We start from the raw sequence: 144,179 nt of genomic DNA on the forward strand, positions 1-144,179 counted from the left end.
CCCCCAATAAGTTCAGTCACCTTTAAAGAGACTCAAACTCCAGGAATACCAAGTTCTACTAAATCCAAAGCGATACAGGTGGCACAAAAATTTTTAATCCAGGGGTTAATTGTCAGGCGTCCATTAAAGACCCATGCAAATTGCGGCACTCGAGCCATAATCAAGCCGAAATGGGGGTTTTATGCCATTTTCAAAGTGCCCCCAATAAGTTCAGTCACCTTTAAAGAGGCTCAAACTCCAGGAATACCAAGTTCTACTAAATCCAAAGCGATACAGGTGGCACAAAAATTTTTAATCCAGGGGTTAATTGTCAGGCGTCCATTAAAGACCCATGCAAATTGCGGCACTCGAGCCATAATCAAGCCGAAATGGGGGTTTTATGCCATTTTCAAAGTGCCCCCAATAAGTTCAGTCACCTTTAAAGAGGCTCAAACTCCAGGAATACCAAGTTCTACTAAATCCAAAGCGATACAGGTGGCACAAAAATTTTTAATCCAGGGGTTAATTGTCAGGCGTCCATTAAAGACCCATGCAAATTGCGGCACTCGAGCCATAATCAAGCCGAAATGGGGGTTTTATGCCATTTTCAAAGTGCCCCCAATAAGTTCAGTCACCTTTAAAGAGGCTCAAACTCCAGGAATACCAAGTTCTACTAAATCCAAAGCGATACAGGTGGCACAAAAATTTTTAATCCAGGGGTTAATTGTCAGGCGTCCATTAAAGACCCATGCAAATTGCGGCACTCGAGCCATAATCAAGCCGAAATGGGGGTTTTATGCCATTTTCAAAGTGCCCCCAATAAGTTCAGTCACCTTTAAAGAGGCTCAAACTCCAGGAATACCAAGTTCTACTGAATCCAAAGCGATACAGGTGGCACAAAAATTTTTAATCCAGGGGTTAATTGTCAGGCGTCCATTAAAGACCCATGCAAATTGCGGCACTCGAGCCATAATCAAGCCGAAATGGGGTTTTATGCCATTTTCAAAGTGCCCCCAATAAGTTCAGTCACCTTTAAAGAGGCTCAAACTCCAGGAATACCAAGTTCTACTAAATCCAAAGCGATACAGGTGGCACAAAAATTTTTAATCTAGGGGTTAATTGTCAGGCGTCCATTAAAGACCCATGCAAATTGCGGCACTCGAGCCATAATCAAGCCGAAATGGGGGTTTTATGCCATTTTCAAAGTGCCCCCAATAAGTTCAGTCACCTTTAAAGAGGCTCAAACTCCAGGAATACCAAGTTCTACTAAATCCAAAGCGATACAGGTGGCACAAAAATTTTTAATCCAGGGGTTAATTGTCAGGCGTCCATTAAAGACCCATGCAAATTGCGGCACTCGAGCCATAATCAAGCCGAAATGGGGGTTTTATGCCATTTTCAAAGTGCCCCCAATAAGTTCAGTCACCTTTAAAGAGGCTCAAACTCCAGGAATACCAAGTTCTACTAAATCCAAAGCGATACAGGTGGCACAAAAATTTTTAATCCAGGGGTTAATTGTCAGGCGTCCATTAAAGACCCATGCAAATTGCGGCACTCGAGCCATAATCAAGCCGAAATGGGGGTTTTATGCCATTTTCAAAGTGCCCCCAATAAGTTCAGTCACCTTTAAAGAGACTCAAACTCCAGGAATACCAAGTTCTACTAAATCCAAAGCGATACAGGTGGCACAAAAATTTTTAATCCAGGGGTTAATTGTCAGGCGTCCATTAAAGACCCATGCAAATTGCGGCACTCGAGCCATAATCAAGCCGAAATGGGGGTTTTATGCCATTTTCAAAGTGCCCCCAATAAGTTCAGTCACCTTTAAAGAGGCTCAAACTCCAGGAATACCAAGTTCTACTAAATCCAAAGCGATACAGGTGGCACAAAAATTTTTAATCCAGGGGTTAATTGTCAGGCGTCCATTAAAGACCCATGCAAATTGCGGCACTCGAGCCATAATCAGGCCGAAATGGGGGTTTTATGCCATTTTCAAAGTGCCCCCAATAAGTTCAGTCACCTTTAAAGAGGCTCAAACTCCAGGAATACCAAGTTCTACTGAATCCAAAGCGATACAGGTGGCACAAAAATTTTTAATCCAGGGGTTAATTGTCAGGCGTCCATTAAAGACCCATGCAAATTGCGGCACTCGAGCCATGATCAAGCCGAAATGGGGGTTTTATGCCATTTTCAAAGTGCCCCCAATAACTTCAGTCACCTTTAAAGAGGCTCAAACTCCAGGAATACCAAGTTCTACTGAATCCAAAGCGATACAGGTGGCACAAAAATTTTTAATCCAGGGGTTAATTGTCAGGCGTCCATTAAAGACCCATGCAAATTGCGGCACTCGAGCCATAATCAAGCCGAAATGGGGGTTCATGCCATTTTCAAAGTGCCCCCAATAAGTTCAGTCACCTTTAAAGAGACTCAAACTCCAGGAATACCAAGTTCTAATAAATCCAAAGCGATACAGGTGGCACAAAAATTTTTAATCCAGGGGTTAATTGTCAGGCGTCCATTAAAGACCCATGCAAATTGCGGCACTCGAGCCATAATCAAGCCGAAATGGGGGTTTTATGCCATTTTCAAAGTGCCCCCAATAAGTTCAGTCACCTTTAAAGAGGCTCAAACTCCAGGAATACCAAGTTCTACTAAATCCACAGCGATACAGGTGGCACAAAAATTTTTAATCCAGGGGTTAATTGTCAGGCGTCCATTAAAGACCCATGGAAATTGCGGCACTCGAGCCATAATCAAGCCGAAATGGGGGTTTTATGCCATTTTCAAAGTGCCCCCAATAAGTTCAGTCACCTTTAAAGAGGCTCAAACTCCAGGAATACCAAGTTCTACTAAATCCAAAGCGATACAGGTGGCACAAAAATTTTTAATCCAGGGGTTAATTGTCAGGCGTCCATTAAAGACCCATGCAAATTGCGGCACTCGAGCCATAATCAAGCCGAAATGGGGGTTTTATGCCATTTTCAAAGTGCCCCCAATAAGTTCAGTCACCTTTAAAGAGGCTCAAACTCCAGGAATACCAAGTTCTACTAAATCCAAAGCGATACAGGTGGCACAAAAATTTTTAATCCAGGGGTTAATTGTCAGGCGTCCATTAAAGACCCATGCAAATTGCGGCACTCGAGCCATAATCAAGCCGAAATGGGGGTTTTATGCCATTTTCAAAGTGCCCCCAATAAGTTCAGTCACCTTTAAAGAGGCTCAAACTCCAGGAATACCAAGTTCTACTGAATCCAAAGCGATACAGGTGGCACAAAAATTTTTAATCCAGGGGTTAATTGTCAGGCGTCCATTAAAGACCCATGCAAATTGCGGCACTCGAGCCATAATCAAGCCGAAATGGGGGTTTTATGCCATTTTCAAAGTGCCCCCAATAAGTTCAGTCACCTTTAAAGAGGCTCAAACTCCAGGAATACCAAGTTCTACTAAATCCAAAGCGATACAGGTGGCACAAAAATTTTTAATCCAGGGGTTAATTGTCAGGCGTCCATTAAAGACCCATGCAAATTGCGGCACTCGAGCCATAATCAAGCCGAAATGGGGGATTTATGCCATTTTCAAAGTGCCCCCAATAAGTTCAGTCACCTTTAAAGAGACTCAAACTCCAGGAATACCAAGTTCTACTAAATCCAAAGCGATACAGGTGGCACAAAAATTTTTAATCCAGGGGTTAATTGTCAGGCGTCCATTAAAGACCCATGCAAATTGCGGCACTCGAGCCATAATCAAGCCGAAATGGGGGTTTTATGCCATTTTCAAAGTGCCCCCAATAAGTTCAGTCACCTTTAAAGAGGCTCAAACTCCAGGAATACCAAGTTCTACTAAATCCAAAGCGATACAGGTGGCACAAAAATTTTTAATCCAGGGGTTAATTGTCAGGCGTCCATTAAAGACCCATGCAAATTGCGGCACTCGAGCCATAATCAAGCCGAAATGGGGGTTTTATGCCATTTTCAAAGTGCCCCCAATAAGTTCAGTCACCTTTAAAGAGGCTCAAACTCCAGGAATACCAAGTTCTACTAAATCCAAAGCGATACAGGTGGCACAAAAATTTTTAATCCAGGGGTTAATTGTCAGGCGTCCATTAAAGACCCATGCAAATTGCGGCACTCGAGCCATGATCAAGCCGAAATGGGGGTTTTATGCCATTTTCAAAGTGCCCCCAATAAGTTCAGTCACCTTTAAAGAGGCTCAAACTCCAGGAATACCAAGTTCTACTAAATCCAAAGCGATACAGGTGGCACAAAAATTTTTAATCCAGGGGTTAATTGTCAGGCGTCCATTAAAGACCCATGCAAATTGCGGCACTCGAGCCATAATCAAGCCGAAATGGGGGTTTTATGCCATTTTCAAAGTGCCCCCAATAAGTTCAGTCACCTTTAAAGAGGCTCAAACTCCAGGAATACCAAGTTCTACTAAATCCAAAGCGATACAGGTGGCACAAAAATTTTTAATCCAGGGGTTAATTGTCAGGCGTCCATTAAAGACCCATGCAAATTGCGGCACTCGAGCCATAATCAAGCCGAAATGGGGGTTTTATGCCATTTTCAAAGTGCCCCCAATAAGTTCAGTCACCTTTAAAGAGGCTCAAACTCCAGGAATACCAAGTTCTACTGAATCCAAAGCGATACAGGTGGCACAAAAATTTTTAATCCAGGGGTTAATTGTCAGGCGTCCATTAAAGACCCATGCAAATTGCGGCACTCGAGCCATAATCAAGCCGAAATGGGGGTTTTATGCCATTTTCAAAGTGCCCCCAATAAGTTCAGTCACCTTTAAAGAGGCTCAAACTCCAGGAATACCAAGTTCTACTAAATCCAAAGCGATACAGGTGGCACAAAAATTTTTAATCCAGGGGTTAATTGTCAGGCGTCCATTAAAGACCCATGCAAATTGCGGCACTCGAGTCATAATCAAGCCGAAATGGGGGATTTATGCCATTTTCAAAGTGCCCCCAATAAGTTCAGTCACCTTTAAAGAGGCTCAAACTCCAGGAATACCAAGTTCTACTAAATCCAAAGCGATACAGGTGGCACAAAAATTTTTAATCCAGGGGTTAATTGTCAGGCGTCCATTAAAGACCCATGCAAATTGCGGCACTCGAGCCATAATCAAGCCGAAATGGGGGTTTTATGCCATTTTCAAAGTGCCCCCAATAAGTTCAGTCACCTTTAAAGAGGCTCAAACTCCAGGAATACCAAGTTCTACTAAATCCAAAGCGATACAGGTGGCACAAAAATTTTTAATCCAGGGGTTAATTGTCAGGCGTCCATTAAAGACCCATGCAAATTGCGGCACTCGAGCCATAATCAAGCCGAAATGGGGGTTTTATGCCATTTTCAAAGTGCCCCCAATAAGTTCAGTCACCTTTAAAGAGGCTCAAACTCCAGGAATACCAAGTTCTACTAAATCCAAAGCGATACAGGTGGCACAAAAATTTTTAATCCAGGGGTTAATTGTCAGGCGTCCATTAAAGACCCATGCAAATTGCGGCACTCGAGCCATAATCAAGCCGAAATGGGGGTTTTATGCCATTTTCAAAGTGCCCCCAATAAGTTCAGTCACCTTTAAAGAGACTCAAACTCCAGGAATACCAAGTTCTACTAAATCCAAAGCGATACAGGTGGCACAAAAATTTTTAATCCAGGGGTTAATTGTCAGGCGTCCATTAAAGACCCATGCAAATTGCGGCACTCGAGCCATAATCAAGCCGAAATGGGGGTTTTATGCCATTTTCAAAGTGCCCCCAATAAGTTCAGTCACCTTTAAAGAGGCTCAAACTCCAGGAATACCAAGTTCTACTAAATCCAAAGCGATACAGGTGGCACAAAAATTTTTAATCCAGGGGTTAATTGTCAGGCGTCCATTAAAGACCCATGCAAATTGCGGCACTCGAGCCATAATCAAGCCGAAATGGGGGTTTTATGCCATTTTCAAAGTGCCCCCAATAAGTTCAGTCACCTTTAAAGAGGCTCAAACTCCAGGAATACCAAGTTCTACTGAATCCAAAGCGATACAGGTGGCACAAAAATTTTTAATCCAGGGGTTAATTGTCAGGCGTCCATTAAAGACCCATGCAAATTGCGGCACTCGAGCCATAATCAAGCCGAAATGGGGGTTTTATGCCATTTTCAAAGTGCCCCCAATAACTTCAGTCACCTTTAAAGAGGCTCAAACTCCAGGAATACCAAGTTCTACTGAATCCAAAGCGATACAGGTGGCACAAAAATTTTTAATCCAGGGGTTAATTGTCAGGCGTCCATTAAAGACCCATGCAAATTGCGGCACTCGAGCCATAATCAAGCCGAAATGGGGGTTTCATGCCATTTTCAAAGTGCCCCCAATAAGTTCAGTCACCTTTAAAGAGGCTCAAACTCCAGGAATACCAAGTTCTACTAAATCCAAAGCGATACAGGTGGCACAAAAATTTTTAATCCAGGGGTTAATTGTCAGGCGTCCATTAAAGACCCATGCAAATTGCGGCACTCGAGCCATGATCAAGCCGAAATGGGGGTTTTATGCCATTTTCAAAGTGCCCCCAATAAGTTCAGTCACCTTTAAAGAGGCTTAAACTCCAGGAATACCAAGTTCTACTAAATCCAAAGCGATACAGGTGGCACAAAAATTTTTAATCCAGGGGTTAATTGTCAGGCGTCCATTAAAGACCCATGCAAATTGCGGCACTCGAGCCATAATCAAGCCGAAATGGGGGTTTTATGCCATTTTCAAAGTGCGCCCAATAAGTTCAGTCACCTTTAAAGAGGCTCAAACTCCAGGAATACCAAGTTCTACTAAATCCAAAGCGATACAGGTGGCACAAAAATTTTTAATCCAGGGGTTAATTGTCAGGCGTCCATTAAAGACCCATGCAAATTGCGGCACTCGAGCCATAATCAAGCCGAAATGGGGGTTTTATGCCATTTTCAAAGTGCCCCCAATAAGTTCAGTCACCTTTAAAGAGGCTCAAACTCCAGGAATACCAAGTTCTACTAAATCCAAAGCGATACAGGTGGCACAAAAATTTTTAATCCAGGGGTTAATTGTCAGGCGTCCATTAAAGACCCATGCAAATTGCGGCACTCGAGCCATAATCAAGCCGAAATGGGGGTTTTATGCCATTTTCAAAGTGCCCCCAATAAGTTCAGTCACCTTTAAAGAGGCTCAAACTCCAGGAATACCAAGTTCTACTGAATCCAAAGCGATACAGGTGGCACAAAAATTTTTAATCCAGGGGTTAATTGTCAGGCGTCCATTAAAGACCCATGCAAATTGCGGCACTCGAGCCATAATCAAGCCGAAATGGGGGTTTTATGCCATTTTCAAAGTGCCCCCAATAAGTTCAGTCACCTTTAAAGAGGCTCAAACTCCAGGAATACCAAGTTCTACTAAATCCAAAGCGATACAGGTGGCACAAAAATTTTTAATCCAGGGGTTAATTGTCAGGCGTCCATTAAAGACCCATGCAAATTGCGGCACTCGAGCCATGATCAAGCCGAAATGGGGGATTTATGCCATTTTCAAAGTGCCCCCAATAAGTTCAGTCACCTTTAAAGAGGCTCAAACTCCAGGAATACCAAGTTCTACTAAATCCAAAGCGATACAGGTGGCACAAAAATTTTTAATCCAGGGGTTAATTGTCAGGCGTCCATTAAAGACCCATGCAAATTGCGGCACTCGAGCCATAATCAAGCCGAAATGGGGGTTTTATGCCATTTTCAAAGTGCCCCCAATAAGTTCAGTCACCTTTAAAGAGGCTCAAACTCCAGGAATACCAAGTTCTACTAAATCCAAAGCGATACAGGTGGCACAAAAATTTTTAATCCAGGGGTTAATTGTCAGGCGTCCATTAAAGACCCATGCAAATTGCGGCACTCGAGCCATAATCAAGCCGAAATGGGGGTTTTATGCCATTTTCAAAGTGCCCCCAATAAGTTCAGTCACCTTTAAAGAGGCTCAAACTCCAGGAATACCAAGTTCTACTAAATCCAAAGCGATACAGGTGGCACAAAAATTTTTAATCCAGGGGTTAATTGTCAGGCGTCCATTAAAGACCCATGCAAATTGCGGCACTCGAGCCATGATCAAGCCGAAATGGGGGTTTTATGCCATTTTCAAAGTGCCCCCAATAAGTTCAGTCACCTTTAAAGAGGCTCAAACTCCAGGAATACCAAGTTCTACTAAATCCAAAGCGATACAGGTGGCACAAAAATTTTTAATCCAGGGGTTAATTGTCAGGCGTCCATTAAAGACCCATGCAAATTGCGGCACTCGAGCCATAATCAAGCCGAAATGGGGGTTTTATGCCATTTTCAAAGTGCCCCCAATAAGTTCAGTCACCTTTAAAGAGGCTCAAACTCCAGGAATACCAAGTTCTACTAAATCCAAAGCGATACAGGTGGCACAAAAATTTTTAATCCAGGGGTTAATTGTCAGGCGTCCATTAAAGACCCATGCAAATTGCGGCACTCGAGCCATGATCAAGCCGAAATGGGGGTCTTATGCCATTTTCAAAGTGCCCCCAATAAGTTCAGTCACCTTTAAAGAGGCTCAAACTCCAGGAATACCAAGTTCTACTGAATCCAAAGCGATACAGGTGGCACAAAAATTTTTAATCCAGGGGTTAATTGTCAGGCGTCCATTAAAGACCCATGCAAATTGCGGCACTCGAGCCATAATCAGGTAGAAATGGGGGTCTTATGCCATTTTCAAAGTGCCCCCAATAAGTTCAGTCACCTTTAAAGAGGCTCAAACTCCAGGAATACCAAGTTCTACTGAATCCAAAGCGATACAGGTGGCACAAAAATTTTTAATCCAGGGGTTAATTGTCAGGCGTCCATTAAAGACCCATGCAAATTGCGGCACTCGAGCCATAATCAGGCCGAAATGGGGGATTTATGCCATTTTCAAAGTGCCCCCAATAAGTTCAGTCACCTTTAAAGAGGCTCAAACTCCAGGAATACCAAGTTCCACTAAATCCAAAGCGATACAGGTGGCACAAAAATTTTTAATCCAGGGGTTAATTGTCAGGCGTCCATTAAAGACCCATGCAAATTGCGGCACTCGAGCCATAATCAGGCCGAAATGGGGGTTTTATGCCATTTTCAAAGTGCCCCCAATAAGTTCAGTCACCTTTAAAGAGGCTCAAACTCCAGGAATACCAAGTTCTACTAAATCCAAAGCGATACAGGTGGCACAAAAATTTTTAATCCAGGGGTTAATTGTCAGGCGTCCATTAAAGACCCATGCAAATTGCGGCACTCGAGCCATAATCAAGCCGAAATGGGGGTTTTATGCCATTTTCAAAGTGCCCCCAATAAGTTCAGTCACCTTTAAAGAGGCTCAAACTCCAGGAATACCAAGTTCTATTAAATCCAAAGCGATACAGGTGGCACAAAAATTTTTAATCCAGGGGTTAATTGTCAGGCGTCCATTAAAGACCCATGCAAATTGCGGCACTCGAGCCATAATCAAGCCGAAATGGGGGTTTTATGCCATTTTCAAAGTGCCCCCAATAAGTTCAGTCACCTTTAAAGAGGCTCAAACTCCAGGAATACCAAGTTCTACTAAATCCAAAGCGATACAGGTGGCACAAAAATTTTTAATCCAGGGGTTAATTGTCAGGCGTCCATTAAAGACCCATGCAAATTGCGGCACTCGAGCCATAATCAAGCCGAAATGGGGGTTTTATGCCATTTTCAAAGTGCCCCCAATAAGTTCAGTCACCTTTAAAGAGGCTCAAACTCCAGGAATACCAAGTTCTACTAAATCCAAAGCGATACAGGTGGCACAAAAATTTTTAATCCAGGGGTTAATTGTCAGGCGTCCATTAAAGACCCATGCAAATTGCGGCACTCGAGCCATAATCAAGCCGAAATGGGGGTTTTATGCCATTTTCAAAGTGCCCCCAATAAGTTCAGTCACCTTTAAAGAGACTCAAACTCCAGGAATACCAAGTTCTACTAAATCCAAAGCGATACAGGTGGCACAAAAATTTTTAATCCAGGGGTTAATTGTCAGGCGTCCATTAAAGACCCATGCAAATTGCGGCACTCGAGCCATAATCAAGCCGAAATGGGGGTTTTATGCCATTTTCAAAGTGCCCCCAATAAGTTCAGTCACCTTTAAAGAGGCTCAAACTCCAGGAATACCAAGTTCTACTAAATCCAAAGCGATACAGGTGGCACAAAAATTTTTAATCCAGGGGTTAATTGTCAGGCGTCCATTAAAGACCCATGCAAATTGCGGCACTCGAGCCATAATCAAGCCGAAATGGGGGTTTTATGCCATTTTCAAAGTGCCCCCAATAAGTTCAGTCACCTTTAAAGAGACTCAAACTCCAGGAATACCAAGTTCTACTGAATCCAAAGCGATACAGGTGGCACAAAAATTTTTAATCCAGGGGTTAATTGTCAGGCGTCCATTAAAGACCCATGCAAATTGCGGCACTCGAGCCATAATCAGGCCGAAATGGGGGTTTTATGCCATTTTCAAAGTGCCCCCAATAAGTTCAGTCACCTTTAAAGAGGCTCAAACTCCAGGAATACCAAGTTCTACTGAATCCAAAGCGATACAGGTGGCACAAAAATTTTTAATCCAGGGGTTAATTGTCAGGCGTCCATTAAAGACCCATGCAAATTGCGGCACTCGAGCCATAATCAAGCCGAAATGGGGGTTTTATGCCATTTTCAAAGTGCCCCCAATAAGTTCAGTCACCTTTAAAGAGGCTCAAACTCCAGGAATACCAAGTTCTACTAAATCCAAAGCGATACAGGTGGCACAAAAATTTTTAATCCAGGGGTTAATTGTCAGGCGTCCATTAAAGACCCATGCAAATTGCGGCACTCGAGCCATAATCAAGCCGAAATGGGGGTTTTATGCCATTTTCAAAGTGCCCCCAATAAGTTCAGTCACCTTTAAAGAGGCTCAAACTCCAGGAATACCAAGTTCTACTAAATCCAAAGCGATACAGGTGGCACAAAAATTTTTAATCCAGGGGTTAATTGTCAGGCGTCCATTAAAGACCCATGCAAATTGCGGCACTCGAGCCATAATCAAGCCGAAATGGGGGTTTTATGCCATTTTCAAAGTGCCCCCAATAAGTTCAGTCACCTTTAAAGAGGCTCAAACTCCAGGAATACCAAGTTCTACTAAATCCAAAGCGATACAGGTGGCACAAAAATTTTTAATCCAGGGGTTAATTGTCAGGCGTCCATTAAAGACCCATGCAAATTGCGGCACTCGAGCCATAATCAAGCCGAAATGGGGGTTTTATGCCATTTTCAAAGTGCCCCCAATAAGTTCAGTCACCTTTAAAGAGGCTCAAACTCCAGGAATACCAAGTTCTACTAAATCCAAAGCGATACAGGTGGCACAAAAATTTTTAATCCAGGGGTTAATTGTCAGGCGTCCATTAAAGACCCATGCAAATTGCGGCACTCGAGCCATAATCAAGCCGAAATGGGGGTTTTATGCCATTTTCAAAGTGCCCCCAATAAGTTCAGTCACCTTTAAAGAGGCTCAAACTCCAGGAATACCAAGTTCTACTAAATCCAAAGCGATACAGGTGGCACAAAAATTTTTAATCCAGGGGTTAATTGTCAGGCGTCCATTACTGTCTTATCCAGTGTTTATTTTTCCAACCATTACGTCATTTTAGGTACGGGTCTAAAGGGGATTCCCGAAATTCCTGGATCCCATTAGACGCGTGCTTCCTAAATATGAGGACCCTACGTAGACGGCGGTATTCCACAATGGAGCCACTACGGAAATTAAAATACAAGGAGCAAAATACCACAATCGTGTAAAAAAGTTTAAAAAAGGTATTTGAGTGGAAACGTGAAATACCATCATAAAAAGGCAGGAGCATGTTTGGATTTTTTCACCCATAAAATTATTTTCCCCGATCTGCCCCTCAAATTTGATTTTGGTTTGCTTTTTGGAAGGTGTTTTCTTAGTAGCGTTATGAGCCAAAATTTTTGTGGGGGTTCAACATGGAATATTGCCTAAATTTGATAAAAAGTTGTGAGCGGGCGCAGCGAGATTTTGACATTCCAATCACAAAATCAACGTTTGTGTGACTTTGAAGTAACATTTGAAAAATTATAGGCCTATATTTTTTTACTTATTCCTTTTCTTTTCTCCCCATTTACTTGGGGGGGGGGGCAAAACGCCGATGTCATAAGAGTAATTTCTTAGCTTTGTTCTTAAAAAACAACTTGAAAAAACATGTAATAATATCATAGCCCTATTTAAAAAGTGAGAGCACGAAGCACGAGCTGATTTATTTTGTGACCTTCATGATTGTTGTTCTCAAAATTGAATATAATAATTGGGCAATGTTTGCGAACCTGAAGAACATGCGTATGTACAAAGATAATTACTGTGAGCGCGAAGCGCAAGCAGGCATTATTTTAATATGGGTTCTGGCTTGATCGAAAAATAACCTGTGAAGGACGATTTGCACTTAGTCATAAGACGATACATCTTTCAACTTGTAGTTCAATTTTTTTGACATTGTGACTTAAAAGATTGACATTCTAAGCAATTTTAGAAATAAACGGTAAATTAGGTAAAAAAACAAAAAATACAATTATTGATGCGAGCGCGAAAAATTTGTGATTTAAGATCTAAAAATGGGACGCTTTCTTCATGTTTGTTAAATCATAAAAAGGGATGTTCAAACATTAATGCGAGCGCCAACGGCATATTATTTTAGCACGTTTTGAATAATAATGAAGCTGCGTAACTCAAATCACAAGACATTAGTGTGCGCGTGTTTTAGAGTTAGAAAGCATCTGGTAATTCTGCATACATTTTATTTTTTCCCCATAAAAATAAATATTGTAAGCCCAAAGTGCGAGCGGAAAATATTTGATATTCCGGTATGAAAAGGGTGAATTTAAGCACTATTTAAAGCACTGTATAGGGAAATTGCAAATAGTTAAAATGTATGTGGATAGAGCCCTTAATCATTGTTAATGGAGCAAGTGCGGAACGCGAGCTGATATCTCTATATTTATTTAAACCTAGGATCTGGACGGTCTAGCCGTAAGGACATTATTTTGGTCATCATTATGAAAATGATGACTATCTTCCTTTTCCCTTTCTAAGCGCGAAGCGTCGATATTCCTTTCTGAAGAGGGGACAATTTAGTTATTAGACATTCATGTACATTTTATGAATGAAAATGTAATAAGCCTTATGATTGAGTGAAATTTGTTGATAGTTATTATGAGGCAAGTCAACTGGATGCTTTAAGCACTTTTGAAATTATGAATAGATTCATGAGTTGATATATTTCTAACTATTAACGCGAGCGCAAGTCGCGAGATGATTTTCTTTTGATAAACGTAATAAAAGTGATTTTAAGAAGTTTGTTACAGAATTGATATAAAGAATATTTTGAAATAAACTAAGACAATTATGTAGGCCTACTTGGCAAATCAAATAATACCAGGACACAGCACAAAAAGTTGCAAATGAAATTCACATCATATTAAAAGGACATTTTACAGAGCACTCTTGACAAAAATCAATTGTAAATTAAACAAATTAATAAAAGCTCGATGTCCAAGATGAAACATGTTTCGTATATTGATTTCAAAACTAGATAAAGCAATATTATATCAGCCTATTTAGCAAGATATGTATCTCAACGAACAGACCATGCGAGCGCGAGTGAAACTTGTTTACATTAAACTTTGAATCAGTTTCCAAGTCTTCCCTTACCTTATCTTATTCCACTGGCGTAAATCTGTGTTGATGGGTGGGGGGGGATGACTGAAATATTTTGGCATTTTTTGCAATCATGTATTTAGATATGCAAGGAATTGTCATTAATATGTCCACAGTGGTGTACCGTGGGTCACGGCATTGTGGGGGCACCAGCAAAATATTTGATTCACTGAGTGAGCGCGCGAAGGGCGCTCATTTGACAGTTATACTGACCTAATTGAGAAATTTTAAGGACAATGTCATTAAACGGATATGTATCTCACTGATCAAATAATGCGAGCGCGAAGCGCGAGCTGAATTTTTTATATTCACACCTAAAAAGGGACATTATAATCAAATTTGGTCATCACGATAGGTACCTGTCTTGTTAAATAAAGCGAGCGCGAAGCGTGAGCTGAAATTTTCGCATATTTTGACCCCAAACAGCGAGATTTTAAGGAATATATTTTAGAAATCCATTAAGAGTATGCATATCTCACCATAGTCATCTAATGCGAGTGCCAAGCGCTTGCTGATTTTATTAGAATTACATCTGAACACATGACACACTTTTTGTAGTCATTGCAATCATGATTATCATACGCATCTCACTAATCAGATACTTGCGAGCGCGAAGCGCGAGCTGAAAATTTAGACAATTTTTGATATTCAGATCAGAAGAAGGGACATTTTAAGGACTGATTTTAGAAATTCATGAAGAGCAGACATATCTCACCAATCCACTAATGCGAACGTAATCAGGGACAGGAAATGTTTCATATGTACGAAGATCTTAATATGGGGCAATCACTTTTTGAGTCATGTAAAAGAAGCATATGTCACTACATAAAACAATGATAACTCAAGTGCTAGGAAATATATTGGTTTATATTGACTTGAAAACGGGATGTTTTAGTACTTCAGGATTATATATCTCGTTAAACAGACAATGCGAGCACCAGGAACAATGGAGACGTAATGTAATGTAACATCACATAATATATTATAATGTAATATTACATTATAAATAATAATATTTTTTTTCTTTCCCACTAAGTTTCTCTTCCTTTCTCCCTCTTTTCTCATTTCCCCCCTTTTTTGGGGGGTCAGCCAGAGGGGGGGGGGGTATGTGCCCCCGTAGTTACGCCACTGTATGTAAATATGGCAAAAATACCTCCAATATTATTATTTTTCTTATCCCATGATGGTTCAATGGTTTTATTAGAGATTACATTAACAAAAATTGACTTTCCGTCTTAATCCCTTCCCAAAGACCCCAACATTGATGAAACGGAAGAAACGAGGGCTTCTCTTCAATGTTATAATAAGGGCATAAGTATTTCGTTTGGAAATGGTGAACTGGCTCTTTATTTGCATTTTATGATTCAATAATATTGTTTTATTTGTTAAGCGGTATTTTAGGAAGGATTTTTACCAATAAAGCAACAATCTCTTGTGATTTTTTTTTCATTTTCTTTCGTAAAAAGTGGGGGATGTTTGTACAAGCCACCCCCCCTCCTCGAAAAGTGGGGGGGGGGGGGGTATATCCCCCATCCCCCGGGATTTACGCCAGTGTCTTGTTCACTCGTCTCCTTCTCTTTTCTCCTTCTTTCTTCCCTCCTTTCTTTCCCCTTCTTTTCTTTTTTCCTTTCTTTTCCTGTTTTTTTTTTCGGGGGGGGGGGGGGGCCTCGGGTTTCCTCGCCCCTTAGATCCGCCTATGAAAATTGTGCAACTATACCGGACAATTAAAGTTATGAGGTCACGTTACTTTATTATTGCTTATTAGTTTTATTGCAATTACAATCACAAGCATAATCACAATTTTAAAATGTCTTTGGTAAAATTAATGGACTGAAATCAGGTAGCAAAAATGGATTAGAATGGGTGGTAATTGGGCCTTCCATTATTCATATCATTTTCCTGGGTAGGTCCAATTAATTCGTATTACATACATATTTCAATAGCACATCATATTCAATACATTTTTTAAACTTCTCTTATCTACCAAATAACAGTAAAAGAAAATCCTGCTTATCCGCATTTACATATTAATATTATAAGGGTTGAAATTTCAACACATTTCCCCCATTAACGGCACATTTTTTTTTTAATGCTACCAGCCTCAGTACTAAAATTAATAATCTAACTACGATGCTTTCATTCGAGTATGCAAAGATGAAACTACTTTTTGGTAATTCTCTAAACAAATCAATCTTAAATCATGAAGAGTTCCCAAAAGTTCGGGCATCCACTTATTGCTTCTTCTTTCACGGCAAAATGTTTCTTCTTCCTGCCGGTATTTCGCCAACAAGCCATGTTCGGTTGAATGTTTGAATCTGTAATAAAAGAAAAAAAAGTAGCAACTAACAATATTGATATTATAAGGGTTAAGAGACAACTTCAATTGAAAATAGAAATAATGGTCTGCGAAAGAGAGACTACACGTGATTAGAACGGGAAATCGCCGTGTGTTCACATCGGCGGAAATTGGACAATCTGTGATATCGCGATATCAAAGTGTCTGCTGAGTATGTCCGCTCGCTTCAGGTTAGCATCATATGAATGAATTTGGTGCTGTGACTGGCCGAACGGGTTGATTGCTCGCACTGCTGTGACTGGGAAGTGTGATGTGTGTAAAAATGAGTGTGTGAACTGTGCGGTGGGCCAGGTTAACTAAACAAATTACATTCAAGCAACAACAACAAAATTGAAGCAGATAAACTCTTGACTGATTTCCCTTCTGGCCTGGGACTTGGAAAAAAAAGGGAAAAAGGATTAACAATAACAGTCCTCAGTCCTGAAACTGGTGTCATAATGGCAGATGATAATGAATTGATGAGTGCATCAGAAATTATCGAAGGTGAGACTGAACATGCTGAAGTTTATAAAGTTGTAAAAGTTGGAAACATTCAAAATTAAATAGACCCTCATCTAGTCTAGCAGTTTGAAGAATGATGGAAATGAGTGATGGGCATTATACGGTTGCCTAATTTTCCGTTACATAGTCGTAGATCAGATTTTTGCATCGTGAACTTCAATATAATTTTTCTCATAGGCCTACAAGTGATTTAAGTTGTAGATGGCAAGAAGATCTAAAAAATGAACTGTAGTAGATAATAAACATGAATTCAAATTTATTTATATTCTCATGAGCAAGAGTGTAAAAATTAGTAAAATTTAAACAAAATATATCAATGGTATTATTTCTAAAACAGAGCAGCCTGTGATTTTCAGATTGGAAAAAAAATGATCGTGCACCATGTCAGCACACCATTCACTCGAAACACGATTCTGGGATTTGATGAGAAGGGCTAAACCTTGAGGCCATGACATAAAATTCCTTAATTCCATATTATTTTTTCACCATTTAATTTTGACTCAGATTTTTTTTAAATGAACATCTGTCTATGTAGGCCTTCATGTACAGATCTAAATGTATTGCATTTATTTGCATTGTTTTAAACAGAAAATTGATAGAATAATGCCGTATGTACATTGTATGGTACATGTACGTTCCCCCAAGTCTGCACAGTCCCCCTTGTCTGCACACACAGGTATCTGTGCACTTCTACTAGTAAAAGAAGATACGCAATAAACACCGACATTACTCAGGCAATACATAGATATCGATTGATAAATCTGACTCAAAATGGTGGGAAAACAATGAATTTAGGGCATTTCATGTGATGACCTAAAAATGCAGCCTTTCTCCTCAAAATCCCAGAATCGTGTGCAAGGTGAATGGGTTGCGCAGACATGGGGTACCATTTTTTTTATTCAATCTGAAAATGACTGACCATGGTTTTTTCCAAGAAATTCCTATATTTCTTTCAAATTTTTACGAGATGTTTGTTCCACTTATAATATTAACTGAAAGATTTTGTGAAATGAATAAAAATTTGTTTTAAATCTTAACTCGAATCGTTAGATGTGCAGACGTGGGAACCACCATCATAAAAAAAACTGCCATAGTTTAGCCATTTACTATAGTCAAAGATATTGAAAATGAGTTGTTTCAAATTTAATTGAATAAAAATCTTCATTGGGATGGGGTACATGTGTGTTGTTCAGACATCAATAACAAAATAAAGCAGACTCTAATCTGGTTTTCTTAACATGTATGAATTGATATGTTTCACACATGAATTTGTGTGACCTTTCACTTGTGTATTCGTTGATAAATAATGATATTAGTAAATTACCAGTCATCATCTGTTCTTTTTCAGGTCGTCTCTACTTTGCAACATTAAGGAACAAACCAAGGAGTACAACAAACACACACTATTTCTGTATTGATGATGAATTGCAATATGAAAAGTAAGTTTGTTTTTTTTCCTTTAAAATGTAATCAAAGTTTAATGTAATATGAAATTATTTTAGTTTAAATACTTTAAGCTGGCAATGTGACTAATATAATGAGTGCAGGAAGTCCACTAAGGCTTCTCCCCCAAAATATCAATCTGAAAAATACTGTATTTTACATGAACCTGCATAAAAAAAATATGCTTTAAGAAAAGAATGGGAACAAATATGACAAGCAAGAACTTTAGTTCATAGCTTGAACTTGCATTGAAGCTTGAACCTGCTCTTGGTCAGAGCACAGTATTGCTGTATGATTGCATTCTTGATAAAATACCATTCCACATTAAGTACTCGCATTAAATCAATTACAATTCCTAATTTCATTAAGAAGTTGGGAACTCTCATCTTTAAATATGAATTCATCAACTGAGAGACTACCAATGACAACTCCTTAAGTACATGTAATGTATGTCCAAGTCAATACAGGCTTTATAATTCTTAGTCTGGCATACTGTATGAAATTGAGGAGAAAAAAAATTAGCAACCTGTCCAAATTTTCAGCCTTCATAAACTTCAACAGGATACCCCAACCCCAGTGTACTCTAGCAATGGGAAGTAGCTAATTTAGGGTCAGCTCTCTTGGGTAAATTGTAGGTCCTATTCACTTTCTTTCAACACTGCCCACATTTCTTCCTCTCTTTTTTTTTCTCCTCTTGTCATTTGGTCTGTTCTATCCTTCAAGTAGCCTATATTCTTTCTTTCATTCAGCTCTTTTCTCTCTCTCTTACTCTCAAAATTTGTTTCAATTTCCTCTGTTTATTTTATTTGTTTTTCCTGCATTGTAGTTCTCTTTTTTTTTTATTACACAACTGTAATGTAGCCATTTAAAAGTGTTTGCCCCATATTGATCCATGTTTTCTTTTCACCCAATTTCATTTTCTCTGTATATTTGCCATGTACCATATGACCATGTACTGTGAGGCCTACATCGATCATGATTGCTGTAGCACATGATATGTAAAGTTATGGATAAATTTCTTTTGTCAAAACAAAGCAAACTTTATTTAGGGTAGTATTTTGTCACCTGTCTTCACAATTAAATCTTCAAGTCATGGCAGAACTTGAACACTTCAAATGTTTACATTTTCTGGTAGGATTTTAAACTTTTAGCACCATTGTATTTATCTGTGTAGATCCATTCTTCCCTGTTACTATTTTTCACTCCTTCAATACCCCCAAACAAGCCTATCATCTAGCTTACATAGTAATTAGTATGTACAGTATCTGGGCCCGATATGTACTTCATTGGGGGACAAAATCAATCCAAAATTATACAATTGTTTGTACAATTGATTACTGCACAGTATGTACAGTACTGTACTGTATATCTATCAAATTTTGTGCAAAAGTTACAATCGAATGCAGCTCTGGGCTCTATACTAGCAAGGCATAACGTTTGAGATATATCCCAAGGTCACATTGCATGTAATGTGTAAAGTTATTCAGAGTGCAGATCTGAATTGCAAACCAAAACTTCTGTTTGGCAAAGTTATTTGTCAAGATCTTGTTATTAGGTCACTAGATGCATTGTTAAGACAAACATTGGTTTCTCTATTTGCTTGCTTTCCTGCCAAGTATTTGCAAAGCTGTTCTCCTTTTCTTGAGGAACTTTTCATTATCTGTGACTTGACAGTATATGTTGGCAAAACATTAGCCTACTAGGCTACTACATGTATTTGACTTTGGGTTACTCTAATCTGATACATTGGCGTTTAAAGTTCCATTTACAAAAAGTAAAAGAAGTACACATCTAGCCATCTTTGTATCTTATGGATTACAGGGCTCGAATTAATCCAAGGCCATCCAAGGCCATGGCCTTAGATGCCCTCAGAAATGGCCTTGATGCCCTTTCAAATATTTGTAGACTTAAGGCCAAAATAACTGCCCTTTTTTGCTGTGGCCTTGGTGCCCTGCGGTAATCCAGTGCATGTGCCCCATTGAAAAGTGCATTTATTATTGATGCCCTTTTTTTGGTGGCCTTGGATGTCCCATAAGTGAAAACTGCCTGCCCTTTCCCTTAAGTGCCCTTTTAAAAAATGGCCTTGCCCCTTTAAATTCTTAATTCGAGCCCTGGATTATATTGTAATAGAACTACAAATTTAAAAGACCAAAGTAACTTGTAAACATAAACCATGAAAATAAAAAAACATGATACGTTGCGAGACTTTAAACTTGTAAAAAAAACCTCAGTGGCAACATTATTGTCAATATATTTGCATTTACCTTTATATTACCAGTAACTGTTAATTTTTATGTTTCATTTTGTTACAGCTTCTATGCCGATTTTGGACCATTGAACCTAGCTCTCCTGTACAGATACTGTTGTAAGCTCAACAAGAAATTAAAGGTGAGATTTTTTATCACAATCTTTAATCTACAAAAGTGAGGTGAATACCCTGTTATAGCATTCCCCGTTATTTTTAAAGGGATGAAAATGGGGAGGAGGGGGGGAGAGAAAAGAGGAATTAGACAAAAGTAGAGAGTAATAATAATTCTATATTTTCGTCTAAAAATTATCATGGAGGCCTGTATTTATGCATCTATGAAAAATTGCATAATTTCATTATGCTTGGATAAAGGTTAAAATATGACTTGCTGGTTTCATCATGAACTTTTAATGAATGAGTATGAGTGAGGATTAGTACCATAGGGTGTTCTTGGTTCAATCCAGTGAAGAATCTTCAACCTACAGTAGCCGGCCTGTACAACTGTGTTGTTGATTTACAGCTTTTCCTTGAAATTCCCAAAATGATAGCGTATACGTATGTACATGTATGGTAGGCCTTTATATACACTGATCATGTCATAGATACATGTAGACACAAGAAAAATGCCACATACTTGTAGAAGTCATGATATGCAGTTGTGCATGAGATTCAAACTTTTGAACCTCACTTTATAATATTTCCTGTCAATTACAATGTACTTTATATGAATTTGAACAACAATTGTACTTTGGTCTCAGCTTATGAAGAAAATTTGTAATGGTACAAGTATATATGCCCGCCCCCCCCATGTGATGCACATTACATTTAGTTTTGCACTGAAAAATATTGTGTATCAAGTCACAAGGGCCTGTTGCATAAACAATTTTCCCTGAAAAAAACTCTGGTAAAAAGTAAAAAGTAATAAGGCTATTCTGATTTCTGATTTCTGCCATTGACTTTAACACAGGGTAAAAACTCCGGTAAAAACAACCAGGTAAAAAGTTTTATGCAACGGGCCCAAGGTTTACATAGGAATTAGTACATTGTATGCAATGCAGAATGTACTCAAAAGGTACAAACTTAAGGGTTTGGAAGAGCGTGCCCTGAGCAAGACTGCAGGAGAGTGAGTCAAAGACAGAGAAAGAGAGATAGATATAAAGAAGGGAATAAATTGGGGGAATTGAGAAAGGTGGTTATAATATATGTAATATTGTTTCACCACAGATTTACTTCAGCAAATGTACTGTATGTACAAAATATGTGTACATTATTTCATGTTGACCAGTCCTGGCAACTTTCAGTGGATACACGTGTACATGTACATGTAGCTGCTGATAAATGATGAAAATGAATACAAATGTTGCTTTTGAAATCGTCATTATATTCTGTTGATGCATATAGTGCCTACATGTAGTACATGTAGGCCTGCATACTACTTTTGAATTTCAGTCCAAATTTGTAGATAAATTGAGCTGGAATGCTGGACATACACCAATCTCTTTGTTTTTATGTTATTTCTGAAAATTTTGAGTGGTCAATGGAATAAAGCATTTAATTACATGTTCTATTGAAAGGCACTGTACAATTGTATTTATAAGGATTCTGATTGATCAATAAAAGCTGTACAGTAGCACAGTATCTATTTGGGCCTATAATTTGTGGTGGTCAGTCAGAATCCAACATGATTAGCATTTGCAAATGAGAGAATTCCCAGTGGAACAAGGATCAGCCATGTAATGTTTATTAGACCCCTGTTACATCTGAAAGTTTCCTACCCGAGACCCGACCGAGTCCACTTGCAACCTTGACTGGATTATTGGTGGATTAGCTTCGCGAACGGACCGAGTCCGAAATGTGGTCTGTTTACATCACAGTGTTCATTCCCTCCCCTATCACCCTATCTGTACTGTTTCGAGCGGCATCCGATTGCTGACACCTTTAAAAGGCGCTCTCGATCTATCTCCGAATAATTCGCGCGCGCTAATTGAAGTTACCCGAGATTCTGAAAGAATGCTGATGATCCCAGCAGTCGTGGAAGATATGATCTACTTGAAAAGGATACGTTTAAAATGCTTCTTTTCACTCAAATCAAAGACTTTATCAATCACAATTCACATGTCGCATGCCGCAAAAACATTCGAAGAACGACGGGGCTGGGGAGGGGATAGCACGCACTATATGACGTAATTTGACAGCTGGCGAACGGACCGAGATAGGTTCGAAAGCTTGTGTGCGTTTACATCTACCAATCGGTGGACCGGGGCCGGCCCGATACCTACCCGAGACTACCTCTGGATGTGGTCTCGGGTAGGTTCGCTAAAAGGTGGCCCGAGGTAGGTTTGGGATGTTTACATCTGATTTCTTTCCGACCCGAGGTAGGCCCCGGGCCGGCCCGAGGTAGGGAATCTCTCAGATGTAACAGGGGTCTTACATGTATCTGTAAACATTGAAAGTGTAATTAGTTGGCAGTGTTCACATTGTGAAAGTGAGAGTGGTGACCTCAGGAAGATCAGTTGACTGCAATGTAGGCCTACATTTAGGCCTACTGTACAGAACTGACATAAATGTACTTTGAAATAATATTTTATGAAGATGGTTTATTATAATAGGGTCTATCTAGACTATTGACCTCTAATGACTATAGTGCCCTCCGAAGTATTAAGAGCAATTAACATATTTGTATTCAAGCAGAGTATTTGCAAGTAAGTTAATTACTAAAAAATTATAAAAGTAAAACAAACATGTACCATAGGCCTACATCAAATACATGTAGGTACATGTTAATTAGGGCACCCGGCACTTTTACATTGATTAATGTTATGGCACGAAATGTTGTAGCAGTTCCCAATTACAACCCTCAACTACCTGTTAATTTTTTATTTTGTGTCCATTATGTGCATATACATGTAGATGTCTTTCCATTTCTAAAATTCATGATCTTCCGTGTTTTGATGGGTAGTTGACATATTTGTGTTCAAGCAGAGTATTTGCAAGTAAGTTAATTACTAAAAAATTATAAAAGTAAAACAAACATGTACCATAGGCCTACATCAAATACATGTAGGTACATGTTAATTAGGGCACCCGGCACTTTTACATTGATTAATGTTATGGCACGAAATGTTGTAGCAGTTCCCAATTACAACCCTCAACTACCTGTTAATTTTTTATTTTGTGTCCATTATGTGCATATTCATGTAGATGTCTTTCCATTTCTAATTATTAAATTCATGATCTTCCGTGTTTTGATGGATAGTTGACATCCTTTTCAAATTGAAATGCCCATGATGCAAAAATAGCATCAAAGTACACACTACATGACCAAAGGTCACTTGGCCTGAGCTGTTTGTTGATTCCATATTTGTTGAGTCGACATTGCGCAGGCCTGCATGCATGTATGCTTGGTGATGCACTGAGTGCAGCACAACAATCCCAGACCTGCATGTAATCATCGTACCTGTAGGCCTACAGATGAAATCCATGTTTGCTTTGACAGTTGATATGAAAAAAAAAATGATGAAATGGGAAGTTGAGTAGTTGACCTTTATATGAGCAGGAAAAAGAGAGAGAAGCATCAATGAAAAATAATGTATAAATGATAACAGAGATATGATTATTAAGTTTTTATTTGATGTAGTATTAGTGAAACCCCTTCAGAGTTCATATTACACAAACCTATTAAAATGTGAGTTTTCTTTTGTTCTAAGAGTATTACAGTACGTAAATTTTCATCAGGCATACTGTTTGCATATTTTCTTTGCCTCTTTTTTTTCAGTCCACATCGCTCGGCCGCAAGAAGATTGTTCACTATACTTCATTTGACAGTAAAAAGAGAACCAATGCAGCCTGTCTAATAGGATGCTATTCAGTAAGTACATTGTTGTTTGGGAGTTAGAAAGATATCGTCATGGCGACTTTTTAGAATCTGGGGTTTAAGATCATTCTGGCTGTTTACAAGAATGAGCCCTAATTGATGACAATCTGAGAGAAAAAATGAAAAACCACCTGCTTATTGTACACATTGAGACATTTCAACCCGTTTCTGCCCTTATCTCCTTCCATAACCCCCTTCTCCCCCCCCCCTCTCTCTCTTATCTCTGTTTCTCCTATTCTCTTTTCATTTGTCCCTCTGCATTCAAGAATAGGTCCATGATTCAAGGCATTTATGAATCTACATATACAAATACATACAAGTTTAATACATTTTTATCATAATTAGCACTATATTGTAGTACATTAGTGCTAATTATGATAAAAATGTATTACGGGTAAACTTGTATGTCATGCATTAGACTTCTTCACTATGAAGTTTCGCATGAATGTACATGTATGTAACTTTCACATGCTACAGAAATGAGGCCTGTAGAAGTCTTGGCAAATCCTCAAATTTTGTTCAATGTGCATAAATACAAGAAACAGTTTTCCATACTACAATAACTTTTGATTTTCAGTTAGATATGAATTAAATTACAATAGCTTGAGAAAATGCCATTCAAATGTACATGTAACATTCATGTGAAAATAATGAAAGATTATACTTGTAGTTTTAAGTTGTAAAATAAAAACAAGTTTCTAGTGTTATAGTGCATTTCAACGAGTATCTACCCCCCAATTAAATGCATTAGCAGCTGCCGAGCGGAGCCCTCATACTTTAGCATGCACACCTGCAAACTTCATAGATGATGGATGCATGGTGCCAGACACTTGTTTGTATTCTATTATCCAGTAATGAGTGATTAACATTGTTCATTTACAGGTAATTTACTTGAGGAGAACCCCTGAGGAAGCTTACAGACCGCTGGTTGCTGGAACCAACCCTCCATATTTACCATTCAGGTAAAGTGTGTTATAAACATTATTCCCTTTGTACATGTAGGTGAGAAGGTGGGATGAAAGGGGATAGGGTGGGAAGGGGGGGGGGGGGGTTATAGGAAGAGAAAGAGAAATAGATATTGAAGGAGAACATGCGGAATGAGAGGGATGTAATGTTTCTTTTAATTTCAATATACTCAATACTCAATATTGCGAATATGATACACTATTGACATACAACCTGTATACTTTGCTTTAATGATATAATAATTAATATCAAGAATTTATTATTAAAAACAGCTCAAATTTAATTTCAGAGCCAAACACAATTTCCTTTTTTTTCATGCAAACTTGATTCATTTCATTGACATCTTGAATGTTCATTGACCACTCCATTGAACATAATCATTTGAATGTATACTTACTTTATAAGGATGTGAACTGAAGATTGCCTTGTTTTTAATTGATAAATGTTGTGAATTAAACCTAATCTTTCTTCTGAGACTCCTTTGATTGCTTCCAGATGTTTCATTTGTTTATTTGACAAACAAAATGAATCAATCTTTCTATTTCTGTCTTGAGTGACTTTGCCTCTGAAGTTTTCAGTTAGTAAAGTTTGCAAGAATTTATCCTCATCGTTGCTTTCTCCATCTCCTCCCCCTTCTTGACCTGCTTCTTCCTCCTCCCGCCCCCCCCCCCCCCTCCCCACTCTGCCTTTTCTCAACCTCTTTCTGCCACTTCTAGCAGTTCTACCCACTTCCTGTTGTTCCTCTCGTCCTCTTTCTTGAAACTCATTTGCTCTTTGAATACATTACAATTTATAACAATTTATAAACTTTGGGAGCCCAACGGGGCCACCAAGGCACCAAGTGTTGGCATTTACAGAATTTGGGTGGACCGACTCTCATTTTCGGTTGACCCGGCCACTGCTAATGTCGAGCCCTGCATAAAGGAAAATGATCTTTGATTATTCCTTGGTAGAAATGGTTCTTAGTTTGTACATGTAGGATTTACCTGTACATTAAAAGCAGAAAGAAGATCAAAACAAAACTACAACTTTGACGATAGCATAATATGTAGCCTGCAAGTGCTTAACTCATTTGTTCAGTTATTACCCCAAAGTTAAATATAGTGGATATCTCCTGTATTCATATCTGTTTTGCGAAGGAAATTGTTAATTACCATCTAGATCCAATATTGTTTGTTTATCAGCTATCTGTGTTTGATGCATCAGTCATGTGCTCATGGCTTTGCTTAATTTCTTCTGTCTGCTCAACAAAGTTGGTGGTTTAACTTTAATTTGAAATGGTGTATTGTGATTTTAAATATAAATTTTAAGAGCTATTTTCAGGGGGCAAAGAAGTTACGAATTCTAAAAATACCAAAAGTAGCCCTTACTCCAATTTTCAAAACTCTGGGGGTTCAATGCTATATATCGTTTGGACATAGGAATGAGGAGACATACTTGTACATGTAGGAGAAAGAATAGCCTTAATCTGTCTTAAACAGAAAACATTGATTTATTATTACCCCCTGAATTATTAAAATTATGAGTTAAATATAATATTTTGAAATGAGATGTTGGGGAAATTCGAGAAAATGTTAGGGAATTCAGATATTTAATCTTGGTTATTATAAACTCAATTTTTCTGATTTTCTGGTATTCCAGGGAATAATTTTACTTCTCAAATATGATAAGCTTTTATGGTCGTTTAAGAAAAGAAGTTTTAGTTTTATACTTCAAAGCATAGTGCAGTTGCAATGCCTTTATTTAATTGTACATTTGACTATAATGTCAGCCAAGAGGAATATGGAATCCCTATCAATTTTTTATAGCGTATTTTATGATCTAGACATGTACTCCTCGCAGTGATGAAATGTCAGTCAGTCTTGTTCAAGTTCATATATGGGGGCATTCTGGTCGTAAATTACCTGAAGCCGCAAAGTTTAAAATGCCATGTCATTCATGCACTGCCGAACTCACACGTTTGATAAACAGACACAAGCAGTCATAATCTTGGATCACACGGTAGAAAACATTTTCTCCCTTCTTGCTTTCTTTTTCATGATCATACGTATTATTTTCTGTCTCAATTTTATATACACTGTAGTTTTAATGTGTGTGAACAATCCATGCTATAGTATCACCTACAGTATTATATTATAATGATCATGCAGTATACTTTGATCATCAAACCGAGACTGTTCAGGTAGTGCTGTTAATGGTGACTGGTCCCTTCGTAATTAATTTTTAGCCCAGATATGGTCGTGACGCTAGTTTGATCACATACATGTAGAGTGGAGGGGTGAAAACAAATTGGTCTTCAAAACTGATCAGTTTCATGATGTTCTCTTTTGATGTTAATGAAGTCCGACCGAAGGTACAGTTTGTTGATATTTAGTGAGATATTTTGATCGTAAATTGTATTTTGATAGTTTTTCAGTGTATTTGTAGTAATGGAAAATGATATAATGATAATGATTATGACGGTTGTAATAGATGATCATAATTATGATTTTGATTAGGATGGTGGTGATTATGATAGTTGTAGTGGGGATGATTGTGATGATGATGATGATGATGAGGGTTATGGTGAATTGGTGATGATGGTGGTGGTGGGGGTGTTGATGATGATGATGATGGTGATGGTGATGATGTTGGTGAATGATAGTGATGGTGGTGGTGTCGATGATGAATGACAATGTAGTCGTGCTTGTGATGTGTATACGGTCAATAATGGCAGCCGTTTAGTCGTTTACATTATTATGTGACTTCTTGTAAAGATGGCCAAGGATAAACAAATTCACAAATGAAAGCATGCTATCATGTAAAATGTGAACACAGATTCAATTTGTGAGGGAATCAGGTAGGCGTGATATTGAATTGACATGATGGATGGCAATTTTGTCTGCATAGTCAGAGTAAAATGGCATTATACTCATGCCAACAGTGCAGTGTGAATGTCCTTTTGCCTTTCACATGTGACTGATATGATTGTGCAGCTTTAAACCAGTGCCTGTTTTGCACACTGCTGTGTGAGGTATTCCAATACAACTGCCCCTACTATCAGGAAGGCAGACTTGAAACAGCGTGAATTGAATGATCATGTAGAATTTGCTTTGCTGTGTTCCCTTTCTGAATTTAAATCCTAGCACTGTTGCCATTGATGTGCATGCGTAAACCATATCCATACATTACATTCTCAGAATGTGCTATCGAGTTTACAATGTTAAAAGTTTGCGCAACTTGAGACCCAAATAATGGATCATTCAACCGATTGCATTAAGAGGGGGTATGACTGTTCTTGTCAATCACTTGAAATGACAGATTTTTCCATGAACTTGGGGTGAAGAAACACTGTATTATTGAGCAAGTATTCTTGCACAAACTGACTTTAGGTGGTTTCAGACCACCTTGAAGTTTGTCAGTTCCAGGTATTCTCTGATCGGGAAATTACCCCGATCAGAAAATACCAGGTATTTTAGTAATGTGAAAGCAAACTACGCATAATTTCCCCAAAATAAAAAACCTGCTAAATAGTAGGTACATGGCGAAATTACGAGAACTTTCGCGGGGATTTTTCCAAGGTCGCAGGTATTTTGGCAATGTGAAAGCAATTTACGGGAACTTTTAGCCCAGCGTGTCATTGGGCGCAGGAACTGGGTGGCTGCTGGGCTAGTGATTTTGAATCTCGCGCCTTGCCTGCTTATCAGACCATACTGCGCATGCTCGTAACTTCAGGAACTTATCCCGAAGGGTATGTTTCGGGGTGGTGTGAATGCAGGAATAAATAATGGGTATTTTTTAGCCTAAAAAAGTTCTCGTACATTAATTTAACAGGGATTCTTTGTGATCGAGGCGGTTTGAAACCACCTAGTGTGACATTCTTCATATATGTGCAAACTGTCCTAAATCCATTAGTACAATTTCTTTATGGAATTGTGAAGTACTAATGATGTGAACACAACTTTTTTAAGCTGCTTCAAAATCATGATTCTAAAACTGAAAGAAAAACCCCTTGATATATTGGCAATGCAATCTATGAATCTATTACTTTCCATCAAAATGAAAAAAAAAGGTGTTTGTGTTGAATTATCAGACAAAATCTAGTATTGGAAAGTCACAATGGTGCACACATTTTATTACAAATACATGTTCCTTTTAGTCCTACATGGATATTGTGAGCTCAAGTTCAAAGAAGTATTCATAGATACACATACAGAATGTTAAGTTGTCATCAGTTTTGTATCTGGTGTATAAACAGCTCTTCTGAAATTGTATGTCAAGGTATTTCCAAACCAGATCCTTTTGTACAGGCATTTGGCTATCAGTTTCCAATTGAGAAAAAGATACAAATAGTTTGGAAGGTCTTCTTGCATGGTTGGGTGGTGATGAATTCATTTATATCCTTGACTTCTATTCTACTAGAGTTGGGTTACCATTGAACTTCTTTTGTTGTCTCTCTGGATCCATTATTGCAACATTATTTGAACTTGTACACATAAAAGGTTTTTGGCCTGTAATAGTTCATCAGAAGTGTTTAGCTGCCATTTGGATGGTAACACACCCACCAGGGACGGTTTCATGAATAATCTTGTCAATGGTTTTCACTGATAAATTTTCTCTGAGCCAATTAGATGCAATGGTTTTAGTTGCTCAGTGAAAAGTCCCTAATTGTTTCATAAAATGCTCCTTTGATAAAATCAGAAACTTGGCCAGCGTGAAAGCAAATCCCTGTAAGAAAATAACTGCTAATTACTAGGGCCATTTCAAAAGTACAAGAAATTACACAGGAATTTCACCACATGGTGTGGTGATATTTCAGTGTGAAAACAAATTTGAATGATTTTTTTTTATACAAGGCAAGATTATGATGAACATCTTTTTGTAAACAAATAGGGCTGACTAGTCTTGCTGGCTCAAAACTATAAAAATTTTGTTGTGGTTAAAAAAAATACCCAATTGGATCCAAAACGGCCTTGGTAAAAACCATCCCCAAAGACCCCAATGATAATGAGGCAGACCCCAACTTTAACATTCCATGTTACACATGGTACCGTGTTTACACAGTGACACGGCTCGGGGGTTCGACACGCGAGCCATGCTCAACACGGCAATTTTATGCTGTGTAAACGCGATCAGTGTGATCCGCGAGCCGTGTCGAACACGGCTTTTTTGATCCGCCAAAATCGTAGGTTTCAACCCGCGAGCCGAGTCAGACTCGGCAATTTTTTCGTGTGTAAACAGAAAGCCGTGTCGAACTCTCTTGACCAGGTCACTGCGCGCGCTTTCACTTTTGGCATTGTTGTTGTTCGCACGGACAAGATTCGATTCCGGCGGTGAATTTCCCGCGTTTAATTTGCGACATAATTCTTCTTCCGTTCAAGATCCGCGAGCCGTGTTGAACTCGCCTTTTTATATGTACGTATAAACGCGATCTCTGATCCCTTCTTCGCAGTGTTCAACCCGGCTCGCGGATTCAACACCCGAGCCGAGTCAGTGTGTAAACACGGTATCAGTTGAAAATGTATAGGGACTCCGACAGTATTTTCTGTTTACTGTAAATTCAAAATGAAAAATTCATTTTAGTTCTTTACTTTTGATGCACTGATTAGTTGAATCTACCTTTGCAAAGTGGAAGTTATCTATGTTTTTGCTGTGTACGCTATCTATGACAAAGTGGAATTTCTTTTTTAAGATCAATTTTGAAATGGAATTACATGTTTTCAGAAACAGAAAAAGGCAAAAAAAAATATTTTTATAGATGGAAAATCACTGTCCCTAAAGATTGCCATTTTGGTTTGATTTCTCCATTGATATTTCTTCATCAAAGCTTTTTAATACTCCACTGATTTCTTTCCTAATTTTGATATGGCTGACAAACCTCCAAAGGAAACAGATTTTGTTCACTTTAAAAGAAACAAAACATAGTACAGAAGTGCATTCATTGTACATGCAAAATTAATATCCTGATTATTGCTTGTATCTGGCCATAAAGGAGTGACCCAGAGTTCCCCACATGAGAGCCTCGATCTCCTCAGCCGGCCCTCCGAATTTGCTCCACTTTTGATTACGTTTTGCCGAAGGGGTAATATTGGCAAGCCATGCGGTCATCATAATTGCGAGAGCTCGTGTTGCCATGAATGCCAGGCAACAGTTAGTGACCATCTTTCGTCGCTGTGCATTTTCATATGAAGGTTTATTATGAGGATGTTCATGATGTCCATTGCCTTATCGGGTATCCTACGCTTTAATTGTGAGAAACTGACTCAACGTAAGGGAGGGAGAGATGGAGCTAGAAAAGAAAATGAGGGAAAAATAGAAATGGAGAGAAAGTATAGTGTAAACAATATCAGAAGGATGGATGATTACATCCTATAATCTATACAGTTAAAGGCAAAGTCCACCCCAATTGGTTGATTTCAATAAAGTTGGACAAAACAAATCATTTATCAAAATCAGATGTAGAAGGTTTAGATTTTAATTTAGAAATGTATATCAGGGCATTCACTTTTTTTTTAAGTAATACTAAAACTTATAAGATCTACATGTATATCCCATTTATTTCTAGGAGTCAATATGTATACTCTATTATCTTTTAATATTCAAATTGATACTGACCAAACGTGGAAAGTTGGAAATATTGTAGGTGAGGATACGTGTACTACTAGACAATGATGCTTGCTTGCACCTTGTTCTTTCTTTGTCTGTGGATTGGTCCTTGTAGAATCATCTCGTCTCCTTCTTCTTTGCTTGCTTTCCAATCAGTGATTATTTTGGGATGGTTGTTGCTAGGTGACCTTTGGAGTGTTTGGAGGGCATCTTTCATGGTCCTCCGTTTGACCAATAGAAACGGAGAGAGCTAACTTGATAACTTGATAGATACATGGACAGGTGGATGTGCCTTTGGCATACCTCCTTTTTCTCTTTTCGTTCCTTTCTTTCTTTTTCATCTTTATTGTCCCCGTCATCACTCCCTTCTCCAATCTGGTAACCTATTGTAATTCCGCAAGTGTGGAAGCCTACTAGTATTTCAGAAACAACTCTGGAATATCCCCAATATTGAGCCTAGAAATGAATTTTGATGGACAGTGTAAAGATCTAATTTATTATTTTTTATTGAATGCGCAAAGGAATTGTCAAATGAAGATTTTTTTAAATCTCGTCATATTTACCCCCCCCCCAAAAAAATGAACAAAAACCGGATATAAAGATACATATAGTGTTACAATTCACACATTCTAGTCACCTCCTTTCCGTCTCCTTTCCATTTCTTAAATGTTTGAATAGTTCAGTACATCTTGGGGTCCTTGTCAAATTCAAATGATTTGCCAAAAATGTCTTGTATGTATTAAAGAAATCCTTCATTTGATCCTTGCTTTATAGTTTACATGTATATACTACTGACATAATAGCAATTCATTTTGAAGCCAAATAATGATAATAATAAATAACGACAAGAATCCATGTTCCTCAAGCATGCAATAAGATCTCTTCTTCGAATGTTACTTTTGCAATTTAGATTTATGATGAGCCTTAAAATGATCAGGAAATCATAAGATTCAATGATCACTTGTAAATGGTCATTGTGATTCTAATTCCAAGAGGTCCCAGCTAGTTTTCCCTATATTGACCAAAGTGACAGTTTGAAAGTTGTTATTTCACTTTAATTTTAATTGCAATTTGTTATTCAATAGTTTCCTTGGGAGATAAAGGTCTGTATTTGAACCCTTGTAACCTACATGTATAATCCCAGTTCTTCCATTCCCATTCAAAAATCATGCCAATGACAATGCTTGCTCCCATTAGTAAATGGACCTGAAAATTAACCCCCAAAAGCTAGCTGAAATTTAAACTAAAATGTGGAGTTATTCAAATGAATAACCACAACATCAAATTTCATTTTCATTCCATCAATTAGCAAGGATCTGGGCCCAAATGTTGTTGATATTTATTTAAAATAGATTCAGCCATCCCCCTAAAAAAAATCAGTTCTTATGGTTCTTATTACTTGTATTTTTCTGATCCTCTACTTCTCCCTCTTGTCTCTCTTTAATTGATGTGTGTGTTTTTTCATTCCTAAAAAATGGAACTTAATGGTAATCTAGCCCCCTCCCCCCAAAAAAAAATATTTCTAAAAAAAATAAAAATGGACCAAAGTGTCGTAAATCGTGGCACAGTTTCGTACAAGTTTCGTTCAAAGCATCACATACTGTATATATGAGCTATTGTACCAGTTCTTACAAAATTCCTTGTGAAATGATTGAGATTTTAAGGAAAACCAACAGTTTTTCTGTTCATACAGTGGGTTTGGTTTCAACTTGTACAGTTCATGCATTGTCTAGAGAATACTATGGAGGAAAAAATGAGGCCTTATTGGATGACATCAAGTTCACTTTTATCGAGATCAGAAACTGACAAGACTTCTAATTGAATTGAATTGAATTGAATACTTCACACGATAACATAATACAAGAAATACATTTGATTACATAGAAAATACAAAGATAATGGCAGTATAAAATAAAAGTGAAGTAACCTGCATGAAAAGCAGAGCTTGTAATGTCTGCAGGTTCCTTACTTGCAGCGTAATATTCTCGAGTTTAGAGATACATTGCTTTCAACACTTTGTAAAGTGATTCGATATTGACATAGCGGTGAGCTTGACCCAGTGTTGGGTGGCTTTAGGAGTAATGGAATCTTCATGTTTACTTGTCTGCTCAATAATGTGGTTTCTCATGTCGGTTTCAATAGTGGCACTGAATCAAGAATATCTGGTTTAAGTAGCCGGCCTGTTCTTTTTTTTTCATACTTCTCCTTCAGCCTCCATTGTTATCCTACCTTATAAAAACATCATTTGTTCTTTAATAATGTACAGGGCTTATTGCAGTCCTTCCACCATAAATTGGTGTGACATTACATGGTATTTTTTTGTAATGCATTTCTATACAGATTTTTCATACATGCCGAAGTAGTTCAGATTACAATGTCTGTGATTATTACATGATGAATGATTTTCTTTACATCTGGAATAAAAGCCCTTTTTTGCAAAGTCATTGATTTTCCTATTGAAAATTAATCAGATGTTCAGAATTTTTTATAAAAAAGTTTATTCAACAGATTTTGTTTTGTTAAAAAAAGAGACAGATCATGATGGAAGATTATGAAGCAACACCCCTTGGATAAAAGCTGGCATATTTGTTTCGTAAGGGATACATAAACTGTTAAGGACAATCGCAACCTACCTCCATTTACGCTTGACATTTAATCTACAAATGTCTGAGAAATCACCAACATTTGTCTTCCAGGAATCCAGGGGATGATTTTTTTATCCTGGTTCATGGTGTCATCTTCAATTCTAGATAGATTCAAGGTGAAGTGGGTTATGAAAATTGGAGCTGGTACTTGGTAAAGGGACCCAAGCCTGCATTCTTTGCAAAATACACTAAAATGGTCTGTACCGGTGTGTTGGCTCAGTTGGTAGAGCGTCCGTCTCACAACTGGGAGGTCTGGGGTTCAAACCTACATGTAGGCCGTGTCAGACCAGAAGACATTAAAAGATGGGAGTTGATTTCGGCTGCCAGGCCCACGATCAATTAGGCAAAACAAATTTTCGGAGTATTTCATTTCTGATGTCTATTTCGAACAATAAAATATGGATTTTCATTTCGGAGTATCAGGGTTGAAAGGGATTTTGTATGCTTGGGTACAGCAAGTTATAGTTCTTGCTAGATGACTCTCATTACCCAGTTACAGTCACTATTTGTGATCTGTGCCTGCTAGCAATTAATTATTACAGGAATGAAATTGCACGGGGCTAGGGTGGCGATATAGCCCCCAAAATGCATAAAAGAGCCCAGGAAACCACAAAAAAAAAACACAATCATGAGACAATGTTAAAGCTTATCCTATGTTGCAGATTTAGGCAGCAAGTACTGAAAAGTAGCCGATGAAAATAAGAAAAAAAAATGCCTAAATTATCCTTTTCTTTTTGTTTTGTTTTCTTACTTTTTTGGGGGGGTGTACTTTTCATAACCTACTGCCTAAATCAGTGACATTGGATAAGCTTTAATATAGCAGTGAATTATAAAATGCCTTGAATTAATTAGTTTTCTTTATGAATTCCCCTCTGTTACACTGATTTAATGCTACCCTACCATATTTATATCAATTTGAATAGTCAGCTGTCATTTTAAAAAGAAGAATAACCTAAAGCCTTCATTTAAATACATCATATATAGATTGAAGGGGGAGGGGTTGTTTTGTTTTGCAGAGTTAGAAATCAGATATGTGCATTATCATCTTACTTTTGGCAAGAAGTTCAATATCATAAACTCTAGTATAAATCGAAAGCTACTGTGCTATAATGTGGTTTTGATCAGTACTTCAGAGCGTCATGTGATGTCATGAGGGATACAGTATGTCTGAAGTCCTTTTGTATGTAAATCATTTGTTTCTATGGGTGCGTTTATTCGACACTTTTTTACCCTAGAATCATGATTAGAATCATGATTCAAATCACGATTCTGCAGAATCACGATTGCGTTTAGTCGAAAGTGGAAATAAACGTCTTTCAAATCACAAACATGAAACACGGAAAAAGGGGCGTTTGGAAAGACGTTTCTGTAGAATCACGAACGAGAAGGGTCGTATAAACGATATCGTGATTTGAATCATGATTCTATGACGTCATTGTGTCGTGCTTCTTCCGGGTTCGACTCAAAGGCGCGCGCTGTGTTTCGTGCAGGTTAATTTTCGTGTAGCAGATTGCCAGTGTACCGGTATATGCCAATTGTCATGTGCATTTAGGAATTATCATTCTGTGTATTGTACCCCGGGGTTGTACTGTAGCGTCATTTGTATATTTCACTCAGGGTGACCAGATTTCACAAAATGAAATACGGTACAATTGACAAACGAAGATCAACAAAGAAGCCCACACAAAGTGTGGGCTTCTGATATAATAATAAGACTTCTGATATAATAATAAGACTTTTGAAAAAAAATATAAAGAATTAGAAGGGAAGGTGAACGAAAGAATGAAGGAGAGAAAGAAAAGAGATGATTGGGAAGGAAAGAAAATAAAGGAAAACAGAAAAAAATAACAGAAAGTTAGAATAAAAGGATGAAAGAAATAATAAAAGAGATAAAAAAAGGTTTCCGTCATTCTTTGAAATGAATATAGAAAGAAAGGAAGGAAGGGAAGATTAATAAATGTCTCGCAAAATAAAGGAGACAATTAAAGGGGGAAAGGTGAGAAAAAGAAGGAGGAAACAAAGAATGAAGGAAATAAACATGTTTTCCTTCATTCTTTGAAAGAAAGAAACAAAAGAAAGAAAATAAAAATAAGGGAAAAGAATAAGAAGGGAAAAATGAAGAAAGGAATGAAGGATGGAAGGGAAGAATGAAGGGGAAGAGAACGAAAAAATAAAAAATAATGGAAGGAGAGAAAGAACGAAAAGAAACAGGAGACGAAGAGAGAAGGAAGCCAAGGTAATTATAAGGAAAGAAAGAATGAAGGAAATAAAAAAGTATATTGGATAAAGAAGGAAAGAAAAAAATGAACAGAGAGAGAGAGAAAAGAAAATGTCGAGGAAAGAAAGATAGGAAATAAAGATAGATGGAACAAAAAAGGGCAAGCAGAAAGGATAGGGTATATATAAAATAAAGAAAAGGGAAAAGTTCAAACTTCAAGTAAATAAAAAATCCAATCATCTAATAAAAATCATAACTTTATTTGGTGTTTTTTTAAATGTATTTTTAAAATTTTAAACATAAAATGTTTTAGAAATGAATAAAATTTCAAAGTGAAACATATTGTCAAACTTAAAAATTAGATGAAACATCGCGGCATCGTGCACACTAAGACTCAGAACGAAAGCTGAAACAACTAGATCTATGAAAAGTCAATAACATTTTCCTCCGATTACATCTCCAAATCATTAAACTGAGAATCCATAGTATAATTATAAGAATTTCCCGCCGATTTTGTGATTATTTTGGTGGAAAAACTGTTTATCATGTGAGGTGTTTGCACCATTGAGAATTTGCTTCGATCCTCCATGCCTAGCTAGTAGCCTGCCACACACAGGCAGGAGACCAGTTCGTTTGCAATGTATTAGCAAGAAATCATCGCAGAACTTGCAAAAGTTTACAGTTATCGATTTAATTGTTGTCCCTGCTTCGTCAGCTGTTGGTTATTTAATGAAAATTCGTCACTTTTAAATGTATTAACTACATTTTGTTCAATATTCTGAAATACGGGACAATCCCGGGAAATACGGGACGTCTGGTCACCCTGATTTCATCAATCATGTCTTCAAGTTCCAAAGGCACAAATTGGACTGACGACGAACTCAGGGCTCTGCTTGTGCTTTGGGCTCAGCCTGAAGCACAAGCATCCCTTACCGGGATTCACAGAAATATAAGACGATCTACGAGTCCCTTTCAGCGGCGCTTGCAAGGGAGGGATTTCAACGGAGATGTGGCACCGCCTGTCGAGACAAAATTAACAGAATTCGTGCCCAGTACTACGGCTACCGAACACCATTTTTGATGAACCGACAAGATTGAATACAAGTAAACAAAAACAATACGAGGTACAATACACGGAATTCTGGAAGTAAAAGTTTTATTTTTCGGAAGCCGAGTTGCACTTGCACAAACGATCGCGCGTTAGCTCCGGTGGCAGCAAAAATCTAGCAGCCGACGTGAAGTTAGAAACACGCGCGAAAATGTTGACCTATACTTCCTGGGTCAAACTGCGCACTGTGATGCGCACTGGATCGGCCCGAATTCAGGGAGAAACAGCGTTAGAAAGATGGTCGTATAAACGCTGATTCTGTCGGATCGTGATTCATGTTGCTGTTTTGAATCATGATTCAAATCGTGATTCCAATCATGATTCTGGGTTGAGGTCGCATAAACGCAGCCTATCAGTCATCAACAAGACTTTAATTTGGCACTACGCATGATGTGTACATTATTAGTTGTCACTTTTATAATCCTGGCAAAACTCTGGCACTTTTGATTTGCAAATGCGTACGTGTACATTGCATCAAAGTGAATTTTACATTTTTTGCTTGGAATCTGATATTTATTCGCAGAACATGGGTGATTTGAAATAAAATTGGGTGTATTGTAGTCCCACATTTAGACTCTCCTGGGTTTTATTATTTTATTTTCAATCCTCATTTTCTTGATAGCTTCCAACTAAGTCAAAAGTCGAACCAATTTCAAGGAAATGTGGAAAATAGATGGCTATTTTATGGATCATGTATTAAGGATGTAAAATTTGAAATTTCAGAACTTTTGGGGAAGATATTTTTTTATCCATTAGCTTATTTGGTTGTCACAATACAAAAACATTTATGCTTTTAAAGGACAAGTCCACCCCAACAAAAACTTGATTTGAATAAAAAGAGAAAAATTCAACAAGCATAACACTGAAAATTTCATCAAAATCGGATGTAAAATAAGAAAGTTATGGCATTTTAAAGTTTCGCTTATTTTAAACAAAATAGTTATATGAACGAGCCAGTTACATCCAAATGAGAGAGTTGATGACATCACTCACTCACTATTTCTTTTGTATTTTATTATATGAAATATGAAATATTTTTATTTTCTCGTCATTGTCATGTGAAATGAAGTTTCATTCCTCCCAGAACATATGGAATTCCATTATTTTAACATTTTGTGCTTCTGGCAAGGAGGTCCTAATCGTCAAATTCATAAAAATTGAAATATTGTATAATTCAAACAATAAAAAACAAAAGAAATAGTGAGTGAGTGACATCATCGACTCTCTCATTTGTATGTAACTGGCTCGTTCATATAACTATTTTGTTGAAAATAAGCGAAACTTTGAAATGTCATAACTTTCTTATTTTACATCCAATTTTGATGAAATTTTCAGCATTGTGCTAGTCTGATTTTTCTCTATTGATTCAAATCAACATTTTTCTGAGGTGGACTTGACCTTTAATGATTTGAAAAGCATTTCGTGACTCTAATCCAGAGGTTGACTGAGATGGAGCTTGCATCAGTCCGGCTATTTCTTTTTTTAAAGAGAGGTGTTACACGCTGTACGTCAAGCTGTGTCTGGGGCCGGCCTCAGTCCACTTTCCGCCAAGCCGTGCCTGGGGGCCGGCCTCAGTCCACTTTCGAGGCATGTATATTAGTGGTCTAAGAATTTAGCAGATAAACTTTATACAAAGCATTGTCAGAAAATCTTCTGCACAAACATCCATTTTCAACTTAAGATCTTGGCTATTGAATAGCTATTGTTGTTTAAACCAAAGATCTAAGGCTTGTTTATTTTAATTGCTTGTCGCTAGGTTTCTATCCAAAGCAATATTCATGCTTGTCTTAATGTTTGTGAGGTCTGCAAACTTTGCAATCCTCTGATCCTCGGAGATAGGCCTATATGACTAGTATTGAAATTAAATGATGGACCTCTACCAAGTATCTTTGCTGGGCTATTAAAACATTTTTAGGGCAGGTTAGAAAAAGCTATATTTCTTAAATATAGCAGTGGTGGCAACCTTATATTATATTGTCTCAGAATGGTTGTATATTCCTGCGGAGAGCTCTTTTTAGGCAAAATGAAGTTGCTATGGGAATAGTCCTCAAAATCAAACTTTTTCTGAGCTCTCCCAGAAATGGTTAGATCCCTACAAGGTGTTTGAACAACCCAGTGATTTAGATTCTGTGAGATTTGCAGGAAATCATGAATTTCACCTTTTTATTTCTAAAATACCCACCTAGTTGAACCTGTCAGTTGAACTATAATACTGGCATTCATCATCATCTAAACTTTGGCAGTGACAAGAGACGCCCACCAAGTATCCATGAAATATCTTCCTCCGACTTTCAAAACAAGAAACTAGAAACTTTGACAAAAAGCCAAGATGGTCACCATGCAAGCATTGAGTGATGGTGAAAAAGTTCATTCAAATAGGTTCAACTTTGTGGCAGTAACGTATGGTATTTTATCATGACACCTAGATAGATCCTTGGCATTTGATTGGTTGTTTGATATCTACCATTTGGACCATTTTACTATGACGTCATCGCCTGTTCAATGTAGGATCCATTTATCGTGCAATTTGGATCCATAAGATTTTGTCCATTGCACGGGCGCATTGTACGTGACATCCCCTACAGAAATTTTCAAGCTTGCCGAAAGCGTGCGACTAGCTTGCGCAAGCTTGCGGCTTGCTAGTAACTAGCATGCGGCTAGCTTAATAAGCGTGTAATATGCGTGCAGAGTAATAGTTAAGCGATCTTTTAGCGAGCAGGGACTGTTCGCTAGCATGCACTTGCTTATTAAGCGAGCGCCCTGCTAGTCGCATGCTAGTTACTAGCAAGCGGCACGCTTAAATTTCTGTAGGGGATATGCGACAATCAAGAGACCTAGCTCGCACTGCATGATCATATTTTGCATCAAAATTGATAAAGTTCCTATGAAAAATAATCTAGTTTTAAGTGTCATATAAACCAAATAATGAATGTTTATGAGTGCAATGGACAGAATACTTCATTCAGTAATGATCCATTCAACTCGGCTACGCTTCATAAGTCGTTGAGTGGATCTTTTCATCTTTCACCTCGTGAAGTATTCTGTCCATTGCACTCATAAACATTCATTATTTGTATATTATTTCAGAGTGCGCTATAATCCAGTTGTTTTCAACGAACCTTTACTTTGCTGTTATCAGTTTGCAAGATTTGAAAACAGATTTTAACTTTCTTTAGTTGTACGCAAGTTTTCTTTTTTATTATCTTTGAAAATGTAACTGAACAATTATTTTGATCACTTTTTAATACCCATTTTGAGTTTTGCTCCAATATTTCTGCTTCGTTTTAAGCTAAAACCCCAAAGTTATTTGGGTTTTAAAAATCGAAAACTAGTTTCTTCATCCAGATGGTTTTGGTTTGTTTATCCTTTGACTACATAGAGTATGCCCAGAGTGTATGTACATGATTGTACATCCCTGTTTACACAACATGCACAATTCTAAAATAATGTTGGAAGGGGAGGGCATATACTTTTTATTTTTTCTCTCTCTCTGCTTCTGTCCCTCTCTTTTTCTCTTTATTTGCTCATTCAGCACTTTATTACAGAAGGGGCAATATACAGTTGGACTTAATAATGATCGACTTTGACTGAAAATTCATTTTTCGATATACTTTGCACTCCTCCGTTTTCATTTTCATAGACAACAATGAGCATTTTCTTTTTCAATTCTGTTTTAAGTAGAATTTTACATACCTGTAGACTGTAGTACTTATACAAGTAGTTATGATGATCAACTTTTTAACTTGGTTTGTTCCACAGGAAGTTATATAGCCCGTCAATTTAAAGATGCGCACACTCACATCCCTCATCCTTCATCCTTGTGTAATCAATTTACAAAGTCATTGACAGAGCCCAATAGATATTACCCATAATCCTCAGCCATCTGTCCTGCTGCATGTCAGCTTAGTGTACCCGTCATCATCTTCTTGCCGCAAATTAATATTGATGGCGAACAAGGCTTTTGGATGGGTCCTTCTGTGCTGCGTTCAATCCACACTTTTTTATCATAAAAACACAGATTTCAGAGATGTCAAACCACGGTTGTGTTTTAAATCAATATTTTTTTCAGTCATAAAGGTGAACATCTTTCAAAATGCAAACTCTGGGAAAAAAGTGTGTTCCGAAAGCTGATATTGAAGATTCCATGGATATTAAAGTGGATGTAATGCGACAGAGATCGCAATTATTTAAACAGACCTTCCATTTTGCACTTAAATTGCGTACTCTCCAACTTGACCTTAACTTCTTGGGGGTTAAATTCAATGATCTGCGGTGTTGTGGGTGGGCTTGAAAAAGGGGGAAAATAACTGGGGTTGTGTTTGCGTTTTGATATAGTATGATTCTTGTTTGTGGTTCCGGCCCAAGAAATTTGATTGAACACACCCTGTGCTATACATGTACTGGTAGGTTCTTAGAAATAATGAGTTGATGTACTTCAACTTCGCAGCTTTGTGATGCGGTTTAGTTGAAAGGTTCAATGCATTGTCTTGATGAGGGGCAGGGGGTAGGGTGGTAGGGGGTTGATAAAGTGTATGGGAGAAAAACATGGGAGAAAAGGAAGAAGAGAATATATATAAATATCTCTCGGTATAGTGATTTTATACCTTAAATTAAGAATCGGGAAAGTGTTACCAGTATATGACCTAAAAAATTCTTGTCACTTTCTTAAAGGCGAATACATAGCTTCATGTAATAATGAGTATTATTATTGTCTGCAGTATGTATAAGACTGGAAAGTTTTGTGTGGAGTATTTTTCCTTCATCAAAGCTTCATGCGAACAGGTGGTTGTTCCAGCATAATCATTATCCATACCTGACGGAGGCCCTCATTAGACAGAGTATTTGTGTTTGCTTCTGTCATTTATTTATAACTTCTAGGCATGCATGTGAAAGGGTATTTTTATGAAGCAACACTTGACCCTGTTCACATGAAATATATAGGATCACACAAGAATCTTGAATCATTCATTGTAATGATTACAGGAATTCTTCTTTAGAATCCTTGTACCATTCACACGTGCACTCGAAAAAATGATTTCAATTCAAATTCCCGAGCAAAGGCAGTATTGTGTCTTTGGTGACTTGTCAATTAAACCCAATTATCTCAGAAAAGAAAGTGCAAAAAGTGCATGACAATTGTATAATGTATGGAAGTGCTTGAATGGTCAAGGAAGCTCCGCCCCTCAAAAGATTTCAGACGTTAAATTCGTACTGTAATTTGAGTGAAACTTAACTGGAATTCACCTCCAGATTAGAATTTGAAATTTATGATTGTGATTAGCGTTTATGATTTTAGTTTGGTTTCACACATGCTAAAAATTTGTCATTAGAATTATATTTCACTGGAATCATTCAAATTACGATTTTGGTAACGTTTGAAAGGGTGGATAGTAGTCAATATCCAGGATGCCTTATGTATGTAAAAAGCATTGTATTTTAAAACGCATTTAAAGTGGAAACAATAACCGATTAAACAGATAAGTACTTTCAACTAACTTGTCTCTATTGATGCCCCCCCCCCCCCCTATCAAGTTCAGTCTTTTTCAATTGCAGTTTATAATAAGCTTTATTAGTGTTTTTTTTTCTTTTGAAAATGATGTTATCTTTTCTTGTAAACACTAACTTAATGTCATTTTAATCAAATACAGGCTTGCATTTACAACAAAAAGTCCTTCCTCCCCCTACTGCCTCTAACATTTGTGATGTTTCTCCTTGTCTTCCGATAATGTAGGGATGCTTCATTTGGTGCGTGCACATATAACCTGACGTTATTAGACTGCTTGAAGGGCATCGACAAGGCAGTCACGCATGGATTCCTCGACTTTGAGAACTTTGACGTGGAGGAGTACGAGCATTATGAGGTAAGGAATGAATCGCAAATTCAGATACTTTGGTCAGATTGTGGCGCCTGGGAACGCCGCAAAATACATTTGTAGAAACAAAATGTCTCATCACATGCCTCACCGAACGAATGCACAGGCATGCAAATCATTCCACATAGAGATGAAGCCAATAGCCTTTAGTTGTACATAAGTGGGAAATTCAATGAAAATTTGTCACTTGTCAAAAATTGTGATACCTGCCAGAGTTGATTCAGCCATGAAAGTTAGTATGGAAAAGAACTCATCTAGCCAAATGAGTAGCTGATCTGCTTGAACTTTCCTTCATTTTCCTTCATTTTCGATAGTGACTTACTCATTGAGCAGAGTGAATCTTTCTTGTACTTACTACAAAAATGAAAAATTTGCTGTGGGTGACAGTGAATCATGTCCTGGGGCCCATCTTACAAAAAATTGTGATTGATCCGATCAATCGCGACTATGGAAAGCCAGCAAAGTCAACATATGAAATGCATGTTTATTCAAACAATTTTTTAGAAATGAATGAATATCCTTAAAGTCATTGTTTTCTTGACAATTTGGTGGGTTTTCCTTTGTTTACAAAGGACATTTTAGAAATTTCATATATAAAAAATTGATGACACTGATTGATTTCCATAGAGTTACGATTGATTGGATCAATCGTAACTCCTTGTGAGATAGGGCCCTGATGTAAAACACAGTTCCATCGTACCTTGAATATCAAGTTACAGTGCTTCATTTCTGGAGTAGTCAAACTATTTAAAACCCATTCCTATCAGATTATTTCCTACCAAGAGCGATTATGAAATATTCGATCTTTGTTTTGAACAAGAAACCAGCAATATTTCATTTCTGATTATCCCATGGAATCTAAGGTCATCGAGAGGTTGCTTCAAAGGCACGCCAAGGTCATTGTCAGGGTGAGACCAGACCAATGTGGGCGTATGTTTTTGTTCTTTTCTTCCTACATCTTGGGTCGCTTCCACTGACAGACATCTGTAGTCATCTGTAAAGTTGGATGACAGGAGTTTTAGGGAGGGGCTTGGCATTGAGAGTATTTTGGATACTAAATGAAGAACCTCGGGGAAAAGAGAGAGAGAGAAGCATTTAGATTTGTGTTACCGAAACAAGGTCAGGTATGTTTATGGTCAATTAAAAGACATAAATCATACAAGTTTGTTGACAATGCATCAAGAACTGGGACTGAACCTTTCTTTCTGTGATTGTGTCCTAGTTTTATGCCTTCAACATCAAAGATATGGACTACGGTTAAAATTATTATGTTACCCCCCCCTTGTTGGTTGGAGATTGATTACGTTTATTTGCACAAGATGAGGGATAAATTCACAAACTACGGTACCCATTTATCTGTTTGAGCTTCTAAGGAATATTCATTTTGAAAAGAAAAAGACATTGAAATGAAAATAGAGGTACATATCAGCAAAGTCCATGGCTAAAAATACTGTTGTTTTTTAATTAATACTAATTTTGAGATGGATCAAAGAGAGATACTGTATATTTGTGTATTGACCGCAGGTTTGTAACTCTCTTAATATGGGGAGTTGACTGTTATTCAGGGAACAGAACAAGTGGTTATGGAATCACTTTTCCCCCATGACTTCATTATTGACTCAAACTTGAAACAGGAAAAGCAATTCTCAGACTTTTGCAATTAAAGATAAGATGGCTTATTTGGCCAGAGCAAGTTTGATTTGAAATCCAATAAATTCCAGTTTATACAATTGTTCACTAGCCAGATGAGTAGAAGTCCATTTCTTCTGACCCCTTGGTTGTGGAATTATGAATTACTGAACTAGGTTGGCATTGATTTGAAAGGATGCTTGCCCCATTCAGAAATTTTGTCCCCCTCTCCCCCCCTTCTCTCTCTGTTCAGCAGTTACTATTATCAAAGTATATTTTTCCCAATAGGTTGGGGTATTTATTTTAAAAAATATTGAAAAGGGGAAATATGTTGATATCGTGGTCCTAAAACATAAAGGTTAACAAATTATGTTTACAATTGATTGTAACTTCAATATTGAATTTGTCTTCATTATAATCATTTTCAGCCCTTACTAGAGTGTGCAGTTATGTTCTGCACATCTCTTCTTGAGAGAGTGATATTAAAAAGAACACTGTTTTGAATTGGATGCACGCACAGAGGGATGATAAAAGTGCTCATGAATAAATGCATGAAACTGATCTGTAGCTACAATGACAATTTCAATTGATGAATTTTCAATTACCAGTGTGCTTTATGCAAGAAACTGGTGACTAGAAAGATGCTTATGAATTCTTGTTCTTATCAATTTCCCTTCTTGCTCTCAACTTCAGATACATGTATACCCACCATATTAACCCTTTCATATTAGTTTGAGAAGGGGGAGGGAACTGGCATTCAATGCCCATTTGATAGTGTTGATTGAAAAGTGGATTTCTGTGAGGTGAAACACCATACAATCAAATCTACATGTACATTGACATGTTGATGATGTAGTCCCAGTGCAGATGAATATTTTTGAGTCATGCACTTGTATGTACCTTGCAACTTGCATACAGAAATAACATTTTTTCAATGCTCCATAAGACTGTACCTCCCACATCATCATGGAGCCTTTGTGGTGTCTGTCGATTTGTGCATCGTAGCAGTAAAATCAGGAGCAAGAAAGAAAGTTAGAAACCGCTTAATGGAGTTATCATGCATGCATGTACTTTGGTATTTTCTTCTTTAACGTTCACATTTGAAGTTTGAACACAACTACCTGATTTAACCGTTAACTGCTACCCTTGTAGTTCTGTATGAATGGGTCCTCTGTAGCATGTAATGCTCAAGATTTCATTAAACACGAAAGGGAACTCCATTCCGACATCCATATGAAAATTGAGAATTCCTTGTAATCGTTGATGCCGCTTGATTTGTATGCACTTGTATGATTCGCCAATTTGATTTGATTCCATCTGCAAATTTACATCATTGGGCATTGCCTAGCAACAAGCATCCTGCTTTCTCTCCTGACCACCACCGGATGGATGTTTTGTGACGTGATGAAGCGTGATGTTTGTTCTGCTCGAGGCTGGGCTTTTCGTAAGAGGAGAGATGAAATAATGTTTCTTTTCTAGCTTATTCCCTGGTCATTGAACTATTCTCCATCCGTTATGATGTGCAGGTAGAGTACTAGCTGCGTGCTATGCCATACTAACCAGATTGTTTGTATTATTCAAGGTATATTAATCTAATGGTTGAAACTGTCTTCAAATATTCATGTGGCACTATCTATCAATCTATTTGATTAATCTACCGGTAGTTGATAACATCTGACATTTACAATAGAAATTTTGTAGTCTATTGGATCTCAATGAAGTGAATGAGCTGGATGATATAGCGGTATAACTTGTGTGCACAGAAGGTATGAATTGGTTAAGAATATTTGACATTTTAATGTTAAACACCAAAGTACTTGAATGAATTAATGAATGTCATCAAGAGTACTGTGGATGAGGATATTTTGTCATGCTAACTGGTTCTTCTTGACAAATCAAATTGTGGGCAATTCCATAAAATGATCAACCTTTTTGTACGTCCGACCCCCATTTTTCTCAAGTTTTACTTCACTTCATAAACTGACCAAGTCATGGTCCTTTGATAACATCACAGACTGTCAGACCAAGAAATCAGAGACAGAAAATTTCATGGAGGTCCCACATACAGGGGGTCGGATGTACATATTTTATGTATAAAGCTGTATACAAAATACTACAGGTGCTGTGATTTTGATTTTGTGTTTGTTTGCTTAAATACAATGTATATTCAGTATGTTTATCCCCCCCCCATCCATGGTTCAATAGTGAAATTCAGTCAAGACATACATGTATACATGTACAGTACTGTACATACTGATTTCAGGTCCAAGGTCCAAAATCTGTGTGCTTGTTCAATTGGTTAGCACTTGGCAGTGCATCAAGCTTTACAGTATTATCATTGATCATAATCTAAACAGTTGGTTATTGACATAGATTGCAACCCAGTGAACACATTTCCCACCAACTGAACTTCAAAATGATCTCTGTCCGATATCACCCGGATCTATCTTGTGCTAACAGTTCCATTTTCAAAGGGTTGTATGATCATTATGTAAACATATTACATTTCAGCCTACTTTCAACTCCTCAATAAATAATACAATTCCTGTTTTCACTCTCTATTACCCCTTTCATAAACCCAATTATGCAGCTAATAGCAGCATAATTTGGTCGTAAAATTGGAGGAGGACTAGAGTTATCCGCATAATAGCAGCATCGGGACAAGATTTTGAGTTTATGAATGCATTTCCAAATAATGCGGATATTTGCCATGGTGCGGTCACAAGGTCACCCTTTTCCAACACAACCGCATCGGAGGGGTGTGTCCAGTTGTCATGACGATTATCTACCTTTTTCAGGACGGGCGCTCGTAAAAATAATGCGGCTTATTTTCGGAGTTTGTGAACGCAATTTTTATTGAATTATCCGCATTACTCTTAGGCGGCTAATTGGAGGATAGGTTTATGAAAAGGGTATATACATGTATTTACAATGCATGAACAGAAGATGTGGTACATGTATGGTGCATACCCAATTGAAAGGGATAATATAAAAATGTATTTTTGAAAATAAATACTTATTTGATATGTAGGCCTACTTGTATGTGTATGTATCTGAAGCCTGAAACTAGGTGAGGGCCCTGTGGAGGAGAAGGGGGGGGATAGGTACATGTACACACTCTTTTATTTCAATTAGCTGATTTTTTTTTAGAATATATTTTTGTGAAAGAAATATATAGCAGGAGTATATATACATGTTTTTTTTTCTTTTTAATTGGTTGGATTTGTTTGACTTCGTAAGATTGGTGGAATTTTTTTTTTGGCCTTCTTAATCTCCATCTGACCTGTGATACTCTAATACCCTTTTCATAAACCTATCCTCCAATTGGCCGCCTAAGAGTAATGCGGATAATTCAATAAAAATTGCGTTCATAAACTCCGAAAATAAGCCGCATTATTTTTACGAGCGCCCGTCCTGAAAAAGGCGGATAATCGCCATGACAACTGGACACGCCCCCTCCGATGCGGTTGTGTTGGAGAAGGGTGACCTTGTGACCGCACCATGGCAATTATCCGCATTATTTGGAAATGCGTTCATAAACTCAAAATCTTATCCCGATGCCGCTATTATGCGGATAATAGCAGCATCAGAGTAATGCGGATAACTCTTGTCCTCCTCCAATTTTACGACCAAATTATGCTGCTATTAGCCGCCTAATTCATTTTTAATGGGTTTATGAAAGGGGTATAATTACTTGTACATGTACTCTAATTACTTATACTTGTAAATTGTACTAATGAAATTTTTTTCTCTACCCTCTCCTAAAAAAAACTTTCATATCCACACGGTTTGAAAGGTTATCAAGCCAAGTAATACTACCTACAGTTAAAGGTAAATGCTAGTTTTGGTAACGATATCAAAATGAATTCGTACAGAATCCAATGAAATGACCACCAAAGTGTCTGTTTGTATGAATAAAACGTATGTGCCAAAGGATTCTGGAAGAAATTGTGTAATTGCTGAGAAATCAGCAAATAAGCACAGGATTCGGGTAGAGCGTCGGGCCCGACATTCAAAGCAATAATTATACACTGTCCCACATGCGCTTATCTGTGTTGGGGATCTTCGGTGTGAACATTTTTCAGCGTAGATTTCAAGATTTCACAAAGTTCAGTTTATGTAACTGTACCAGATCTAGATCCTCGATGATATACTGACAATTAAGCCTTTTTTGTTACAGACTTTCCCATGAAATCAGTGTTTACTGCAACTACTGGCATTTCTCTTTAAGATCCTGTCACAATTTGTTAACTGTGTGTTTTGTTATTGATTTTTAAAATGCTTCCATAACGGATATACATGTAGTTGTAGAATTGAATGAATTTAAATATTTCAACCTAACAAAATTTGATTTGTGTGTGTTTTCTTCCCCTTTCTTATACAGAGAGTAGAGAATGGTGATTTCAATTGGATTGTTCCAAACAAGTTCCTAGCTTTCAGTGGGCCTCATCCAAAGAGCAAAATAGAAAATGGTAATTTTTCAAAGCGTGTTGTTATTAACTCCGTCCTTCCTATCCCCCTGAATTGTAACAGCATGTTCAGATACAAAATATTGTACCAAATTTTCATTAAAAGATGTATCATATGTATTAAATACAGTTTTCCACTTCACTTGTATAGTGTTGCCCTGCTCATCAAAACATGTTCTTTTTTTTCTTCTTTTATTTTGCTATGATATTCAGATACATGTACAAAGATTGCTTGTTATCAAGTACTGTGGCAAAAAATGCTCTGACCTAATACAGAGTGTCATAATGTATTTCCATAGTTGTTAACCAAGTGTATTTTCCATTGTAAAGCTATTAAACTATACAGTTGTTGGCCACTTCATTTTTTTTTTTGAACAGATGGTATGTCCTACTACAGAGCTCTAACTGATTAAGCTAAAAAATAAAAAATAAAATATGGCCATGTTGGTTGCAGACTGTTGGAGCTGACAACGAAATGTCAAATTCATGTAGGCCATCCATGATGAATTCAATTATATGATGAAGTTAAGAAACATATTCCACCTGCACATGAATCAATATTGAGTGCATCTCTGTTCTCTTCTTCTCGTCCTTGCCCCTTTGATTTTCCTAACTCAAGGAACTGTCTTATTTTTATCACTTAATCAACTCACTACTATCTATAAAAAAAGTTTAAAAAAAATGAAATTATTTTGTTGACTGGTTGGAGCTGAGCAAATTGATTCATAATTTCTGATGCATAAAGTGGATCAGCAATGGATTGCAAATTTAGAATTTCAAGATTCATAATTGATTATAAGGCCCACAAATATTTATATTCATCATCTTGAAGGAGCACTTACTCTGGAAGAAGAAAAAGACTTGCAATTGATTGTTGTAAGATTCTTGTAATATCCCCTCCTTCATTTCAAATGTAGTCAAAAATATTCACTGAATTTGTGCATTTACTTGATGAAACTGATCATATTCGGCAAGGGTTATATACACATCTTAACACAATTTATTTATTTTGTTCCTTATACCAGGTTATCCATACCACGCACCTGAGGCATACTTCCCTTACTTCCGTAAGCACAACATTACATCAATAGTCCGATTGAACAAAAAGATCTACGATGCCCGGCGGTTCACCGATGCCGGTTTTGATCATTACGATCTCTTCTTTATCGACGGTAGCACACCCAGTGACTCAATCCTTCAGAAGTTCCTTACAATATCTGAGAGTGCGGAAGGGTCCCTTGCTGTCCACTGCAAAGGTAGGATTTTTGTTGTCATTCTAACTCTTTCCCTTTGTTCAATATTGTTGACTTAAATAGTACACATCATCAACAGCATTAGTAAGAATTACATGCCCGAGGTACCTTTGGCACAGTTCTAACATGCCCAATCCATAGCCGAGGGCATTTGGACTGTTTCAAATGTAACAAATGTGGGTAATTATTTGAATACCTGAGCAAAATTATGTGCATTATATGTATTATGAGATGGAGTTATGAGTCCTTGTTCTTTGATAAAACCATCCTCATCATAAAAAAGCATGACCAGTCATTAGGGCTGTCTGCACCATCCCGAGTTTTCAAATTAGCATGCTGTTTCTGATCTGGCAAATTATCCCGATCTGAACAATCTCAAGATTATTTGCAATGGAGATGCAATTATGGCGCTAGTTCGTAGGATTAATCTCGAGATTGCAATCCCAAGTCAACTTGGGATTTTTTTTGCAAAATAGCGTGTTATTTTATGAATTATCACGCTGATTCGTCGGTGCAGACGCACTCAGGATTATTTATTCATGGCATCAGACCATAATGCATCGATGCCTCACTCGAGCAGGAATCGCTCTTCTTATAGTGGAGACGGGGTTTCTTGAATCTCGAGATTAATCGCGAAAAGGGCCGATCGGGCTAAAATCTCGAGATTGAGCAATCTCGGGATGGTGCAGCACCGACTATTGGAACTAGTCATTAGCACCAGTAAGCAGCAGATTTTTCTGGTGGCTGGATGAAATAAATGACTGGTCATGTCATAGATTTTAGCAAAACGTTTGAATAGGACCCACATCACATATTATCAATGCTTTGTGCACTATGCAGAGTGGATTTGAGTGCTTTACACAAGTTACATTATTTCTTTTTTCCCTTTCTTCTCTCAGCTGGTCTTGGCAGGACAGGTACATTGATAGGATGTTACATCATGAAGCATTTCAGGTTCACTGCTGCTGAAGCCATCGCATGGATGAGGATATGTCGGCCTGGCTCAGTCATTGGGCCTCAACAACACTACATGGAAGAGTGAGTAGGAGTTACCCCCTCACGCTATTCGTAGCCTCTAGCCATAGAGACTTAAACGCGCTGTCACGCCTGCATATTTTAACAAGCTTAAAATAGCAAGTTTTTGCAATTGCCATGGGGACGGATCCTTCAATGGTAAATCTGTGTCGATAATTGGTGAATCAGGGACAGCCAATTGCCCTAAGATTTGGAGCTGATGAAAAATGGCAAAATAAGTCATTTGTCAAGAGTCAAGGACAACACTGATGTTTTGATTCATCGATTTTTGACAAAGCAGCCTTTGTCAAGAATGGCTTCTGATAATAGATTCTCTACGTTCCAGAAAGAGTCTGCGTATTGGTTGCGAAAACCCTAACCCTCCTGACTTATCAATGGCAAGACAATTCAACATTTAATCCTATTTCTTGGTATTGAAGTTCTTGATATCAAGAAAATCATTTTGTGTTATTGAAAAAAGTCAGTTCTTGGTGGCAAGAGTTAAATTGTTGATATCAACAAAAAGAGTTAATTCAGCTTGCCGTAGGTATATCTGGATACGCTGGATAAATCACCCTGATTTGAAAGCCCTTTAACAATAGCAACTTAATCATTTTGGCCCCTGTAATATATTAGAATCGCTATAGTGCCTTTTATGAGATACAAATCACTCTGAGATGCCATCCACAGTCTGCATAGGAGATAAAAACATACAAATGGAAATTTTTAGTTTCATTGGTTGGATATTCCTATTAATGTAGTTACCTTGATGACAAAATCCTCATAGTTCTATAGGAAACCTGTCCCTGTACTTAAACAAACTTGGGCTCTATAATATAAAGGTTAAAGGACAAGTCCACCCCAACAAAAAGTTGATATGTAAAATCCAACAAGCATAACACTGAAAATTTCATCAAAATCTGATGTAAAATAAGAAAGTTATGACATTTTAAAGTTTAGTTTAATTAAAAAAAAACATTTATATGCACATCCTGGTTGGTATGCAAATAGGCAGACTGATGACGTCACCCACTCACTATTTCTTTTCTATTTATTATATGAAATATTCTAATTTTCGCCTACTTGTCAAGTGAAACAAAGTTTTATTTCTCCCTGAACATGTGGAATTACCATTATTCTAACAGTGTACGGTTAAGTTAAAGTCGGTCCTTATTGTCAAATCTGTTAAAATTGAAATAATGTATTATTCAAACAATGAAAAACAAAAGTAATAGTGAGTGATGCACATCATATCGCTGAGTTCATTTTAACTGTTTTGTGAAAAATAAGCGAAACTTTAAAATGTCATAACTTTCTCATTTTACATCCGATTTCGATGAAATTTGCAGCGTTATGTTTGTTTGATTTTACTCTATTGATTCTAATCAATTTTCTGGGGTGGACTCGACCTTTAATTGCTAATTTGAAAGAGCAATTCTTATTGGTTCCTAGTCAGTCTACTAAGCAATGTGTTCATGCTAGAATGATCTGGATGTTAACTGAATAAATATTGAATACTCTTTCATACTGCAAAAGAAATTTAGAAATACATGCCTGTTCACTGATATTTTTATTTTTTTATTTCAGGAAACAAGCATCAATGTGGGTTCAAGGAGACATCTTTAGGAAGAAAGCTAGGGAAGGGCAGATTGCAAATAAGAACAGTGTTTCCAGGATACTTAGTGCAGTAGACGATATATCCATTAATGATGATAGAGGAATATCATATGGGGTATGTAGAGTTCAGCGCCCATTTTTTCCAGGGCCCCATTGCATAAAAAGTTACTATTAAGTTGATTTTCCCTTCCATTGGTAATTACCAAGGTAACCATCCTCAACAACCAATCAAAATCAAGGAGTCCTTGAAAGTTACTAGCAGGGGAAAAAAGTTGTGTAATAGTAACCTTAATGCAATGGAAAACTGGCCTTGTGTTTGATACTGATCATCATCATCTTATTGTCCTATGTTGTCAAGTAGTGCTAAGAAAGTTCTGTGACAATGTATACTTGGTAATAAGTGATATTGATAAAAACTCTTAGAATTTCATCATTATTTCAAAAAATATCATTCTATATTATACTGTTTTCAAATATTCCTAATAGTCTTCAAGATCTGCAAAATAGGAATTGCAAAAAAAAAACCTCTTGTAAATGTTGTTTACAGAAGCTGAATAAATAGCCTTCATTAAAGACTCAGTACCATGCTAATTCCTATTATTTACTGTTAATGCCCCCTTCAAGTTCAATAAAACATCTACTTTTATAGTTTCACTTCCAAATAACAAATTAACTGTTGTTTGAAGAAAAGCTCTTCAGGGCTGATTACTATTCCGAAAGGATCACATAAGATTCCTATATGGTAAGACCACACTCACAATATCACTTTAGGGGACAATAGTAAGCAGTCAGGTAATGTTCACAAGGACAATAGTCTATGGTTCCTAACCTTCTTGTTTTCCTCCCTCTTTTGTCAAGAGAGAAGGTAGTCTAAGTTTCTTTTCAGACCTAGACCTATTCAGAATTACTCACCCAGAACCTGGATCTATTGTGACTGGGTCTGGCTAACCCTGTAATCCCTATTGATTATTGATCTGTTGTTAGTAATCCTTCTCCTTCTTTCACTCTCAACTTACCAAGGTTGTAGATTTATCATGGAGCTCTTTGAAAGGAAGGCATTGATATACTTTTCCTGTTGATTATCAAGGCTGTAATGAGCTGTATAAACTTTCCACTAGGTTAAAGATAAATGCTAGTTGTGTCGATTTCAAAATGAGTTTGTATAGAATCCCATTACATGTCCAATCAAGCGTCTGATTGCATGAATAAAAAAATATCCACTAAGATTGTGAAGAAACTAGCAAAATAAGAATGGGATTAAAGAAAAATGTTGGGTCTTTTCCAAGCAATAATACATGTATTTCACTGTCCCACATATGCATATCTGGCGACAGTTTGATCGTTGTTTTAATTTAAATCATGACTTTAAAAAGTTCTTCTTTTCTTTTTTTAGTATACCCTAACTGTAAAACAGCCCTTATATTCCTTATCATGTAACATATATTTTTGTAATTATTATCTATTCGATTTCTTTATACTTCTGTATTCTCTCTGTTCTGCAAAGCTTAATTGAATAGAAATGAAAATAATGAGTATGTCTGTGTGATTTCTTTATCATTTTTTCATGATGCTACAGCCCAGTGAGCAATACAAGCTGCGGTCCTCGCTGAGTAGCTCGCAAGCCATGACCCAGGGTGACAAGCTTCGGCAGCTAAAGGTCTCAAGGAAAGCAAGGTCCGCCACCACAGGAAGTCTCAAGTGAGCATCATTATTTAAGATATATTTAGGAATATAGCGAAAGGACCTGTTTGTATTCTTACAGAGTTAATTTTGGAGATAATGACCTGTATTCTGAAGTCGGGTTTAATTTAAGCACTGGTCTAAAGTTGTGGTTTAACTCTGGATAGCCAAAAGTGACATAGATGTAGAAGTTCAGTGTGATAGCTCGTATCACATTCAAATTATTTTTAAATTTCTGGGAAGGAGACTTAGAATAGTTGTCTCCACCATCAAAGACGTAGGAAAGAGCATAGCAAACATCAAAAACATTCAATGTAGCTTTGATACTTTTGACTTCCTGTAATTTTAACACAGTTAGACCTTGGTCCAATTTAAACCCGACTTCAGAGTACAGGCCAATAGATTCTATATCAAATACTTCACTGAAAGTTCAGTTTCGAATGCACTTACACTTTATGACATTGCCTTGCTAATAATTCTGTAATTATTGAATAGTCATTTAGTATTGCTTTGGCATTTGTACACTTGAGTATCTCTTTCTTTCATGTCTCCTCCCTTTCTCTTGCTCTCTTTCTCCTGCTTCCTTCTTTCTGTCAACAATTTCTCTTCTTTTATACCCCCTCTCTTTCCTTTTATCTTTCTTTTTGTTTATTTATTTGAATTATGTTACTATTAATTTATATCTTGTAATAAATATCTTATTTTGCCTATTATCTCTCTGCTATCCCTCTTCGTCATCCTCTATCTCTTTTCCTCTCCATTTCTCTCTCTCCCTTTCTGTTTCTTTCTCACTCTCTTTGATTTTCTCACCCTCATGCTCTGTGTCTTCATCTTCTAGACCTGGGAAAATATTGTTTTTGGGCCTGGGTGTTATGGGGATGAAAATGAACATGTCAAGGTAAATCAGCATAACTGATATCTTACTGCATGGACCGAGCCTGAAATATTTCTACAGTACATGTTTCGATGTTTGTTACATGGTTTATTACCAGAACTAACCGTATGCCTGATATTAGCCCTGGCCTCGACTATTTGCGACACAACCCTTCTAAATTGAGCATAAATCCGATTACACTCATAAAACCTATCCTGGTAAATGTGAAGAAAAGAAACTGGTTGGAGAAGAATATCAAGGCCAATACACACAAAAGCTTCATGATTGAATGTACGATTAATCTATACGATTGACTGCGCATCATGTTCAATGCAATAAAAATTACTTTGGTTTGTGTTACCTACCCCCCAATCACCTTCCAACCAGACCCGCTGAGCCCATTGCAGATACTTGATGTGGTAATCTCATCTGCCATGCCCTAGATAGATTTTTGCCCTTTTTGGATGCCTAAGCAGATGAACAGATGAAATTGAAAACATTTTGTGCTGAAAAAAAATTATATACAATGTAATGGTACTGAGAAAATTGTTTTCTCATATTGGAATGTTATGCTTTGTACAATGTAGTAAGACCATCCCACCTCCTTTCCTCCACCCCACACCCCCCCCCCCCCCTTTCCACCTGTTAGTAAATATGGTCAACCATTACTCTGTCTCTGAGATCATGATGGGGAAATTGTAATGTGTCAAGATAAGCAGTTTGTCTGTGTGTTTCCTCTGGCCAGTCAGCAAAGATTGACCTAGCATGAACTTGTATGAGGTGTTACCATATAACAATTTCCGTTGATTCCTTTATTTCTTCAGAATTTAGCGTGTGTGTTTTGGTTTTTTAGCAGGGAGCACTTCACACAGTAAAATAAATAGTGATTCTCACTGACTTTTGTTACAAGCTACTAAAATCCTTGCATCCGATTGGCTCAGAGCAAATTGGTTAATGGAAGTCACTGACCGTGTGTTTCTTGAAACTGTCATGTGATATATTATCTTTTTCTTGGGACCAACCTCTTAACTATACTAATACTCACCTGAATGCTTCATGTGTACAAAAATAGCCCATATTTTTTTCTTGTCTACTTTATGCTGTAATCTTACTGGTGAGACTAACTTTAGACCAACAAAGCTATTACATTATCCCCAATCACATACCATTGGTCGGGTTGAAATTGGTTGTTAGTGTTGCTCTTGAAGCATGCAGTAATTATAGGTCAGGAGAGTTTGAAGTCAATCTCAATATTAACAACAGCCAATATAGTTATTACCAAGTTTGTATATAAACATACTATTTCTTGCCTATTTAGGTTGGATGAAGGCAAAATCCATACAAGATCAACATCCTCACAGCCACTAAGGTAAGCATTGTCTGTGGTTCCATAAACAGTAATAATTCCCATGATTACAGAAGACACCTTGATATAAAGCTGTGTTCATATGCAGTGGCAGGATTCAAAGAGGTGTAAGTAAGCGTGTAAAGTCTCTAGTAAGACCTTAACCCCCAATATACTTCATTCGGTGTGTTTCTACAGAGAATCGTTAAACGGTATTACCCACGTAAAGTATCAAGAATTCCGATAAACTTCCCTGTTGAAAACAGATGAGATACGGTTTATTGATTAACTGCATCGCACAAAATACGTTTTCTCACATTGCCGCATTCTGCGTTGTGGAATGTGAGGTAATCGGATTATTCGCTCTGTAGACACAGGTAGGTTTAAGGGTGATACGTATTTTTGATTCCGGAAAGGATAAATGTTGTTAAAGATTCTCTGTAGAAACACACCGATTGTGTATGACAGATTGAAATGAGATTGCTGGCAGATATTATCCACTTGATATCATGGTGGACTTGAAGGAATATGCCCTATTTTATTCACTTTAAAAATATTCACCAGAAAAAAAATCTGCAAGTTTCGGCAGTAACATTCATTTTTATTTCCCCCATAGTAATACATTATTGACTATATCAGCTCCAATATTCAACTTGGGGGTGCCCAGTATGATTCAGTATTGGGGCCTTTCACAAAAAATCGTAGCCATCATACAGTTGGTCTGTATGCTTAATTGCAATGTAATCGGGAATAAAATCAGCCCTAAGTTCAAGGGCAAAGCTTTGTGTTTAATCACCCTGTTTCAACATTTCTTATGAAATGAAGACATGACTTTCAACACTGGCTTTTTTCCTGAATCAAACTTAAATTTTCTTTCTGGAATGAAATTCATTATTGTATATAGTTATGAGTGAAAAAAATTATGACACTTATTTGTAGGGCTTTTGTAATATTTTCATCAGACTGATGAATTTGTTTCTAGTTTTTCAGATGTTTTCTACAATATTTCTCAATTCATTATTTTCTTCTTTATTGAATTCGCATTACTCCTTAAATATAAACCAACGTAGTCCTCAGTTTCTGCGAACATTTTTGAGGTATTGTATCATTGCCTTTCCTAGCATCATGCCTTCATATTCTGCTAGGCCATTCTTAATGCTAAGTATTTATGCATCAAGCATGATACTTGCTCTAAAATATCTATGTTAATCCTATACTAGTGTTTTTGTTTTAATTAATATTAGGACTAATTTAAATAAGGAAAATACATACACTGTACTTGCACTTGTAATTTTCTAGATTTTAAAAAGTTGTGCTGATATTTAACTTTAACAAAGTTTAAATAGATTTTTTCATATTTTCACTGCAGTATTATTTCTTATTTTAGTATAGAATCTACAATCTCTGATTAAAAACTATTTCATGAATAGATTAGGAGAAATGCCACTTGTGTTACTAATTTTGTATGAAAATTTTAAATTAAAAAACAAAGGTTTAATCTTGCTTCATAATGTGTTAACAGGTAACCGTTTTCTTTGACACTAATGGGTGAAATTTTTTGTAAAGTTAAAATAAAAAGCATGAACCAAAGAGTAAATAGAGATAGTTCTGGTGATAGCTGCTGAGTAGTTGTAATTTAGTCATTTTTGTATTGATAGTATTAGAAGTAATGGAAGAAATAGTAGTAAAAGTAGTAGTAGAAGTAGTAGTAGTAGTAGTAGAAGTAGTAGTAGAAGTAGTAGTAGTAGTAGTAGTAGTAGTAGTAGTAGTAGTAGTAGTAGTAGTAGTAGTAGTAGTAGTAGTAGTAGTAGTAGTAGTAGTAGTAGTAGTAGTAGTAGTAGTAGTACAAATTGTAGTAGTAGTAGTAGTAGTAGTAGTAGTAGTAATGTTAGTTTTAGTCGTAGTATTGTAGAAGTAGGAGTTTTAACCTTAGTAGGAGTGATTATCTGCTGGACATTTAAATGTTTAAAAACATTCCAATATACATTTATGTGAATGCACAAGAGAATAGCATGGCATGCCGTGACAGAGAGATCTGCCTTGCTGTGCAATGGATTTATTGTCTCATCTATGGTTTTATCTATTGAGGAGCTATGGAAACCTCTTCCCTGTTCTCTCTATAATACATTCTCTGGCGTGACATATATATTCTCAAGTGTTGCTGTTTTGAAGTGATGTCAAGCAAAATGAAATTAGTCAGCCAGCGGTTTACCCGCTAGCAAACGGCTCTTTCTTTCTTCATTTATTCTATGGTCATTTTTGGAGTGAGTTTTTACAAGAGGGCCTACAGTGTGCATGTATGGACATGTACAGCATGCTCCTACAGCATTTCATATTTATGAACAATCATTCAGATTATTTCAATACATATTGTAATTGTGATTTTAAAGAAAAAAGTAATTTATTACATGTAAGTAAAAGATAACTACAAGAAGGAAATTATGGATCTGCAGTTGTGCCCTCCCACCATCACCTCAAAGATTATCATGGTGAGGAGGAGATACATTTTAAATAAATTCAATGGTTCAAAGGGAATTCATTCCTGGTTATGTAAATGGAAAGAAAAGGACAGGCTGAATCTTTTTTCAATTCACAACCATACAAGATTTGATGCTTGATGTGCTGCATTTTCTAAAGCAATTTTAGAAACCGAAACTAGTGTCATATGGTTGTCGATGTAAATATCTGTCATTTCAAGAAGGAAATTATGTTAATAACAACCTCTCTTGGAAATACATTTTGGATAAGATTCAAAATTTACCATCGGAAACTGAAACCTAAATCAAAGATTTATTGGTTTTCCTCCCCAATTGTTTGAGATGAATATTGATAATTTGGATTTCAAGAACTTAAGAACATTTTTATATTCATTAATTTCCATTACAATCATACCAGTTATTCCTGTGAGTTCAATAATAGATTTGCTGAAGGAAAGCTTTTCACATGATCATTCTAAAGATATACATGTATTTCGTAATATATTTTTCATGAACTGTTAGTGCACAGTATGAGCACTTACTAGATTGGTTGGTTTTACAAATTTCATTCTGAAATTGTTTGTTTAAACTTGGTGTTTCTTCCTTTGATTGTTTTGTTCTTGTGTACATCTTGAAAAAAAAAGGTCCCTGTCGTTTCATGTTTACTAGATGTATCAACGAAATTCCAGTCGGAGTCCATGTTTTGATTTTAAAACAGATTTAGTCATTTTATTCACAGCATTCAACACTATTCTGAATAATATACATGACATAAAAATTATAAGCAAAATCAAATTTAAAAAAATGGCAAAATTACACTTTCACAAACTGCTCATTTATGTTTTGCATCTAGAGATCATAATACTTGACCTGGGGCGGTATTCTGAAAGCTCAATTAGCATTTTGGTATTCTGAAAAGTCACCTAAGTGCCCCTTTCCTTATTTGGCAGGGTTGCGTTGCTCACACTTGCAATAGTACGCGTTATGACCGTGCGAAGACTTAATTGAGTAGTTACGAGACTTTTGGTATTCTGAAAAGTCTCATAGCGCTCAATTAGCGGACTTTCCAGTGAGGAAAGATAATGGTGATAAGAGGTCCATTAAGTCTCATCATATCTTGCTTAACATGCTAAATGTGGCTTTCATTTCATATAAATATCATCAAATCGGTTTAATACTGCGACCAAAATTAGGAGAAAGGAAGAGAATAAAGAAGAGGGGTATAAAAAGGGAACAGAATAAAGGGGAAGAATGTAGTATGTAGAAACAAGTAAAATAAGGAATAGGGACTACATTTGGTAATAAAGAAATTAAAAAAGAGGGAAAAAGGAGACAAAAATTGTGTACTTTATAGGGAAATATGACTATTATTTTTCTATATTTTATTTTGTTATTAGCATCATTAACTATTTTGTTTTTGCACATTATTTTGACAATAATGAGATCGCCAATCAAGGTAGGTGCAGTAATGTTGAGGGGTGATTTAAACCCTTTTTCTGACAATGAAAAAAATAAACATAGACCCCTTTAGTATTTAAATGAATATAGAATCAAATACCCCCCCAAAAAAATTGTGAGTGATGCCATCGTTTTCCCCACCTATAAAAGCTTAAATGTCATAACGTTTGTACATCATGCAATTTTAATAGAATTTCGGCTTTTTAAAAATTATGCTTGTTTGATTTTTAAAATATTTTTATTCAAATACAAAATAGCTACAAATGGATTCAAATAGGGGGATATGAAAATCAGAACGCATTCAAAAAAAGTACAAAGGTACAATAAATGAGAGAGAAAGGGAAAAGACAAAAGTTAAATTCAACAACATAACGAACCTCTAATCTCGGATGCAAATGCTTTTAACATTATTTTTCAGCTAAATTCTTTGTATTAAGATCGTGGTGCAGTGCACCTGCAGCAGCCGGGCGCTGCGCTGCAAGGAAGCAAAGTGAAGAGACACTGCGCGCTAGGAGAAAATTTTACGTTGTAAGAGCGCATTTGATTGGCTAATTCGGCTCAGTAGGGGAGTGGCCTAAAGGGAGTTAATTGAGCACTAACAGAGTTTTCAGAATACGAATTTGGAGGTACATTAGCGCTCCATTAAATGGGTAACTTAAGAGGAAATTTAAGTGGAAACTTAATTGACTTTTCAGAATACCCCCCCCCCCCTGGGTTACAAGCAGCTCTTAGTCAAGATATGCACAGTTTATCTATAAGCTCTGGAAAGGGAATTTAATCTTTCAATGCCATTTTTTTTCTCTTTTATCATATATTCTTATGGGCAATTGCTTACTTTCAGGATCAGAAGTTACTGCAAAAATATCTCCTATAGGAAACTCTATTTTGATCTCTCTTTTTTTTTAAGATTGGGATCCCTTTCACCAAGATAATGTTTTTTTTTCTTGAGTTGCTGTGTTGCATGAACCAACATGATTGATTGCCAATATCCCATATTTATGCTTCTCTTTTTTTTCTTACCTTTGTCGTCCTCCCTCTATCCCAAAATCTTACCCTTTCATTGTTTTATTTTACCGATTACCCCCACCGCCCCCCCCCCATATATATATTTCCTACCCAAATATATTCCCTAACCCATCCACTGACGATGTTGGAATGGCCACAGGAGCAAAGCAAGTAGTAAAAAGTAAGCAACCGGCATCACTTCAGTCTTTTTGCCGTTATTGTTGAGGATCTGATTCACAGAGTGATGAATTGTGATTTTCCTTTTTTTTTTCAAGCGCTTTGATTTAATAATACCAACCCTAAAGAACGGACCATCTTGCATGTGTCCTGGGGGGCGTTTCATGACCATTCTTGTCTGACAAGTTGTCAGATCTGACATCTTTCCTTGATTCTGATTGGCTGAGAGGCACTGTTACTATAGTAACTGTCGGATAAAATGGGAATTGTCGGATAAAACGTCTGACAAGTCCTTTCATGAAACGCTCTCCTGATTGCATTTGAAGTGTTATCCTATTCATGTTGCACTGTGTTCATCCCCAATAGAGACTTCATTGCACAAAGTTTGCCGTCCATATGATTCCACTCTTTGTCTTATTCACCTGCAAGTCCCCTCCACCCCCCCCCCACCTCTTTCTCTCTTGTGTATGTTTTGCATAATCATGCAATCATATAGCTCATATCATTAGTGTAATCTCTGCCTTCACATTACAAATTATAGCAAATATATCTATATATGATAGGATGCAAGCGTTAGAAATCACAAGCCTTAATTTATCTGTCTTGAGAATTGTATTATTTCCAAAAACGGCAACCTGTATTAGCAGCGTATCAACTCCACCCTAGTCTCAAAGTTAACCATTTTCCTCCAAATCAATGTATCTTGAAGATAGGTGGATTGATTTCCAGTTTGAACTTGTCGTAAACGATTAACTTTGCCTGATTATTTTAGGGGACTACAGAAATACCCTCTAGTAAAAAGGGAAATTTTACATACTAATGAGTTGCTAAACAGTAGAATACCTGTGTATAAGGTCAATGAACCCAATCTAAATAGATTTTCCTGTAAAGTTGCAAAATACAACCATTGAAACATGTTTTGTATTTCATATCAGTCACCCCATGACAGTTTTCAGATGGACACATTAATATAATGTAAAAAAAAAAAACTGGTAGTGCATCAGCCTTATAGTGGCATTATCAAAACTCAGAGTGGCTTTAACTGCTTGATATTTTATACTGTAAGGCTTTCACCAGCCTAGGCTGTCCCTCCAGTGGCCTCCACGATCCATTAAAGATGTATCCGTGAGGTCTTAGATATCATTGAGTGTGTCAATTACAGCTATAAAGTATGTTGCATCCTTGCATTATATAATAGTCTTCCTTGACATCAAGTATGTTTGATTAAAGCAGAAAATTGAGATAAAAATGGACATGAAATGAAGGTTCGGTATTAATCCATCAAAGCATGGCAGAATTATGAATGGATTTAACTTTGTGACGTCATGTACGAGCAAGTCTAAATTCTATGAAATGCAATTTTATATTTTGTGATGATTTGAAATTGAATGTATTTTGTTTCAAAGAAAGGTGTTTGAAGCATATATCTAATATGATTTGATATTGAGTACACATTTTAAGCTAATTTTCAACTTTCTGCATTGCACTTAATAGAATCTATATTGAATGACATATGACTTATACAATCCAGAATAAATCATCCAAATGTAATTTCGCTGAAGTCACAATCGAAATCTTCTGAAAATGAATTTTGCCCAGTTGATTATGGGCCTGGCAGCCACAATTTAGACCCCTTTTATTCCTTGAATGGATTTGGCCGAATGTTCATTAATACTTTTCTCTCTGTTTACTGCTCTTATGAAGACTATCTTGACAAGAGGTGCTTGACTCCACCTTCATCAGGGGAGCATTTCATGAATGTTTATTTTTTTTCTCACTAATTTGCTCTTATCCAATCAGATAACAGAATTTGCAGTATCTGATAACAGTGACCATTTGTTTCATGAAATTCTCCCCTGGTCACAAATAGGCTTGCATGCTGTGCATGATTTTATTCATAACCCATTTTCCCCCCATACCTTCCCTTTTGCTGAATTTTAAAGGCAGTGTATCTGTTTTTTTTTTTTTTTTTTGGGGGGGGGGGTCAGAGGTGTTTTTGTCTCGCCTGCATAGCAGAGCGAGACTAAAGGCGCCGCTTTTCCGCTGACGGCAGCGGCATCGTCAACATTGAAATCTAAACCAAGGTTAAGTTTTCAAAATGTCATCATAACTTAGAAAGTATCTTGACCTAGTTCATGAAATGTGGATATAGGGGTAATCAAGTATTACTGAACACCCTGCCTCATATTCAGGTCATATGACCAAGGTCAAAGGTCATTGAGGGTCAATGAACTTTGATAATGTTGGGGGTATTTGTGGTATTGTCATCATAACTTTAACATTTTATGGATCTACATGTAGTTCATGAAAACTTGGTCATAAGAGTAACCATGTGTCCATGAATATCCTGTGCATGTTTCAAAACGATAATCAGTCTTCATTATATCTCATTCTGATCCAATCTGCAGAATATCATCAGCCACCTCGTCATCAACATCCCCCGTCAAATCTTCCAAAGTTGTCTCTCCTACGCACACCTCCAGTACAAGACGGACAACCAGGCACTCTGTGGCCGCCAACTCGGGCCTCAAAAGGTGAGTTACCTCTCAGTCCTGCTCTCCATACCCACACAAGTAATATCCATCTGTATCTTGTTCTTGAATGAAAGGGCAATTCTGATTGGCTGCTGGTCAGTCATTTGAACAATATGTTTATGCAACAGTGATCTTCATTGGCCATCAGCATTTTGCGATTGACTTACATAACATGTGTGTTATGGGACCCTGGTGCCGAAAGACTTGGCATTGAAGGCTTGCTGCCACTTGGTCTGAAATCTGTTGGTCTAAATGCTAATTGTTTCTTGTTTGCCCCATTTGGTCTAATGACAGTTTGGTCCAGTCATGGATCTACTATCTACTTAATGTGTATCTACTCAAACAATTATCATCTAGGTTACCATTTCATGTATTTCTCTAATGAGAGCTGCTAGGTGAAGTGGTTTTAGAACAAATCTGTGGGAGAGAAAGTGGGTCTAGTTAACTAGGCATTATATACATGTATACAGTACTTCTGTAATGAACGAAACAAACTGTTGCTCCTTTTGGTTGATTTACATTATCCGCTCCGACCTGATTGTAGAGGGCATGCATTGCAAGAAAAGGATTTGAACAAAGGGCTTACAACGAGCTAGGATTTATCATTTTTATCCCCCCCCCCCCACCCCTGAAATACATTGTTTGCAAGCTCCCATTCACAGGGGACCTTGATTCATGAACTGCACTTCTGTGTGCATCAGTTGTATTTAAAATGACAGGTTATTGAGTTCTTGCATTCCTCAAGCATTCTGGATAACATACAAAATATGAAAAATATCGTGGTCTCTTGGGGGGAGGTTTATAGTGGTTTTGGGTTGAGGGTTTTTTTATATATATTTTTTTTTTGGAGCTAATACAAAAAAAAATCATGCAAACAAATGTGCAAAAACTGCATCATGCATCACCATTTTGTTATTCATTTCATGTTGGCTTTTTTCCCATTTCATGCCATGAACTACATGTACGCTTTCATCTTCAAGTTATAAAGGCCTTATATTTCGGTAGCATTCCCTTTTTTAATGTAAGATGGAAGTCCTGAATTTTATATTTTACTGTCAGAGGAGTCTTTGATCTTTCGGTACAGCTAGTCCCTCTTTGGCATATGATGGGTTTTGGGCTTGTATGAATTCAGTATATTGTAAATGATTTTATTGGTGTGAGCAAAATTATTAAATAATCATCCAAACTGTCTCCCAACCCGTCCCCTCCGTCATCATGACTTGGTATTGTGGTTTTGTAACTGCCTATATTTTGTGTTTCCAATGTAAATATGAAGAGATTCCCTGTGAAAATGTCAACGATTTCACAAATCAGTTTGGTGGCTGGAATATTAGATTTGTCCTAATACACTTGTGTGTGTGTTCAGTGTTTGTGTAACTCATATTGGGCGTAGTGCAGTTTATGTCTCACAAAATCCACTCAAGTTCAGTCCCCGAAATGTGATATTTAGAAGTACATGTAGAAGCATGTCATCACCTGTAAAAAGTTGGACCTTCAGTTGCTTATTTTTTGCATTTTATTGATTATTCATATTTTGTTATTTGATATGAAATGTATTTAGTTTTTTAGAAAGGGCAGTTTTGTGTCTTTGTATTGTCGATGAACATTGTTATCATGAAACAGCAAGTAGACCCATTCACAAATAGTAGAATCACATTAGTTGCATGTCATAAACAAGATAAATGTGACATGAATTATTGGGGGCACTGTCAAGATTTATTTTTTTCCCCTTATGGATGGTATGAAGGAACATCTATCAAATTATAACATTTTATGTGACATATATATACTAACACTACTTTTTATATTTTGGACAGTGTGGGGTGCTCTTTAACCGTTCTTCTAAACCCAAAAGAAACTCTCTTTTATTTTGCATATTGCCCTCTCCTCAATTCTCCTCCTCTCCCTCCTTCGTTGTGCCACCTTGCTACCTATCCCCAACATGGCAGCTCTTCAAGGATAAACAAAGAGTATAGCACAGGACACAACGCAGGAGACTACACCACTAGCACCACCTCCTCTTCACTGAAATATACCCGCTCTACACCAGTAAGTAGGATTTAAATGACCCCTGACCTCTGCATGACCACTCACCTCTTCCTTCAACTTTCTTTAACACCCCCCCCCCCCCCTGAATGAAGTTTGTTCAAAGTTCAATGAACTCCCAAGTTTTGTGTCTTTATTTTTTTTCCACTTTTCATTTCACTTTTATCTTGATACATCGAGATTGATTTCTTTCTATAATCTCTCTATGGTATTGGCCTTTTCAAATACTTTTAGCTTGCTTCCTTTCATTTTTTTTGCTTTCATTTTGGTTATGAGTTCTTAATGGTTTCTTTTATACACCTTTACCAATGTGTGCTTTGCTTTTCACTTCTGTTTTTTAATTTTCTTTTTGAACATCACTTTCTTTTATAATATTGCTTTATTTTTATCTTTCCCTTTTGCTCCAGTGTTAGATTTCTCCTCTTATTCCTTTTCTAATAATTTTTGCTTTCATTATTCAACTTAACAATTGGCTAATACTTTTTTTCTTTCTTTCATCATTTTGGATGTCCTTTATAATGGCATCTCTTATAAACTCAAAATTTCAGCTTGATTTGGTTAATTCAAGTTTGGTGTTAACCTTGTGGTATTGGTGTTAACCTTTTGGTGTTGATATTAACCTTGTTGGTGTTTGGCCAATATTTGAACTAACATAGAGAAGACCAAACTTAGCATAAAGTTTGTCCTGTGTACTTGATTGTTGTTGAACTATCAGATATGTTATTTTGATGATTTTGTAAAATCGACTAGGTGTTTTGGGTAGGGAAGGCGATCTGAATTTTGCTTCCAACACCTTCACCAGCACCAACTCTGATCTAATCACCAAACTTGGAATGACCTGTTATTTTGATGTTTGATTCAATTACAACAATGTTTATAATCTAGTGTAGCTACCCAAGGAGTGATACTTACTAAACAAATTTCTGCAATTTCACCAAAAGAATATTTATGAGGAATAAAAAGGCAACTTTATGTTTGTTTTAAATGTATAATTGTGTGAGTTTTGATTCATACAGCTTGTAATTACTTACAAATGCTAGAGATGTTAGAAGTTATAACTTTCTTGCCATTGTTATCAATGGCAAGATATAGTAGCATGTAGCTTGCATTGCCATAACAAGCTTTATGACACAGGGCCCTTTAGAAAAGTGTAAAGGCCCTCTTGTGAGCATAAAGAGGACATGTTTTCCTGAATGACTTTAATACAAGAGTACATAATATGAGCTTTGACTGCCAATTTTTAAACAGCTTTGTTTACAGCATATTATGGCATATGTATCCACTAACTCTTTGTCCTTCTTTCCTCTTTCTTCCTAATTGAAGACATTAATACCTAGCGGAAAGTTGCAGTATCTGGATAGCCGCTTAGCTTATCAACCCAGGAGATACATATACATGTAGGAAGCGACAGTGGAGTTGCATTTCTTTCTTGCAAATTGTGAAAAAAAAATTTAAAAAGGGCTGTTTCCATTCCAGTCATGTGTCATTGATCATTTTGTTTTTGACATTTTTTTTTCAGTTAATCGGCTGGTTTCGATGAGAATTTAGCAATCTTATTTACAATTTAGTGAGATTGATCAAGCTCTATAACACTCACTGGATCTCTGTAGCAAGTAAAAATGAAATAATTACTAGTAGATATCCTTGATTCAGAGAATTCATTCACAGGGATCTACAGATAACTCATATCTGTCAAACAAAAATGTCTTCATTTAAAAGAAGATAACAAAAGAAAATGAAAGCAATCTCATAGGAGTTATCAGCCATTTATCTCTTTTTTGTCAAAAACGTGCAGTAATGAAAATTATATTGTGAAAAATATGTGCAATTAGTGCTTCCATGTAAGTGTGAACTGCACCAGAAAAAAAAGTGCTGGCAGTGAAAATAGCCCTCAGCCAGGTCAAAGGTCAATGCACACGAGCTGCAAAATTGATATTATTTGCCAGAATGTGACATCTTTAAGAATTGATATTTTCTTTCAATTTCATGCTCCATTTACTTGTATGTACTTGTATTGTCTCTTTTTATGACGAAAAAACTTTCTTCCTCTCTGTGAATGTAGCCTTTTGATTCGGCAAAGCATCAATCTTTTTTTTTTTAAGAAGAAGGCCGCATTGTCATGCAGCTTGTGTCGCCATCGTATCTTATTTCTCAGTTTCTTGAATCGTGCATTTTCATGTTCAGGCCTTTTTTTTTATTCAATGTACCTTGCATTTTATTTTCTACAGAAACAAAGAGTTGGCACATGGCTATGAAGCTGGTCATTTTGCTTATCAGTTTTTAAATTTGATTTCAATCTTTCGTTTGACATGCCAGGAATACCTCATGCATTCTTTTTATTTCTCTTTGTATACATGTATCTCCCTGTATGCCCTTCCTGTCTTCACTGGCCTGTATTCTGAAGTCGGGTTTAATTTAAACTCAGGTTTAAGTATGGAAAGCCAAAAGTATCAAAATTTTTATGAAGTTGTATGTTTCTTATGTTTACTGTGCTCTTTCCCGATTCATTGATGGTGGAGACAATCATCTATTTATACTTCCTACACAATTATGAATGATTTGAGAGCCAAATGAGTTGAAAGTATGATATCTCGACTGTTAGTGATTATGTAACAATTGGCTGTCCATACTTAAACCACAACTTTATACCCGAGTTTAATTTAAACCCGACTTCAGAACATGGGCCACTATGTTACTTGATAGTGCTTTGTTTGAAAGAAAGTAAATCTCAGAAATGACCTGAAATGCATTATCTTTCTACTTGAATTTATTCTCAGAAAAAAAAATTGATGATAGAAAATCAATTAAACTTCTTTGATTATTGAAAAGATATCAATATTCTATTGGTGAATTCATTTTATAATACAGCAGCATGAGAAAGAATATGTAAATGCATAGAGAACTATTAATACTATTTATTTATGTGTGATAATGAGTACCCTCATTATTATAATTTTCGAGGTCTAAGTTGATAGTGAATTTAGCAAAATAAAAATAAAAACACGGTATATTCATTCTTCAGCTTTTTATCTCATGAAGAAAAAATTCTTAACCATTAATGAATTATTGTTTGATTTATTGAGAAGGAACCATAGTGGAAGTAAGATCCTTCTTTTGATGATAGGGAGTTCATACAGTGATGGAAAATGAAAATTTCAGGTCTTTTCTTGAATGATATGCTCTGCTAAGGTTCCCCATCTGTCCCTCTTCTTGCACCCTATTTGTGTTGTGTATCGCTATAATCTTTCTTGCTCCATCTCTTCTTATAACAGTCCTCCCGCCGTTCTCCTCGCATAGCTCCCGCCATGTGTCGTTGCTACGAAATGGTCCACGTCTGGTAAACATGAAACGATGCATGGTCATTAAAATCCTTTGCACGCAGTCCATGTATAAACCCGATTTCCATGACATCTGCTGTTGTGACAAATGCTCCCAAATGAAATATGAACATTAAAGCCAAACATCCCAAACTTAATCCTAATTATAATGCTTATCCAAGTCCTCATTGCATTTTGAACGAAATATCCTGTCATAATCCAAAGTGCACATCTTCAGAGAAATTATTGGAGAGGCCAATGTCACAAGAGCGAATGTTGGCTCACCAATATTAATAATGATTTTTTTTTTTTAAACCCGCTTTCATTTAATGTTATTTACTATGGTCAATAAATTGATGTACGTTGTGTGTGTGGCTTGATTTCTCACAGTGTCAAAGGCTTAAAAAGCATTTATGGCAAGATGTAGAAAAATATAGTTCTAGTACTCTCTTAGCTTGCTATATATATTTTTTTCTTTATGAAACTTGCTTGTTGCATATGATTACAAGTTTAGCTTGCATGATGATTAGTTATCAACGTTTTTTCTAGTATTACTGCATGTCCTGAACTTCTTTTACTTTTCATTATTTCTTGGGAGCAAGGATTGCACCTTTTAGTTCTTTTCAGTTGTGATATGAGCAGATAATTTGAAACATCAATTTTTTTTACTAGCTAATGTGTAATGTGACAATTCATTATGTCTTGCTTGTGTAGTTTGTTACTTGTGTCTGCATGTAGATATTACATGTAACTATATGTGATGATTTTATTTATTATTATATTCACTTTGCAGAATTACTTGTATTATATGCATTTTACATGGACGTATATGTGTAAACATACATATGAAATTACACAAACCACTAATTTCAGAGAATTTACAAAATTGTGTGTAACATGCATGTATATGAAATATTCAATTGTAAGAACCAACTCCTTGATGTTTGAGTGGACTTTCGCTTTCATTTTAATACAAGACAGCAACTTAGTGGATTTATTTTAGACACACTAGACCTTAATAGTGCTCAATAACTTCATTCAATGGCATTCTTGATACACACATAGTACAATTACTTAGTTTCATGTAGTATCATCCACCAAATGATTTATCTGCAATATGGTCTCATCACGCTCAAGTTTTAATATAAAAATAATGATAATGATAACAATATATTTACCCAGGGTAGCCACTTCAGTTCCGAAAACTGTTCTCCCAGCTTGCCCTGCTATATTATTACCATGTCCAAGCTAGATTATTAATTCAGGTGCACACAGCTTTTTGAGTACTTCCTGCCGGTACCCATTTACCTCACCTGGGTCAAGTGCAGCACACTGTGGATGAATTCCTTGCTGAAGGAAACTATGGCATGGCTGGGATTTGAACCCATGACCCTCTGTTTCAAGGTCCGGAGGCTTATCCACTGGGCCGCGATGCTCAATATATTTCTTCACTCTCATATCAGATGTACATGTAATGGTATCACAAAGGAGACTAATCAGTTGCTATAGTTTTCAAACTTTGAAAGCTTTATGAACCCTCTCCCCTGAAAGTGTACGGGTCTCTTTAAAACAAACCTAAAAAAGTGATTATAAGATTTAAATTAATTATTGACCAATATGCAGACCGAAATCATTTACAAAAAAAAATTGGTTGTATAGTCAATCATTTGAACTTGTGTCACAGATTATAGGTCTCTCTTAAGGCGACCATACACTTTATGATTGGTCTGCGACCCAATTTCAGAATAAAATGTAGTAAAATTTGATGCTAATACTGAGACTTGGAATATCTCACCGTGTAATGTTCTAAATCACCCTACAAATACCTTTGTTCAAATCTGTGACTGCTATCATCCTTAGAATAAAAGAATTTAATATCTAGTAGTAATGACGTCATAGCAGTCGTATGATTGGCCAAATTTGGAACTTATTTGGCCTCAACTCCAAAATAAAGGCTAGCAATCTTTCAAGATGGTTATAGTATTATTTCAATGAATTTTAACGTCAAATAAAAGGATATGTTCCATTAACATTTTTAGATAATGAGCAAAATGCGATTTGTTCCAAAATCGGATCGCGAACAGTGCGGTGTGCTGTGGCCTTTCCATTTATGTCACTAAAACAATGATAATGATAATGAATATTTAGAAGCATTATAAGCAACAAGTACCATAGTGCATATCCTTCACTTAATAAGAGATATGCCTTCAAACAATAGATTATTTTTTTAGTATAGACTAAGAGGCCTATATGTATCAAATCCAATGAATTTCTCAGGTGATTCAACAGCTTTACTCCAGTACATCATCAACAGATAAGGTATATTCAGTGAGGTATCCTCGGTAAGTTTATTCCAGCTAGATCACATCATCCCTATCATCTTCATGCATTGATCTCTGTAGCGCAAGTGCTTTAACCAGAGCACCCCCCCCCCCCCCCTGATCCTCTGTAAAAGAATAGAGAAAGAGATTTTTTGGAAATATGGGTTTATAGTCAAATCGATTTTTAGCAACTTGCAGAAGCAGAAAAAAATCTATATGCTGCTATATGACAGATGACTTTTGGTCATGATGGTCTGTGATGGTTTTGATTAAAAGTTTTTATTGTCATGAAACGTATTACTGCTGGAATATACAGCCATAGTGGATCATTTTTGAAGCTGCTGAAGACTGCAGTAGACCAAACAAGAAATAATCATGGTATTTCTGTCCAGAGGGGTCATGACAGTCACTCAAGCATCATTGACCGGCTGTGAAAGCACCAGTGTTGCCAGATACTTTTAGTGGTGGAAATGAGTGATGGTAGGTTCTGACCAGCACCGACTACCATAGAGGCAACCCTGGAGAGCACTTTGATTAATTGCACAGACTCAAATTGAATAGAACAAAAAGTGAATCTGCAACAACTCGTCTATCTCATTTTCTATAAGAATTGGGATGATAAGGTACTACTGTAACCCAAACTGGTTTAAAATGTTGATGATGGAAAAAAGTATTCAGGAAAAATTGAATTCAAAGACAAAGGGGGCCCGTTTCATAAAGGACTTGCAACTGTTGTATCTTTGCCATTATGGCAACTACCATGGCAACAGGGCTCAGCAGCCAATCAAAATCAAGGTTACCAGGGTAGTTGCCATAATGGCAGAGTTGCAATAGTTGTAACTTTTTATGAAATGGACCCAAGGTCATATGTTTTGGGGATTATTTTTCTAGTAATTGGAAATGGTGTGTTGCTCTGGTTTTTTAGCACTTTCATTCACTATTCGATTTCTCAGAGAACCATTAGAATATATCTGACATTCTAAGATATTCATTCATTTGACCTATTTACCATCTGAATCATCATATACACACTCCACATGTAGTTGAGTCTTGCCCTCAAATGTTGATTCGATTCATTTCATTCTTCTCCCTATAAATAAAAATACAATACAACACGATTCCGACTGTTTCCATTTAGCCACCGTTCTCATTACGCTTTATAAAACTAGTTTACTGGAAACCGGTTCAGGAAACCAGTTTGGAAGATCGCTTTGCTAGCGTTCCCATTCGATCAGACGAAAGTGGTTTTCAGAATCACATCACGTAAAGCTATATTGTTGCCATGGAAATGCAAATTTGTTCATAATGTTAAAGTTTCATGAAACAACCCTTTTGCATTGGCCACAACTTTCATAAATATATCTTTTGACATCAGTCAAATACATATGTCTCCTGAACAACCTGTACACATATATGTACCTTTCCCTTCTTGTGAGCTGCGTGTGTGTTTGCAGTGAGAGCTTTCACTTGTAGGTTTAAATGAAGTCAACAAAGTAAACAATTCATTGTGTACTTTGACCTGATGACTTTTTACAGTTTTGTTATTTTTTATTGGCCTTGAAGATGTACTCTAAAACTTTTAGAAAAATATCTTTCCTCTCTCTCTCTCTGTCTCTCTTGAATGCATGGGAAAATATAATGTTCACACCCTAAAGTAAATATTATACAGTATGAAATTGAATAGTTCAATATATTATTTTTCTTTATAATTATTGTTACCATTCAGATACTTTGGACACCCCCGTCCCTCTTCCTTGATGATTGTTAATTTTTTTCTCAGCCAATGATATCTGATTCTGATGATGTATAACTGGGTCACAAAGTTTGTTTGATCTTAGGCTATGTATACACATCAGTTTTACTCTTTAGTAAATTCTAAAACTGGCATGCATTTCCATTAGTTTATATATATAGTTGATTTTGAGAAGGGAAGTGCTTATTTTGAAGGGAAAAAAAATAAAAACTTCAAGTTCATTGATATTCACAAATTGTTTTAATTGGTTGTCATGCTTTTGAACAGAGTGCATTGTCTGCATACAACCTTTAAAGCATCATTGCCATAAATAGTTTTCTCCTGTTCTGTAATTTGATTCTCCTGTGAGAACTTGAATTGAGACTTTTTATTTCAAGTTTGAGTTCATGCATTTAAATACCATGATTCATATTTGATTTTTTTTTCTTGATTTCTTGCATTTTCCTTTTTCTTTATTTTGGGTTTGTTCACTAGATAGGCTTTGACTTCCGTTCTGTAAATTCCTAAATATTTATTCCTTTTTTTTTCATTTTGATTTAATTTGAGTGCAGATTAATCATTCTTTTATTTTATAGGGTTTTTTAAACGTTTAATTGAATTTGATTTTTCTTTTATCAGCATTATGTATAATTCATTTTACATTGCTTGTTTTCTTTCTTTCACAATTTTGATTGAGTTTGATTTCCTTACTAATCCTAATTAAGACCTAGGGTTTGTGCACACAAGCAGCAACTTGCCCTTTTTTAATTTTTAGATCAAGTATTATATTTGTTGCTGCTGCTGTTGCTTGTTTTTATCATTTATACATGTGTGTGCATATACTGATACACCTACAACTCCTGTGCATATATGTATATATAATATCAGAGCTGCCAAGTAGTACTGATTTTCCATATTTAGTACTGAAAATAGAGAAGAATACTAATGGTTTCATGCAAAATACTGATTTCTAAAGTTTCAGTTTATGTGTTGTCCTATGGTATTCCTGTGAAAATACTCATTTCCTCACCAAAATACTGATTTTCAGCCTTGAAAATACTGATATGTTCTTGTTCAGGTTGGCAGCTCTGATATATATGTATGTATGCATGCACTATACATATATATATATATTTATTTATGTATGTATTTAAAATAAAAGTGTAATTATTTTTGGTAAAAATTAAATATATGTATCTCTTATCTTGTATTTTATCTCACCAGTCGTACAAGCCCACGTATTCATTCTACTAAATCTGCAGCTCTTCGGTAGAGGACCCCCTCACTCGCTCATCTCTTTCTCTGTCATCATCCATCCGCCATCTTTGTCTCTGTGGCCTTTCTTCAAGACTTTTTCGAAGAACGACTGAAAAGGAAAAAAAAAGTTTCTTCATTCTCAGGAATTTTGATGGAAAAAAAACCTTTACAAGAAATAGACACTATCTTGGAACATTTTTATGTAATTTTAAATTGTGTAATTCTAGGATAAATTGTATTCTATGCCCCAAGTGCCTTGTGAATTTTCTCTTTGGAGATACCATTTACAGATAGTAGGACTGTTTTAGATGACTAACTTCACCACCCTATATCCCCTTTATTAATGAAAGTGTGATGTATTTATTTTCTTAGCCTGTGTACATACATTGTATATGATTTTGAGTATTTAGTATTGCTCATTGTAAATAGAAGTTTTAATTGTTTTATGAAATAACATCGATTATCTGGCTATCTTTAATTTATCAGCTGTCTGTATTCTTGATTTGGCTCTTATTCTTTCTGTCTTTTTGATAGATTTTAGATCGAATTATGATTTACTGATTAGATTTATTTGCATTCCAAATATAGGGTTTTTTTGCAGTGTTTTTAAAAAAGCCAGCTGATATGCATAAGTGATCAAAATATGTGTACATGTGGATGGTATATCTTTTATTGTGTTTATTATTCATAATCATGATCTCTTTATTGCTTACTGTTTTACTTGCTCTTTTTAATTTTTTTTACAGCTTTAGCAATTTTAAACTTTGACCAATAGAAAACCTTTATAACAGAAAAATTGAACTTTTGTCAATAACTAAGTACTCCAGAAAAGCAAAGCAGGTTGACCATGTGTAATATATTGATCACAGAAAAGCAAATTATATAGAAGCATAGGGAGGCACGATTTAAGACCCCATGTCATGTTTGTGTCTTTCATGCATGTCATGATTCTCACATTCAGTTTTCTTTCACCAATTTTCACATTTCACCATAGACAAAATGATGGTGAATGTAGGAAAGCCATCATGAAAAAACGGTTACACTTCGTAATTCCGAAACACGTAAATTGCCTATACCTCGATGTTCGTTAATCCGAACATTTGTGGCGTTATTCCGAAAAAGAAATAAGGTTCGTTGTTCTAAAGGTTCTTTAGTCCGCAAACGAAATAAGGTTCATTAATCCTTTCGTTTTCAGACTAACAAACCTTCGGAATTACGAACCTCATTTCGTTTTCGGACTAACGAACCTTCGGAATTACGAACCTTCGGAATTACGAACCTTCGGAAATACGAACCTTCGGAATTACGAACCTTCGGAAATACGAACCTTCGGAAATACGAACCTTTGGAATAATGAACCTTCGGAATATCCGAAGCTTCGGAATTACGAATGTATGCGGAAAAAACATAGTGCCCGTATTGAGAGATTCTTGCGTAAAAGACGTGACACAGACTTTTTACAGGTTACCTTATAAATTCTCCCCTTACTGTCTTATTCAAACCAGATCCTGCTGTAATTGGATGATTGGCAACCTTAAAAGCTCTGATATAGAGGATTTTTCATTGTTAGTGATCAATAGTTTATCTCACTACATTCCATTACAAACATTGATACAAAATGTGTTTTCAGAAATCTAAATTCTTTATTGCTCTCAGAATGTGTCATTACAAGTGTGTGTTTCAAATAGGTAGATATAATTGCCTGACATTGCAGTAGTTTAAGATGGGTGTGTTTTGAAATCACATTTTAAAAACGTAAAGTAAGCAGATGTTGGACCCACTTATAGATGTAGCAAATATGTGGCTTTTGTAAAGTGTGTGTAACTTTACAGACAACTTGGGTATATAAATCTGTAAAAAGAAAAGTTATATGCAGACAGTGGGAAATCTTACTTGTTTCTTCATAATTTAGATGGTAAAACTTGTTCCAAAACTTGAATTGAAATAATGTAGCTATGAGTGCCTTTTGATCTGGAATCATTCCCTTAGTTTAGAAAAACATTATAGGAAGCTTCTATAGCAATGCAGTTTTATCTTAGTACTTTTAGAATTCAACGCAAGAAGTTGAATACCGTACTTTTTAATAGAAAGACATTATGATACCTGACAAAGCTCACCATGTATAATCTTGTGTAGCATTACCCTGCTTAGCATTGCATTCTATTGTCAATATACCGGTAAGCCATTTTTTTTCCAAATATGATGAGATGCAAGCTGTGTGCTACTGTATTAGCATCAGGCCACCAGCATTTTCTGAACACGACCAAATCCTTGTCCATGGCAATGCCCCAGAAGTGAGGAACAGCAGCAAAATGTGAATTTTCAAAAATTTCTGGGGGTTACTGCCCCCACCCCTGCAGAAAACACTTTTGCTGACATTTGTATTTTTCCCACCAAAACTTGATTCTTATCAACCTTCACGTTACTGGAATACATATTCAAAATCCTTCAGATTAATTTTACTTCCCTTTGAAAATACACCTTTTGTGAAGTTTAAAGTTTAGCATATAGTTTTATGTTTACCAACTTTTAGAGAAATAAATGTATAATACTTTAGAATGACATTGCTACCTATCAATATATTTTTAGTAAAGATAGGTCTGAGGACGGGGGAGCATTGAATTTCCATGACCATTGTTATAAGCTACCAAAATCCTTATGATTGGCTCATGATAGCAGAGAGTGGAAATCTCATACTATTTGCTTTCTTGAAACACTTACACATGGATGCTGAATAAAATGATCACCAATTAAAAGACTATGGCCCGTATTCTGAAGTCGGGTTTAACTTAAACTCGGGTTTCAAGTTGTGGTTTAAGTATGGAGAGCCAATTGTTACATAAATCACTAACAGAAGAGATATCATACTTCAGTTCATTTGGCTCTCAAATCATTTATGATTGTCTAGGAAGTATATACGGATTATTGTCTTCACCATCGATGAATCGGAAAGAGCACAGTAAACATACAACCTAATCAAAGAATTGATACTTTTTGCTTCCCATACTTAAACCACAACTTTAAACCTGAGTTTAAGTTAAACCCGACTTCAGAATGTCGAGAGGGATGGGGCCCACAGCTGGCCTGTAAGCCATAACTAATACTCAACCACATGTTGGAATACTCAAAAACAGATGTAGTGTAGAAGAGATATAGCAGCTTCATTTAGACTATGCACGTAATATAAGTGGGAAGAATAGTGAATATATTGCACTTTTTAGCAAGTAGAGTTTTATAGTGTGTAATACTGTATTATCTGGGATATATTTTTATATATAACATGTAAAGTTTTATTCAAAAAGGAAAAATACAGAATGTTACAGTATATTGTATTTGTGCTCATGGTTTATTTCCTTGCTACTAGTACGTGTATGATATTACAAACAGACAATGGTTCATGCTATTTGAATGTTGGTCATGTACATGTATTCATTTACTATGACTTTTGTCGTGGTACAAAACTTTACTATAATTCTGCTTTTCATATGTCCTTAATGTTTTGGTCAATGCTTCATACTGGTGGTATTTAATTTGGATGTTCTTCTGTTTAGTATTCACCTCTGTGTTTAGTATTCACTATTGTAGCTTTGTCATTTAATAATAAGATAAACAAGTTTCTTGTTTTCATCTATTAAGATGTAAAAAGAACTAATAGAGGGAAAAGTTAAAGAATTTCTATAATGAAACATTATGCAAACAGAAATTGTGAAAAGGGAAGAAAAAAACACTTTGTATTTCACTGTACCTGTTTACCAAATGATTCAAATAATTTTTTTTTTGTGGGGACATACAACAGGATTTCAATAACCTGTTCTCACTGAAAAAAGACACATTACCCATACTAATTGGAATATATATAAATTGCTGAAGCAGTTCATCTGGTTTCTCATTTATAATTTATTCTTAGTTTTTTACTTGTTGCTACTTTTAGTCTCAAAACTGAATTTTATTTTTTCATGAATGTGAATTTAGCCCATGGTTAATGTCAAAACAAATCAAGTGGAAGCATAATTTTTTTTTTTACATCATTTGAAATTCCTTTTAAAAAATATTCATATCCTTTGTCAGGAATCGAGAGAGTTGCTAATGGTTTTCAGATGTCGCTGAATTGTTTTCAAAGTTTATGTAGACTTTTATCCCCTTATGTAATTTTATTGATTGATTCGACTGAATTGCTGTATAGTTTTAATTACTCTGTATACTCACAGTACATGTACTTTTTTATTTTCCCTTTGTAAAATCAAGTATTCATGTATTTATCATGTTCAATTGGGTATAGTCTCTACATGTAGATCATGATTGAAATACCAAAGAATCTTTGGATATTTTTTTTCTTGTTTTTAACATGTTCTTTCTTTTTCACACCCTTTTACCGTTTGTATCATGTATCAAGAATGTAATGCTTAGTTTGCTGTGTAAATCATTATCTATAATCTGTAAGCCTGGTTTAAAATATTTTTTTAATGCCATATTGAGTAATTATGTCTATTCTGATCTTTTTCACAATTATTGATCTTTAAATACAGGTACAAATCCTGTTATAGGGGGACAATTTCATCTTTAAATGTGGGTGGAAATGATTTTGGCCAGAGCTTTTCAAATTACATAAAGATTTCATTTTGTTTTACGCATTAGAGGTTTTGAAATATGTAAATCATTGATTAATGTTCTTAGTTGCTTTGTATAGAGTTTTTTTCTCAAGAAAAGAAAATATTTAAACAAGATGGAATAAGCAGTTACCCATTCTGGGTGTGTCGCCAATTGAAATTTGTGAACATTTAAAGGAAAATTTAGCATTACTATGAATAAAACTTCTGTGGAAATTCGCAAGATTGTAAAGAAATAAATTCTTCATATCATTTATAAAATTTTCTTGTTTTCTCACAGTTAGTAAGCTTGATATAACACAATTTGTACCCACATTGACCGATGTATCCATGAAGATTAAAGATGGCTTGCTTAGATTTCTATTTGCTGTGGAAAAAAGATAATGATAATAGCCACTTGGTCTAATTCCAGTTGGTCAAATTGCCATGTTGTATGACACCACAATGGGCTACTCCCATTTGCTTTACGATCAATCTGGCCTAATTGGCACTTCAGTAGTCTGATCCTCACTTGGAGCGATTATCACTTCATCGACTGAGAGTACTCCTTGTCTAGATAATCATTTGAAATGAATGTTTATCTCGGATCATTCTAGTTTTAAAATGGTTCTCATTGATGGTTTATGGGCTTCTAGTCTGTAATACAATTGTTCAAATACCTATATTTTCCAAGACTCAAAGGCCCAAATTCACAAAGGTGGTTTTGAAAACCCACGGTTGAGTCCATGGTTTATGCAGATTTCCTGTATAAATGACGCTTAATTTAGCGCATATCGGACGTGTGTATAAAAAATGTCAAATGCTGATGTGCGCTTTTGTCACAGTGCGCCAAATCGACGCCTGTTACCATGGTAAGATACGCTATTTTATTCATGAGTCCACTGTTTGAAGAGTGGACTCATGAAAAAAAAACAATGGACTCATGAATAACCACGGCAACAGGTGTCAATTTGGCTCACTGTGACCAAATCGCGCATCAGCTTTTGACATTTTTTATACACGCGCCCGATACGCGCTAAATCAAGCGTAATTTATACAGGAAATCTGCATAAACCATGGACTCAACTGTGGGTTTTCAAAACCACCTTTGTGAATTCGGGCCAATATATATAATCCCATTCATTCTGCATTGCATGTTGTAGACAGAATTGGTTAGGACCATATTGAAGGAGACCAAATGGCTATTAAATATGATTTAGAGGTATGTAGAAGTGTGAATGCAATTAGATAATGTGCTTCCTAGTATAATGTCACAGATATTGACAGGAAACTTACTTATGAAAATGTCTAGTTCTTTTTAACGTTTTTATTAATTTTATTTACTTGTGTAATTATGATTCTCCCATTGTTTGTAGGATTTAATTGCAGTGTTAGTTAGCAATATGAATTTAGATGACATGATGTTAGGAACAATTATTGCCAATTTTACAGTGTGATTATATTTTATGATTATCTTATCATTTTTAATGATCAAATTATGATTTATGTGTGTACTATTCCTACTTTATTTTGAGATATTTTAGGTATATTCTTGAAAAGTATATATTTTACAGTACATTGTTTTATTTCTATGACAAATTTTGTAGATGCAGTGTAACATGGTGGGTTTTGAATTGCATATTATTTGACATGAAACAGGCAAGAATATAAAAATAATAATTTGAAGGAGCTGTGATTCTTGTCATGTTAGGTGGAGTTAAACGTGGTTCTCTCTCACAATGTATACATTTATGTAATCATTAAAATGTCAATTATAGTATTTTTAGAAATTTACACACCAGTATGAATGTATCTACAATATTTTGTTATATTTTTTGGCCTTGTGTGGTGTTATGTCTTATTTTTTAAAGGATTTATGTAATACTGGATGGTTTTCATTTAAGTGCTTTGTACATTTCTGCTTCATTTGGTTGCTATCTGTCATGTAGCTTTATAACACTAATGATCACGAAAGAAGTTGGTAGGTTATTTTTTTACCATTTCAGTTTTAAAAAGCCTATATTATGTGTATATAAAAGATTAATTAGTCCAAATGAAGAGCCATTTTGTTTGTGATGTAATGTTGTTACGAATGAGTGAAATATGTTTCAAAGATTATGTGTTGTTTTCTCTAGAATTTTGAAGGAAATATACAAGCTCTATTCCAAACATTTTGTCACAAACGGTGATTTTTTGCAATTGTATATGTTATTTGAGACTGATTGTGAATATCACACTTGCTATTAAACAAAGCTCTTGTTATTGCATAATCTATGTTACCTTTGTTTATTTTTGTCATCATTTGTCATATTCCTAATTGTTCTATAGTTGTGTTTGTGGTGGTAATGATAATAATATTTGAAATTTAAAAAGCGCATAGTAGTCAAAAGACTCTATGCACTTTACAGATATATATTAAATTAATTTGAATTCTCCATTAAACCTAAAATGTGTGATACAAATTAGAACAAATTACATCAATACATAAAAATTACATTATTAATGAAAACTGTTAACATTTAAGAACATACTTTATCGAACATGATAAACATTTTTAAAATAAGTAGGTCATGAGAATAGATTTAAATATGGAAAAGGATGGAGCAGTTCTAATATTTAAAGAGAGAGAATGGTACAGTCAGACCATTGAAACTGATTTCGGGGGGGGGGGACTTTTATTGGCGAGTGGATACCATGTGTGACCCCAAAACATGTAAAAAGGATCTTTTAAAAAAAACTATGTTTATGGTCCAATTTGCGAAAGTATAGATATGGGGCTGACTATGCAAGAAATCAATAATATATTTCTATGGTTTTGGGAAAAAAACACTGAACCTTCCAGCTCTGCCCCCCACCGCATTCCACTGCCCCTGATGTAGTCAGCTGCAAGGAATATTCGTATAATGTATGGTTGGTATTCAGATGGTCTAACAGATTGTCTAAAGCTGTCATGCTAAATCCAATTGATCTACCACCAATTTAGTAGAAGTGTTGTGGCTCAGTGGATAAGTCTCCAGACTCAGTTGAATCATAAGGTCCAGGGTTCAAATAACATCGCAGCGATATAGCGTCCTTTTAATTGGCAAGGTGTTTATCTACATTTGCCACTCTTCACCCAGGTGTAGTAAATGGGTAGGCCTACCAGTTAGGACAGAAATCCTTGAATGTTCGAGCGCCCGATAAGGATAGCCGTGCTCGAGCCAGGGTAATAGTATGCAGCTAATAGAACCATTTGTACTATATAAATATATTATTATTATTGTTATTATTATCAATACAGGTCTCATGCTAAGATTTTCTAATTCACTTCATCTACTTAATTTCTTTGCACTTTCTCACTTTCTGATAATTTGGTCGATAAAAAAACTCATCTAACCGTAGGATTTCATGATCTTTGCTCTAGCGACAATACCTCTGCTATTGATTCCACACATTATTCAATGACTAGCAAACCTATAACATGAAAATCCTTCTGCAACCCTGATGACCCTGGCATCGGAGACGAAATAAAGCAGGGGAGCTTTTCTCGGGAGCAAATGTTGTGTTGTCAGTGTACTGAGTGTCATTAGACCAAGGAGATGATTCAGCCCAACAGGAAATTGACAAAATGGTAAATAGGGCGAAGATCATGTCTAATGTGTTTGTTTAAATAAAATTGGGGATGCTGTGTGTGCCCCCCGGGGGGGGGGGGCCACTTACATTGATGAGTGGATACCATGCGCGACCAAAAAAACACGCAAAAAAGATGTCCTTTTCACGATAGGGCACGTTACGTACGTAACGTGATAAGGGTGTAAAAAACACAAAAATAATGAAAAAAGGGTATCTATTTTACTAGGAAAATTACGTGTTTAGGGTCGAATTGGCGGGGATGATGAAACAAAATTAATTTTTTTTTATAAAGGATGTCCTTTTTGCCCCAACACTACGTGTTTAGAGTCCTATTTGCGCGATGTGTAGAAGCTGGGGTCGTACTAAACCAAATAAGGTAAAGCCGACGACCGAAAGACCCGTAACAATAAAACATTCCTGTACTTGTTTTTTCATATACTTTGTTAAGGGTAGGGTATCACACGCCAATTTTCAGAATATGGAAATTACGTGTTTAGGGTGCTTTTCGAGACCCCATGGTCGCGCATGGTATCCACTCGTGAATGGAAGTGCCCCCCGGGGTGTGCCCACTGTGTAAACCATATTCTAAAGAGTATGGGAACAAAGCCTTAAAACGACAAAATACTATTTTCAAAGGGGTATAATGATAATTTGACAAGTGAACAAAATCTGGTCCAATTTCCCCTCCTCCTCCCCTCCATCTCCCTTCCGCCTCCTCATCCTGCTCCCCCTCCTCCTCTTCCCCCTCCTAGCTCCTTTCATCCCCCCCCCCCCCCCCCCCTCTTCCACTTCTAATACCTCCCGCTTTCCCCTCCTGTTATTCTCTCGGCTTCTCATGTTTTAGTCTAAGATTACAGATTGATCGATTTGACCGCTCTTATCTTCTATAATTAAAAGCACAAACTATATTTTGAATTTCCTATTGTTGTAAAACAATAGGCCTATTGACTGAAAGGCCATTTAAGCAGAAATTTTAAGATCATTTTCTCCGCAATTTCTGGACCCTTAATTCCCCGTTCATCATTTCCTCCCAAACAAACCTCGAGATGGCGCTGCCACCCTTTTTTTTGTAAAGTCTTCACACGCAATATGGCCACTGACTGGAATGAGCGAATGGAGTAGGCAGAGCACCCTTTTTTTAGTGTAAATAACTTTATTTCGGTATCCTATATATGATAGAGGAAGGAATGTTCTCATCTTGTGTCACGTTATCGTATAGAGAAGTCTAATACCGAGTGTAACGTGTGGAAAACAAGGAATAAACGTTGCAAATCGGTTCAGGTTCGTATCATTGATTGTCCACAGACCACAGCTCAGTCGAGAATTTTACATGTAAACACTCTGCCCCCAATTGCACGCACAGTTTTAAGCACAGTTTTGTCCAAATAGGTAGTGCTAGCTAACACTAACAGCAGAGTTAGTCATGTCACTTAGTATGAAGGGGAGGGGGGGGGTTAGAAAGAAAATCCTATCACCTCGCGCATGGCAGTGTGTCAATGACAATGTAGGGAGTTTCAGTTGGATTAATCTTTGTTCGTATGGAAGTTTTAATATCTAAGATCAATTCAAACATTTGACATGTTTGATTTTGAACATAGGGCCTAGACAGGATGGGTGGATTCAAGGCTCCACATTAACTTTTTTTGGTGGTGGCCCGTTCGGGCCACCAAAACCTTCAAATAATTTTTTTGGTGGCCCACTAATAAGGTTTGGTGGCCCGAAAAATATAAAGAAAAACATTAATTAAAAATGAATAAAACAAACTGAAATATTCTGCAATCACCAACACGTACATGTACCACTATTCTTTTTACATCTTGTATGAAAATCGTGCTTGCTGTTATTTTACTTTGCTTATTTTGTGGTAATATATAAATTGTTCTATCATTGTAAATATGAAATGATTGAAAGAGAATAAAAGAATTGTATTGTTCCCAGGTTGTGTAGATTTTTAATCTCTGTATAGACACATACTCATAATGGTAAAGTAAATAAATAGTGCATATATCAAACTCAGATAGATTTACAAAACAATGATTTTTTTCCTTTCTTCCTTTTTGATTGTAAAACCTAGATTATGCAGGCCCCAAATCCAGTTTATTTTCTCTTTTCCAGCATATTATAGCAGGAGAAAATCACATGCTGCAGAATTAGAACAATGTGTAAAAGGGGGAAATAAACAAAAATAATTTTTAGAATAGTATATTGAAAAAAGAAAACAAAAATTGTAAAAATGAATACGGTAAGTGAAATAAAACAAAAGAAAAAATGAAGAAAGAAAAAACAAAGAACAGGTCATAAAAAAAATTGAGAAAAAACAAAATGAAAATTTAAGAAAAATAAAACAAAATTATCAAAAAATGGGGAAAATTATTATTATTCAGTAGAAACATGTTCTTTAATCAGGCATTTTCAATGGGAAGGGGTATAAATGGTTTAATCACTGAAAAAATGAAAGAAAAAAATAAAATGGCAAAAGTTATCTGGAAAAAACAGTGAGAAAATTCCCTATATTTGACAAAATGATGGAAAAAATTCACATGTCATATCAATGAAATGCCTTCCCAAAGTGGTTACTTCCTTAAGAGTGGTTTAAGAAGTCATTTGTAAACAAGAAAGAAAGAGCCGCGGCCTATTTATTTTTGGCTCAAAGAGACACAGCTTCGAAATAAACCAAATATCAACATACATACAAATGCACATATGGGACTGTGATGTACTCACCTATGTGTTTTATGTGTATTAATGCATTTGGAAATCGGTCTTTTTGAGTCAAAAGAGAGGTCATAATTCCTCCTTTTAATGCTTGCAATTAATCAGGTTTCAGTAATATGGACTGTAGAAGGGCATTTCATTGGTGTAAAATGTGACTTTGACGTAGATTTCCAAAGTTCTGGGGAAGATTTCTTAGCAGTAACATTTCGTATCGCAGCTCCCTGGGTCTGAATAGTCTGCTCGCACACAGCTAGCTGCATTGGTATGTATGCTAGCGGTAGGCCTACATGTACATACTGTCATGACTATGCAATCTTTGTGTGTGTGTAGATTAACAAAAAAGGCGCATGACAAATTGGCTTGCAATTTTAACTGTAGAAGGTTGATAAATGCATGCAAAATCGGGAGAAAAATTGCGCTACTTTGAAAATTATTGGTTGCCCGATTCGGGCCACCAAAACTTAACATTTTTTCAATAATGGTTGCCCGAGATGAATTTTTGGTGGCCCCGGGCCACCGGGCCACCGCTAATGTCGAGCCTTGGGTGGATTAGAGGTCTACATTTCTTCTTCAGGGTAGCCCTGTGTCCTTCACGTTTATGATAATTTATGTTTATGCTTCAGAAGTTCAGTAATGTCAATTGGTGATGTTTGTTGTATAAGGTTTATCGTTAATCACAACTGCAATGCATCATGGGATCCAAAAGGGGACAATCAAGCTACATATGTAGCTCTGCGCATGCGCACTACGGACAGTCTGAAGTGCGCATGCGCAGAGCAGCTAACGGTCCCTTTTTCGATCCCATGATGCATTGCAGTTCTGATTAGCGATAAACCTTATTCTGAACACTATCACTGCTTTAATTGTTAATATTTAGTAAGTTAGCTGAAAGTGAAATCTGTTCATTCGCATGGTTCATTTGATTTGCGTACATTGGGAGGAGTTTTTATGATGGGGGGGGGGGGCATGAAAACTGCATTTTGTTTACAGATGATGAAAACTGAAAATTTAACAGACTGTCTTAAAGATAAATGAAAGTAGTTGCAGTAAGCACTGAATTCACAAGAAAGTCTGTAAAACCGGGCTTAATTGTCAATATCATCCAGGATCTCGATCTGGTACAGTTACATAAACTGAACTTTGTGAAATCTGGAAATCTACGCTGAAAAATGTTCACACTGAAGATTACCAACACAGATAAGCGCACGTGGGACTGAATGTCGGCCCGAATCTTGACCCGAATTCCGTGCTTATTTGCTAATTTCTCAGCAATTGCACAATTTCTTCCAGAATTCTTTGGCACATATTTTTGTATTTATACAAACAGACACTTTGGTGGTCATTTCATTGGATTCTGTACAAACTCATTTTGAAATTGTTACCACAACTGGCATTTATCTTTATTCTCTAATTTGTGGTGAAATATTCCAAAGTCAAAGATCATTAACCAAGAAGAAAATATCACAAAACTCACAATGACACTAAATAAAAAAATCCTGCCATATTTTCTGATTAGAGACCTCTTACAAGTAACATTACCTCTTGATCATGTTGATTTTTCACTGCCGGATTTGGAAGGAGTCCCAAAGCTGCCGTGTCAATTGATCATGCAAAGAAATTGCATCTACTTTGCCTAATTCGTATTATATAGGGAAAAAAATGAAGTGATTATTGCTCGCGTAGCTTCAGCCATTCAGAACTTTTTTTTTTGGCTTTGTCCTATGGAGGAGCTATAGTGAATCAAGACAGTCGAGCCGAAACAAGTAACAAAACAGAGACTGAAGCTTTCGGTCTATGTTAGAGTGTGCCATGAATCTTGTAAAAATTTGAGCGAAATAAATTTGATATAAACATTCACCTTCCTTTGGCCTGTCAATAATAACAATGCATGGTGCACCTGTATGAACACACATTTACTTACACAATTCTTGGGTTTTGATGAGAAATTTGACATTTTGAGGCTGTTCTTATTCCTGCTTGGGCAACTGCAATCAACTAGTTGAGTTTTTGTTTTTCACCATTTTGACTTGATTCTATCTGCCTCTATTCTTTGTATTTCAAATTTGTTGGTCATTGCATTCCTTTGATTAAAATCACAGATTCACGAAAGTGGAGACAGAGCCACAATATGAGACCAAAATCTTTAGTCTCTGTACCATAATCCACTAAATTATGTTAGGTCCAATAGCACTAAAACTTTCTTAGCCAGCCCAAATGCCTCAGTTTCGCCCATTTTAGCAAACTAGTTTTAATTTTTGCCAAGATTCCTTTTGAACCTTTCATTCCTTTAGCACTTGAATTTCAGCCATATTGGGCATCAGGGCCAACCCTGTATCTATCCTTGATCTCAGCAATGTCATTTTCAAACTTTCAGTCAGATTTCATCTTTGTTGTCGTTCAGATATGAACTAAAGTTCACAATCAAAACTTTAATAGTCCGTGTCCAAACTACAGCGAAGATGAAGTCTCACCAAGAATTTGAATCATGTCATGATTAAAACTAAAATGCCCAATGTAGCAGAACTCCGTAATCGATTACTCACTTCCAAGATGCTACCCACCTTTTTTCTCTCTAGATTGTGAAATAACACCTTGAACAATGTCTACAAACACCGATACATCTGTCGGACCCGGTGCTGATGCAACACAGGGACAGGACCGACAACCCTCTTCATCTAACCTTCCAGACTCTAACCCTCAAACTGATAGTTCTTTGCCCGACAACCAGCAACAGCAGGAGAACCCTCCGCCCCAACCCCAACAAGCTGCTGCACCGGAAGTGGATGCAGAGCAGGCATTGCCGAATATTCCTGCTGCACAGAACGCTAACAACGCAAGAGCCAACAATAATAACAACAACAACCCGCTTCTCAACGTTAGGGATCGTCTCTTTCATGCCCTGTTCTTCAAGATCGCTATCACCTATGCCAGAGCTTTTCCCCCTCCTGTTAGAAGATTCTTTGAGTTTGCAATCCTCCTTAAGGTAAATGTCTAATATATGATTTTATTTTTTATTAATTTAAACCTCTATGGAACACACTTAGTATTTTGTCTAAATCTTTGGTTGAATTAAAATGCCAAATTTCCCTCCATATATGGTCATACCGATTACCGTCACCTGTCTATGAAATTTTGACCAATCTGCTATAAAACCACCATAAGCTTTGGTTCACTTGAATGGTTCACCCCATTGAAACATGTATCATGTATACACCTGTCCATAAAAAAGCATGCTCTTGAAAATGGAATTTCTTGTCTCCTTTAAATCATTACCTTTCTCAATCTACCATTTTGATATGTTATAGAAAAAAATATATATATTTAGATATTTTGTGTATTTGACAGAGGTTTTTTATGGCAGAAGTTTTATGCATCAGGCCCCAGATTGAAAATCTACCATTTGTAAAATTATCTCTCTCTACAACAGGCCTTGACTGCCCTATTTGTTCTTGCATACATTCACCGTACATTCTCTCGTTCACCAATCAACTGCCTTGCGGACTATCGTGACAAGTGGCCGAGGGATGGTATCCTGAGAGTTGAGATCGTAAGGAATCGCAGTGATGAAAGTCCCATATATGAAGTCTCATATGGGAGAAGGAAATTAGGTATATGAATTGTGATTTCACTTCTAATGAAATTCTTGATGAATGATATGATTAAAACTAATATGTAGTGCATAATAGTCTCAAAACTCTCTGTGTGCTTTACAACTCAAATTACTGAATTATACAAATTATTTATTAAAGGACAAGTCCACCCCAACAAAAACTTGATTTGAATAAAAAGAGAAAAATTCAACAAGCATAACACTGAAAATTTCATCAAAATCGGATGTAAAATAAGAAAGTTATGGCATTTTAAAGTTTCGCTTATTTTCAACAAAATAGTTATATGAACGAGCCAGTTACATCCAAATGAGAGAGTTGATGACATCATTCACTCACTATTTCTTTTGTATTTTATTATATGAAATATGAAATATTTTTATTTTCTCGTCATTGTCATGTGAAACGAAGTTTCATTCCTCCCTGAACACGTGGAATTCCATTATTTTAACATTTTGTGCTTCAGGCAATGAGGTCCTAATCATCAAATTCGTAAAAATTGAAATATTGTATAATTCAAACAATAAAAAACAAAAGAAATAGTGAGTGAGTGACGTCATCGACTCATTTGGATGTAACTGGCTCGTTCATATAACTATTTTGTTGAAAATAAGCGAAACTTTGAAATGTCATAACTTTCTTATTTTACATCCGATTTTGATGAAATTTTCAGCATTGTGCTTGTCTGATTTTTCTCTTGATTTAAATCAACATTTTTCTGAGGTGGACTTGACCTTTAAACCTGAAGGCCCAAATTCACAGAGGTGGTTTTTAAAACCATCAAGTGAACTCATGGTTTATGCAGATTTCCTGTATCATTTTGTCACAGTTCGCCAAAATGATGCCTATTGCCATAGTTATACACGCTATTTTATTCATGAGTCCACTGTTTGAAGAGTGGACTCATAAATTCAAAACAGTGGACTCATGAATAAAATAGCTAATGCGATGACAACAGGCGTCGTTTTGGCGCACTGTGACAAAAGCGCGCATCAGCATTGGACATCTTGTTTATTTACTCGCTAAATAAGCGTAATTTATACAGGAAATCTGCGTAAACCATGGATCAACTGATGGTTTTCAAAACCACCTTTGTGAATTCGGGCCTAATTGGTTTGTCTTACAAGTACTTAAATAGACATCAAGGTATAGCGATGAGCAAGTAATTGTCATTTGTGAAGGAGATGTCAAACAAATGATTACTTCGTTCATCTGGATAAAGCTTTGAAAGTTCCAAATTTAGGCTGAGGAAAGCGGATGTACTGAGGTAGTGATAGTACCGTTCATGCCTACAATCAATCAAATATTTTGTGTTCTTTTTTTAAGGATTTTCTTTTACAGCAATATTAGAGAAGCAATCAGAATAGAAAAGAGAAAAATCAAACCACTATACCCTAAATTCAAAGAAAGTTAGAGTACCGTACAACACTTCCTTGGTGACTCTGCTCATGTGTGCTTATAAAGTTTTTATTGTAGTGCACAGGATACGTATAGATCACAGTGCATTTTTCATCCAAGTAAAGTGCGCTGTCAAAGACTTTCCATTTCTGCGACAATGTATTATCCTATTTGAACTAGTCCGTGTAAAGTGCTTTAGAATAATATAATGTGTAGGAAGTCAATTCACTATTATGCACAATGAATTTGGTTTATGAACTATCCTTTTTATATGACGTATTATGGTATCACGCTTGGTGTCCGTTTTTTCCTGTCTGTCTGTCCGTTAACTTTTCCTTGTAAATGCGATAACTTCAGTTTGACGTAACTGAGGCTCATATATTTTGGTGTGTATAATACTAGCATGGATCCCAGGAAGCCTATTGATTTTGGGGTCAAAAGTTCAAAGGTCAAGGTCACAGTGACATATTTTCATCTTACCCTTCTGCAGTCCTTGTAAACATGATAACTTCAGTTAAAATTAACCTAGGCTCATGTAATTTAGTGTGTATGATACTAGCATAGATCTCAGGAAGCCTATTGATTTTGAGGTCAAAGGTCAAGGTCACACTGACATGTTTTCATATTACCCTTTGGAAGTCCTTGTAATGCGATAGCTTTAGTTTAACATTACTTAGGCTCATATAATTTGGTGTATGATACTAGCATTGATCCCAGGAAGCATAGATTTTGAGGTCAAAAGGGTTAAAGGTCACAGTGACATGTTTTCATCTTAAACTTCTAAAGTCCTTGCACATGCAATAACTTTAGTTCAACCTAAATGAGGCTCCAATAAGTTGGTGTGTATGATATTAGCATGGATCCCAGGAAGCCTCTTCATTTTGAGGTCAAAGGTCAAGCTCACAGTGACATATTTTCGTCATACCCTTCTGAAGTCCTTGTTCACGCGATAACTTTAGTTGAACTTAACCTAGGCTCATATAATTTGCCGTGCATGAAGCTAGCATAGATTCCAGCAATTCTATTGATTTTGAGGGCAGAAGGTCAAAGGTGAAGTTGCCACCTTCTACTTTTCTTGCTTGACCAGTAACTCAATATTTTGCGTTACAGGGTGTATTACGTGCTCGCCTTGGCGACACTCTTGTTTAAAATTATCAAAATTTTGTCTATTCACAGGAGGCATGACAAAGATTGATGACGATGAGATGCATTATGCCAATATGACTATGATGCCACCATACTGGGAATACCCGGACGTCTTAAAAGCCGACGATGCCTTGCGTAAGCGAGAGGAAGAGAACACCGATACCATCCAGACCTCGTTCTTTAACGGTCTCTCATGGCAGACAACAAACATCACGATAGACATGTCCGCCACACAAAAGCTTGAGAAAAACATGCAGCCGTTTCGTGAGACTGTGTCAGAGTTTGAAATGTTCACAAGAGCAGGTACCCGTAATTCTTTCCTATTTTGCTACATTTTTTCTTGGTGAAATTCAAACGTTTTGAATAATGACTCGGTGTAGAAAATTTCATTTGTTGAAGGTACTGTAATTTTCATGTTCAACCTTCCTTTCTCTTACATTTATTTGTTTGCTTGCTTGTTTGTGTGCTTCTATTTCTTCTTTCAAAAATAGTACAATCCATGTAGGAAATATGTGTGCATATATGCAGTATACATAAAGGATAATATTTAAGTATAGTTGTGTAACAAATATAAAACAAGGATGTAAATTTGCTTTTCTTAATAGAAGTATGTAATCAAAAGCAGGAAGGGGGACATAAAAAAGTTTTATTTACAAATTCCTTTTGGTTGAATTGCTTCAATACGTGTTATGATCGTTCAAAACTTTTTCATTCAGTCTGGTTTTATATCATGTGTTTCTTGTTTGTATATAGTTTGGCCAGTAGATGAGTACATCATGGAATATTCATTGGAGTATGGTTTTCTAAGACTATCATCTGGTACGAGAGAGAGACTGGGTATCCCTGTCATGGTTATTCAACTTGGTAAGTCATACATTGAGAGTATACTTCTTTATCCTCAGAAAACCATGGCTTAAGTAAGAGAAAGTAGTTGCAGCGAACAATTATTTCATGAGAAAGTCTTTTAAAACAAGGCTAATTACCACCATATTTGATATAGGTATAGATTTAGATCTGGTACAGTGATATAAACTTTATAAAGATCTGGTATATGAAATAAAATTATATTTGTAAAATCATGAAATCTTAGCCGAAAAGTCAATAATTCTGATGATGACACAAAAAGGTCCATGTGGGATATTGTATTAATATCGCTCAGAAAAATACCAGAAATTTTGTGGAATTCCCTGCTTATTTTGCATGAAATTTCACATTTTTTCCCCAGAGTCATTTATTCATACATACAAACACCTGGGTGGTTATTTTTATTAGATTCTGTTCGAACTCATTTTGAGATCGTTACCACAACTGGTTTTTATCTTTAACCCTGTAATGACTGCATCCTTCCAGTCAGTCAGTACCACCATGCCTTACCCTCATGCTTACACTGTCAAACAAATTACATCTACCTTCCAATGCCAATGGTGAATTGTAGCAATAAGAAGAGATTTTAATCCCAAATTTGGGGGAAAAAAAGACCTAATCTTTAAGCCTTCAGCGCTACTTTCTAACCTAATTGTTTCATCTTGAAATTAGGGTCAGGTTGGGAAGGAAAAAAAACCATCACTTCCGTCACGAAACAATGTTTTTGTTTGTGTATGAATGCAGTGTAAGCACAGCCCTGCAGTGCATCACACCCTACAAACACGTAGAATGGGGGAACGTTTCATGAAAAATGTCTGTGATTTTTACTGACTAGTTTGCTCTCGGCCAATCAGATGCAAGGATTTACAGTAGCTCCTATCATCTGTAAGTGAAAATAACTGACTGAACTTTTCTTGAGACGCTCCCCCAATTTACCTTGTTTGGGAGTTTGTTTTCATGTCTTGTAAAATATTTCTTAATGATTTCTCAGATCCCACACAAGATGAATGCTTTGGCGATTCCTTGAGTCGATTCCTCCTTGATGAATTCCTTGGTTATGATGATATTCTCATGTCCAGCGTCAAGAGCTTAGCAGAGTATGAAGACAACAAAGGTACATACATTTTTTTTTTTTTGGTTACAAGTTTCTTTTATCTGGCAATATTAGAAAAGGGTGAATTATTCCTCGGGAAAGTTCTCAAAAAAGTGGCCATAAATAAAAGTAGGAAGTGTATGTAAAAAAATGATAATTCAGTGAAATGTATGAAGGAGCTTCAACGTGCGTGCTATGTTACCTTGTTACTGTTCACTTATGAGAGAAACACAGTGATTAAACAGGGGCCAATTGCAGAAAGAGTTGCAATCAATCGCAACTCTAAAAATCACGCGCCACTTGATTTTCAGCCAATCAACAGCACGCATTTGGGACTTGCGATTTATTTTTTTTGCTTGCATTTAAACGCAACTCTTCCTGCAACAGGCACCAGGTGTTGAGTACACTTGTTGACCACCCTCTCTGGATTAATACGCACGAGTGATGTCACAATAAGTGCTCAACTATTGTGACATTTTGGCTACCTTGGCATTATTATAAGCACCCCCAAACACCTTTGATTCTGATTGACTTAGCATTGTCACCTTTGTTCTTACCTGAAATGCTCCTGATCTATGACCAACGGAGCAGTTTTCCTTATAGCATATATTCAATTGATTTTATTCCATTCAATATTAAAAAAGTTACATAATCAGGTAAGAAATACGGTTGTCAAAATAAATAATACAATGATAATGAAATTAAATGATTGAAATGGAAAATGGTTGTTGTAGAAAACTCTAAAGGGTTTTGTCATGACAGCCACCACAACATTATTATATGAACCCATTTAAGGCTGAGACTGCATATATGTGGGCTGGAGTCTATGAAAAACATATCAAAATTATTTAGTCTCCAATGGGTTAATCTTAGACCACCCATGATCTATGGCTTCTTCCCAATTCCCTTTCTCTGTGAATCAGGTTACCTGCGCAACGTTGTGACGGGAGAGCATTACCGCTTCGTCAGCATGTGGATGGCTCGTTCCTCGTACATCGCAGCCGGGTTCATCATGCTGATCTTCACCATATCCATCTCAATGCTACTAAGATACTCTCATCATCAGATCTTTGTCTTCATTGGTCAGTACATTCAAATTTGTATCTTTTCTATCATAATATCTCTTGGAAGTTTTGTCATACATCTGGCTTATTTTATCTTGCCCTTATTTCATCAAAGAAAAAAGGTTGAAAAATCAAATATGTATTAGGAGTTTATAGCTGCGTTGTACTGTAATCATTCAACTTTATTGGCTGATAGTAAACCTGTTCCATGATTTCTGGATATGTAGTTATACAAAGTCTTTATGAAGCGGGAATGAGTGATGTGTATTATTTGTTTTATAAGTTAATGATTTGGATCCTTGTAATGTGATTCTTTAAAACCATGACCACTAAAAAAATACTTTACTTATGGCTGTAATATCACCAGTCATTAAAAACTATATGCATCAGAAAATTGAATTTGTTTACAAATTATTAAAGCCTCTTCATTTTTACTATCTTGTCCGCGGCAGACTGCATTCACAAAATAAGTCAGAAAGAAGAGGAATCAAGGGTATTTGAATTCCAGTACATCGTGACTTGGCCATGAACCAGAATTCCCTGGTGGTTACTTCGCTGCCCGCCAAGCAGTAGATGATGGGTTCAAATCCCACTGGTTCCAATTTTTCTGACTTATTTTTTTCATTACAGATCAAGCATGGGACCTTAAACACATACAGGGTTCCCACGGTCATGGAAAATCCTGGAAAAATTTATGGTCCTGGAAAGTCAGGGAATTTGGAAAATTTGTGAAAAGTCATGGAAAAGTCATGGAATTGCATTTACCTCATGGCTATGGCAGCTTTCTGTTTTGTCGTGTCTCGCAAAGTTCTCTCATACTTAATTATCATACTCTGCTGTGTCTGATTTTGGAAACCATGCCCGAAAGCAAGTCATGAAAAGCAGCAATTTAGTCATGGAAAAGTCATGGAATTCTGTTTTCAAATTTCTGTGGGAACCCTGCACATAGGAGTAATGCCAATTTTTTTTTTACAAATCATAATTTCTCCTATTAAAGCCGCTTTATGTAGAAAATTAAATGCCTAGTCTCATGTACATTGTTGTTTTGTGTTTGATGGCACTCTTATGCAACCAATCATTTAAACAGTTATTCAGTAAGGTTTCACTAAATGTTATGGTATTTTTTTGATGCAGTTGACCTACTACAAATGTTGGAGATGAATACAACAATTGCGTTCCCTGCTGCTCCTCTGCTTACAGTCATCCTTGCTCTAGTTGGTAAGTAGGGATACCTCTGGCAAGATATCCATTAATTTAAATTGAAGATGAATTATAATGAGAGTTTTAACCAGAAGGTTACGAAAGATTTTTGAATAATCCTTTATTAATCATTTACCCTAAGAAAAAAATACACATATGTGTTCATATGTATATATGTGATTTAGATATGTTACATTTTCTGCATGAGGTTAGGGCCCCATAACAGAAAGTGTCGCAATTAATTACAAAGAGTTTATTAACAATTGTAGCACCTACTCTATCAAAAATTATGCCCTGATATGGAAATATTTTGCTTTGTTTTTATTTTAAAGGTTTATCTTCTCTTGGTTAAAACTTTTTACGAAATTCAATTTTTTTTTTCTTCTAATGGATATTTAAACGACAGTTTAGCTTGTGACTCAGCCCTAGTTTTCAATGGAACTTTTAATTGGAACAAGTGGAAATTTCCTTTTCATGATTATTCTCTGATTGATCTTTGCTTAGATATTAGAACTATTTTATGTTCTAACTATATTTCTCTATTTGTGTGTTTAAGGTATGGAAGCTATCATGTCTGAGTTCTTCAACGATACAACCACGGCATTCTACATCATTCTCATTGTATGGGTAGCTGATCAATATGATGCTATCTGTTGTCATACACAGATCACTAAACGTCACTGGCTAAGGTATGTAAATGAATATGTATTGTTACTTTGATTATATTTTGAAAAAAATGTTGAACGGAAATAAATAAATCTAAAGGTATTCATATGGTTCTACAAAGATGAAAATTTGATGATATTGTTGAAGTTGATGATGGTGGTGGTGGTGGTGATGATGTTCGTGGTGGTGGCGGTGATGATGATGGTGAGATCTATCTGCTGTCATACCCAGATCACTAAACGACACTGGCTTAGGTATTCACAAGGTTCTAGAAAGATGAAAATTTGATGATGATGATGATAGTGATAGTGGTAGTGATGATGAGATATATCTGCTGTCATACGCAGATGACGAAATGTTCAACGCTAGCTAAGACATCCACAGGTTCAAGTTATATTATGTAGAGTGGATAATTGACAATATTGGTGATGGTGAAAATGGTGGTGATAATGATGATGGTGGTGATGATGATGGTGGTGATGGTGATGTTGATGGCATTGGAGATGATGGTGATGATGCTAATTATGATTAATATTTATTATTCTGTAAAAAATAAAACTTTGTTTTAGGCAACTGCCTTCATATATGTGTTTGTCATTGTTTGCTTGTTTTTCTATGTATTAGGTATATTGAAATTCTTAGCGCTTTTGCCATTTGGGAAAAGCCCTTTTAAATTTGGAGTATTATTATTATTTTGCATTTAACATTACTTTTAAACATGATCAGGGATTGCCAACATTATTTTTTTGTTCATAGTTTTGAAAATTATTTTGAATGTTTTAATGTTTATAATTCCAATCTTTTCGATGTATGTGCCTTTATCTTCATTTTTGTCTCACCTGCATAGCAGATTAAATCTTCAGGTGCCGCTTTTTTATGGCGGCGGCATCAACAACATCAAATCTTAAACAAAGGTTAAGTTTTTTAAATGACAGCATAACTTAGAAATAATATGGACCTAGTTCATGAAACTTTGACATAAGGGTAATCAAATATTACTGAACATCCTGCCTGAGTTTCAAGTCACATGACCAAGGTCAAAGGTCATTAAAGGACAGTAAACTTTGGCCAAGTTGGGGGTATTTATTGAATTACCATCATAACTCTGTAAGTGTATTGGTCTAGTTCATAAATCTTGGACACAAGAGTAATCAAGCATCACTGAACATCTCATGTGATTTTCAGGTCACATGACCAAAGGCAAGGTCACTAAAGGTCATTGAACTTTGGCCATTTGGACGTAATTATTAGATTGCTGTCATAACTTTCAAAGTTTATAGATATATTTTATGCAATGTGGACATTGGGGTAATCAAGTATCACTGACAATTCCTAGGTCACATGATCAAGGTCAAATGTCATTTTAAGGTCATCATTGTATGAATGGTGTTTTTAATTTTTTTTTATTATTTTAAAGTAGTTTTCAAAGTCAGCACTGCTGTTATATCGAGTCGCGTGATGCAGATAAGACTGCCAGAGGCACTCCACTTGTTACCTCTTGTTTGTTCTTTCTTTCCAGATTCTTTTACTTGTACCATTTTGCATTTTATGCATACCATTATCGCTTCAATGGGCAGTACAGTGGCTTAGCACTCATTACATCCTGGCTTTTCATTCAGGTGAGTTTATTATAATATGTCATGGATTATGTTATTCATCAGAAACATTTGCTTTGGTGTCAGAATGATATATAATGTAGTTATTTGTATAGGTGCCTGAGACATCGGCCGGTACTCTGAAGTCTAGTTTAAGTTATACCATGGTCTAACTCTGCTAAATTATGGGAAGCTAGCCTTTCAGTCACTGTATGAGCAGATATTTACAATGCTTGACTAGTACAATGACGTATCCCAACACAAACCAAGTTATTGCTTTAACCCTAAAAAGACTGGGGGCTGATTCAGCCCCCCCCTCGACATTTTTCGCGATAAATCCGCTGCGCAAAATTTTTTGACCGCGTCGCTCGCTGACTTTTTACTTTCAAGTCTCGCGCAACTTTTGAAACCAAAATTGTGACCCCCGGGTACGGGGTTCCAAAATTACGCAACATTTTGTAAGTGCATGCAGACCCAAAATTACTCAAAAACGTGAATTTGTGTACAAATCCAATGCAAATAGTGTTCTTAGCCAAAATTCATAAATGTTTCATTATTTTTTCCTTTTACTGCTTAAAATCAATTAATTTTATCTTGTTTATGGTCAAAATAAAGTCCCCGACAATTTCCATTGAAAAAACAATAAAAAACAAAAAGTCGAAAAACAAAGAAATACATAAGAAATTTAGAAAACAATAGAATACATAAGAAAATAAATTTGATTTTGAAATTTTTTTAAAATCAATTTGATCAGATGCCTATCTAGAGTATGTGAAACAAAAATTAGCATTTCAGGGGCATTATTTTATTAATTAGAGCAAACTTATGATTTTACGCATAAATTAGCATAATTAATGAGACATGAGATATTTTGCCGAATTTGATGCTATAGTTTTGTAGATAATGCCATGGGTAATGCGTGTGCCAATTTTCGTCGCGATCGCGCGATCAACGGCCGAGATCATAAGGGGGGGCTGAATCAGCCCCCCCCCAGTCTTTTTAGGCGTCGAAATAGCCCAGTCTATTTAGTGTTAATAGGCACTGACAATTGTACATTTGTAATAACATAACAGCAAAAAATGATAGAAATGATTTATTAATTGCAGCATGTGAAAATGTGATACCAGCAAATAGATATGTCATGAATATTAGTAGATATTTAATCTTGATTAATTTTACAGGATTTACTGTTTGATATTTACTGATTGCTGCTGTTGTCCTTTTTCAGCACTCCATGATATACTTCTTTCACCACTATGAGTTACCTGCCATCTTACAGCAAGCTAGGCTTCAAGTGTTGCTACAACGCAACCAGCATGGTGGTATGCATCCTCGTATCAACATCAATATCAACCTGGGAGAGAATGCGCCGCAACAACAGCAACCCCAGCCAGGCAACACTGATAGACAGGAGGACAATAACCAAGGTGGAGGTAATACAACACCGAATGGTACGCAACCACAACAGCAACAACAAGCCACACAACCTGTACCTGGTGTTAATGTGGCTGCTGTTCAACGTCCAGTGTGGCGGCAACGTCGCACGCTTTTCAGCATGTACCTTGGGGCGTTGCTCTATCGGCGGCCAGCAACCGCCAACGCTGCGGTAAGCCAACAAACAGAGGTGGCTTCATCTGCAGCAGAAACGGCCACTTCAAACTCAGCAACTCATGCTACAACAAATACTGACAATAGCCTCAGTCGGGAATCGCCCGAGAGCAGAACTGTCACAAATCTCAGTGACTCAAATCAAAACAATGCATCGCAAGGAGAAACTGAAATTAGTAACGCTTCGTTGATGCAGAACACACTACCAGAGACGAGCAATCCTGTCTCATCAAGTACGAGCCAATCGGACTCTAGTAGACTTGATACATCAAAAGGAAGCAGTACATTAGCATCATGTGAAAACCTTTTACCTACAACTCAAACTTTGCCAAGTAATACACTACAAGATTCTATGTTATTGGAAAGTATATCACAAGCATCTACAACTATTAAATCTGGTAATGTTGAACAATGATAGTACTCAGTGGTGCATATAAAAAGCCAGTTCCAAAGGATACATTCTAGGGAAAGGCTGTAGCATAGGTAGATGATATAATTCTGCAGAAAACCTCCGTTATATCTGTACTCGATCTTTTAAAGATTGATATTGGGTTTCTGCATGATGGTCTTTCCAGCTATCAGCAATGGTAGGTTCATTAGAACCTACTTTGCTGTAAGCTGAGCACCATATCATAAAGCTTGTCAACTCTAACAAATGGTCATTCTTTACCAGATTTTAGGACATTCTTTGTATGTTTACCCTTTAATTGATAAATCTGAGGTTTTCTGCAGTATAAATTTTATTGATGTTTAGGTATGAAATGGGCATGTAAATATATATCTAACCAGTCAAATTAATTTTTCTTTGAAACTAAATTTTGATGATTTGAAATAGTATGATCCTCCTAATGAGATGCATTTATTCTTTATACTACAAAGAAACTCTAGATTCTTTATATCAGTTTTGAGTCTTAAAGCTGCTGATTAAAGAAGTAAAAATTTTAATAAAAACGTGTCAGCGCATTGACTGAAGTGGAGATCTAATCCCTCAAAACATTATTTACAAAATTGCTAATTTTTTCTTCTCTCTTAACTTTACATAGTCTCTCTTTTTATTTTCCACTCTAACAATACCTCAGAAAAATACCACATATTGTATCAAAATTAAAATGCAGCTTTTTCATATTCAGGAATAGATGTCTCACATGTCACTTTAATCAATTAAATTTCATGTTAAAGACTTCAGCTTATAAAGCAATACTTAAAATATATTTGCTTTGAGGCTTACAAACATTTTTACATTAGTTTCATGAAATCAAGGAGAATTACTTAGAAGCAAGAATTACATACCTAGGCTTATTTTGTAAATTGTTACAATCATTTTTGAGGCACTTTATATCATTATTGATTCAATGACGTTTAACTTGCTCTAATACTCAGCAATGCTTAAATGTTTACACCCTGTATTAACTGAACGTCAGGAATGCGGATTATGTATCCTCGATTTAATTCTTTGGGCAGTTTGAGAGCTTTATCAACTCGCAATTGATCACCGATGGTGATCAGTTATATGTTATTCCTATATTCATAAGTCATATGTTTTCCTTCAGCAAGAAATTTACTCACATTGTGCTGCACTCAACCCAGATGAGATGAATGGGTACCTGGTAGGAAGAAATTATCAATGCTCAAGCATCCATTCAATGTAGCCGTGCTTAAGCCAGGGTAATAATAACATTGTCATGTTGAGCATATCCCGTTGGGAGAACAGTTTTCGGAACTGAAGTGGCTACCCGGAGTAAAATATGACCTTATTATTATCATCATTATTCTTACATTATCACCCATGTTGATTCATAACCTGTCATTTCAGATCTTATCACCAGTGCACACTTTCACTCGTTAACATATGTGATGTTCCTCATTTACAGCAATAGGACGTGTGATCCATCACAATGCACAATACAAATCGTCCTTTGTGAAGTAAAACAGGGGCAGCGGAACCAGGGGATAGGAGGCTTCAGCCTCCTCCCCCATTTTTCATTAAACGCTACAAATGATTGTGATTTTATGCATGGTCAGCCCCCTCCCCCCACCCCAAGCATTCAAAACTGTTTCATGCCCCCAGTATAACTTCCACGATGTTAAAAATAGCTCACTGTATTATGCTCGTTTCTAAGCTCTGGAAATTAGTCATAACCAATCAGTTAATCAGACGTTACAGAGACTCATTTTCCATAGTTAAATGGTGGTTGCCAGTGATGATTATAAGTGTTATCCATCACAGTAAGCAATTAACACACCGGGGGGGGGGGCACGTAGAGTAATACTTAGGTTGGTCATTTTCAGAATCTATTGATCTTGATTTTTCCATATGCATTAATTATTTTATCATAATTGAAATAGTTTATGTATTGACATGTGTCTCGTATCATTGTGTTAATATGATCTTCCAGGTGCACACTTATCTTCTAAAAGTCAACAGTAAGCATCATAAGAAAAGAATATCCTGGATGGCAGCCTTAAACACATGTAGTGCACTTTAACCTTAAGCTTTTGTAACCAAGTAGTCCATGTCTGTTTTCTGTTTATGGTAACTCCCACAGGAACTCCGCAGGACAGCTTTTTGCTGGTAAACACCAAGCTGGTATATAACCAATTACCTAGGAAACATTTTACGTCAAAGTTAATCAGTCATTGTGGCTGGCGTTGTAGACGACAGATATTGCTCTTGGGTCTTTTTATCAAAGTGGAGACAGTGGTAGAGTGGGGATTGAACTCACAAACTTTCGATTATGGGTCCAATGCTTTAACCAATGGACCACACGACCGGTTGATTTTGAAACCTATGAGAATTACAGCATTTAGTGGTCAACAGATCAGGTCTCAAAATTTATTTCAATTCCATAATCTGTACACACGTGCATTGCCAATAATTCCATTAAGGTTTGAGTACGATTGACATATCATTGAAGTTGTATTTTTTTGTATTGGACCTGGAATCCTTGCATCATTCTTATTAGAGTTATCCTATAACGATTTATATAAGAAAGTAGTTCCCAAGAATTAATGCGATTGAGGAAGAATGTAATACTAAAAATAACCTCAGAAGTAATTCTTTATTAAAAGGATTGCTCTTGATAAAGATGATATAGAATTTGACACTTCTTTGCATTTTATGTGAATTGTGCAAAAGAGCAGACATGTTTTGATTGTCTGTAGTTTGTTATTGACTGTTTATCAGTTGAACGATTCTCTAGGTTCTGTTGCCATTATTGTCCATATTTAAATTAATGAAGTTCTGAAAAGTAACTTCATTCAATTTAGGGGGCAATCAGAACATCTTTTCAAGTGGTATCATCTGAATGTTCTGTATTACTCTGTATCCAAAATCAAACTTTAAGAATGAAATCATATTGACTAGGTTTTTTTTAAATAGTGTGAAAAAGGTGCTAGATATATATTTTTTTCATAAGAAACTAGTCTTATTTTCGGACATTTAAGATTTCAATGATTTCTCGAATAAACTGTTGTAATGAATATTTCATACAAAACATTCACCTTAAATCTATAAGGTTTCTGTTTGAGAAATGTATCATTTTGTTGATATTTTAGAGGTCCGGTTTTGTATTTTTCCTTGTGTATGCTCAGTATTTAAAAGGGACTTGCAACTATCAATGCTGCATGACCCCAGTGAAGAATGTTCCCTTCTAATTTAAGATGATAACTATTTTAGAAAATGTGTCCCTTGTCCAGAAATCATCTCATTTGGTTTTTGAACACTAATTTTCTCTCAAGTTTTCCATGCCATGATATTGTTACAAGTAGATATGCACTTAACAGAAAAAGCATACTTTTCATAATACTTTATTAATCAATATGCTCTTGCACCATGTTGTTGAAATCACTCATTTCCCTTACAGACGCTAGATGGTCCCATCTTTGAATATGTGTTTTGAATTGAGAATTTCCCCTTTCAGATATAACTCTTCAAAAGCACTTTGTCCGTTTTGCATGGAGTCAACACAGTAATAATAATAATAAAGCTTCTCACAAATCTAAACACTGATGTGTGTGGTTAATTGAATCATGCCATTAACTGTGCACTGTATGAGAACATTGATTTTACACTTTTTTGTTGTTCAAATAATTCTTTGATTAAAATATGCATTTATTATATGTCACAACACTCTTATACTTTGATTTATTTTGTATGCATAGAGAAAGAGTGAAAGAGGATGGGTTCTTTGAGATTTGATGATCCAGTGAGTAATGAGCATATATGGCAACCAGGGGAGGGGAATGGGGTATTAACAACAACCAGTGAGAGAGAGAGAGATTTATCAATATTTCCCCCCACCCCCTACTGGTCTGTATTCTTGAATGACCTAGAGTTCCTTGGATTAATTGAATAGCATAATGAACAAAATGTGTGTGCCGGATGTAAATTTGGTTATCAAACTAGTATACAGTAGATTTGTTAACCTATGTTCGCCTGTAGGTAAATAAGTGTAGATCATATGTTTCTTTGATTGAATTATATGGATTTTATAAGGTTACTGGCCCAGACCTCTCCTTTTTATACTTTACTTTTTTTCTTCCTATTCACCCTCTTTACCTAATTTCTCTTTTATTTTTTGTCTTGTTCTTATTTACTGTTTCATTACTTGATAATTCATAGGATTAATTGTCCTTGTGGTACCACCCCTGTTATTAGAACACAACCACAGACAAATTAAGATGCGAATATCAGAAAAGAAACTGAAGATATTTTTTTTAATTATAGCACTGTTTGTTTGACTCGAGTCACGATCAACAACACTCCACGGTGGATTATCACCATACGGTGGAATATTTTTCCATTTTTATTTATTCGATACCTCCACCTTAAAAAAGGGCAGCGAAGTTACAAAAAAAACTAAGATTCGCAACGTAAAATTGGGTATTCGGGTAAGTTTTGCTTTGATTTTACACTAACCGTGGTACACAAGTATGCAAAATTTTATTCAATTTCTTGATCGAATTGTTTTGAAGTTGTCTTACGAATATGAAGTGTTAGCCGTGTACAAGCTTGTCAAATGGACAAGTTTACGGTAGCCTTTTTAGTTTGAGTCCTCTTGCGCAGAGACCGAAGTACAGCCGGGATGGGTTTTTATCACCCATGGGTTCATATCGCACGTACGTGCAAAGCGCCAACTTAATGTGTTCCGCCATCTTGCTTGTTGATTGCCGATAAAATGCGCATTTTCAGATTTTTTTACGCTCTGTCATTATCCATGACTGAAACATTGACCAATCAAAAACTAAGATTCTATAAGAAATATGAATATTCATATACGAAAGTATAAACATAGATAATTTAATTTTATGTGAAATTTAAACACAATTCTTCAAAATTGGGTTAGTTTTATGTCTGTAAAATGACCCTTAAAACCAAAGTTTTTTTTCGAAAAAATAAGGGTTTTCCCAAGTTGTCATGGTAACATGGCCTGAATTACAAAAGCTTAGCAAACACTTTATTTCAGTGATCGAGGATGTATTTGTTTACGGTATACGTCTACAAAAGTTATAACATTTTTTTCCAGACCATGGATGAACTTTCAAAAAGAGATATTTTAGGCAAGTTTTTACGATTTCCGGCAATTTTCTGACATAGGCATTTTCAAGACATAGTTTTTACAGAATTAGAAGAAGACATCATGGATTTTCCTAATTATCACGACGGATATGCAACTTACTTGTAAATAAATCAAACAAAGTCTATGATTTATTTTCGATAATGCAAAAAGAGACATTCAAGTCTCTGATTGAGAGCCGCAGATTTAACATTCGCACGGCGCAATGGTAACGTTTTCGCCGAATTCGTTGGGGCGAAAACACCAAGCGAGCCGTCCCACTCACCAGTCCCGAACGCTGCGCTGTATGTTTGATGATATATCTGGTGCCATTTCGTGCTTATAAATTTGTTTTTTCTACAATGCCACTATCTCATTAAAATTATTTGTCATGATAACATTGAAAATATTATCGTTTAATGGCCCAAAGGATCGACTGTAATAAAATACACTTTGAAATATTGTCAGAGAGTGATTAGTTAGGTGATGTTTATGGTCAGAATTTAGTCATGGCTTCGGGTGAACTTACGCGAACGCGGTCACTTGCTCACGGGGCGAGTCGGCCTGGCAATTTGGTGGAGGGCCGTTACGTGCAGTGCAGCAAGAGCAGAGTTGGGGAGTTAAGTAAAAATACTTTGAAATAAGTAATCTGCAACTATTTTTTGTCTTACTCTTATCCTTTTAGATTAATTAGATAAGAGATTAAAATTCTAAAAGATTAAATCCAATTTTAGACAGTGGCAGAACAGAGTGGTGCTTTATAATTTAATGGGGGGGGGGGTCGTGCATATATGCCCCCAATTCAGAAAAAAAGAGGAAAAAGAAAGAGAATCTTGTGAACTTGTTCAATTGGATTTTTGTAACCAAAACATCAAAATTATGCTCATGTCGGTTGCAACTTACTAAATTCTTTTTAAATTTTGCCTGATCGATACGCCATATCGTGTATAACCCCCAATTTTTTTTTGCTCGTTCATGTCGTTACGCCACTGATATAACAGCTAGTTTATGCCAACATTATTTGGTTGCGGGATCAATTCAGCTATAGCTAAACATTTATACTTTATGCCTGTTCAACTTCATACAGGTTTAGGCCTGTATTTATGAGATATTTTTAAGATCTATGGGTGCCTTCATTATTTTCATTTTCAATTAAAACAATTATTAATTATGTATTAATTTAGTATAAACCTCCATAATAAATTTTATTGTGTTAAATCGTGCCATTTCTGTTATATTAAGCCCTTGTAAAAACATGCTCAGTAGCAGACCCCCTCCCATATATAAACACAATATAAATGTATATAAAATGAATTGACCCCCCCCCCGGCTTCCCTATCGAGGACAAAATGAAAAAAAATCAAAATAATTGACCGCCCCCCTTTGACGAGGCAGCTGTCGGTGGCATGAGTGGCATGATGTCTTCTTTGACTTTTTTGCGTGTAAAAATAATACTGAAGAAATATAGGGGCACTCTAAGTGTCCCCCATGAAAATCAATCTGGATCTGCAAGTGCATGGGGCTGCGCCCTCTCCAACGTCATAACTTCACCATGGCTCCGTAACACAAAGATTAGCGATCAATCTCTAAATGAATTGGCTAATCAAGATCAATGTTACACGTGCATTTGTCGCAAAATACTGACTAAGAACCAATCAGAAGCGTTCTTTCATTTTTGCTATTCATCGTAAACCTTTGTGTTACGGAGTCCATATGTTTACGTCCTAGCTCTCATATTTTTCATCTCCCTGATTTTTGGAAGAAAAAAAAACAAGGCGAAAGAAAAGAGTGAAATAAATCCAATACGATTAATCTTGAGTTTCTTGAAAGAATTATACTTTTATTAAATTCTACAACCATGATGAAGAATAAACAGCAATCTTGATAAATTCTGGGTTTTTTTTTCAAAAAATAAGAACCAATTAACCTTTTTCTGATTTTTCTGTCACTTTCCACATTTTGAAGAAAAAAAATTAAGTTGTTCATCGACGCCCTGCACTGATGATGAAACTGTATCCCCACTGGGTCCTCTTAACTCCCCCCCTCTCTCTCTCCCTCCCCCCCCCCCATAAAGCGCCTTGCTCATTTCTCTTGTCTCACCTTGACCTTAATAGTTAATCTTAACGATTTGGCGGTACTGTCAAACGTGACTGGTCGCCATCATAGCTTCATCCCCAACAAACACGGAACAAACAATCACAACAATATTCTGGTGTTCGACCCAACATCATTCCGTTCAATACGCGTAAGGCCATACGTGGGCATGCACAAACAACGTGGGTTCTCAAAAACTGACCCGCGTTTGGACTGAAATTGTGATTAAAATAAAAATGTTATAAATATCACAAAAATATGGGTATAATAACGGATATTTGATTAACGGAAAAACATCAATCGCTTATTCATAATAATTCCGGAAAAGATTTGAACGAGGTTTTTATCAATGGTAATCAAGAGGAATTAGTGTATAGATGAATGGCGCTCAACGTTAGCCGGGTGAGGGCGCGCGCCAAATCTGGCCAGAATCTGGCAATATGGCGTCGCCCTTTAAGCTGACGTTGGGTCTATGGCTCGTGCACGTACGTGATCGTCTCGCGAGTGAAGGATTATCAGTCATACGCACGCGACACACCACTACACTTCGAAAATACAGTGGGCTTTTGCCCACATAAAATATTATGTATAAATAAATATTCCACATCCTGCTATGACACCGAATCATTTAGATCCTTCCGTGACTTCTCCTTGAAGTTTCTTTCTAAAAATATGTATATTTTCTTGATCTTTAGTGAAGATTTTACGGAGATAGAAATCAGTCAGCGTTGATATCAATTTTCTCCTGAAGAGGGCGCGCGATTTATATTCATATCAAAGACACGACAAGGGAAAGAATAGGCACCTACACTATTTTACACGCATATCGACGCAAGGCATTACGCAAAGTCCGTGAAGTGTCCAATCTTTTCATTGTATAGACTTTGGTATACCGTATACGTATTATTGACGTTCGTCAAAGCTTGTACTGCTGGTTTCTTTCCAGGCACGTATATTATTTTCATTTTTTTTTTATCAGTCATCTTTTTAAATTAATGCAAATGAGTGTTATCATCACCAATAATAATCATTAATTATGTTTTTTGAAGGCATTTCATGAATTGGTGCCCATAATTAGTAAATTAATCATGAGGATTGCGCATTCAAAGAATTTAGATACAGTTATAAAATTACCGAGGAGCTGAATCAAGGTTGTGAAATTATTAGCGCCACCAACGGGCTTCCTTGTATTTCCGTGGAAGAGACAAGCGAAGTCACTTTCGAGGCCGAGGTAAGCAAAATGTGCTTTTTTTATCGGATTATTATTTTATTATTATTTTTATATTCCACAAACTCTTGCCACTTACCGGCAAGAGCCCCGGTGCGTAGCGAGAAGGAGCTTCGGCAAATATTACTTCAGCAATGAAGCGATGTTTGCCGACTACTTCGAAATCCAGGGTCAAACACGGTCTATTGTACGAGGTTAGTACATACTAACCTCGTACAATGTGTGAGTGCGATTGATTTTTTGTCTTGCGTTTAAAAGCAACTCTTTCTGCAACGGACCCCAGCTAGTGTTTGTGGAGCTAGATCTAGTATAGGCCTACCCAGATGTTGTGTGTCCGGACAGGTTGTGTGTACGGACGATCAATTTTAGAAAGTCATTTGGAAAAATTTACAAGTGAAGTTTCATCAATTTTTAGTACAAAATGTTAGGAAATATTGTAGAGAACAAAATAGAAGATGATTACATCTACTGAATTCATATTTTTAGTGTAATCCAAAGACAGCTGGCAGACGTCTCTTTCGAGGATTTTTTTTACATTTTTATTTTATTTTTTTATTTATGGCTCACTATCGCGCATGTAGCCACCATTTTATAAAGTTAGGGCCTAAATAAGGGGTTAAAGGGGAATCCAACCCAAATAAAAACTTGTTTTTATAAGGAAAAGAAAAATCAGACAAGATGATACATGAAAGTTTGAACAATATTGGACAAACAAAAAGAAAGATATGAATTTTTAAAAGTTGTAAATATTGGTAATCACTATACCCATGGAGACTTCAAATTGGCCGCATATGGGATGTCATAGTGATGTAAGGTAAGGACTACTCTTCCATGTACTCCAATACATATTATGGCTAAAATGTCATTTTTCCCAAAAGTTTTATTTCAAATTATATTTTTCTTTCATGAGGACATAAAACAATATACTACATGGGTTATATTTAGATTACTGCCCCGGGGACTGGGTATTTAATAGAAAACCACAAATCCCTGATAATAAAGTACATGGCCTATGGGAAAGTTGTCCTTGCCCCTTGTCATAATTTACTTACCCAGTTGCCAATTTGAAATCTACATAGTATTAGTGATCTCAATTTTAAAGCAGCTATAACTTTCTTATTGCTTGTCCAATTTCTTTCAAACTTTCACCATTCTGTTTAATTTATTTTTCTCCTTCCCAACACAACATTTTATGGCCAAGGCTGGATTCCCCTTTAACATTAACAATGCAAAATCCCCCTGACGGGGCTCTTCAAGTTTTGTCTTTATGTCATACATATACAAATATATAAAAAGAACTGTACCAAAATAAAGATTATTATTCCGTTTTGGCCTGAAATGTACCAAAACGGGGGAAAATAAACTTACATGTATGCCTATATAAGGGGAAAAAACAGTGACTTACTTCAGCTGTCATGCAACTTCACTTCCCTGTTTTATCTGAACTTAATAAACATATGCCATGGCCATTGAGTCCCCTGTACAGATCGAGCTAGAACTTCGGTCTCTGTATTTGGTGAGTGGAGCCAAGAGAGTTCAGCGGAACAACCAACATAACAGAGACCGAAGCTTTTGGTCTAGTCCTAAACTAGACCAAATGCTTTGGTCTCTTATGTTGGTGTACTGCTGAACTCTGTTGGCTCCACTTAAACTAAAAGAATTTAAAAAATTATAAAAACTCCTCGAAACAGAAGGCTGGCAGCTGTCTAGTTTAGGACATGCCAAATAAATCTTTACAAGTACCGTAGTCTACACGTATATTATATACCGGTAGCCTTATCAGGACTCAGGATATTCAGTGAATGAAAATTGTCACCTGACGATGGCCTGGCTCGCCATGGCATGTTTTGACGCTGATGTTGGTATACTAACCTCGCACTTGTCTAGTGTGAGTGGACGTGAGTGTTGATGATATTTATTTATTGATCACATGACAAAAATGGGAGTAACTTAAGTCTTTACAATCCGAAGTCATTATCGATTATGAGAGCATGGATTCACACTGTAGTGTGTTAGAATTAGGCATCAAACTTCAGTTAATGACATTTATGATTGGATTCTAAGGGTAAGCCCCACAAGATTTGCATGTGTCGATACTATTGCTGTGAAGTGTGTAACCGTGAGAAACATAAATAGAGCTATTGTGATGAGACAGAACTAGGAATTAATAATGAATGTAAAGAGGGAATCAAAATGTAAAGGAGAAAGGGGAAAGAGCAATGTAAAATGAGATAGAAAAAGAGAGAGAAAGAAGGAAAACAGAAAAATGATAGATCAGTGATATGTATGCCTACATGTGTTTAAAATGATAATGTCTAGATTCACCTGTTTAAGAAAAAAAACTATAGTTATTTGTTGAAATTCCTTATTGATTGGTGGCATATTAACCCTTGAAGAAGCATTGAGAATAACATTGACAGACACTGGGCTCCAATGACAAATCTCTCCTATTTCATAAGTTAGGATGGTAGGGATGCCATGACAGGTTGACCACATTCCTCTATGCTAAGTTTGTGATGCTCTATTTTCTGTTGGGCGAAGGATATCTATAACCAAATGGGGGAGTAGGAGCCGTAACTGTTCACTGTTGATCTTGAGTTCTCAAATACCGGTAGTCTTGGACATCTCAATGTTTGGTGATGTTAATTTTCTAGTTGGTTGTGGAGACGAGCGGTTTCCTTCCCTGAGTCGATGCCACACACTTAAAGCTTTCTTGTTTCACTCCAGGTTTAAATATGATTTGTTTTTATTTTTTTTAAGAATTTGAACTTTTTTATTTCTTTATATTTTTGTTCAGATTGCTTGCCAATGGAATAATTGGAGGATTTCCATGTGCGTTAAAAGTAATAGTTTGTTGTGCATTTATTCCAGGCACAATCTCTCTTGAAGACTGAAAAGAGCTTCAGAATATCTCATACACAAGGTCTAAAAATTCACAACCTATTATCACTTATGTTTGGCATGGCAAGCAGATTTTTGTATTCCTGGATATGTCGAATCAAATGCCCCTCAGTCTTTTTCCTTTTTTATCATAATTATATGGTGCTATAATTTCTTTTGTAATTTAGTATCAAGTTCGAGCTGAAACATAATTGAAATGGACAAAGAAGGAGAGGAAATTCCAGCTGTACCTGAAGAAAATTTTGCTGTTTATGATGGGAATACAGAATGCAGCGATCCTGGTAGTAGAGACGGACACGAACCAGATAACGGATCTGAGGTTGTGTAAGTATTTGTTTCCTTCAACTATCATTGGTGCTTGTGTTTTAGTGTATTTACCCCAATACACTTTCAGCCTACTGAGAGGAAAGACGTGCAGGTTATCCAATTAAGTCTTAGCTCCCTTGTTCAAGTAGTGTTATTACTAAACAAAATTATAATGATGTGCCAATTATGATTAAGTATTGTAGCTACAAGTAAACTTGCCTAAGCTGAATCTTTTTGACCATAGAAATCTGTTTGACTTGGGAGACATTTATTTAGTAAATGTTATTAACAACATACAGGTAACTTTGCCTAAGTCGACCTTCCATAAGTCAAATAATCACCTACGTCAAAGCAATTTAGGCCCGTAAAACAAAGCTTAGCAATGATCTTAAAACATTTTTATATGATTGATTGCATTGATTTCAATGTACAATTCATTGTGAAAATCAAGCGTATGATTAAATGTTAAGTTTTGTGTAACGGACACTGATTAGTCAAAACGTGTTTTATACCTCTTCTCAGTCAAATTTTGCATATGTCGAACAGATATCTCTGGTCCCAAGAGATTTGACTGCGGCAGTTACTTGTAGTATTCATAATCATGGCTGAAAAAATTGCCTCAAATTGGGTGAAGATCAATTCATGGAAGGTCAGCTTATCTGAGTTTACCTGTAAATGCGACATTAACCTATTGATGACTGGATCCTTTGTACAGGAACCACCAAGTATCAGCACGCTTTGATAGTGCCGTTACTCTGTGTTCAAGCTTGTCCGCATTCTTTTTCTAGGGTCGATCAAGCCAGTAGCAGCGGCCTGCAACCAGATAACGATGAAGGCCGGACAGGACCAACCCCACCTAAGAGAACAACGAGCCAGACTGAATTCAGATCCAGAGGCCCATCAGAGACAGAGGCAGGGATCACCGATGAAGATGGTGGTATCAATATTGTCAAACGACCTAGGTTACCATCGGTCAATTGTCCGGAGAAAATAGTAACTAGCAGGGATGGTAATGAGTTTTTGTCTCACCTGCATAGCAGAGTGTGACTATAGGCGCCGCTTTCCGATGGCATAACTTAGAAAATGTATGGACCTAGTTCATGAAACTTGGACATAAGGTTAATCAAGTATCACTGAACATCCTGCATGAGTTTTATGTCACATGACCAAGGTCAAAGGTCATTTAGGGTCAATGAACTTTGGCCGAATGGGGGTATCTGTTGAATTCCCATCATAACTTTGAAAGTTTATGGATCTGATTCATGAAACTTGGACATACATGTAATAGTAATCAAGCATCACTGAACATTTTGTGCAAGTTTCAGGTCTCATGATTAAGGTCAAAGGTCATTTAGGGTCAATGAACTTTGGCCGAATTGGGGGTATCTGTTGAATTACCATCATAACTTTGAAAGTTTATTGGTCTAGTTCGTTAAACTTGGACATTAGAGTAATCAAGTATCACTGAACATCCTGTGCGCATTTCAGGTCACATGACAAAGGTCAATGAACTTTGGCCGAATTGGGTGTATCTGTTGAATTACCATCATAACTTTGAAAGTTTATGGATCTGATTCATGAAACTTGGACATAAGAGTAATCAAGTATCACTGAACATCCTGCGCGAGTTTCAGGTCACATGATCAAGGTCAAAGGTCATGTAAGGTCAATGAACTTTGGCCATGTTGGGTTTTTTTGTTGAATAACCATCATATCTCTGTAAGTTTATTGGTCTAGTTCATAAAAAGTGGACATAAGAGTAACCATGTATCACTGAACATCTTGTGCGAGTTAGAGTAGTTTTCAAAGTCAGCACTGCTGCTATATTGAACCGCGTGATGCAGGTGAGACGGCAAAAGGCATTCCACTTGCTTGTCTTGAATTTTGATGTTGGTGTTAATAAGCTTTCTATGGGCTGCTAACTTTATTCATACATGTAGAGCTCAGGATCAAATATTCAGAGGCAAATCAGTTTCACGATATGTGGTCATCTTGTAGCAAATATTTATTTTCTGAGGACATTGTAATGATAAAAATATCGGGGCCGTTTCATAGAGCTGTTCGAAAGTTAAGAGCTACTAAGAATGACTGGTGATCCTTGTGGTAAATGATGGTCACCATGATACGGTCACCGGTGATTATTTAGCGTGTAAGAAAGGTTCACCAGTCGCTCTTAACTTACGAACAGCTCATGAAACACCAACCTGATTGGAGTAGAGGAGAAAGGAAGTGAAAGAACACACCAAGAAATCTTTCAAGAATGATTTAATTGAAAAATATATATTTGTTTTCATTCTTGTCACAGATCATCTGCTTAGACCTGGCCAGTGAGGTGAATAGAGTACCTTTTCTGCAAAGAGATGGGTAAGTATGGACAATGTCATTCAGGGCCCTGTTAAAGCATTATGAAATTCCATCTTATAATCAGATACACTTTGTGTCAATATGGAGGTTCTCTTTTCAAGGTATCAAAAACTGCAAGCTTATGAAAAGTTGAAAGAATTACTGAACCTCGAACTTCTGGGACTTAGTAGTTTAGACACAGGGGTGTTTCAGTTTGGAAATCAGGCCAGCTGTTAGTATAGCAGGCTAAGAAATATGAAGTATTTCTTAGGGCAATATTTGAATGGGGGCAAATTCTTTCATTTCAAGGGCTTCTTTTTCACAAGAAGCTATGATTTGGTAAATCTAAATGTTGCTTTTCTTGTAGGAGAGATTGTTTCCCCCAAATATGAGGAATTTTAGGGGTGATTTTTGGCCATGATGAGGGAGAAAATTGCTTATTATTTACTGTTTGTTAAAGTCCACCCAATAAAAAGTTTATTTGAATAAAAAGAGAAAAATCCAACAAGCATAACACTGAAAATTTCATTAAAATCGGATGTAAAATAAGAAACTTATGACATTTAAAGTTTCGCTTAATTTCACAAGACAGTTATATGCACATCCTGGCTGGTATGCAAATGAGGATACTATGACGTCATGCACTCACTATTTTTTTTATTATATGAAATATGAAATATAATCTTTTCCTCATTGTCAAGTGATACAAAGACTAATTCCTCCCTGAACACATGGAATTAGCATTGTTTAATAATATATGGTTCAGTCAAGTTGGTCCTTATTGCAAAATCTTTAAAAAATGAAATATTGTATAATTAAATCAATAAAAAAAACAAACAAAAGTGAGTAATGGACATCATCGACTGACTCACCTAGTTGTGCACATCACTGTTTTGTGAAAAATAAGTGAAATTTTAAAATGTTGTAACTTTAATATTTTACATCCGATTTTGATGAAATTTTCAGCACTAGGGTAGTTTGATTTTTCTCTATTTATTCAAGTCAGCATTGTTCTGGGGTGGTCTTGACCCTTAATTTATTTCCAGGTGATTATAAACCTGAAGTCAGCAGACAGAATGTAACATAATTCCTCTTTTCTTTTGACAGGACTAAACACCTACCCATAGAGTTGGTAAAAAGAGCTTTGAGTATCTTTATAAGAACTAAGAGTAGCATCAACCCACGACACCAGTTTGCATTAGTGGTGCTCCAGGAAAGTGCTGTGTGGGTAAGTGAATTCATTTCATTTGCAGGGGTAAATACTAAGGCTTAGTAAATACATCAGCAAATAGTTGGATTAAAAGAATCCCAGTGTGTTCGCTCATCCAATATATTTGAAAATATAATCATAGGAAATTAGTTATTGATTGTAAACCTTTGGCGAAGCGTAGGACTTGTATTTTAGAACTGTAACAATGGTAAAGAACAAGTGGAGCGCCTCTGGCAGTCTAACCTGCATCACGTGATTCAATACAGCAGTAGTGCTGACTTTGAAAACTACTATAAAATAATTATTCACAAAAAACACCATTCATATGATACAATACTATGTTCATTGTCAATAAATGGCATTTGACCATGATCATGCCACCTAAGACTTTTCAGTGATACCTGACTACCCCTATATCCACATTTTATAATCTATATCTATAAACTTTGAAAGTTGTGACAGCAATCTAATAATTATGTCCAAATGGCCAAAGTTCAATGACCTTAAATGACCTTTGCCTTTGGTCATGTGACCTGAAACTCGCATCAGATGTTCAGTGATACTTGATTACTCTTATGTCCAAGTTTTATGAACTAGACCAATACACATACAGAGTTATGATGATAATTCAACAAATACCCCCCATCTTGGCCAAAGTTCATTGACCTTAAATGACCTTTGACCTTGGTCATGTGACCTAAAACTTGCACAGGAAGTTCAGTGATACCTGTTTACTCTTATGCAGAGCTGCCAAGTAGTACTGATTTTCCGTATTTAGTACTGGAAATAGAGAAGAATACTGATGGTTTCATGCAAAATGCTGATTTCTTAAGTTTCAGTTTATGTGTTGTCCTATGGTATTCCTGTGAAAATACTGATTTCCTCACCAAAATACTGATTTTCAGCCTTGAAAATACTGAAATTTTCTTGTTCAGGTTGGCAGCTCTGCTTATGTCCAAGTTTCATGAATCAGATCCATAAACTTTCAAAGTTATGATGGTAATTCAACAAATTGCCCCAACTTGGCCAAAGTTCATTGACCTTAAATGACCTTTGACCTTGGTCATGTGACTTGAAACTCTGGCAGGATGTTCAGTAATACTTGATTAACCTTATGGCCAAGTTTCATGAACTTGGTCCATATACTTTCTAAGTTATGCTGTCATTTCAAAAACTTAACCTTCGGTTAAGATCTGGTGTTGACTACGCCACCGTCGGAAAAGCGGCGCCTATAGTCTCACTCTGCTATGCAGGTGAGACAAAAATTCAGCATGGTTTATAGTTTTATCATCATTATTACATAATATTTTGTTGTAATCATTATTATCATCATCATCGTCCCCATCATCATAATCATCATAGTCAATATCATTATCGTCTTCATCGTCATCTTCATCATTATTATCATCATCATCATCATCGTAGTCACCATCAATATCATAGTCTTCTTCATAATCATCACTACCATCTTCAACATCACCTTCATCACCATTATCTTCATAATAACTATTATGCTATTATTCTTCTTGATTTTCTCAAGCTGCAAGACTTCACTTCTGACGTGGAGGAGTTTCTCAATGTAATGTTTGATCTGACCAGTGAGACACAGGATTGCGAGTCATGTGACCTCACATCACTCTTTGAAACCATGTAAGTAAAGCATCAGAATTTAACAGTATACCCTAACCAGGCTGGGCTATCATAATTCACAGGATGGTTGTGCTGACTGCAGAATTGCCCTAAAAATCAGTTTGCCTCTGTTATTATTTTTAAAAATTTAAACATTTGTTATCATTTTAAAGCCAAGTGGGCAGTCTTGCATGAGGAAGAGTCCTAAAATTCATACTGAATTGTTAACATATTACTGTGGATGTAGATCCAGGAAGTTCTGATAGAGTATGAGCTAGGCCTCATTCTGAAATGTTGAAAGCCACTTGGAAACAGTGTCAGGGCCATGGATGGGGAGGTGATGATTTTACCTGATAATGTGATAAGAAGACTATACATTAATAATAACATTATGTGTATTGGTTCTATTGATTGAGAACACAGGAAATGCTGTATATATTTAATTCTCCAAGAAAGCTAACACCGTGATGAAAAAATTCTCCTCGATACGTCATAGTGTGAGAAATACCTTAGGTTTTTTTAAGTTTTCTGTTTTCGGATATATTTTCTTATTGATTTTCAAATTTTAACCATGCATTTCATATCAATGTACTTCACTTACGTTGCCAAATGCCATTTTTACTCTATGTTAAATGTCAAATTCTGAGTAGAATAAACTTCCAAGTTATATTTCCTTGTTTCTCACAGTGCAAATAAAGTTGATCTACCAGTGATTGATGATACTGAAGTCTTGCCTCCTCCATACGTCATTAGAACTCTGTTTTTCTATGGAAGGTCAGCTCTCATTCCAGAGTTTATCAGCGGTCGAGAAGTGAGTGCCAGATAGCATATTTATAAATGTTTGGCTGAAACTATTAAAGTCTTGAGAAAACCTGGGCAATTCATTGTAACGGCTTTAATAGGAAAAATGAAAAAAGTTTTGAAATATATTACTGAAAATCCCTTTTAGAATTGTCTTAATATTTCCCTAGTTTATATCATGCTATTTAATTTTAATTGGAAGAGTGTTAGGTGAGATTTTTGCTTGATACTGTATCTGATAGATTTAAGCTTTCTCTTTAGATGAATTGCAATCCACATATCTCTCCTTATCTTATGGCTTGTATTTGATCTGTTTATTTATGTTGATAATGCCAAATAAATTTGTGATAATCCATTAGTCCATATTAATATATTTTCTATTATTGTTTTCTCTCCCTTATTTAGGCTCAAGTAGCCCTATCAAATTCACCATATTTCTTCTTTGATGTCTTCTATCTCCACGAACCACCATCGGAAGAAAACTATTGCAAGGTATATGAGACAGAATGATGTTAAAGGGAATTGTGATAGATAACATCTTTCAAAGAACTAAAGAGTGATGAAATTTTAAAATTTGACTTTGTGACATCATATGCAAGTAGCAACCCCATGTGACATGTAATGTAAATTCCCTAAATTCAAATTTTTAAATGGTTCATGATAGTACCTGAAAATTTAACAAAGATTGAAGAGTTTTCAGTTATGACATTCTTTTGCCTCGAGAGAGTTCTCTTCAGGAATCAAGAGACTGTGAAGTTGCTAAAATAAAGCTTTTTCTGAGCTACCCTCATATTTAGAATGTCATAACTGAAAATAGTATGCAGCACTTAGAAACATTTGTATTAAAGCGCTATATAAATGTTGCATATTATTATTGTTATTGTTATTATTGTTTATACATTTATTAGTTTTGAGATTGGCTTTAACAGTCCAACGAATTTCATCCCTTTTTACTACCAGTATTCATCTTTATTTTTTTTGGTCTTATATGCCCATGCAGGACATCTATGATGTTTTCCTAGACCTTGACAAGAACAATACGTCATACATCCATGAGGTTGGACGGATGATACCACACCTTTACAACAAGATGGCTTCATTAGTGGCTCATCCGTTACAGAGACCTGAACAAGTGTTTGCTTCATACTCGCTGGAGATAGAACAATGAGGGCATTCCAATGAAGGATTGACAACATGGAATCTTGAGGAATCGTTCATTGGCTATGATCATCCACTATATGACAATGACAGTATTCCAAAGATGAGTTAAAACATGAACAATTGTTTGCCTCGTACTTGCTTGACAGAACAGTGAGAACATTCCAACGAGGAGTGGACAACATGTAATCTTCCAGATCAGTCCTTCATGTGTGGCACACTGGTGCAGAGACCTGAACTAGTGTTTGCTTCATACTCGCTGGAGATGGAACAATAAGGAGTTGACAACATGGAATCTCAAAGAACTGTTCATTGCCTTTGATCATCCAGAGAAATTGTTAACATTTACATGATTGTTTGTGGCTTATCTGTTATAGACTTGAACATGTGTATCTTCGTACTTGCTGGACAGCGATGAGATAATTTCAACCAGGAGTTGACAATATGGACAGGTAATCGCTTCATACTTGGTGGAGACAGAATATTGAGAATATTCCAAAGTGGAGTTGACAACATTGAATCTTCAGGATAAGTGTTTCATTGGTGGCTCACCTGTTATAGAAACATGAACAGGTATTGCTTCATACTTGCTAGACACAGAACGAGTTTAGTTTGTTCCATTGAAGTGGTTAACAACATTGATTCTGGAGGATTGCATCTGTTTATTCTGTTGTTCATCCTCAGAAACTGTTCGCCTTTGCAAGATAGCTTCATTGGTGATTCATCTATTATACAGTCCTGAAGAGGGGATGTTAGTGTTGGATCATCTATCTGAATAAGTCATAAGGCGATCATCGCATGTATCCTGTATCTGGAACAGAGACAGGTCATTCTTTTGAGGACTGTACCCATTTTTTTGTGACTGATCTCCAGAATTCATTTCAAGTCAGTCTGATATTTTTAGTACGAAGTACAGTCATCCAGTTTACATCTGGGTTAATACTGGAAAGAGACTTATTAGCATCTTGCCAAAAGATAATACTACTGCAGTGTGATTGAAGCCTTTATTTATTCTGTTCACAATCAGGCAACTCACCTACTGATACAGAGCTCCCTTCAGTGATTTCCTACCTTATTGACATACCGTAAAGGTATTGCAAGTCACAGAGTACTTTACTTTCACTTTTCTACTATAAGCAGGATCAGTGTTTTTATGTGTCCCATGATCTTTTTTTATCATTGATTTTGAATACAGTACTCAATATTTCATATATTGCATCTTTAGTTTGTTTTTCATGCCTACGGAAGGCGATTGCTGGAGGCATTATATGTTGCCAATACATTGCTAAATTATGGAGTAAACTTTTTTCTGATTTCAGACTCCTGAAACACATACATGTATGAGGAAAGATTATTGAATTTTAACATGTGTGCAGTTGATAAGTAGGAAGCATCTGATCAAACATGGTCAATTAGGGTAGCAAACACAAGCTTTCATTTCAAATAAAAGGGTGAAGGTAAGTTTCTTGCTTAGCTAAAATTTTGATTTGTGAGGGTGAATGACAAATCCCCAGACCTTGACAGTATTTCATTGGTGTCTTATATGCAGACCTAATGCAAATACGCCATGATCTCATTGCTCCCTTCCCCAAAGGTTATAGCAGAGCTGCCAAGTAGTACCGGGTACTGAAAAGTGAGAATACTGATAGTTTCTTGTAAAATACTGATTTCTAAAGTTTCAGCTTTTATGTGTTGTCCTATGGTATTGATATTTTTTTTAAATACTGATTTCCTCACCGAAATAGTAATTTTCAGCTTTAAAAATACTGAAATGTTCTTTTTCTGGTTGGCAGCTCTGTTATAGAGTAGGAATATGCGTATTAAAGCAGAGTTGTCAGAGATGCACCGACTGCAGATCACCAATGCACACACAAGGCAATGGCACTAGCCTCTTACTAGATGGCAGCACAATCGCGTCAATGCATAAGGTCAAAAGGCGAGGTGGATGAAAACTGTAGAGGTGTCACGCACGTAAAACATTCCCCATAGACTTGTGTGTTAAAATGGCACTTTTGAAAAATTCATTAAAAAATAAATGTGAAATTAGAGGGTGGAATGTTTACTACCATTGGATAGGATATATATCTGACATTCCATATCTGACCAGGAAAGGGTACCGTAGCCAGCTCATTTTAAAAATAAATCGCCATTTATGAAGATAACTATGAATGGATCAAATTCATCAACTGAAACAGTAAAATAGCCCTAATTAGTCTGCCAGTCAAAGAACAGTTCCATGTCACTTATTTATCTTCCCAATTTGGGCAAAGGAAGTTCAGTAGTTACCATTTCTAGAATCAGTGTTAGATTTTTAATCATATACATTTTTGTCAATCAGCAACATCAAATTGAAAAAAATTGAATGGGTTGGGTCAAACGAATATCTTTAACCCTCCTGATGTAATTAGGCTTGTGGCACCTAGACATGTAGGAGCTACATGGAGCTAAAAAAAAATGGATGTTCATTCTTGATTTGTGCTGGGAAGAGAACATTTTGCCTGGGTAGTGCCAAGGACGATGTCCAAAAATATTGCTGCTGTTGTTTATAGAGAAAAACTAAAGAGTGATCATGGTCAGATTTCTCTGACCATGATCATTATATGAATGAGTCATTTAGACTCCCCAATATATTTTTACTTTATGTATGTATGCTTGTTTTATATTCAATAAAATTGAATTTAAGAAAAGAAATTGATGTTATGGCTCTTTGAACTTCATCTACATCGTACAAAAACATTCCAGTTAAGAGCGATTCGTATCTAAGCTAGTCCTTGTAAATTGTAATACTAATCTTCATAACGAGCCTGAAGGGTGGAAGGTGACCTTAAAAAAGGGTAAATGATAAAGAGACAAACATTCAGAAGACCTCAAACTTTGAATGCTGCATCATCACAATTTATTATGAAAACAAAGAAACATTTCATATATTTTCTCTTGTCAGACCAGAAGCCTACCCCAAAGTAGCCACCCCATTTCACATAGAAGTTTTAACCCCAATACATACTCTGTTAATTAATATAAAGATTAATTCTTCTCAATGAAATGGGGTGACTATTTTGAGAGGTTCCTAGCCTTATAAACATAAAAACTATTTTTGACTGAATCAGAACAATGCAGCTTGTTCAATAGATAACCTATCTGAAGGTGGTAGACAAGATTCCAACCAAAATCGAAAAAATGAAAAAATAAAGTAACATAAATAGAGACATGAATGCTTCTCTTGCAATCATATACAAAAGAAAGTGAATATTGGTTGAGATCTTTAAAAAACAACTAAATTACCACGAATTACCAGAAACCATGATAATAAAATACATGAAAATCATGTATCAAATTTAGTTTGATTTTGAAAAAGTAAAAACTATTCACTAAAAAGTATGCCTGTGGTGAAAACATGAAATGGACACGGATAATGCTATAAAGGAAAGTCAACATTCACAGTAAAAATCTGTGGAATTGAAGAACAAAGAAAAATATGAAGTGGCTGCATTAAGCAAGGCAAAGCATTCATATAATTCATTGTATACCAGCAAGAGTTGCAATAATCACAATCCAAATAAAAACCATAATTTAACATCCCAACAAAAGCATCAAATAGAACAAGTGACTAAAATTACACGGTTCATATTAATGGACATAGTGCCATGATAAAAATACAATAAATCATTAAGTATTGCTCTTTTAGGAAAACAAAAGTTTGTAGAAATGGACTATGATATCTTACAGTCACTTTGGTATGAATATCTTGTTTATCTACCCGACATCCCATGAAACAATATTTCACACCAAAATCTGAATTTTGAAATCTGTACCAAAGAGAAAATGTCTGAGATTGTTTTTTGCCTTGGCAACAAATCATACATCCCTGCTTCATTCTCTAAGCCGGTCACATCGCAGGAAAAATATACCATCTCAAACAAGAACATTAAAAACTTCACAAATCCATTTCCGGCAGCATTGACATTACATAACTATCAATACCACTCCTTCATAAAAATATGAAGATGTTATTGAAATTTTAGTACTTGGTACATGCGTGATAAGGAAAAAAATTATTTTTTGAAATGTGATTACACACGCAGGTTGAATGGAAATGAAGTGTAGTTTTCATCGCCCCAAAACAGTCTTACCCTCTCTTTGAAGTATTAAATCCCAATTTTAATCCCAATAACCCAGCAGATCCCAATTTTAATCCTGATAACCCAGCTGATGATATTAAGTGCAGTCCAGGGGCACGTAACACAAAGCTTTAAGCGATTAATCATTTAGTTGATTTGTATGCTTGATTTCACATAACGATCAATGTATTCAAGCATAAACAGCCATACAGTCAAGCACAATGCTTTGTGTTACCTGTCCCTGGTGTTGGTGTATCAAGCTTCTCCCAAACAGGTTTGGGTTTAGAAACATTATACCAATCGACATCAAATGGAGCCTATCATACCACAACCCTTGTTGGGTGATGCAGCGTACTTTCAATCCCCCCGATATATGAATAATAAAGTCTTTGATCCAAGGATTATTTTACAATTCATCCTTAGGAAGATCAACATCTTCTTCGTCATCCTCGGGTAGCTCTTCGTCATCCTCTTCAAAATCACCCATATCCAAATCTAAATCATCCATTTCTAAATCTTCTTCTTCTTCATCTTCATCATAATCACCTTCCTCTTCTTTCCTCTTGGCCTCTTCCTCCTCTCGTACTTTCCTCTCCTCTTCGTCTTGTTCATCTTTCATTTTCTTTTCACCTTCCTGCAATTTCAATGACAGCACAATAAGAAAAAGAGGGTTACTGGAAAAGAATACAAGGTCTTTTCATGTACTACATACTTTTTTTTACTTCATTTATTAATCCTTGTACTTTAGGAATGCCCATGTTCAATTAAAACGTTCAGGAGAATAATAAAGTTATATCACAAATGATGGGAATGTCATGAGCAATCATCAGGATGCTGAACTGGGGTGTTTCATCAACGTCTTAATAGTCTGACATGTCGGATCTGAAAACGTTCCTTGACTTAAATTGTCGTAGAAGCAGTTGTCTGATTGTTATTATACGAAGACAGATTTTGTTTTTTGAAACATGTGACAAGCCCTTTTATGACACACCACACTGGGCTCCATAAAGGGCTTTGAGATGTGAAAATGATACCCATTGCATAATCAACACCAGGGCCATAAAGGTTGGTGATTAATCATATGCTTGATTTTCACGATTGAATGTACATTGTAGTCAATGCAATCAATCGTAGAATAATGATATACAATCATTGCTAAGCTTTGTGTTTACAGGCCCCAGGTGACGTTAACTTGTGCAGACTCTTCTTTTTGTTAAAGATTAGTCGTCAATTTACACACGTTTACAGCTCAGTGTGCAAAAGTGAGAAGTCGTCGTCGAGATTAGCTGTTTCAAAACGTATCAACAGATGAAATCAGTAAGCATTTTTCTCAGCAGGACTTGCTCAGCCCCGAAAGATGGTTTGGTTTAATGCCATTTCATCATTTCACATCTGTCACAAAATTTTTCATGTAATGTATATTACCATATTAGTGAGTGTTGAGGTTAAACAAATTAATAATGTTCACTTATATGAAAATAACCGCTTACCTTTGTTTTTTCAAATAATTCTTTTGCTTGTCCCTCTGCTTCTTTAAGATCATCTGTTACAAGTATATTGTCGAAAATTGTTCCTGCTTTTACCTGTGGTACAAAACAAACGATTATCAGCTCTTTGATATTCTTATCTTATTCTTTTCCTAAGATCTGTCATGTGACTAAATGTTCCCCAAGACATTACTTGTCATAATGCATATAATGGGAATCATCATCACATTTGGTTGAATGTATTCTTTCATACCAACTGGGTAAAATTACAATATAACTACCTCAATGAATAGATGTGGTTAATTTTTTCTATACGAGGTATTAATCTGACGATGTACCTCGCCAACCCCCTCCCCCCATTTTTGTTCATGACTATATGATTCATCAATATACTGACTGAATGGACTTTTAATTCCCGTTCTTTAACCATCCACCAGGGAGGACAAATCCTCTATGACCATCTTTGCAGGTGTTATCATAAGCCAAATCAGTTTTATACGAGGCCCCTGGTCTTTCATGACATAAAGCTTCCCTGGGCCAATCAGATGCAAAGATTTCAGTAGCTTTTAACAATAATCACTATTTGTTTTATGAAATGCTTCCCAGGAGTCTTGACCTCAAGGGAGCTCTCCACTGGGAGAATGTTCCTGTGGGAAACAAACTTGAGGGAATAGTCTGTTAGGGGTACTCATGATGTTTTTGCATAAAGAAAAAAAAAATCTTAGTATTGAAATTAGATAAGCCAGTTGATGGAAAGGCATCAGTAGGAACTAATCACAATTCCACTTTGTTATAACTAACAATAGGACCATTCCATAACATAACCACTTTTTTGTACACTGACCCTCACACTTTGAACTAGTAGGGCAATTCCAGAAAATAATAATCAATTTACTTTTTGTACACCTGACCCTCATAATCTCCACTAATGAATTGCTTAAGCCCAGAAAGGTCCCACCTACAAGGGGTCGGAGGTCAACATTTTGAGGGCATTGCTCAATATCATAACGAAGCCTGGCTGAATGAATGCATTGAACTGTTGTGTCTGCTTACCTGCCATAAATCAAAACCAATAGCACCAAAGTTTTCATATCTGTAAAGGTTTTCATCGGCTTCATATTCAGGGTTCTCGATCTCGGGATGTACCCATTTTCCTTTGTAGTTGGGGTTGTCAATTTTCTTGGGTGACCATTCTCCCTGAAAAAGGAAAAAAAAAATTTTTTGTTATGATCAAGAATAGGTCAAAATACATCAAGGATTGAAAAGCAGGACGTTACCAACTTATGAGCCATTATTTAGAGAGTTTGGATAGCTGCAGAAAGGGATATCTCTTATCCCGAAAAGACTATTATGAAGTCAGTTATTCTGGACCCATCTTAAAGCAGGGATCTCGGTCGTCGATCATGCGAGCACCGCAAAAAATTGAACAGTGGTGATGTGCAATGTAATCTACAAGGCTGTATGGTTCATTATTCCAGAAATGATAAAGAGTTTATATGTGAATTAATTATGCTAATTTATGCATTAAAAACATTGCATAAGTTCAACAATTAAATTCCATCATATATCGTCCAGCCCCAATACATGAGAGCAAGACCAGCACAACTGTAATTCTATGAACTAGCACATCAATGATGTGGAGCTCATCTGGCATCTCGCAACGAAATTTAACACAATTTTAATTTCAGCCCAGTTGACAATGTAGTGAATTACATTGGTGACATAGATTGAGGATATAGAATTGAAATTGATGAAGAAATGACATAGAAACATTTTTTGTGATCTATGAATAAATTTCATATAAATTAAGCATAAATAATTTTCTAGTCAAAACTTCTTAATTCTGTGTAGAAACATGGTGAACCTCATGCAGCTCTACCAGATGGAAGAAAAAAAATCAAAATCTGTCAACAAATAAAGAAGAGGCATTTTCTGTGATTTTTGAATAAATTTCGCATAAATTAGCCTAAGTAATTTTCTACTGAAAATTTCAAAATTCTGTGTAGAAGTTTGGTGAACCTCATGAAATTCTACAAGATGGAAGAAAAAAAATCAAAATCTGTCAACAAATAAAGAAGAGGCAGTTTCTGTGATTTCTGAATAAATTTTGCATAAATTGGCATAAATAATTTTCTACTGAAAAATTTCAAAATTCTGTGTAGAAGTTTGGTGAACCTCATGAAGTTCTACCAGATGGAAGAAAAAAAAAATAAAAATCGGTCAACAATTACAGAAGAAAAAAGCATTTTATGTGAATTATTAAAAATATGAATATATTAATTTTGCATAAATTAGCATAAAAATTGTTCAAGTCAAAATTTCAAAATTCAGTGTAGAAGTTTGGTGAACCTCATGAAGCTTTACCAGATGGAAGCAAAAAATTCAAAATCGGTCAACAAATAAAGAAGAAGCATTTGTTTTTTTATTTGAAAAATTTGCATAAATTAGCATATTTAATGAATTTCAAAATTCTGTGTAGAAATTTTGAATCCCCCACCTAGTGCTATCATATAGAGCAAACAGAATTGAAATCGGACTTGAAATGGCGAAGAAGAAGCATTTTGAAATTGTGGACAGACAACGGACGCCACGAGCTCATTTGGCCCTTTGGGCCGGATGAGCTCAAAATCATGTATAAAAATGTTACAATCCATTGTAAATATCATGCATTACATCTTTATGTTACACCCTCTGAAGAGTATTAGGCACGCCTTGAGAGAGGTAATACTGACCTGGTAATCTGGATTGTTAATCATTGGTGGTTCCCATTCTCCATCCATCTCATCATCCCAATCTTCTGGCTTCTGGGCATCGGGGTCAGCAATGAATTCTGGCTTGTCCCAATCCTATGCAAGCAGAAAACAATGTCTTGGTTATTTATATAAAATACAATGAATTCCGGTTTGTTCCAATCCTACGGAGGTAAATATATTGGTATTATTCATGAAGAATTTAAGCACTGTAGTACGTGACATGCACATAAAAACAGATATAGTCTGATCTTTACTTTACAACCAGGTCAGGTTTGAGGATTGTCTACAAGATTCTCAATTTTCCATTATGTACTTTGCGCACACAAGCACAAGGCTCTATGATATGCAAGGAGTCCCTGCTACAGACACAATGGAATTATATTTAGATTTTTCATACCACACCTTCAGAAACGACAACCTATCCATTTTTTTTGTTCCTTTGTAACAGCATTTTTTATTCATTCAATTTTTATTTATTTTTTTATTCATTTTATTATTTTTTTTGGGGGGGGTTTTGCCTTGCTACCATCTATCAGTCAAAAGTTTATAGGGGAAAAGTCGCTGTTATGGCAAACCTTTAAAGAAGTAAGAAAGTTTGTAGAGGTTTCCAAAAATATGGGCTGTGGTGCCCTTCATGCTGTCCATGTTTCAAGAGGAGACCCAGAAAATTGTATTTCATGAATTTTATAAGCATCATGCATGCTTCACAAGTTGAAGAGTCACCATTTTCTCTCCATAGCCCAGAGTACTAAGCGACTATGTGGACGATTTTGACTGCAGTCATAATTATCGCAGCAATTTAGTGACAGATCAGCTTCAAAATCTCTGGTGATCCATGTATGACCTGAAGGTTTGGAATCATGATGACATTATTAGCTGCAAGAGAATTAAAAAAAACATTTTAAGATCCTGGAAGATGTTAAAGAATCCTACCTCTGGCTTTGTGTCTTCAGGATCATCAAGTTTCTCATTATCGTCCCAGTCTTCTGGTTTTGATGCATCAGGATCCTTGATCATCTTAGGTGGAAGGAAGTCCCAATCATCCTCCAGGTTACCCGACTGAGCTTTCTGGTTGTCAATACGCACCTCATAGGTGTTATCTGGCTTGACGATCAGGGTGTACAGATGGGTGAATTCGTCATCCTGTAAGCAAAGATGAATGACGATTAGAACTATGATCACTTGGTCTTCAAGCAGCCAGTTTAGACAATTCACAAGGCACTCTACATACAGCACCCTGATAAGAGTATAAAAAGCTTGCTTTTCCAAAATTTCCTCATTTTCCTGAAGACGACAGGAACATTCCTGTAGAAACACTGAACTTGGGTGGTATTTTTCAGGACCAACACACGTCCACAAAAGAAGACATGGTGACCTTGAGAAATGATGTCAGTTGGTCTTCTTCTCAAATTGGCGAATAAAGTTAACACCTTATAAAGTATCAAGAGATGGAATCAGAAAGCATTTTTCTCAGCAGGACTTGCTCAGCCCCGAAAGATGGTTTGGTTTAATGCCATTTCATCATATCACATCTGACAAAACATGAGAAGTAGACTGCACCGAACAGCAATGTAAACTACCATACTGATGAGCAATAAGGCTTTAAAAATCACATCTTTATCTTCTGAACCAATTAGAATTAGTCCACTTAAACTGATTACAGTACTTTTGAAACACATGGGGTCAATGGTGCTGGTACACACACCAAAAAAACTTGATACACCATGGGATCTTTAAGGACCAGGACCCAGGAGTGTTTCACAAAGGTTTAAGTGTGGCTAGAGTCATACTTTATCCAACTCACAACCTCAGTTATGACTATGCAGTTATGTACATTCTCTGTGCATGATCTGTACTAACGAGTTTATGTGTATATACCACACACACGTGGGAACAAAAGTGTGATTTATATGGTCACATTTAAATCTTCGGTAAACGCCACAAGATTAATGTCTGATCATTTACCTTGCATCGAATATCCTTCTTAATAAGAAGATTTTTGTCCTTGTAGTTGAAGATAACATGAACCTTCTTGGTACCAGGTCCACAGATGTCAGGCCCTGTTCAATCAGAATCAAGAGACACATTCAATTAATTCATTCACTTTCCACATAAAAACACATGAAACTTCAAAATTAACTTGTTAAACATTATAGAGTCATCATTAAAGCCTGATGCTTGACAAGGATGACCATGCGTGCTAACAGATGGTAAGGATGCAGTAATGTTACTTGATACTTGATGTATTAATCCCTTTGGCAGCTCATACAGAAGCTATACTGTTCTCATATAACTCACTGCGCATCATTGAGAACATCTTTGAGGAAAGTCATATTTGTTTCATTTATCTATACAGTAAAATCAAATAGATTATGGCTTCAAACATAGTATTATGTGAAGAGTAGGTGCATTATTCTAAACATAAAATAAGGAATGTCAGATTTCACTTCCAAGTATGATTCCTGAAAAGTGGAATTTTCTTCAACCGCACATCAAATTGATAACTGTATCCTCATAGCATACATGCATTTATTGTATTTTTTTGTTTTTAATAAAAGTGGGAAAAAAATAAAATAAATCGAAGAGAAATGTTCTTACCAAACATGATGTTGTAGGGAGAATCACCATGCATGTCTTTCTGGTCCAAGTCCGATGAAAAGAGTTTGACGTATCCACCACCACAATCAATCTTCTGCTCGTGCTTTACAGTGAACTGAATGATGAGATCCTTGCCCTCATTGCTGAACTCTTTCTCAAACTTTGCAGAGAGGCCATAAAACTTGGCATCCTGGCTAGTTTGGATACCTTTAAAGTTGAAGTCAAATCAAACAATACAGCATAGGATAAGATTTTTTAACTTTTGAGTGTAAAGTGATCAGGAAATTAGTTTAAAAGGAGGGGAAATTTGTTTTGTAACAAATCTATTTTGTGTAAAATAGATAGATAGGCATGGATGACAGCATCATATTTAAAAATCGGGAACTAGCTGACCCCAGCTAATTCAGGTCCTTCTTGTTTAATGTTGTACACTCTGGCTTTTTTAGGCCTCCCAGACCCTACATTGCATGTTGCTTTCATTAAAATCTGTAAAATAGAACTGAAGATGTGTCAAGAACATTTTAGTTAAGAAAAGCCAATCTGAAAAAAAAGATCAAGACAAAAGTCTTACCCTTATCTTTCTCAGCATCACCGTAGAATTTTCCCGCAGTCCACTTGAACTTGCCAGCATCATTGCCTTTGTTTGTGGATTCAACCCAACGAGACTCCCACGCTTCTGGAAGGTATGAAACAAAAAAATTGTTTTGCAACTTGCATCAACTAGCAGTCCATGACTAAGCAGTTGGGAGTATAAAATGATCATTTGAAACATAGTATAATAAGATAGCACTGTCATCTTGTGAATATTTTTCACCGTATTGCGCAATGGCGCATGCAATGACGAACACTGCTTGCCACTGGCAACAAGAGCAAAACTTGCATCATGCCCGATTTGTAAACACTATTCTCTTACTAATGATAGGAGAACAACAACAGTTAGTCTAGCATTTGATCACAGTGTGACTAAAATTTCATTGTTATTGTTACAAATCAATATGAAAAGATCAGATTCAAGACCAATGCACTCACAACATATAGATTCCCCATTTTACCAAAATATTGGTCCGGGTGATCTACCCATCGAAACAGTGCAAAGTGTTTTCCATGACTAAAGCCAAGATGGTGGTATAACAGATCAGGTCTAGAATTCTGCCGCATGACTCGTGAAGCGTTCAAAGCTATTTGAGAATATCACTCCAGTTCTCAAGTAATTATACTGGCTGCCTGTTAGGCAAAAACTAAAATACAAAGTTCTACTCTCGGTTTTATTAAGCTTATAACAAACCACATGCCAGTGTACCTATCTCCTGGAGGTGAAGAGATCATGAAGACCTCGTCTTCAGGGAATGTTCACCAACTAAACAAGTTTGAGTGAAGAGGTCCTTTGCCGACAGAACTGTTTGTGTTGCGGCCCCTCATTAATGGAATTCACTTCCAGTGAAAATCAAATCTTGCAAGTCGCCAAAACTCTCTTACAACAAATTAATGACTTAATACCTTATGAAGTAAACATTTGCTTTTTTAAACTGTTGTGGACTTGCTTGTTACTTTGACTTACAACTTAGTAACAGATAACTGATATGTGTAATTTTCCTTGTCAATTTGTTCAATTTCTATTCTATGTATGGGATCTGGAATTTATTAATATCATTTTTTTTGTATCTAGTGTAAGTTTTCCAGAATCCAGTGTTCATTGTGCACCTTAGTGTCATTTTCCACAAATATGTGAGCTATACATTATGGATCTAGCATGACTGAATCTTGAATTATTCCAGGCCTAGATCTAGAAATAATATAAAATTAGACTTTTTTTCACACAGAAAAGTAACATTTTGTGCAGAGTGATTACTGATCTAGATCACTTTCATAATATCATCGACATCGTAACTTTACACATTTAAGGCCCAGAATCCGCCCTCCCCCCAACATTTTTCATAATAAATCCGCCGCGCGAAATTTTTCAACCACGGGGCTCACTGATTTTTTACTTTCAAATCTCGCAAAACTTTTGAGACCAAATTTGTGATGCCCGGTTACACGATTACAAAATTACACAACATTATGTAAGCGCACATGTCAGACCCAAAACTGCTCAAGATTCAAGAACGTAAATATATGTACAAATCCAATAAATACAAATTGTATGGGTATCACTATTTCGACTTTTACCTGTTTACTGATTAAACTTAGACTTAGTTAGGTCTAATGTTAATTTTGTTGTTTATAAGAATTAACGTTAGCTGATCTGCACAAGACTGCAGCAATTTCCATTGAAAAAAAAAGAAAAACAAAGAAAGAGGTGTATAGTCAAAGGTTCATCAAACCGTACTTCAATCACCATTCAACACAGCCATACTTAGGTCATTCATCAAGATCATCACTCAACAACTTGACGTTGAACAAGCACCAGTTTGGTTGACCGGGCCAGATCGGGGAGCAAGGAGTGGGATGGGCACCTACCGGTACCGTTGGCGATAGCCGAACATGCAGGACCACAGGCAGGGTAAGAACTTACCGTCGTCAAATTGTTCCGCAAAATATGTATCTGCATTCGTGTATGCAGCAAGCATCAAGCAAAAACATGCCAAAATTATCCTCATCTTGAAGCTGTAACTGTAAACAAGTATGGAATGCGTGTGCCACTGAGAAAGTACAGAAAAAATCTGCACTATTCGATGGTGATTTGCAACCCTGCGAGAGATGTTGTGATGGTAGACGTACACGTGAAGTCTGCAGCCAAATGTCGAGCTGTGATTGGTCAACTAAGAAGGAGGGTCAAGTATTGGCCAATCACAGCGGACCACGCGGCGACGAAGTTCGTGACCCAGATGCGGAAGTTACGAGGTCGTTTCTTCAATCCAATGAAATCGCTACAGCAAAAAAGTCATTGAGAAAGATGCTGCGTACATGTGGCAAAACTTATGAATATAATTTGACAAGATTTAATACTAGTATAGTATCTGCCCTTGTTTTCTTGGTGCAATATATTTGTTAACACTACACTCTACCATAATTATCGTAGTTTCCTTTGTTTTAAGATTGAACATTGATAGCTCATATTTTTCGGTGTAAATGATATGTTTTATGTAACGTTATTGTTATGGAAATAAAGATTCGCTGTACTCTGGAATTAGAAATTCTAGAATAAAAAAAATCGTTTGTTTGTTTGTATTCCTCCTATAGTATAGAGGGAGTGCCTCGCGGGATGCCTCGAAGCCAGACGAAGTCTCATCATATATACGCCCTTCTTTGGACCTTTGGATATTATAGGTGATGAATTTCATTATCTATAATTTGTATGCCCGTTTTTCAGTAAGGAATGAAGCCTTAATTTACTTGCTAAGAAAACTGATTCACAGATCGGTTGAATAAGCTATTTACTATAGAGAAAAATTGCTTTCAGATTTGTGAAAATAATTATGCTTCACTTGGCATGCACACAAACCCCGGGGGCCACTTACATTGACGAGTGGATACCATGCGCGACCAAAAAAACACGTAAAAAGGATGTCCTTTTCACGATAGGGCACGTTACGTACGTAACGTGAAAAGGGTGTCAAAAACACAAAAATAATGAAAAAAGGGTATCTATTTCGCTAGTAAAATTACATGTTTAGGGTCGAATTAGCGTGGATGATTAAAATTAAAATGTTTTATAAAGGATGTCCTTTTTGCCCCAATACTACGTGTTTAGAGTCCGATTTGCGCGAGGTGTAGAAGTGGGGTCGTACTAAACCAAATAAGGTAAAGCCGACAACCAAAGGACCCGTAACAATAAAACATTCCTGTACTTGTTTAGGGGTTCATTTCAGGGAATATTTGCCAAGAGTATCGTTTTGTTTCTAATACTTGTTAAGGGTAGGGTTTCACACGCCAATACTTGTTAAGGGGTGCATTTTCAGAATATGGAAATTACGTGTTTAGGGTGCTTTTCGAGACCCCATGGTCGCGCATGGTATATCCACTCGTGAATGGAACTGGCCCCCCGGGACACAAACCCAAGCAGAAGCGGTGCATATTTGGAAATCAAAACAAAACAACAAAAACTTTAGGAGTGCTGTTATATACCCGAAGACGTCGATCTCATGGGGATAAGGGATTATTATGATAAAAAATATTATAATAGTAATAGGCCTAATAATAAAACAACAACAATGGTATCATACATGATCATAATTATGATGATTGGTACTTTACGCATGGTGATCATTGATGGCCGTCGTTCCCCCCCCCCGGCCCCCCCCCCCATGATTTTATGTTACTTTAATTAAACCACTACATAAGTTGAGAATGAACCAAATTTCAGAAGAAATGGGAAAAAAATGACATCCTCTTTTTACCCCTTCCCGAAAGCGCGCGGAACTGTGCCCCTTTTAATAATGTACCACCCGTTTGAATGTCAAGTTTGTTTTAAGTTTTCTCATTCTTCGGGTTCATAATGTATAATACAAAAGTAATGAGAATTTAGATTAAAAAAGAGTGTATTAAAGGGAAATAACAATGAAGACTGATACTCTGGCAATTTCATCCAATATCAACTTCAGCCCACGCTTCGCGATCGTCGAAAGCTAACATAGCCTACTAAAAAAACACCATCTGTCTACCCCCCCCCCCCCCTACTGATGCACTGAGACGTGGGGCTAGAACCTTGTACCCATACCCCGGGGGGGCCACTTCCATTCACGAGTGGATACCATGCGCGACCATGGGGTCTCGAAAAGCACCCTTAACACGTAATTTCCATATTCTGAAAATGCACCCCTTAACAAGTATTGGCATGTGAAACCCTACCCTTAACAAGAATTGGAAACAAAACGATAATCTTGTCAAATGTTCCCTGAAATGAACCCCTAAACAAGTAAAGGAATGTTTTATTGTTACGGGTCCTTCGGTCGTCGGCTTTACCATAGGCCTAATTGGTTTAGTACGACCCACCTTCTACACCTCGCGCAAATCGGACTCTAAATACGTAGTGTTGGGGCAAAAAGGACATCCTTTATAAAACATTTTAATTTTGTTTTATCATCCCCGCAAATTCGACCCTAAACACGTAATTTTCCTAGCGAAATAGATACCCTTTTTTCATTATTTTTGTGTTTTTGACACCCTTATCACGTTACGTACGTAACGTGCCCTATCGTGAAAAAGACATCCTTTTTACGTGTTTTTTTGGTCGCGCATGGTATCCACTCGTCAATGTAAGTGGCCCCCCCCCCGGGACCCATACTTCCACGCCCAGAATAGAAATTTTAAAACGGTCAAATAATTATAGTACAAACCTGTATGACAAAATCTATGACAAAATTTCATTTTGTATTTAAAAAGTCAAAGCCATTTTCACTCACTCAGTCACTCGCAGCCTTTTTTTGGGGGGGGGGGGGGGGATAAATTACCTTTTACGCCATTTCTGGAACCCGTCAAATTTTGGGGCCATGGCCAAAAAAAGTTTCACTGGCCAAGAAAGGAGAAAAATAATGAAAGATGTGAAAATAAAAGGGCGAATGACACTTATCTATCACAAAATTTGACTTTGTATCTATAAGGTCAAAATCTTTGCTCGTATGCCCGCAGCCGGCTTTAGAAAAAATATTCTGCCCTTTATTACGCCATGTCTGGTCCCAAAAAATATTAGACTCCTAAAGCCACAGACACCCCCCCCCCCCCGAAAAAAATCCCTTTTAAAGTCCTGTGATGGAGAACAATGTTTATGTCAGTCATCGGAACACCAATCGACACCCATAGCCCATGGCAGGTTAAAGTTGGTTAAAAATCCTGTACTTTTGATTTTTGAGGCATTATGGATTATTATGGATGGTACATTTTTGACGGTACATGTGCAACGGTACGATTGTTGTACATTCAGCCTCCCATTTGCTTGCTAACAAGCTATAAAGTAGGCATCATAAAATATTTCAAGGCTGACAAAACAAAAATTTTCGTTTCAACTGTTTTCTGCCCCTAACTCAAAACGTCATTTCATAGACAGGATTTTATCAAAGAAAACACCATACAGTATAAAGTAAGTGCATGTGTGTTTGTTTCTTTGTCATTCTTATATTGGAGGGAAAAATACAGCACAAAGTCATTCAAAATAATGAACAAACACAAATTTATAATGTGGGCATAGGTCTTTATTTCAAGAAATTTATGCACATTTCCATAAATCTGGGCACACCACTGTGAAATACCTCTGCAGTTAGAAATGAAATATTTTGTAACTGCAACATATCCAGATCTTTTGAGAGAACACATTCCTTAACACCAGTTCTACATATAGGCCTATTATATGTTTTCTTCTTTAAAAAACATTTTGTAAGCCAAAAGATATATCCAAATTCCATAGCCATTTTTACTTTTATTTACTTGAACATCACATTACACTAATTATCTATGTAAAAATATTTGGATACTGATAAAGTTACCGCATACAAAATTCACCCAATAAATAAAAATGGTAGTCGCCTTCACCACTCATATAGGCTTATATACATATTATATATATATATATATATATATATATCCATAAATCAATTCTTTATTTGCAATTACATTTTAATAAATATATATTAAAAAAACAATGACATACAGGCAAAAATCATATTATTTTGCAAGCCTTCATGATACCAGGGGGGTGTTTCACAAATATTTAAGTATGACTTAAGTCGCACTTAAATGTTTTGTTGCGCGCAGTATAAAAGGCATGACAGCATTGGTCAGATCATGCCAAGAGGACGCGTACTACTGCGAATTGATCAATAAGATTGCGCGTTGCTTATAATGTACGCGTCAACATTTAAGTGCGACCTAAGTCATACTTAAATCTTTGTGAAACACCCCCCAGGTCAAACATCTTGGATTTACTCCAGATAATTTTCATTTGGTATTCTCAGGATCAAGCAAAATAAAATCATACACCATATGCTTATAACATATGATTACAATTGTACATGGGTGGATCTATTCATCAGTATCACCTATTCATCAATCTCACCAGTAGTATAGTGAGTAGAGATCATTAATAGTCTACCATCAAACACTGCAAAATCAAATCTCTCATGCTAGATAATCATGTAACAAAGAACCATCCAAGAATTAACCAATAACAGGCCACCAAATCAAACACTTCATCATTTGTACATGTGGGATCACACAAATTAAAGACAGCCCCCCCCCCCCCCCGAACTAACCGAGAATCAAACAATAGGCCACCAAATAAAACACTGAATTATTTTGTACAAGACCACACAAATTAAAGACAGCCTCCCCCACCCCAACCATCTGAGAATTAAACAATTACAGGCTACAAAATCAAACACTTGATCATTTTGTACAAGACAGATCACACAAATTGAGGACAGCCCCCCCCCCCCCGAACTATCCGAAAATTAAACAATAACAGGCCATAAAATCAAACACTTGATCATTTTGTACAAGACAGATCACACAAATTGAGGACAGCCCCCCCCCCCCCCGAACCATCCGAAAATTAAACAATAACAGGCCACAAAATCAAACACTTCATCATTTTATACACGTGGGACCACACATATTAAAGACAGGACCCCCCCCTCTTTCCATGTTAAAATTGCAAATTTGCAGAGAGATTAAAGGAATGCATTAACCTTTAACTGATAGATTGGTACCTTTCTGAAAAGAAAGAAAAAATATATAAATGTATCACAAGATATTGTTTTTTCCAAGGTATTTTGTAAGATGTGACAAATTTTTCTTGTAAAGATAATACAAATGACGGCATACTGTATTGAAAAGTTTCCTTAAATGCAACTAGCAATGTAAGAGGCCGTTCTCATTACGCTTTCTAAAACTAGTTTACTGGAAACCGATTCAGGAAACCAGTTTGGAAGATCGCTTTGCTAGCGTTCCCACTTGATAACACGAAAGTGGTTTTCAAAATCACTTCACGTAAGGCGCTCTTGTTGCTATGGAAACGCTCTCAGTGGGGTGACACGTTTCGCGCGAAATTCGAAACCGCAGCATAGGCATTCTACACCTGTCGTGTGGAGTAGCGCGCTCAAAATGTGCGAAGATCGCTTCCCGAAGAACGGTTGTGTCCTCAATTACGCTAAAACCAGTTTAACGAGGCAAAGCGATCTTGAAAACTACATCGCGAGGTGGTTTTCCAAACTGGTTTGGAAGATCGCTTCCAAGACCGCTTTGACCGTTCTCACTACGCGTTAAACTAGTTTCCAGTAAACTAGTTTTAGGAACGTAGTGAGAACAGCCTCTAATTCAGTCCTGACCTATGAGAAGGAAACAATTCAATGAATGCAATATGCACAGTCCCACAGTATGTACATAAGGAGAGTACCGGTATTCTATCTTGACAAAAAATAGCTTCCTCAATACTTTCTAACCCCATTACCATTTGGAAAAATTCCCATCATAGGTTCTTGTTCACTACCCAAAATTTCAAATTTACAAATCAACACTAAACCTTGTTATCACACAGCACATAGAAAGACAACATTCTTCTCACAACTATAAGATAAATAAACTGGTATAACAAAGTAGTACTAGTGCATTGAATAAAAATAAACATGGTTCATACACTCATAAATAATGTGTCATAGAACAATAGGTAAAGGTTAATTATAAAATTCCATTCATCCCTGTAATTGCATAATTCTAATTTCATAAATGTCCATATTTTGGTAGTCATACGTTAGCAATTTCTGCCAACCTCATACCAAGCCACAGAACTTTGTTTATAAGCAAATAAAATAGTAGATACTTGAATTAAATGAGTATCATATGATTAGAGAATAAAACATGAGTTGAGTATATTGTGATTTGTCTGGGTTAGTTTGAATGAGACGTTGTTACAACTATTTAACAACTCGTCTGTTCAAGTAAAATATAAATTCTTGAAAATCGCAGTTTCCTTTTATCTTTGATTATTTTGGGGCATTGAATCAGAAAGGAAATCATATTTATCATTTTTAATACACAAATTAGATTACTGTCAGTTACCATAATGCTATCTCAAGAATGCACTATTTTGGTGGGAAATTAAAGGCGCCATTAAAGATTCTTAGGAAAATGTAATAATGTACATGATCATAAAAAAAAAGAAGATGGAGGCTATACAAGGAGAATAACTGGTTCAATATGTCAACTGGTAAAAACCTTTCAGGCTATGTCCAGAGAATGATAAACAGAAGGTGATGTCAAAAGGTATTCCGTCATGTCCACTTTTTACTGCAATTACAAGCAAACATCGAATTTGACCACTAATTGAGGTGAAATTTTGCAGCCTGCAGGGCTTGCAAATTAATCTAGTCATCACACAAATGTAATGTGAGATTATCCATATACACGTTATTATCAAACTTATTTTAAAATGAATTTGCAACCAAAATTCATCAATCTACAGAGGTGTACATGAAATTGGTTTACTTTATGGAACAGAATGTACATACATGGAATCTGTTTCGCCTGATCTATTGATTGCAAATTTATGCAATTGATGACAAATGTTTTTTTTTTAGCAACACCACCTAAACCCAATCTACCCTGATGAAACACTAATCAAGTTTCGATTCTGATTCATTTTTCTCAACATCATTGCTTTCCATTTAAAATGCTGGTAAAAGAATTGTCCAGTTGTAATTACATCTACACACATCCCTCTCTTGAAGATACAACAGCATTTTGGTGAACAAAGTTTAAGCAAAATAATTTGTTTCGAAGCAATTTTTTTTCTCCCTCATGGAAAAGCTTCTGTGTAACTACACATCTCTTGACGGACCAATCACATTTCTCCTTCACAGCAACAAGCTGATTATTATGTCACTTTCAAGGAGGTTAGCATTGCACATTGCAGATGTGTTTCCATAGAAACAAATTGAATACTTTCTTGATTTTCAAACCATTTTCACACAAATTGGATGGTGCAGGAACAAATTATTTTGTTCAAACCATTTTGCCAAAAAGTGATGGTATTTAGAAAAGAAGAATTGTGCATTTATTTTACATCTATAGTCCTACTCTTTTGTCAAATTTCCAAAGAAAAGAAAAGAAAAAAACTAAATTGAGGCTCAATCAATAAGTGACCCTTCTTTTGGAAAATACTGGTAGAGAATATACATATATGTCAAATAAGGCCATAAAATGACTCTAAGAGGGAACTCGGCAAGAAATTGCTCATTTCAAACAGGAGTTGATAATAAACATAAGAAAAATTGGAGATGACATTGGGCAATTTCAAGAATATTATTAACCATATGGTGTTGGTGTTGAAATGATTTTTAAATCTGCATGGCACAAAACTTAAAATACAGCTGGTCCTGAGGCAAATCTCATGAGTTTTATCAATGTAAATTTTTTTAAGAGGAAGCACCAGGCCAAAAATCTTCACAAAAAGAACAGATAATCCTTATCTTAATGCACAAGATAAATGCCAGTTGTGGTAGCGGCCTCAAAATAAGACAAACAAAATCAAATGAGATAACTACCAAAGTGTCTGTAAGTATAACTCGAAAATGCCACATGTTTATGAAAGTAAATGTGCAATTGTTGAGAAATTATCAAAATAAGCATGTTGATGTCAGGTTCGTTTCCAAAGCAATAATAATCCACTGTCCCACCTGTGCCTATCTGTGTTGGTGAGATCAGTGTGGTTATTTTGCAGCTTGTGTTTCATGATTACACACAGGGTTCAGTTTATGTAAATAAACCAGGGGCCCCATTTCATAAAACTTGTTATAATAACAAATTCACAATAACAGTTAAAAGTTACTGAAATCCATCACTTTGATTGGCTGATAGTAAACTTGCTACAGAAACTGGGCATTTGTTATTATACTACTACCTTGATGTAGTGAAAAATCAACGGTGATTTTAAAGACTTTACCACAAAATAACTGCTTACTACAACTAAATTGTTTTACCTTTTAAGTCAAAATAAACACTAGAAAAGTTACCCTGTACAGTGACTAGCAGAAATACTCATCAATAAGAAATAATTATATCAAACAATAAACTTCACAATTTACAATATACAATAATACAACAAAAATACAATACTCAAGAACATTCATGAAAAAACGTTGATAAGACTTTGTCAAAGAATATGATCTAGATTTCTAGATTCCATTGTATGTACAGTTTACATACAGCAGCTGGACAGATATCTTAACTTTAAAAATACCTCTACAAGTTATTATTCCTAGATAAAAGTCTTCATTTTATTTATATCATTTACAGTAGGGGAAACCCCCTTTGTCAACCAGAGTTCCCTGAATTCACTGTAACATTACAATCACACCTCCTTTCAACTAAGCTGTAGTATATACTTCAGTACTGACTTTCAAGATACCATAACGTGGCCCCGATTTCACAAAGCTTATTGACTGATCGCACACTTAGTTGTACAATTGATTGCTCATCAATGCAACCAAATGTGGATGTTAGCCCGATGGTCAATCGTTAAAATAAGATCACCCTGAGGTAAAAAAAAAAAAGAGCTATCAAAATGAACAAGAATATCTAAGCAAATAAGGAGCTGAGGATGCAACTGGGTCTGGTTTCACAAACATTGCCATACATGGAAAGTTACAAACTTCTGTTGCCAGCTACTGACACAGTACGTTTTGATTGGTTGAGAGCCAATTTATCATACATTTTTATCAATCATTGAGTGTTTAATGGAAAGAGAACCTTGCTTATAAAAAAAAATCAAATTTAAGACTTTGAAACTCTCCCTTCGGAAGTGCCTGTGGTGACAATGAACAATCAAGGCCCTGTCTCACAAAGAATTGTGATTGATCCAATCCATCTTAACTGTGGAAATTCATCACTGTCACAATTCTTTAATCGGGAAGTATACAGTATGTGTACAGTCAGTATTCAGAATGCAGAAAAGTAGCCGTCAGAGATTAAGAGGGCCTTTCTAGTGAAATTCCTGATAAAAGCCGCAGTACAGACTCTTGTTGCAGTAATTAATCATGCATTCTCATGAATTTTCTTTCTATAATATATTTAGGTAAAAGAGAATATGAAATTTAGTTGTATGAAGCAAACAAAACACCAAGCTCTTTGTATATTTTGTTAGATATCCCTCAATTCTACATCTACAACATAAACATACTAAGATCTAAGCAAGAAGCACGCATAGGAAGAAATCTCAAATTGCATATAGATTCATTGTTTACTAATGAGCATGGTCACATGCCATGCTCAGCTCACATAGACAAAACAAGATGCACCAAAATGAAAAGGATTTCTTTACGACAAACAGGCAATTAAATTTCTATGACTTCCTAAGGCTTTTATTCCTTGAATGTATTTATTCAAACCAGCAATTAAGTCAAGTGTACTGCTTCTTAAGAAGGGTATAAGAGTTTTAATTTGCTTAATTCCAAACTTAGCTTCGTTTCTGTTCTATTCAGAATCTGTAGGCCCACCAAAATGTTGCTCTTTTATCAATTAATGGCTTTCCAATAGTCTTGACTTATGAAACATAAGTGCACATTGCAGGGCTGCCAACTCTCACGCAATCTGCGTGAGTCTCACGCATTTCACCCGATTCACACACTCTCACGCTGATCATAGGAATTCTCACGCTGAATCCCGAAAATAGAGAGAAAAAGTTTATTAGCCTATATATCGGATATTCAATAACATTATAACCTGGCCAGGCGAGAGTTTCAAAGTTTTTAACCACACAAGCGCAAAGCTAATATACCATCAATGCAAATTGGTTTCGGTTTGCCGCGCAAAGACAAGATATTGAGTTGCGTATTCCGCGTGTGAGTGCGATGGCGTCGAAATTTTACTATGAAGCGGGGGTTTTGTGCGCACGAGGCACAACGAGCGATCGAGTGTCAATGCAATGCCATCAGCCATGCCATGCGATAGCCCGCCGGCCAGATGCCGTGCCACGCCGGTGCCCGCGCAACTCAATATACTTCTACTTCAGATTTCAGCCAGTAGGTAAGTTGTCTCTTGTCTTGTCTTGAAAATATGTTTTGATCAGATCCTTTATATGCCATTATTATGATAGTAAGAATGACTTTGGAAGGATGCTTGTATAGATTGTTATAGTGCTTTGAACTATGTTGTGTGTATT

At 36.4% G+C, this 144,179-nt stretch overlaps 4 protein-coding genes across 15 annotated transcripts; 3 read left to right on the top strand and 1 right to left on the bottom strand.

Annotated features, from left to right (window-relative positions):
- Nucleotides 1–16,260: 16,260 nt before the first annotated feature.
- On the top strand, nucleotides 16,261–76,163 carry LOC121424573 (dual specificity protein phosphatase CDC14AB-like). 11 transcript variants are annotated; one of them, XM_041620304.1, is made up of 18 exons: nucleotides 16,261–16,570; nucleotides 17,937–18,027; nucleotides 20,344–20,419; nucleotides 24,055–24,147; nucleotides 25,036–25,115; nucleotides 43,407–43,536; nucleotides 49,562–49,649; nucleotides 50,672–50,902; nucleotides 51,799–51,937; nucleotides 53,501–53,645; nucleotides 55,107–55,228; nucleotides 57,403–57,453; nucleotides 58,500–58,526; nucleotides 62,530–62,550; nucleotides 64,955–65,080; nucleotides 67,030–67,129; nucleotides 70,399–70,463; nucleotides 75,721–76,163. In XM_041620304.1, the coding sequence occupies exons 1-18, from the start codon at nucleotides 16,525–16,527 to the stop codon at nucleotides 75,767–75,769; spliced, it is 1,680 nt and encodes a 559-aa protein (XP_041476238.1). In that variant the 5' UTR covers nucleotides 16,261–16,524; the 3' UTR covers nucleotides 75,770–76,163. The 11 variants fall into 11 exon arrangements, with proteins under 11 accessions (XP_041476238.1, XP_041476237.1, XP_041476241.1 ...); XM_041620303.1 differs by lacking the exon at nucleotides 70,399–70,463 and adding an exon at nucleotides 72,721–72,785; XM_041620307.1 differs by lacking the exon at nucleotides 75,721–76,163 and adding an exon at nucleotides 72,721–72,739.
- An 8,859-nt stretch (nucleotides 76,164–85,022) lies between these two features.
- LOC121423480 (membralin-like) lies at nucleotides 85,023–105,032 on the top strand. 2 transcript variants are annotated; one of them, XM_041618827.1, is made up of 11 exons: nucleotides 85,023–85,232; nucleotides 89,243–89,649; nucleotides 90,094–90,274; nucleotides 92,849–93,121; nucleotides 93,572–93,682; nucleotides 94,674–94,796; nucleotides 95,699–95,857; nucleotides 96,974–97,057; nucleotides 97,596–97,728; nucleotides 99,225–99,324; nucleotides 100,529–105,032. In XM_041618827.1, the coding sequence occupies exons 2-11, from the start codon at nucleotides 89,266–89,268 to the stop codon at nucleotides 101,321–101,323; spliced, it is 2,343 nt and encodes a 780-aa protein (XP_041474761.1). In that variant the 5' UTR covers nucleotides 85,023–85,232; nucleotides 89,243–89,265; the 3' UTR covers nucleotides 101,324–105,032. The 2 variants fall into 2 exon arrangements, with proteins under 2 accessions (XP_041474761.1, XP_041474762.1); XM_041618828.1 differs by having other exon boundaries at nucleotides 85,043–85,094.
- Nucleotides 105,033–105,728: 696 nt separating this feature from the next.
- LOC121423931 (BRISC and BRCA1-A complex member 1-like) lies at nucleotides 105,729–120,697 on the top strand. The gene is made up of 9 exons (XM_041619478.1): nucleotides 105,729–105,798; nucleotides 112,854–113,010; nucleotides 113,781–113,985; nucleotides 115,298–115,356; nucleotides 116,443–116,563; nucleotides 118,086–118,195; nucleotides 118,862–118,985; nucleotides 119,381–119,467; nucleotides 119,976–120,697. Exons 2-9 carry the CDS (start codon nucleotides 112,883–112,885, stop codon nucleotides 120,141–120,143), a joined length of 1,002 nt encoding a protein of 333 aa, XP_041475412.1. The 5' UTR covers nucleotides 105,729–105,798; nucleotides 112,854–112,882; the 3' UTR covers nucleotides 120,144–120,697.
- Nucleotides 120,698–123,012: 2,315 nt separating this feature from the next.
- LOC121423636 (calreticulin-like) lies at nucleotides 123,013–133,832 on the bottom strand. Its single transcript, XM_041619043.1, has 9 exons — nucleotides 133,605–133,832; nucleotides 131,661–131,765; nucleotides 131,090–131,296; nucleotides 130,457–130,551; nucleotides 129,425–129,634; nucleotides 128,471–128,584; nucleotides 126,792–126,935; nucleotides 125,742–125,834; nucleotides 123,013–124,885 (listed from the first exon to the last, which is right to left on the bottom strand). The coding sequence occupies exons 1-9, from the start codon at nucleotides 133,687–133,689 to the stop codon at nucleotides 124,658–124,660; spliced, it is 1,281 nt and encodes a 426-aa protein (XP_041474977.1). The 5' UTR covers nucleotides 133,690–133,832; the 3' UTR covers nucleotides 123,013–124,657.
- Nucleotides 133,833–144,179: the final 10,347 nt, after the last annotated feature.

The sequence above is a fragment of the Lytechinus variegatus genome, chromosome 11 (genome assembly GCF_018143015.1).
Source record: "Lytechinus variegatus isolate NC3 chromosome 11, Lvar_3.0, whole genome shotgun sequence".
Classification (NCBI taxonomy): Eukaryota; Metazoa; Echinodermata; class Echinoidea; order Temnopleuroida; family Toxopneustidae; genus Lytechinus; species Lytechinus variegatus.

What these genes read in the sequence shown, in the direction of transcription:
- LOC121423931 (XM_041619478.1), top strand. Translation starts at nt 112,883, where the DNA reads ATGGACAAAGAAGGAGAGGAAATTCCAGCTGTACCTGAAGAAAATTTT. An exon ending in ACATCACTCTTTGAAACCAT is followed by an intron (nt 118,196 to 118,861) that starts GTAAGTAAAGCA and finishes TGTTTCTCACAG; the next exon opens with TGCAAATAAAGTTGATCTAC. An exon ending in CGGAAGAAAACTATTGCAAG is followed by an intron (nt 119,468 to 119,975) that starts GTATATGAGACA and finishes ATGCCCATGCAG; the next exon opens with GACATCTATGATGTTTTCCT.
- LOC121423636 (XM_041619043.1), bottom strand. Translation starts at nt 133,689, where the DNA reads ATGAGGATAATTTTGGCATGTTTTTGCTTGATGCTTGCTGCATACACG. An exon ending in TCCCTACAACATCATGTTTG is followed by an intron (nt 130,552 to 131,089) that starts GTAAGAACATTT and finishes CTGATTGAACAG; the next exon opens with GGCCTGACATCTGTGGACCT. An exon ending in TTAACAATCCAGATTACCAG is followed by an intron (nt 126,936 to 128,470) that starts GTCAGTATTACC and finishes TTCCTTTTTCAG; the next exon opens with GGAGAATGGTCACCCAAGAA.
- LOC121424573 (XM_041620304.1), top strand. Translation starts at nt 16,525, where the DNA reads ATGGCAGATGATAATGAATTGATGAGTGCATCAGAAATTATCGAAG. An exon ending in GTCTAATAGGATGCTATTCA is followed by an intron (nt 24,148 to 25,035) that starts GTAAGTACATTG and finishes GTTCATTTACAG; the next exon opens with GTAATTTACTTGAGGAGAAC. An exon ending in GCCACCACAGGAAGTCTCAA is followed by an intron (nt 55,229 to 57,402) that starts GTGAGCATCATT and finishes TTGCCTATTTAG; the next exon opens with GTTGGATGAAGGCAAAATCC.
- LOC121423480 (XM_041618827.1), top strand. Translation starts at nt 89,266, where the DNA reads ATGTCTACAAACACCGATACATCTGTCGGACCCGGTGCTGATGCAACA. An exon ending in TGTCATGGTTATTCAACTTG is followed by an intron (nt 93,683 to 94,673) that starts GTAAGTCATACA and finishes ATGATTTCTCAG; the next exon opens with ATCCCACACAAGATGAATGC. An exon ending in ACTAAACGTCACTGGCTAAG is followed by an intron (nt 97,729 to 99,224) that starts GTATGTAAATGA and finishes CTTTCTTTCCAG; the next exon opens with ATTCTTTTACTTGTACCATT.